Below are 144,179 nucleotides of genomic sequence, written 5' to 3'. Positions count from 1 at the left end.
TAGTTTTAAAAACACACTAACGCTGCTAGAGTGAAAATTTACCTGGTGTGCGTCAAAAATAACTCCGCACAGGCGGGTGTGCATCAAAAATAACTCAGCACGGCGGTACTTGAGTCAAAAATCCAGCCGCACAATGATCCGAAAAGCCCGCAGCGCAGGTTGTGATTTCCCAGACTCCGTCAGCGATGCTGCGCGTCGTTTCTCCTGCTCCGTGCGTCGATTCTTCAGTCGCGTTTCCTGCGAGCGTCGTTTCTCAGCTGCGGAGCTGGTGGCGCTTCATTTTTCTCAGCCACAGATCGGATTTGCGTCAATCTTTTTCCAGCACGGCGCTCTGTGCGTGGATTTTCTTGTCTTTAGGCTGCCAGCTTCTCCTTTCAGGGTCCCAGGAACTGGATGGGCACCACAGGGCAGAGTAGGAGTCTCTCCAGAGACTCCAGGTGCTGGCAGAGAGAAGTCTTTGCTGTCCCTGAGACTTCAAACAACAGGAGGCAAGCTCTAGATCAAGCCCTTGGAGATTTCTTCTCAAGATGGAAGGCACACAAAGTCCAGTCTTTGCCCTCTTACTCTGGCAGAAGCAGCAACTGCAGGATAGCTCCACAAAGCACAGTCCAGGCAGAGGCTCCTTTTGGTTCCAGAAGTGTTTCTAAAGTCTGTGGTTTGGGTGCCCTTTTTATACCCAATTTCTCCTTTGAAGTAGGCCTACTTCAAAGTAAAGTCTCTTTGGAATGTGAAATCCTGCCTTGCCCAGGCCAGGCCCCAGACACTCACCAGGGGGTTGGAGACTGCATTGTGTGAGGGCAGGCACAGCCCTTTCAGGTGTGAATGACCACTCCTCCCCGCCCTCCTAGCACAGATGGCTCATCAGGATATGCAGGCTACACCCCAGCCCCCTTTATGTCACTGTCTAGTGTGAGGTGCAACCAGCCCAACTGTCAAACTGACCCAGACAGGGAATCCACAAACAGGCAGAGTCACAGAAATGGTATAAGCAAGAAAATGCTCACTTTCTAAAAGTGGCATTTTCAAACACACAATCTTAAAATCAACTTTACTAAAAGATGTATTTTTAAATTGTGAGCTCAGAGACCCCAAACTCCACATGTCCATCCGCTCCCAAAGGGAATCTACACTTTAATCAGATTTAAAGGTAGCCCCCATGTTAACCTATGATAGGGACAGGCCTTGCAACAGGTAAAAACAATTTTAGCAATATTTCACTGTCAGGACATATAAAACACATTACTATGGGGGTCATTCTGACCTTGGCGGTAAAAGCCGCTTACCGCCGGTCAGAAGGCCGCCACAATACTGCCGCGGCTGCGGTCAGTCGCCACGGACATTCTGACCCACAACTGCAAAACCTCCAAAAATCCGCCCTCCACTGCAGTCCGCCACATCAGCGGCCAGCGGTAAACTGGAGAAGACCAAACCTCCACCGCCACGCCAACAGAAATACGCCCATCCCATTATGACCCGCAAATCCACGCGGCGGTCATTCAACCGCGGTATTCCATTGGCGGTACACACCGCCGCGGTCAAAATACACACACCTTTACAAAACACTACCACATTGGACAATTTGAAAGGCACACACCTGAAACACATACACACACCACTCCCACACATCCAATACCATATAAAACACACACCCACATCACCCACAAACCCCTACCAACAAAAACCAGAGACGAAGGAGAGAGAGACACATCAGAGAATAGAGAGCCAGACACACAGAGGCACACCACAACATCACACACACCACATAGAAGCACAAAGCACCACACACCAACACACACATCATCACATACACCACCCCACACCTCATACACACCACCCCATGGCACCACAAAGGCACCCACGCTTTTCGGACCAAGAACTCCGGGTCATGGTGGAGGAAATCATAAGAGTGGAACCCCAGCTCTTCGGCTCACAGGTTCAGCACACCACCATAGCAAGGAAGGCGGAGCTCTGGCAGCGGATCGTGGACAGGGTCAACGCGGTGGGACAGCATCCCAGAAATAGGGACGACATCCGCAAACGATGGAACGACCTACGGGGGAAGGTGCGATCGATGGTCTCGCGACACAACATCGCAGTGCAGAAGACTGGCGGGGGACCCCCACCCACTCCACCCGAATTCACAGCATGGGAGCAAGAGGTACTAAACATCCTGCATCCTGATGGCCTCGCTGGAGTACACGGAGGAATGGACTCTGGTAAGTACAAGCCCAACCACTTCGCCCCCCCCAGCATGCTAACCCCCACCCTCACCCCCAACCCCCCAGCACACATCCTCCCTGAGAATGTCTCTCCAGCACAACCCACCCAACACCAACCCCTGCATGCCATCCCCAAACTATGGACACCCATCACCTAAGCATGACCACTGCACATACCCATCCCCCCCCCACAAAACACCCTCACAACACCTCCCCCAAGGGAATGCCAGCACTGGGGGACAAGGGCACCCATAAAACGCAAGCTAATGCACACACAGAAACAATAACCATACCAGGACCCGAACGACAACACACCGGTCAGGAGGGACCAGAAATGTCCATCCCACCCCCGGAACAGGCCCCTAGTGATGACAGCAGCTCTGTCGACCTGGACCCTGATGACCAGCCCGGACCATCGGGGACCTCTGGGCAGTCGGTTCCCCTCACCCAGACACAGGCCACTGCAGACCCAACCCCCTCTGGGAACAACAGCACAGCTCCCACCCAGCGGGCCCATGCCTCTGTCTCTAGGACAGGTCAAGCAGCGGTGTGTCTACCACTACAGGGCACCCAGGGTAACCCACCAACCCAACCACAACAGGGACCTGGGGGCAGTGGGAGTGGGCACACAGTCCAGGGGACAGAGGCCCAGGGAAACAGGGCAACTCGGAGGGCTGCTGTGCGACAGGGGGGGGAGGAGAGGCCCAGGGAACCCACTCTCCAAGAGGCCCTCACCACCATCATGGCAGCCTACCACCACTCACAAGAGACGATGGCGACGGTACTGGCCAGGTTCCAGGAGATCCAGGCACAGCAGGAGCAATGCTACATGGGGTTCAGCGACCAACTCACCAACATCTCAACCGCTATGGGGAGCATAGTCCAGGCCCTGAACCGTATAGAGGACAAGTTTCGGGACCATGTGGCATCACACAGGGCCCCTGTCACTAGCCAGGAACAGGAACAGCCTACCACCTCCGCCGGCGCTAGTGGACAGGAGGCCCCACCCCAACGACAGCCCACCAGAACCCCACCTCCTGCTGAACAACAACCACCCCGCAAAAGGAGCCTGAGATCAAAAAAGCCGACAGAGTAGGATGTCAAGACCCCCGCCAGCATCACATACCCCCTGAAGTCCTCCCACTGTTCAACATTGCCACCCTGTCAAACCTTGAACTGCCCCTGCTCCATCCTGCCACAGGCATATGGACAAAGCACCTGTGAGACTGAGAACTGGACTCTGCCATGGACATTACTCCACCCCCACCCATCACTGTTTCACTATCATGTACCAATATCTATGCACTAATAATAAATCACACATTGCACTGAAATCAATCAGGACTCAGCCTGTCTTATTTACAAATGTATGACACATTACATATCAATTACGTATTTTTAACATTGTGAATTACACATACCGAGGTAACTTAGCATTAGTCCATGGGCCAACCAAGCCGAGGTCACGCAGTGGCTCATACAGCACAGAAAAGGGAAGGGAAAATCAAACATCATGTTTATAGTTCTGGGGGGAAATCGACAAAGTTGAGATGCAGGAGGCTTTCAGGAAATGTAAAATGGCATGGGTGATTATTACCTGTGTGCTACTGGAAATACTGTTCTATTACTCTGTCCCTGTTGTCTGTGTCGTCCTCTGAGTCTTCCTCCTCTTCACTCTCCGCAGGCTCCACAGCTGCTTCAACAACACCATCTGCACCATCCTCCTGCAGGAAAAGAACCTGACGTCGCAATGCCAGATTGTGAAGCATACAGCAGGCCACGATGATATGGCACACCTTCTTTGGTGAGTACATCAGGGATCCCCCTGTCATATGCAGGCACCTAAACCTGGCCTTCAGGAGGCCAAAGGTCCTTTCGATGATCCTCCTAGTTCGCCCATGGGCCTCATTGTACCGTTCCTCTGCCCTGGTCCGGGGATTCCTCACTGGGGTCAGTAGCCAAGGCAGGTTGGGGTAACCAGAGTCACCAATTAGCCACACACGTTGTCTCTGTAGCTGCTCCATCACATAGGGGATGCTGCTATTTCGCATAACATACGCGTCATGCACTGACCCTGGGAACTTGGCATTTACATGGGAGATGTACTGGTCAGCCAAACAGACCACCTGGACATTCATCGAATGATAACTTTTTCTGTTTCTGTACACCTGCTCATCGTCTTTTGGGGGTACCAAAGCCACATGGGTCCCATCAATGGCACCAATGATGTTGGGGATATGTCCAAGGGCATAGAAATCACCCTTCACTGTAGGCAAGTCACCCTCCTCTGGGAAAATGATGTAGCTCCGCATGAGTTTCATCAGGGCAGACAACACTCTGCTCAAAATCTTTGAAAACATAGGCTGAGACATTCCAGATGACATGGCCACTGTTGTCTGGAATGACCCACTTGCCAAAAAATGGAGGACTGACAAAACCTGCACCAGAGGGGGAATCCCTGTGGGTTTGCGGATGGGGGACATCAGGGCTGGCTCCAGCTGGGCACACAGTTCATGGATAGTGACACGGTCAAGTCTGTATCGAAGTATTATATGGCGTTCTTCCATTGTCGACAAGTCCACCAGCGGTCGGTACACACGAGAATTCCTCCTTCTCACTGCAAGTCCCAGCGGATGGTGCCTAGGAAGGACAACATGGAGCACAGAGTCAGGCAAACCACAGGTACGTACAGACAGCTTGCACAGTTAAAGAATGGCAATGGGTTGGAAGGCGTGTATGTGTGGCAATACAAGGTCTAGGTCTGTGTGTCGCAGTCAAAATTAAGCCATGTAGGCCCTTGAAATGGCGGCTGCCTGACCTGTGAAGTGGGACAATGGGATGTGAGGTCAATGCGCTGGCGGGGCACACCGTGGCGGTAGGCGGGCGAAGACCGCGGCGCAAAGCCGCATTGGTTAACATTGAACCCTATGGGTTTCAGGAGCCAATGACGATGTGCGCCGGCGGTCGCGGTACGCACCGCCGCGGTACGCACCGCCGCGGGAGTGACCGCCATTTCCTAGCTGATTGATCACTCGAGACCTGATCATCCACAGGAGAGGACCAATACTGCAAGTGCTGCTGTGACCTCGGTCTGGAAGTGACAATGGCTTCTGCGACTGGGGAAAGGGCCCCTGCCTTCACGTCTGAAGAGTTGGAGAAGCTCGTGGATGGGGTCCTCCCCCAGTATGCGCTACTCTACGGTCCTCCAGACCAACAAGTGAGTACACCGGGTGCACATGGAATGGGCTATGCCTGTGTGGATTGGGGTGGATGTAAGTTGGTGGGGTGGGGGGCGAATGAGGAGTGCAACGCACGACAGATGAGAGCATGTGCCATATGGCAAAGTTGCTGGGGGGGGGCCAATCACATCTAACATGCAGGTCATTGATGATTTCCTCCTTTCCACCCTGTACATGTCAAATAGGTCAGCGCCCATCAGAAGATCGAGATTTGACGTGCCATCGCCAAGGAAGTCCGGAACTTGGGGGTCCACAACAGACGGGGCACCCACTGCCGCAAGAGGTGGGAGGACATCCGCCACGGAACAAGGAAGACCGCAGAAACACTGCTGGGGATGGCCTCCCAACCTAGGAGGGGTGCCAGTCGCACCATGACCCCCCTGATGTCCCGGATCCTGGCGGTGGCCTACCCTGAATTGGATGGGCGCTTTAAGACATCACAGCAGACACAAGGGGGTGAGTATCAGCACATTCTCATATCTTTCTGCGCAGTGGAGGCGTCTGGTTGGGGGAGGAGGGCTGTGGGTGACATTAGGCCAGGGCGCTTTCTGTAGTGTAGTCCTCTCCCTTAGGCATGGCCCTGTGCCCCCGGCCCCCACCTCTGTAGGGTGACAAGTACAGCCATTGATGGTCCAGCATCACCCATGTGCGCGTTTGACGTCTCTTGGCCTGTTGTCCTAGTCAGTAGTACTGAGTAGTGTACCCCGAATGCGCGGCTTAGTGCATGAGGCTCCTGTGTCTGTCCTCTCCGCCAACGGTGTTGACATTGCATGCACTCAACATGGTCTTCTTTTTTCTCCCCCCACCCTTTCTCTTCATCTTCTTGTGCATGTGTGCATTAGCATCATCAGGCGGAGGAGATTTGGCATCGGAGCACGAGGGAACTGCAGGACACAAGGCCCCGGTGGGCCCAGGAACAGACACCGAGGGCACCAGTGATCCGGTGGGCGAGGGGAGCACCACAACGGGGACCGGTGGTGAGACCAGCGACTCAGACACGTCCTCGGATGGGTGCTCCCTAGCGGTGGCGGAAACATCCGGGACCCCCGCCTCTACAGGTACAGCCGCCACCCAGCGCACCAGCACCGCCCTCCCAGCAGCCCCTCAGCCTACGCTCCGTGCCAGCTCGCCCAGGAAGGCGCGCGTCTCCTTCACCCCAGGCACCTCAGCCCCTTCCCCTGTTGCCCCTGCTGCCCTCAGTGCGGAGCTCATTGACCTGGTGAGGACGCTCATTGTTGGGCAGACTACCCTTTTGAATGCCATCCAGGGTGTGCAAAGGGAGGTGCAACAGAGCAATGCGTACCTGGAGGGCATTCATTCGGGTCAGGCTGCCCATCAACGAGCGTTCACTGCTCTGGCCTCAGCACTGACGGCAGCCATTGTCCCTGTTTCCAGCCTCCCTCTTCTGACTGCCTCCAGCCTGTCTCTGTCTCCTGTTCCTCAGCCTATCCCATCCACACCATCAGACCAGCCTGCACACACCTCAACACCCAAGAGCAGCTCATCCAGACACAAGCACCACAGATCCCACAAACACTCACCCAAGCAACACCCAGATGCCGACATTCCAACAGTCACTACCAACCCTGTGTCCCCCTCCTCCTCGTCTCCCTTCTCCCTCCCTGTGACGTCTACACTCACACCTGCATGCACCCCAACATCAGCCAGTGCTTCCATCACCACCACACCCTCCTGTACAGTCCGCACGCGTGCAGTCACCACCCCCACTGCCATTTACACGTCCCCTGTGTCCTCTCCCACTGTGTCTCTCACCACCCCTTCCAAGACACACAAACGCAGGCAGACACCCACCCAACAGACATCCACCTCACAACAGCCTACAGCACCTGCACCTTCACCCAATGACAGCACACCTGACTCTCCTACAACCACATCCTCTTCCTCCACTTCCATCTCCACTTCTACCTCTTACCTTGGCCCTAAAAAGCTTTTCCTGGCTAATCTTGACCTCTTTCCCTCCGATGACCTACCCCCTCCATCTGCAAAGAGTCCCAAGAGCACCACAGCCACCACCAGCCCAGCTTCGAGTGTCACTGTTGTGCATGGGTTCTGGAGTCCACCCTTTGCCAGCAGTGACACATCGATCAGCAGCAAGGACACGTCCAGCCCCCCCCCCCGGCAAGAGGACCCGCAAAAACAAGGCCCGCCGTGCGAGGACTGACAGGGCTGCCCCCAAGGAGCAATGTGCGGCCACTACACCAGCCACACCATCTAGGGGAGGCAAGGGCCCGAGAGCCCCATCAAAGGAGGGGAAGGGCAGCAGGAGCGCGGAGAAGGTGGACCCCACATGTCACATCCCAGCTGTGAAGGAGGACACTAAAGAGGCCAGGAGTCCGTCCCCGAAGGGTCCAGAAACGTCACGGTCCGAGGGCGACTGAGCAGGGAGTGCAGCACAGGTCTGGTTCCCTTGACCTGCTGGATGAGCACCGCTGAAGAGGGCCCGCCGTGCAGAAGAGCACCGCTGAACAGGGCCCCGCCGTGCAGAAGAGCACCGCTGAACAGGGCCCCGCCGTGCAGAAGAGCACCGCTGAACAGGGCCCCGCCGTGCAGAAGAGCACCGCTGAACAGGGCCCCGCCGTGCAGAAGAGCACCGCTGAACAGGGCCCCGCCGTGAAGATAGGCACCGCTGAAGAGGGCCCGCCGTGCAGAAGAGCACCGCTGAACAGGGCCCCGCCGTGAAGATAGGCACCGCTGAAGAGGGCCCCGCCGTGCAGAAGAGCACCGCTGAACAGGGCCCCGCCGTGAAGATAGGCACCGCTGAAGAGGGCCCCGCCGTGCAGAAGAGCACCGCTGCACAGGGCCCAGCCGTGAAGATAGGCACCGCTGAAGAGGGCCCGCCGTGCAGAAGAGCACCGCTGAACAGGGCCCCGCCGTGCAGAAGAGCACCGCTGAACTGTGCCCCGCAGTGAAGATAGGCACCGCTGAAGAGGGCCCCGCCGTGCAGAAGAGCACCGCTGAACAGGGCCCCGCCGTGAAGATAGGCACCGCTGAAGAGGGCCCCGCCGTGCAGAAGAGCACCGCTGAACAGGGCCCCGCCATCTCAAGCACCGCTCCGCTGGGCCCTTCTTCTCAAGCACCGCTCCGCTGGGCACCGCCGTCTCAAGCACCGCTCCGCTGGGCCCTTCATCTCAAGCACCGCTGCGCTGGGCCCTTCATCTCAAGCACCGCTCCGCTGGGCCCTTCATCTCAAGCACCGCTCCGCTGGGCCCTTCATCTCAAGCACCACTCCGCTGGGCCCTTCATCTCAAGCACCGCTCCGCTGGGCACCGCCGTCTCAAGCACCGCTCCGCTGGGCCCTTCATCTCAAGCACCGCTCCGCTGGGCACCGCCGTCTCAAGCACCGCTCCGCTGGGCACCGCCGTCTCAAGCACCGCTCCGCTGGGCACCGCCGTCTAAAGCACCGCTCCGCTGGGCCCTTCATCTCAAGCACCGCTCCGCTGGGCACCGCCGTCTCAAGCACCGCTCCGCTGGGCCCTTCATCTCAAGCACCGCTCCGCTGGGCCCTTCTTCTCAAGCACCGCTCCGCTGGGCCCTTCATCTCAAGCACCGCTCCGCTGGGCCCTTCTTCTCAAGCACCGCTCCGCTGGGCCCTTCATCTCAAGCACCGCTCCGCTGGGCACCGCCGTCTCAAGCACTGTTTATGGTTCACTGTGCCCACCATGCCTCCTCCTTGACCAGTGGAGACTGTCATCCACCTGATGGACTGTGGCTTTGCACTCCCCAGGATGGTCCAGTGGGCAGCCCACCCACTGTAGAGACATTGAGAGACTGTGGCTTTGCACTCCCCAGGATGGTCCAGTGGGCAGCCCACCCACTGTAGAGACATTGAGAGACTGTGGCTTTGCACTCCCCAGGATGGTACAGTGGGCAGCCCACCCACTGTAGAGACATTGAGAGACTGTGGCTTTGCACTCCCCAGGATGGTACAGTGGGCATGGTGGCTCCTCGTGGATCTGGCGTCGTGGACTCATGTGGCTGTGGTGCCCCCCCCTTCCCTTCCCCCTGAGGTGCCTGTAGTTTTTACATCTGATGCCCCTGCAGTGTTCTCTCCAAAGGACTCAGGTCTCCTGTGTGGGCTTTGCCCTTGTTTCTCAAAACTTTGGCCCACGGACATGATGAATTCGTAGGATGTGCAGGACTTGTTACTTCAGTTATACACTGATGTGTATATCATTGGTTTTCTTGTAAATATCTTTCATGGTTGTACGATAATTTTCAGGAGCTTTTTTGTACATAAATATTTATTCCAAATTTGATTATGTCATAGCATTTTTCAGGGGTGTTTGGGTGGTGTCACTGTGACTTGTTGCTCTGCATTGGTGTGTACATAGTTGGGGGTGGGGGGGTCGCATATGTGTGTGGCCGTAACCTTTCGTCCTCCCCCTCACGTGTGTCGTAGGTGCAGTACTCACCGTTGTCGTCTGCGCCGGACTTCGTACTCGTGGTAGATGAGAAGGTAGACGAGAGCAGGTAGGATGTTTAATTCGGGTTCCATGCTGTCCTCCTTCCTCCTGGAGTGCGTAGTGGTGTGCGTTTTCCCATTCGTAGTCTGTTTCCGCCGTGTTTTTATCGGCGGTGCTCCCGCCCCGGAAAAGGTGGCGGATTGGTGAGTTGTGATAGTGTGGGCGGTACATTGTCTGCCGCCTGCCTGTTGGCGGTGACCGCCGCGCTATTTGTTTGTACCGCCGTGGCGGTCGGAGTGTTAAAGTGGCTGTCTGTGTTGGCGGTTCCCGCCAGGGTCAGAATTCCATTTTTTTGGCCGCCAGCCTGTTGGCGGGTTGGCCGCCGCTTTATCACCGACCGCCAGGGTTAGAATCACCCCCTATATGTCCTACCTTAACCATACACTGCACCCTGCCCTTGGGGCTACCTAGGGCCTACCTTAGGGGTGTCTTACGTGTAAGAAAAGGGAAGGTTTAGGCCTGGCAAGTGGGTACACTTGCCAAGTCGAATTTACAGGTAAAATTGCACACACAGACACTGCAGTGGCAGGTCTGAGACATGATTACAGAGCTACTTATGTGGGGTGGCACAACCAGTGCTGTAGGCCCACTAGTAGCATTTGATTTACAGGCTCTGGCACCTCTAGTGCACTTTACTAGGGGCTTACTAGTAAATCAAATATGCTAATCATGAATAAACCAATTACATATCATTTTACACAGAGAGCATATACACTTTAGCACTGGTTAGCAGTGGTAAAGTGCTCAGAGTTCAAAAGCCAACAGCAACAGGTAAGAAATAATAGGAGGCAGGAGGCAAAAAGATTGGGGATGACCCTGCATAAGCAAAAAAATCCAACACACACCCTATCCCCCGAGCTGATGAGCTCATTGATCGGTTGGGAGTTGCCAAATACCTTAGTACCTTTGACTGATCCCAGGAAGCTTGCGCAGGGCCAAGGATAGGTTAGCATTTTCTACCCCATATGGGCAATTCCAGTCTAAAGTAATGCCATTTGCAATGACAAACGCCTCTGCCAACTTTCAGAGGTTGGTCAACCAGGTGTTGACTGGGCTGGATGACTTCAGTGCAGCCTACCTGGACGACATTGCAGTGTTCAGTTCTACTTGGGAGGAACACTTGCAGAACCTCTGCAGAGTTTTGGAGGCCCTGTGAAAGGCAGGCCTCACTAATAAGGCTAGTAGGTGCCAAATAGGGCAAGGTTTGGTGGTGCATTGCAGACAAAAGGTGAGAAGTTGCCAGGTGGCACCCCTACAGCCAAAAATTGACACCATTCTGGCTTGGGATCCTCCGAAGACTTAGACTGAGGTGATGGCCTTCTTGGGCCTCACTGGCTATTGCAGACATTTTGTCAAGCGGTATGGCACCATTGTTGCCCCCTTGAATGTGTTCACTTCCTAGAAGCAACCAAAGAAGGTGATCTGGACAGGGTCCTGCAAGAAAGCTTTTGATGCCCTGAAGGCAGCATTGTGCAGAGCACCAGTACTGAAGGCACCTGATTTGTCCAGGGAGTTTGTTGTGCAAACTGATGCTTTAGAGCATGGTATAGGAGCACGATTATCGCAGCTAAATGAAGAGGGCCTAGATCAACATGTAGACTTCATTAGCAGGAGGTTACTTCCCAGGGAACGTAGGTGGAGTGCAATAGAGCGTGAAGCTTTTGCTGTGGTCTGGGCACTGAAAAAACGAACACCCTACTTGTTTGGGACTCACTTCTGGGTTCAGACTGACCACAGGTCCCTCAGGTGGTTAATGCAGATGAGGGGTGGGAATCTAAAACTGTTGAGGTGGCCAGTTTCCCTACAGCGGAAGGCCTTTACTGTGGATCAGTGCCCTGGTACAGAACACGCCAATGCTGAAGGTCTGTCCAGATTCTTCTGCCTTTGTGACTAGAACTCCCATGAGGTTGGGTAGTTGCTCCCCACTTTCAGCTGGGGGGACATGTTTAGACTTGGCATCCTTGGCGTGGTCTCCTTTAACTATTTGCCTCTGATTTCCAGGTAGTTGATGTGTGCTGGGCTCTGTTTTTGCCACTTTGGGCACTTTACCACTGCTAAACAGTGCTAAAGAGCAAGTGCTCCTATGTAAAATGTATGTGTAATTGGCTTATCCATGATTGGCATTTTTGATTTATTAGTAAGTCCCTAGTAAAGTGCACTAGGGGTGCTGAGGGCCTGTAAATCAAATGCTACTAGTGAACCTCCAGGACTGGTTGTGCCACCCATATTAGTAGCCCTATAAACATGACTCAGACCTGCCACTGCAGTGTTTGTGCATGCAGTTTTAAACTGTCAATTCAACTTGGCAAGTGTACCCACTTGGCAGGCTTAAACCTTCACTTTTTATACATGTAAGGCACCCCTAAGGTAGGCCCTAGGTAGCCCCATGGGTAGGGTGCAGTGTATGTTAAAGGTGAGACATGTACTGATGTGTGTTACATGTCCTGACAGTGACATACTGCTGAATTCAGTCTTCACTGTTCCAAGGCCTATTTCTCTCATTGATGGGAGGCTGCCTTTAAATATTATTAAAGTGCAGATTCATTTTGAGAGCAGATAGAAATTTGGAGTTTAGGGTCTCTGAACTCAAAGTTTAAAAAATCATATTTTAGTGAAGTTGGTTTTTAGATTGTTAGTTTGAAAATGCCACTTTTAGAAAGTAGACATTTTCTTGCTTAAATCATTCTGTGACTCTGCCTGTTTGTGGATTGCCTGTCTGGGTCAGTTTGACAGTTGGGCTGTTTGTGAATCCTCCCTAGACAGTGAGACAAAGCGAGCTGGGGTGTAGCCTGCATATCTTGATGAGCCATCTGAGTAGACTGAGGAGTGGTCACTTACACCTGAATGGATTGTGCCTGCCCTCTCACAATGCAGTCTCCAGCCCCCTGGTGTGTGTCTGGGGCCTGGCCTGGGCAAGGCAGGATCTTGTGAACAATAGAGACTTTCCTTTGAAGAAGGCCTATTTCAAAGGTAGGAAGGGGTATAAGTATTGGACCCACAACCCCTGAAAAGTAGATCACTTCTGGAACCAAGAGGAACCTCTGCCAAGGAGAAGAGCTGAAGAACTGAGGAAGAGTGCTGCCCCTGCCTGTGACTGTGTTTTGTTGGGCTATCCTGCAGTTGCTGCTTCTGCCTGTGAACGGGGACAAAGACTGGACTTTGTGGTATATTCCTGCTTGTGAAGAATCTCCAAGGGCTTGAACTGAGCTTGCCTCCTGTTTTGAAGTATCAGGACCATCAAAGACTTACTCTGCTAACATCTGGACTCTCCGCTGAGACTCCTGCCCTGCCAAGTGGTGTCCTATCCAGTACAGATTTACCAATTAACACAAGGCCATGCACGTTGGCCTTGCATTCCTGTGCAAATCTGAGGTAAGTATTGCATTGCCCATGCAATACCATGAGTGAAGCAAGAGTACTACAATCAAAATAAAGCTCGGTCTTAGTTATGTTTTGAGCCATGGTATACTGTGATAATTGTGAAGTATACTGTGGTACATGGTATACCATGGTACATGGCAATGACAAGCCAGTATATAATAGGTTAATCGCTCTTTTTGGAGGAAGCAAAGGCAGTCATATTGTTTTTACCACACTTTGGCTGTGTTCAGTGTTACAGCCTTAGATATAGGTAAATAGTAGGTCACTACCTATTACTACTTTATTAAAGTGGTAATAGGTATGGAAATGTATTTCTATATCATTATATATTTGTAATAATATGTATCATGTACCATGATAGATTAACAAAAGTTTGTGAACTTCCAAGAAAATACAGCAGTGACAGATATCACTGAGCTTAAATGCCTTATAACTTAAAAAATACTTACCCTACTCTTGTGCAATATCCAAAAAGCATCATCTCTGTACCATAATGTATAATCCTGCCAAATTACTTGTAAATCCATGTATCCATTTTCACTCTACATCAAACACAATAGTCTTTGGAAAACACATTGTTAGAAAAACACATTTTGAGACATCTTTTTATCCTTGCACTCCCTCACCAATTCACTACAAAAATTTACATCATTTCAAAATGTGGAAATGATATAGCTCTGAAAAATGTTATGGTGATTTCTCAAGTGGGTAGAAAGTTATTAGGGAGATAATACTCAAGATATTCCTATCTTTGGGAATACTAACTATAACCACAGAGTGTCAATCAGAGTGAATATGATTTCTTTCTTTTTATCTATTGTATTTGTTATATATTTCATTATTGGTTTAATTAATCATGTGACCATAAATGTGTCTTTTAGTTGATTATGTAGTAAATCTGAAACTTTACATATGTAGTCTACTTTATTCTATGGGTTTCCTTGCTACTTTTAGGAGGATTGTACTACATATGTAGGCCAAAGTGAATGAAAAGCAGGCAATCGTTGTTATAAAAACGGAGATAATTTTTTCCCATACAAAACCATAGAAACCATAGAAATTGAGCAGTTAAAGTTCTACTTACAGTTATACTTACCTGAGGAAACTATAACTCATGCCAGAAAGTAACTTTGGACAATGAGTTATAGGCCAATATTTACCGCCGGCTAACACCATTCCTATGTGCCAGGCGGGCGCCTTATTTAAGGAATGACGTTAGCCGGCGGGCTGGTCAGAGTAAAAAAAAAAGACTCAAACCAGGCAGCGCCGGCGTTGGGGAAAATGGGTGTTGTGCGTCAAAAAATGGTGCAAGTGAAGTTTGAGTAAAAAATCATGGCTCAAACCGGATTTGTGCCATTTTTTGACGCACAACCCCCATTGAAATGACTCCTGTCTTAGCAAAGACAGGAGTCATGCCCCCTTGCCCAATGGCCATGCCCAGGGGACTTCTGTCCCCTGGGCATGGTCATTGGGCACAGTGGCATGTAGGGGGGGCCCAAATTAGGCCCCCCATGCCACTTTAAAAAAATAAAAAATGATACTTACCTCTACTTACCTGTACTAACCTGGGATGGGTTCCCCCATCCAGGGGTGGGCGAGGGTGGCAGGGGGTGGCCCTGGGGGCAGGGAAGGGCACCTGTGGACTGCTTCCATGGTCAGAGACCATGGAAGTCAGCCCACAGGTCCCTTAATGCCTGCCCTCACCCATGCATTAAAAAATGGCGCACATCAGGCTGTGCGCCTTTTTTTAAGGCCAGCTCCTTCCTGTTCGTCAAAATGACACGGAAGTATAAATAAGGTGCACAAGCCTTAAAGTCATTTTTTGGACAGGAACGCCTACCTTGCATGTCTTTAATGCAAGGCGGTTTCCCGCATCCAAAAAGTGACGCACACAGAGGAGTTTTGACGACCGCGGGGTCGGGTGTCATAGTATAAATATGGGGCAAGGTTTGGGCTGAATGTGCGTCAAAATGTATGACGCACATTTGGCGCAAACAGAGTATAAATATGCCCCATAGTTTCCTAACATAAGTATAACTATAACTGCTGAATTTCAATAATTTGCATGGGTAAAAGGTCAACCTGACTATGACGTCCCTGTAACCTTTGTTTTTTCAGTGAATATCAAGCACTAGCAGAAATAAAAGGGAAGAGGTCTGCAACTGGCTCTTTTGTGGAAATTACAGGATGCATGTTCATGTTTATGGAATTGGCTGACCCCGATTTGCAGACCCCCCTCCTGAGTGTGGTCAATTGGCTTGTTCAATTGTTCGGCAGGTTGCTGGACTTCAAAAGAGTTGCTGATTAGCCCCCGCACCCGTGATGTAAGATGCAGCGTGGCAAACATCAGGATGAGTTTGAGGATCCAGGCTGTATGATTGGTAGCTGCTATGAGTACAAAGGTGAGTGGGTTGGGAGGCAAAGCATTACTGGGCATCTGACATATTCCTTACTGATTGTGAGGTATACAGCTATGCCCACAATGTGCTGTGTGATCAAGAGGCGGCAGCCGATCAGATGTTTGATAGCAAAGCACAGTTTTCTTCTCAATAAACTTACTGCAAAAGTTACATTGATATTATCAATGAAGTTATCAAGGATGTGATGAGTGATGTAATATGTTGGGCAATTAGCAGTGCATGGTGAGAATGCAGGTTATAGTTACCTTAAGGCACGAGTTACAATTACTTGAGTTAACCAAAATGACAACTGCTGAATTTCTATGGTTTTGTGTGAGGAAATTCAGATCCTAACTATAACATCCCTGTAACCTTTGTTTTTTTAAGTAAATTATATATTTTTTTTAAATTCTGTTTCCTAACATTAACGTCACTGTAACCTTTGTTTTTTTCAGTGAATTTCTTTGTTTTTTTTTACATAAAATAATTTTTAATTACTATACGTTATTCCAACCACCGCCACACTGTCTTTGACCCTATAACCACCCAACCCTACTTACATAAATCCATGAGTGGGTCTGTGAGTATGAGCATGAGTATGTCAGTGGGTTTGTCAGTGGGTGCATGGGCCTCTGAGTTGGTCTGTGAGTAGGTGAATGAGTCTTTGAATGGATGTTGATGTGTGAGTGGATGCATGCCTCTTTAAGTAGGTCTGTGAGTGTATGTATAACTGAGTGGGTTTCTCAGTAAGTATGCGATTGGCTGAGTGTATCTATGATTGTGTGCATGAGTGCCTGAGTGTGTCTGTGAATGTGAGAGTGAGGGGCTGAGTGGGTCTGTGAATGGGTGTGTGAGTTTCTGAGTCGGTTTGTGAATGGGTGCATGAGGGTCTGAGTGGGCCTGTGAGTGGGTACATGAGTGTCTGATTGGGTCTGTGAGGGTGTGTGTGAGTGTCTGAGTAGATTTGTGAGTGGATGCATGAGTCTCTGAGTGTGTAAGTGAGTGCATGTGTGTCTGAGTGGGTCTGTGAGTGCATGTGCTCTGAGTGGGTCTGTGAGTGGGTGCATGAGCCTGAGTGGGTCTGTGAGTAGGTACATGAATACCTGAAAGAGTCAGTAAGTGGATGCATGAAAGTCTAAGTAGGTGTCTCAGTAGGTACATGATTATCTGAGTGTTTCTATGATGGGGTGCCTGAGTGTCTAAGTGGGTCTGTCAATGAATGTTTGAATGTCTGAGTGGGTCTGTGAGTGGATGTGTGAGTGGGTGTGTCTGTAGCTGTGTGAGTGACTCAGCCTCAAAGGAACCTCACCTACCCTTTTATCCAGCAAGAGTCCACAGCTTTGCACAAAATATCTACCCAAGTGCAGTTTTTTCTGCCTCCTTGGGTAAATGTCTAGTATGTGTTCTACAATACAGCTGTGTAATGGAGCACAAGGAAGTTTCACCAGTGACCTTGTGAGCATATTGGAAATATGATTGTTCCTGATGCGTCTTTCTCTCGAATTCTGTGATAACATGAATCCTCCTATAGAGAGACCAACAAGACTACAAACACTTAAATCTCCATCAAACCAGCGTCCATCATTTTATGTGAGGTAATGGTTTCTTTGTTTTGTTAATGCATCCTCATATTCCTCGGCATCAAGAACATGCCACCCAAATTGGCAGCAAACGCACTGGGGGCCCTTTGGCAAGCTGTCCATTATCCTAGCAAAATGCGGAAAGACCTTTGCAATACTATTGTGGATTATGCAGGGCCAAACTGGTGGAGCTATCAGGTTATTTGCAAATTTGCATACTCGTAGCAAATTATAGGAATAACCATGGACTCTGCTCTTCCCAGGATCAGACAAGAACCCACTCATCACAGTCACAGAGAAATATGTGTTCCAATAGATCAGCGATGCATTCACAAAGAGTCTCAGATCATTTTTTGATAAATAATCACCCAGTAATTTAGTAAACAAAGTTAATAGAGGTGGAGGGCAGCGCAACATTGATCTGTAGATTTTCCCAACAATTTAAAAAATGCTTTTAAGCCTTGGTGGGGTCCCTGAGCGACTCCTAGACCAAGGCTAGGGGCACCAGGTGTCCCTACCCTGGCTCCTTTTCTTTTCTTTTCTTTTCACTGTTTTTGTGGGACACAGCTGAAGCCAGATATCAGCACAGGGCCAGTAGCATCCGTGGATTATCCGCGTACATAGATATCTATATATGTTTCCTTCAATATCTCTAAAACTACAAAATGGACTTCCACCAAATCACAAAAACTGTGCTTTCTGGACCAAGATCTAGCTTTCTGACAAATTTGGTGTAATTCCATCCAGCAGCTAGGGCTATAGTCTCATTCAAAAATTAGAAAAATCCTGTTGACATAGAATGGGGAAAAACTGTTTTGGAACCTCTCTTTTTTCAGCCCCCATTTGATGGTCCACTACAAAACTTTCAACACAGAGGCTGAACCAACCAATTTCGGCTAATGAGCCATAAAAACAGATTGCATACAATAAGAAAAGCACATTAAGGGGGTGAGTCTGACCCCCGCGGGCGGCGGGAGCCGCCCGCCTGGAGGGAGCCGCCATATGGCCGCTCCGCGGTCGAAAGACCGCGGAGGCCATTCTGGCTTTCCCGCAGGGCTGGCGGGCGACCGCCAGAAGGCCGCCCGCCAGCCCAGCGGGAAACCCCTCCCCACGAGGAAGCCGGCTCCGAATGGAGCCGGCGGAGTGGGTATGTGCGACGGGTGCAGTGGCACCCGTCGCGTATTTCAGTGTCTGCAAAGCAGACACTGAAATACAAAGTGGGGCCCTCTTACGGGGGCCCCTGCAGTGCCCTTGCCATTGGCATGGGCACTGCAGGGGCCCCCAGGGGCCCCACAACACCCCATACCGCCATCCTGTTCCTGGCGGGCGACCCGCCAGGAACAGGATGGCGGTAAGGGGTGTCAGAATCCCCATGGCGGCGCAGCAAGCTGCGCCGCCATGGAGGATTCTGCAGGACAGCGGAAAACCGGCGGGAGACCGTCGGTTTTCCTGTTCTGACCGCCGCTGAACCGCCGCGGTCAGAATGTCCTGAGGAGCACCGCCAGCCTGTTGGCGGTGCTCCCGCGGGGTCGGAATGACCCCGTAAATGTCTTTATAAAATATACAATCACTATGGAGGTCATTCTGAGTTTGGCGGGCGGCGGTGGGCCATTCAGACTTTCCCGCTGGGCCTGCGGGCGCCCACCAAGGGAGCGCCCGCAGGCCCAGCGGGAAAGGCCCTGCAACACAGAAGCCGGCTCCGAATGGAGCATGCGGTGTTGCAGGGGTGCGACGGGTGCAGTTGCACCCGTCGCGATTTTCACTGTCTGCTATGCAGACAGTGAAAATCATGCTGGGGCACTGTGAGGGGGCTCCTGCACTGCCCATGCCAGTGGCATGGGCAGTGCAGGGGCCCCCAGGGGCCCCACGACACCCGTTCCCGCCATCCTGTTCCTGGCGGTAAAAACCACCAGAAACAGGGTGGCGGGAAGGGGGTCGGAATCTCCATGGCGGCGCTGCAAGCAGCGCCGCCATGGAGATTCAGCCCAGCCAGGGGAAATCCGGCGGGAAACCGCCGGATCCCCTTTTCTGACCGCGGCTTTACCTCCGCTGTCAGAATGGGCACTGAAGCACCGCCAGCCTGTTGGCGGTGCTTCCGTTGCCCGTGGCCCTGGCGGTTTAGGACCGCCAGGGTCAGAATGAGGGCCTATGTCTGTTCAACAACAAGCTAATAATATAGACACTAAAATCATGTAGAAACAATACAATAAAAAATATCTTTAAAAAACCTCATAAAATACAATAGTTTCACTGCATATATCAAGCTCACTTGGAAGCAAAAAACAGAGACAGTCTCAATCATTATCACTAAGGTGCAAAAAGCGTAAATTACAAATTCGAGTACAGATTCCTCTACAACTCCTCTTAGTGGTATGAAGTGAAATTAAAGATCATTCTTAGATTCAGTTCACCCTTCAGCATGTCCAATTTAAAAGTTGTTGAGAGTCATCATTTTTCATACCTACTGTAAAAAGTGGGAAACAACAAACATGATTTGTTCCTTCATGTCAGTTTTCAAAATCATTAGAGCTTCCCAATAGTTCTGTACACCCTCCTGCCTACACACAGCAATAATCATCTTCTTAGTGGGCTGTGTGTAGCTAGGACATAAGAAATATAAATGTTCTTCCACTTAATTGATTTACGGGCAATGAGGACAATGGTTGGGCGAGCTGTCTTATCCCATTTAGAGGAAAATTACCTTAGTGGAAGTACTCCACGTCTGTATTGTGCATATAAATATTTGTTTTTAAAGAAGCAAATTCTATCCATGTATGTTTCGAGGCTAGGGACACATTTGTGGTTAGTAAACTGATCCATGAGGTTCCCATTGGTCTGCTTGACCCATACCTGCATCATAACACTTTCCCAATATCATCTTTTCAGCTTGTCAATATACGTTTTAAATATGTCTACTAGAGAATTGCACATTTCTCTTTAGATTTTTGACCTATTCAAGCCAGAAAGTGTGGACCTGTTTATCACGAGCAATACGTTCTTGTAAGGATACCCTATAAGTGCCCAGCTCTGGGGTTGACCAAAGCCACATCCAATAGAACAATGGCTTTAAGGAAATCACCAAACGAATATATTTTAAGCTTAGATCAAATCTCAGGGGTATGAGAGGAGTACTTGAGGGTAGGTTCAAGATGACCCTAATAAATTTATTTTGTCTGGGTAAAGGCCGATGCATCTATATGGTCCAAGATCTCCGCCCCATTAGTGGCTGCTGCCAATGCCATAGCCCTGTATACTTCAAGGACAGGTGAGACAGTTCCTCCTACATTGGCCCTGGACTTCACCCCTACTGCCAAGGCTCTCTAATATAGAATATTCCTACTGTTCCCCATTTGTGGCCCCATTACAGATTATCTGCCAGTCTCACACTTAAATAATCAAAACGTTTGACCTGCGCTTTCAGGGAACCATTAATGCACATCTTGCCTCTAAATGGCTGACGGGGGTTTATGGCCATAAACTAGGATTTCGATGGGTTAAGTTCTAAACCCTAAGTGAGCAAAAGGTTGTGAATTCATCCAATTATGATTGTAGGCCAATTGGTGTTTGGGAAAAGAGGAGAGTATCGTCTGCAAACATGAGGAGCAGTACTGGAACCACTGTAGACCTACGGGTGTTGTGTTTGCATTGCATTAGCTATTGAACTGCTCCATTTGTATAGAGACTAAAAAGTGTAGGTGCAAAAACACACCCCTGTCTTACTTCCCAATTTTACGGGAATCCTATCTTGTAATATCCCCTCCCCTGTTCCACCTGAGCCTAACATATGTTTCAGCATTTAGGAATCTCAGAATTCATAGAAGATTAATGGGACTCCGTAGACTTCCAGTACCCTCCACAGGTTGTCAAAGGTGTCAACATCTAGGCAGTGCGCGCTCTACGGGCGACTGGAATGCAAAAACCCAGCACTTATTAGATGACGTAATTCATGCATTATGTTGATATGCTGTTGTTTAACCTTTTGCATTGCAGAGTTTAATCCTGAAGACTTATATTCAAGGTGCTTGTAAATACTGATCATTTGCAATGTATTGCTGCAGGCTTTCAGAGTGTGTCAGGGTGTGGTCCCTTTCCAGGGCCTTCTAGAAACTTCCTCTGCAGCATGCCTGGGTGTGGTTTGTGGGCTGGGCCAAGACTCTATATAAGGGAGCCAGCCCAGCCCCACGTGCTCACTATTCAGAGGTCCCAGTGCAGAGCAGCAGCAACTTCCTGAGCTCCTGTTCCGGAGGCCTACTTTGATCCTCCAGGCCTTGCCCTTTCACTTTGTTGGTGATTCTTGATCAGGGCGGTAAGACGGAGGTCTGGCTGGTCCCCCGATCCCGTTCTCGAAGGTTTTCGAGTTCTTGGGCCTAATTTGCATGCTAAAACATTTTGGCTCTTGTGCGCATGAATGTGCGCTTGGTGTTTCCTGGCATTCACATGGTGCCATTCGAATCGGCAGGACGCGCGATTCATTTCTTGTGCTTAATTCATGTTATTCATTGTGCGCTACCATTTCCTGGCATTCACATGGTGGCATTTGAATCGGCAAGACGCACGATTCATTTCTTGTGCTTAATTCATGTTATTCATTTAGCGCTACCATTTCATGGCATTCACATGGTGGCATTCGAATCGGCAAAATGCGCGATTAATTTCTTGTGCATAATTCATGTTCTTCATTGTACGCTACCAGATCAAGGCATTCACTTGGTGGCCTTAAAATCGGCAAGACGTGCAATTAATTTCTTGTGCCTAATTCATGATATTCATTGTGTGTTACCATTTCCAGGCATTCACGTGGAGACATTTGAATCGGAAAGACGCACAATTAATTTCTTGTGCTTAATTCATATTATTCATTGTGCGCTACCATTTCCTGGCATTCACATGGTGGCATTCGAATCGGCAGGACGCGCGATTAATTTCTTGTGCTTAATTCATGTTATTCATTGTGCGCTACCATTTCCTGGCATTTACATGGTGGCATTCAAATCAGAAAGACGCACGATTAATTTCTTGTGCTTAATTCATGTTATTCATTGAGCGCTACCATTTCATGGCATTCACATCTTGGCATTTGAATCGGCAAAACGTGCCATTCATTTCTTGTGGTAATTCATGTTCTTCATTGTACGCTACCAGTTCATGGCATTCACATGGTGGCCTTCAAATCAGCAAGACGCGCAATTCATTTCTTGTGCATAATTCATGTTATTCATTGTGCACTACCATTTCATGGCATTTACATGGTGGCTTTCAAATCGGCAAGACGCTCGATTCATTTCTTGTGCTTAATTCCTGTTATTTATTGTGCGCACCCATTTCATGGCATTTACAAACTCTTGTGGAAATCCGCAATGTGTGCAATTCATGTTCCTGCATTCTAAGAAACTAAAGTGCTAGAATTCTAGATGTTACATTCTATGTGCATGTTAAGTCTTCAGTACTATTCCTATTGTTTTCCAGGGAACGTTTGGATGGCCTTTTCATCCTCATATAAGGAGGCAGTGTTTGTTCTGGGAATTGTTCTAGAAGGTTATTGTATTCCTAGAACAGTATGTTACATTTCATGAAAATTCCATATGAAACATTGTACTAACCATTCTTAATTCTTTTCCAGGTACCTAGATTTCTTGAGGCCTAATTAGAGTCTAGTTCTAGGCCATTCATGTTTCCTCAGTCTAAGTGTTATTTCATGTTCCGAGTATCACAGAACTCTAGACTCAACAGAGTGTTATTTCATGTTCCGAGTATCACAGAACTCTAGACTCAACAGAGTGTTATTTCTTGTTCCGAGTATCACAGAACTCTAGACTCAATAGAGTGTTATTTCATGTTCCAAGTATCATTGAACCCTAGATTCAACAGAAAGTTTTTATGAACCTAAATGTGGTTTGATTCCGATGTTGTGTTGTTTAACCTTTTGTTTCCTACAGGTCTCCTTCCCAGCTGTTCCCTTCTTAATCCCCTTTTCCCCTCTTGAACTCTCTCAGCCTCTGTGATTCATCTATCAGAGTCTTGGAGCTGTTCAGTGGTGGACGTGTTGGGAACGTGCGCAGACCCCAAGGATCTGGTGACTTTGACAAAAGGCGGCTCTTAGTTCTATGAAAGCAACATTGAGGTGGTCGTGCTTCAGGGTCACATGCTTCTGTACAGGACCCTGTACCAAAAGACCTGATCAATAGTGGTAACCTTTTCTCTGAAACCAACCTGAACATCTTCAAGTATGTGATTTTCAGCTGTCCAGGATTGAAGCCTCACCAGGACCTGCCTACAAAAGCCTTTTTCGGGATATCCAGGAGGCTTATAGGTTGGTAGTTAGCTGGGTCATCCCTGCTGCCCTTTTTGTAAATAGAGATAATAACAACTCCACACCAGGGAGGCAATATAGCCTCACCCCTTAGAATAGAATTGCTCAAAACATTAAGACAGGGGACCCATACTTCAGGTTATGATAATATTTTCAAATCCTTGGGGATACCATCCAAACCAGGGGCCTTTCCTTTCCTTATTAGCCCAACGGCATGCTCTGTTTCAAATAGGGTAAAACTTGAAACTGCCATGCCACCGTCAAGTTCTATTGCTAAAGCATTCACTGGCTCTGCCTCCCCCTCTGCTGTCCCCTTATTTTGGGCTTTAAGCAATATTTTTGCCTTGTTCCACTCAACATAAAGAACCCCTGAAGTGGATTACCCGTTTGTCTGGTTAGACCACTATGGGGGTCATTACGACATTGGCCGCCTGCCAAGCGGTAACCGCCGTGCGGCCGCCAATGCGGCCGCACTCTCGCGGCCCCCATTACGACATTCCCGCTGGGCCAGCGGGGATGAGGCCGCAACATAGGAGCCGGCTCCTAATGGAGCCGGCGGTGTTGCGGCCGTGCGACGGGTGCAGTTGCACCCGTCGCGCTTTTCACTGTCTGCTATGCAGACAGTGAAAGCTGGCCGGGGCCCTGTTAGGGGGCCCCTGCACAGCCCATGCCAGTGGCATGGGCAGTGCAGGGGCCCCCAGGGGCCCCAGGACACCCCTTACCGCCAGCCTCTTCCTGGTGGTGCAAACCTCCAGAAACAGGCTGGCGGTAGGGGTGTCATAATCCCCAGGGCAGCGCTGCTTGCAGCGCTGCCCTGGCGGATTATCACCGGCGGGGCTAAAACGGCGGGAAACCACCGGCCCCGGCGGTGCGACCGCCGCGCTACCGCCGCGGTCGTAATAAGGGCCTCCGTACCGCCAGCCTGTTGGCGGTACGGATGCTACATTACCCCTGGCGGTCGGAGGGTCGTAATGACCCCCTATGTCTAGATGATGGACAACCATACTTGAGCCAGCCAAAACTAGCCTCTAGTAAGTCTTCTGGTCCATTATTCTGAAGGGTATCTGTTATGACAGACCACCAGTCCGATTCCCAACTACTTTTCATTTTCTGCAGGCAAATTTTATATTTCTTCCTGGTGGTACTGATTTCAAATGCTAAAAGAGAAGATGATGAAATGGAATGCAGAACAAATTAAACAAACATTCACCCCCTAGTCACAGATCTGGGTTTAATTCATCAGTTTTCTTGATCGCCATGCCATTCCAGTTTGGGCCCAGCCATATGCAAATCAGGCTTAACCCTGCTCCCCAGGGGAACAGTCCAGTCCTTCCTGGACCAGAAGCTAGCACCCTGGGACCAGTTTTGGGGTATCACCCCTCATCAGCCAGGGTAGTTTAAATCTGTTGGCATAGTAAGCACAGGACTCACATCTGGGCATACCCTTCCCACTTAGGCCAACACATGCAAAAAGAACAGATGATGGTACTGATTTCAAAGCAGTCCCCCTTTCTTACAGCTACAAGGAGATTATTTTTTTCATAGGAGCACTCCTTAGTATTTCAGCTAGGAAACAACTTCTGCCAGACACCCCTTTTAGCTACTTTTACAGAAAGGTTCCTGATTTGATCCATCAACTGGCAGTGCAAAGTTACAAAACTGATATTGGATATTTTGGTTGATTTTATATGGGGCAATTTGTCTGAAAAAGCTCATAAATTTGAGTTTGCACCAAGGCAATGTTCACCACCAGTGACCATTTAATATTTTCCTGTTATTTCTTTGTCTCTCTCAGAGTATCAATTACACAAGGAGCCAGGTTTGAACTCATAAAAGGGCTAGCTTGGCATTTCTGAGGTTAAAGTGTTGTGATCACTATCAGCTCTAAAAAATATTTCCATACCATTAATTAAGGACCACAATGCATTGTCCAAGAAAATATTTTATATAAATATATATTTATATATATTGGTGGTCGCAAGTAGGTAGCAATAATTAGGACCTAGTTTCCATAGGCAAAGCAGTTTTTGTTTCACCAATAACTTTGGCACCGTTTGAAGAATCTTCACAAAATTTCAAAAGTAGTATGCCACTCACTTCAGGTGCAGACTTGAAAGTATCAGGGTGATTCACCAAGAGAGGGCTGAGAAAAAAGAGTGGTCCCAAAACTTGTTTTCCCCATCCAATTTCCCATAGAGATTTTAGACATGACTGCAGCCTGAACTGCTCGATGGAAATACCCCAAATTTGGAAGACATCTAATTCTTGGTCAAGAAAGAGTCCTTTTTTGTAATTTGGTGTAAAGCAATAGTTTTGGAGTTATTAAAGAAAAATATATTTGTATATCTAGGGATGCAGATCCTCTGAATTTCTGACAAATCTCATGCTGAGATTTGATAGGCTGCCACAACTTCAAGTACGAAGTGCTGCCAGCCATCTAAGGACATGGACTCAGCTGAGTCGCAAGAAAAAAGTACAAGAAGAAAAAAAAACAGAAAGGGGCACGGTAGGAATACCTGGACTCCCCAAGCCTGATGGTGGGGTCCCTGCGGGTGCAGGTGCCAAAAAAGTTTTAGTTTAACATTTTGCCTCTAGATCATGGTGGATCTGCAAATCAGCAGCATAAATAAAAAAAAAAAGTTGCAGCTCTCCCTGTGCTGCTGCATCACTCTTACTCCTGTCTTCTCCCTACTATTTCCCCCATTTTTGAGTGCCTTCTCCTTTCCTTTCCGAGTTCTCACTGCTTTCACCTTGCTTTTTCACCTATTTTGTTGTGTGCCTTCTCCTTGTTTTTGCCTTGTTTTTACTGCTTTCTCCTTGCTTTCTTCCTCATATTTTGTGTGCCTTCTCTTTGCTTTTCCATCATTTTCACTGCTTTCTCCTAGCTTATCCTCTTGTATTTTGTGTGCCTTCTACTTGTTTTTCCCTCATTTTCAATACTTTCTCCTTGCTTTTTCCCTGTTTTTTTGTGCTTTCTCCTTGCTTTTCCATAGTTTTCTCTACTTTCTCCTTGCTTGTTCCCTACTTTATTGTGTGCCTTCTCCTTGTGTTTCCCTTGTTTTCACTGTTTTCTCTTTGCTTTTCCCCAAGTTTTTTGTGTGCATTCTCCTTGCTTTTCCCTCATTCTCACTGCTTTCTCTTTGTTGTTTCTTCTGTGTTTTTTTTTGGGTGCCCTCTCATTTGTTTCTTTCAGTTGTGTGTTTCAATGTCAGCATCTGTGAGAGGGCAGTTGTTGTGTGTGTATATCCTTTACTCATATTTGACTATTGTAGATTTGAGCTGGCATGGGCTGTAGTTACTAGAGTAAATGTGGATGTGACATTTCTCATTGGCTACTGACTTGCCATGGTGTTGTTCTTTGTTACTTGCATGCCTCTTTTATTTCATCTTTAATTTACCTTTTTGTTTCTTCAATGTTGTAATAGATGCTCCCATTTTCGAGCCAGTCTTCCTTGCCACTCTCACATTCAAGTGACAGATCCATATATACTTGTGCAGAGTTCTCTACTCTCTTGTCAAAGAACTTTGCACACTAGCTAGGACACAAAGATTTCCACCCATACCTCAGTGAATTGCATTTGTGAGGATGTGAAATTGTACCACAGGCGTATTTTTACCCAATCAAAAATACATTGCTCAATAGGCCCAACAGTATTGTAACAAAATCAAACTATGAATAAATACAGTGTCATTTATTTTATTCAGTAGAGACGAGCATGTATGCTTACCACTAATTTTTACTACATTGGGTTTCATAGGTGTAACCTGCAGTGAGATTTACAGTGGCAGTACGCACTATAAAATTACAAACCAATGGACAATAAAATCAAGTGATATTTTCCAAATATGTTATGCAAATCTTCAGCAGGCAAAGGATGGCGGACTGTTGGTTATATTTGGTTATAAATCAAATTTACGATTCTATTAACTTTGCAGTAAATTACTCTACTTTGAGACAATCTATTTATCCATCCATCCATCTAATGGCAAAGCAAACAAGTATAAGTAGGAAAAGACACTGAAACGTATTTGTATAGTATGGTATTAAGACACAATTAACACAGTCATTTTACATATTCAAAATTGTCAGCTTAGATGTGCTTTATTAGATGTTCAGTGGTATTGACTTGTATTTGATATGATACAAATGGTTTATTATTGTGAATTTGCACAGAATATTAATCCTAGTTCCAAGCTGTGATCCATAGATTTTTTATTGTATATTATGAAATTGTCCATCATTTCGTAAAACATAATACGAGTTTGTGTGTACGTTAAAGGCATACATTTTAAAGACAAAGCCATAAAGATGTTTATTAATGATTTTGATGTACTATTGCAAAAACATTTAATAATGCACATTTTTTCTACTAGGTTTTTTTTCCCTGTGAACTTTTATCACTTATATTTCCATGGAAACCATCACACGTTTGTTGTAGGTGCCTCTAATAATGCCAGGAGCAGTATAAAAGAACTGATAATAAATCATTAACAACCATCTTAAGTGTCTCCTGAGTCATCAATTCTTGTCGCTAATTTCAGGAAATTTCAGGAAACAGATTTTACTTTTCCCCAGGACTAACTAGTTTTTTACCTTGAAACCAATTAAAGATGAGGCATACTAAAAGTGTTATATAATGCTAATTTAAAAAACTATTTTGTTGATATTTTGGACGGACAGGGAAACTATGTCCTAAGATGAGTGTCACATCTTATCTTTGCAATGAAAACATATGCTGATTAGATTCCAGTACTGTATACATAGATATTTCTGAACAGATAAAAATGAACCTGAATACACATCAATATGTTTTCAGGGATGAGATTGTAAAGCAACTTTCTATTCACGGTCGAGTAGGGCTTTAGTACAAGTTAGACACATGATCATTGATTTCATTGATGTCATGAATCACAAAAAATGAATAACAATTAGAATGTATGAATGAGCGAGTAACACTTTGGTCTTTCCCACGTTGATACTTTGGGTGCCCTTAGTTGTATGTTTTATAAAACATGTTTGAATTTCAGTACAACACAACCATTTATATGCACTCTGTTATAGCGGTAAAACATTTACTGGCCATCTCTGAATACTGCCACCGGGTGTAAGGGGATTCTGCTGTTGACACAGGATATATTTATATGTAAACCAGCAACCTCTGCAGTTATGTAACACTAGAGAGAGGGTTGTGGGGTACAAGGGAATATGGGAAAAAGAGGATGGTTTTATACCTCTTGCCCCTTAAAAGAAAATGGTGACAATGTAGTAGAATCACATTCTATTATTATTGCATATACAGTGAAATACAGACTTTAGAAGTCACTTACAATTTGAGTAGTGGAAGCCACATTGTTGAATGGTGGGTCACTGTCCCGCCAAAGTAGAAGCGCCTCCTCCCATTTAAAAGTGGGAAACTGCTAGTGTTCCAACCACAGACTCTGAGCTGAATTGTTTGTTGGAAGACTTTGACTGTCAAGCCATCATTCACAAGACTGTCTCTGTGTAAATGTCAGAGGCCTTCCCTACTTAGGGTTGGATATCCGTAATTTGCAGTCTGGGGACACTATGCAAAGGAAGGTGGGTGCAGGAAGGAAAACATGAAACAAATTCTACCAGCTGCAGAGAAAGGAACTCTCGGGTCATTACAACCATAGATGACTTTAAGTTTATTGGCAACAAGTAGTGGCACCCTCATTTTTCCACATTCCCATGTGTCCAACAGACAGCTCTCTAATGTTACATAAGTGTTGAAGATGCTAATTTACATATTATTACAGCCTGTGCCAGCAGCAGAGTTCCCTTACACCTGGTGATGGTATTCAGAGCAGGTCACTTAAAAAATACCTGCATAATGCATAACAATAGTTGTGTTGTGTCAAAATTACAACATGTTTCATAACATACACAAGTAAGAGCTCAACCTAGGAGAGGCCCAAGGAACAATCTTTCATTCAATATGTTTTAAATTATATTCATTTTTTGTGAGTCATGACATCAGTCCAATGTTTTGTCCTGTGTTCAACTTGTACTACACACCCAACTATGTTATGGCAAAAGTGCATACAGTAGAACTGAATAAAGTTGCCATTAATTATAATTTGAGGAATAAGTAGAGAAATGCAACAACAACAAAAAATTACTGTGTAGCATCGGTAAATACGTTTTACCTAAAAAGCGAAACATCTGTCAGTCAAAGACACCTCCTCAGTTGTAAGAAACAAAGTAATGTAAAAATATTCTTCTTCTTTTGATCTTTTGCTTCATTGATTATAATGTTTTGGTTTACTTCTCCTGGAACTGTACTGGGTGAAGAAAAATTGAAAAAGAAAGCTATTCTCAAGTTGCCACCATCATTTACATTTGGAGGTTCCAACAAGGAATGACACATTTGCAACTAATACATTTCAATTTCAAGGTTGAAGTTGTTCCAGTCACTCTACATGGTACATCTGTTTGTTTCCTCTATGTTCTTAACTCATCTGATCTAGTGACAATGGATTTTAATGATATCTGTAATTTGCCATAGGGCGTTTAATCCCACTTAAGTTGAATCACCTTTAAATTGACAGTTGGGATTTCTCACTCATCAGGGTTTTTCTCAGGTTTTCTACTCACTCAACTGCATTCCCTGAGAAGCTAGCAGCTTTTCCGTCTGTGCAATATGTTGGTAGTATGAACTCCAAGGCTGGCTGTAGCATGCAGTTGAACTGGGCTGCCAGACAACACTACATATGGCGGGCGGTGGCCCTTTGGTATGGTGGGGACGGAGTCGTGGCCTGCAGCCGATGAAGCCGCACGCCTAAGCGCGACGCTCCTGGGACCTTGAACGGGGCCCACCTAATCCTGCAGTAATAGAGGCCCAAAACAGGACATCGGATGGCGCATCCAGCATCCGAAGGCTTGCAGCATATCTAGGAGCACTTTCAGAGGGAATCTAGCGGCTGCAGGGAGAGATCCAGAGCTCGAAGTTCGCGGCCGCTCGAAAACAAAATGGCGACCGCGATTCGGCATTGAAACATAGCAGTGCTCTTCCAGCGGGAGAGCGTGAAGACGCATCGGAGACAGCGGCAGACGAGAATTAAACCCTCCAAAAAGAAGGGTGAGGACAGCGGCGAACCCCCCCCCTCGGTGAGAATCGGAAAAGGTAAGAGGTAAGAGGAGGGGGGAAAGCCAGCCTGAACGCGAGAGCGAGAGCAAAGTGTCCCGTTTGGATGGGTCGGAGACGGCCGTTCACCGCACTGTATTCTGCTGCTATGGAACGGCGAAGAGCAGGGAATCACCAGGTTTGCCCACCTCATGCTCAGCAAGTAAGCCTTAACTAATAGATCGCAAAACGCGATACTAGAACTTAACTCAAACAATGTATAAAGCCCACAACAAAGAAAAACCTATGAAACCCCAGACTAAAAACAAGTAAATTGTAGGAGCTTGAGTACTCACAAATTGGAAGGAAGCCATCCACATGAAAAGTCAGGATAACAATACTACATAGATCCCTGAACCCCCCCCCCCACCCGGGGCCCACAATTCACCAACAACAATACAATACAAACGGAAAGTGAACAAATACTAAGCCAACACTTCTAGCGCTACTGTCCCTCCCACTCGGACACCATTTGAGTGTACACAGGCCAACAGAGGGGCCCCTCTTATAAAAATCACTGAGTTAATAAAACCCTGCATTCAACAGGACAAAGCAGTTCTGCCCACGAGAATAGTCAAAGGGTAAACCAAAAAAACGTGAGGGCCAAGACCCTAGAGAGTCTACTGTAACTAAGCCCTCTGAACAACCTCCCAGGCCAAGCACACAGGATGGCACATTAAGCCAAGAAACAACGCTGGACACAATACTGCAAGCAATCAGGGATTCCCACGAAGCCCTTGAACAGAAAATAGACAATTTAACTGTAGACCTTTCATTATTAAGAGAAGACCATCGTAGACTAACTGAAAGAGTGGGGTCAAATGAAAATGCGCTTGAACAACTGAGCCCAACCCAGAAGTCCTTGTCCACAGATCTCTCTGGACTTACCTCTTGGGTAAAAATGCTGGAAACAAGAGCAGAGGATGCAGAAAACCGCGCCCGCAGAAGCAACCTTAGACTGATAGGTCTACCGGAGGGAACGGAATCTTCAGCAGTGAACATCGGATCCTTCCTAGAGAACTGGCTTAAAGAAATAGTGGCCACGGAGGGCTTATCATCCTTTTTTGCAATAGAGAGAGCTCACAGAGCCCCTAGCAGACCCCCTTCCCCAGGAGTGAGATCACGACCGTTAGTTGCAAAACTGCTTCACTTCAAAGATAGAGACTACATCTTAACGCAAACCCGTCTAAAAGGCCAAATAACACTGGAAAACCAACGAGTCATGATTTTCCCAGACTTCACAAAAGAAATGCAAGTACATAGAGCCTCCTTCAAAGACTCTAAACGCATACTGCGAAAACGCAGAGTACACTATGCAATGCTCTTCCCAGCCAAACTAAGAGTGGAATACGAAGGCAAGACCCGTTTTTTCACCTCGCCACAACTGGTATGGGACTGGCTGTAATCCTTGAACATCACCTCTTCCAACCCCCGGCGCAGTGGTCTCCGAACGTCGCATAGGAAACGCAGCAGATCCACAAAATGAGGAATGGAAGTTGCTCCCCCGAGACATCAAACACTCCAAGAAAGGCGAGAAGCAGTAGATACAGCGGCAGCGTTGAGTGGGGGGAGCCTCCCTTTGACCCAATCATCTGGAGCTATCTCAGATCACGACTCGAGCTGTGGTGGCTCCTCTGTATCCTAGCGGGACACCTCCATCAGTATGTCCAAAGTGACCCGGAGATCATCGGAAGATATTATTTGAACTTTGATAAACTAAGGTCTCATGAGTAACGATGTGAGAATAATTAGCCAGTTGTATTGAGGGGGAAAAATAAGTTTAGGAACTGAAAGAGACAGTTTAAAAAATACTAAGGGGAATGAAGGAACAGTATAAATGATGGAAGAACCTAGAACTGAGTTGTTATTATCTAAAACCTTATTAAGTGTTGAGAGATGCCAGAGAGGATTAAGTTAAGAAAAAATGGAATAATAACCCTGTGGGTAGCTAATATAATTGATCTGGGCCCCAGGAGCGGTCCGGAGCGCAGGCTCCTGGCTTCTGGCATGTCACCCACCTATAGGATTCTAGTTAAAGTTTTGATGGTTTGGACGGGGATAGTTGCGGTCACCGGTCCTGGGGAGAGGGAGTTGGGAGTTTGGGTCATTAATTTAGTATGGGGGATAAATCATGCACTCACCATCATAAACTCAATCAGCTCTCACACTAAAGAAACGTTATTGAGGTGTAAACCTAAATGCCCGTGAGAGGGTATACATCATAATTGCTTCATGCAAGTAATTCATGAATATGACCACGAAGTATAAAATTGCTACCTGGAATGTCAGGGGCTTAAATAATATCTCTAAGAGGTACAAGGTGTATAGCCAGCTTAAGCGTAGAGGAATACACATAGCTCTAATACAGGAAACCCACCTTATACCACAGGAAGTTAGAGCCCTTAAAAAGAGATGGAAAGGCCAAATATCTGCTACTAATTATTCAGCATTTGCCAGAGGAGCGTTGCTATTGATTCGACCAGGGGTGCCCTTCCAAAAACTGCAAGAGGTCATAGATAAAGAAGGGAGGTATGTAATGGTAGTGGGGAAACTAGAAGGAAAGTACATAACAATAGGTAGTATATACGCACTAAATCAAGAACAGGGAACATTTCTTAACAAGCTATTGCTGAAAATAGGACCGTACCTAACAGGACCCAACATAATAGGAGAAGACTTCAACTGTATAGCAAATATAAATCTGGACAGATCTCATCCTCCACTGCTACACTCTCAGGCTATAAAAACTTCTAAATTGTTTACAGAATGGCAACAACACTGGAAACTGAGAGATTGCTGGAGACAGCTCCACCCGCGCACTCAAGATTATTCATTTTACTCCTCTGTACACGATTTACATGTTAGACTTGACACCTTTCTAGCATCCACCTGAAATACAAAGCAAAGTAATAACAGCTGAATACCTTTGTCGCACAATATCTGATCACAACCCTCTAGTTATTTCGCTGACCTGGGGTAAAGATAGACCGACTATTCCAACATGTCGTCTCAGAGCAGAAATGCTAGAAGACGAAGCTCTTAAACGCCTACTACAAATAACTATTGACGAGTTCTTTAAAATAAACCCGGGGACAGCGTCTTCCAGAACAATTGAGTGGAAGGCATTCAAAACAGTAATCAGAGGAACCTGCCTCAATGAGAACATAGAGGTCCGAAGGTCGCTGGAAGTGGAACTCCGGGGACTTGAAGACTCCCTCAGGGATATTGAGCGCAGATGCCCAAACTGTCCAAACCTGATCCCCCTGTTGATCGAAACTAAAGCGAAAATAGCTGAAGCAAATACAAGACTAGCCCGCTTTGACTATAGGCAATATTTAACTAAGCAACACACAGAGGGAGATAAGGCGGACGCTCTGTTGGCCTGGCTCGCTAGCCCAACGAAACAGCAAACAGTCATAGTAGAAATAGAAGAAACCCCAGGTAATAGTATCTATGGCCAGAAAGAAATAAACACAAGCTTTGCTAACTACTACTCTAAACTATACGCACCACCCACCAAAACTCTTAATACCTCCCAGACACAGGAATAAGAAGAACTTGCCCTCCCTCAACTGAAGAACGAGGATAGTCTGGCCTTAGCCGAACCAATATCGACTGCAGATATCAAGGCAGCAATTCAAAGTATGGCTAGAGACAGGGTCCTGAGTGCTAACGGACTTCCAATGGAGTTCTACAGCATGTACCAGGATCAATTAGCCCCACATCTATGCACACTATACTCGGAGGCTTGGAACAGAAAAGGCCAGCCTCAGTCCACAAATGAAGCTGTCATGATACCATTGCTGAAACCAGATAGACCACCTAATGATGTCCGTTCATATCGACCATTGTCAATGCTTAACATGGACTATAAAATACTTAGCCGGATATTAGCCACCAGACAATTACCTCATACGTCTTCATTGATCCATCAAGACCAATCTGGCTTTATCCCCCAACGTAGCACAGCACAAAACATTAGACAACTGGTCACAATACTCCATTCGGTACCCCTGACAATGACGCAGGCAGAGATTATATCAGTGGATATTGAAAAGACCTTCGACAGCCTGAGATGGGATTATTTAGAATGGGTCATGTTAAAACTGGGGATGGGGGATGGATATGTCAGTTGGATGAAATTGTTATACACTAACCCAACTGCGAGGGTTCGAACGGACAACACTATATCAGATTCGTTCCAAATAGGCAGGGGCACCAGACAGGGCTGCCCCTTGTCACTTCTGTTTGCTGTGGCCGTGGAACCACTGGCCCAAATGGCCGGAACAGGGCTGTATTTTAGAGGCAAACCAGTTGACCACTGGACTGACCATATTGCTTTCTATGCAGATGATATGCTGCTTTTCCTCCGGAACATTGAGGCCGACTTATCGGGAGCAATGAGCATGTTGGAGAGATTCAGAGGAACCTCGGGTCTGCAAATTAATTGGAAGAAATCAGCAGTTTTCCCATTAATAGAAGGCTCTCCAAAGATCAGTGACACAAGAGGACTGCCCTGGTCACCTAATACGTTTAAATATCTAGGAGTGAACATATACCACAAAATAGAGGTCTTGATAGAGGGGAACATACACAGAGCACTAAGGATGACAACATCCAACATGCGTTTTTGGGAAACATTGCCACTGACAGTGTTGGGAAGAGTTGCATTACTTAAAATGATAGTACTACCCAGGCTGTTGTATTACTTCTCTACAATCCTGCTAGCAATCCCGAAATCAGTGTTCAAGGATATAGAATCAATGATTCCGAGCTTTATTTGGGGAGCGGGCAGACATAGAATTGCATTGCACACCCTCCAAAGACCCACTGCAGAAGGAGAATTAGCTACCCCAGACTTAGAAATATACTACTGGGCTGGGCAGTTACAATGGCTAGCAAAGTTAATTAGTGAACCACCAGTAGCACACAAACTGCGAGCCCCCCTAAACTGCTCATTAGAAGTGATACTGAATATATTACTGAACCGTAGGGGAAAAAACAAACAACTGCCACTAGAGTGGGAGTCAATAAGAACTTGTTGGGAGCAATATCTGATGCTCAACACACAAAGACTCCATATGCACCAGAAGCACCAATAATCTGCCTGAAACATGTAACAGGGAGCCCAGTACTAACAGGACTTAATAAACTAGCAGCAAATGACATAGTAACACTGGGAGACCTGTTCAGCAATGGGAAACTACGCACCTTCACAGAACTGCAAGAACAGTTCAATATCCCATCAGGAATGTTTATTACCTACAACGCAATCACAAGAATTATACAAAAGACATGGAGAGCAGGCACACAGGAACCTCCAACTCACAAAGGTTGCAGAATTATTTGCTCAATGGGGGAGCAAAGAGGGGTGATTTCAGCAATCTACCAGGCATTACATAAAAGTACATATGCACATCTGAACAAGCTTAGACTTAAATGGCAGACAGAATTGGGAGCTGTCATAGATGAACCGCGATGGACTAGGTTTACCTCTCACATATACCCAGTATCCAGGAATGCCCGAGTTTAATTAATTAACCTCTATATATATCACAGAGCCTACCTGACCCCACATATGATAGCAAAAATGTTTAATACAACTGGAGAAGGCTGCCCCAGGTGTGCTGAATCAGCAGCAGGACTTGTTCACATGCTGTGGAGCTGCCCACGAGTAAGACCATATTGGGAAGAAATACTCAGGAAAATATCTGCTAGCACAGAAAGAACACTGACACCTTTCCCTCTAATGGCACTATTGGGAGACTTCCCTTGCCCCTCAGCTTACAAAATATCTAACAAATTTATTTATCTTGCTCTAGTCCTAGCCAAAAGGGAAATTACATCCCATTGGAAAGATGCAGGGGGCTGTAAAATAAACAGATGGCAGGACGCGTTAGTAAAAGGGGCAGAAATCGAAGGAACAGTACTACTACCAGAAGCTATGCAGGGGAGAAGGTCAAGCGATATAACAAAACAATGGGACTCAATTTTGGAGAGCCTAAAGTACCTAGACAACCCTACACCCGAAGACTCAAATACTACATCAGAATCCGATACAGAGCTCACCCCTACTACTTAGACATATAACAGTTAATGTATGTGAAAGACTGGTATATTGCACAGAGAAAACTTGACTAATGGAAATTCATACTGTGGCTTCAAGTGCATGAAGTGGGGGTGGGTGGTGAGTTAAGGGAGAAAGTTTTGAATGTCGACTCTGTACCTATTGTTGACATGGTGGAAAAAGCAATAAAAGATTTTTTTTTTAAAAAGGGATGGTGGGGACAATGTACTCCACCATCCCAACAAAGTAATCTCCACCTGCCATATACAAAATCAGCTGCTGAATTTATAATTTGATGAATTTGACTAAAGCATACAAGCTAATGTCAATCTGTAAATTTAGGAAGTATTTCAATCACGTCTAAGAATTCCTGATAGTACTGTGTGTTGTTAGTATAACTGAATGAAGTAATATGTTAGAAATGTAAATGTCTTTATAAACGATTGTACAATTATTTATAAGTGTTGGAAAATGGGTCATTGGTAAGGGCAGGTAAGTACCTACGCTTAGCAATAGGCCACTAACCTCCACTTAGGTCCAATAAGGTCTCAGTAAATTAAACCCAGCTCAACCCTTGGTAGCTTGGCAACGAGCGACAAGGCTTAACTTAGGAGAAAGAGTGTAAAGCATTCAAATATCACAAAACAGTTATTAAATAAAACACAGGAAACAGTTTAAAAATCCAAATTTAGAAAAATAGATTATATTTGTATATTTAAAATGACACAAAACCGAATAAAATCGGATAAGGGGAACAGGAGATATGAATTTTTAAAGAATTATAGTTTTCTAGCGCCTAGAAACAAAAAGCTGGTCATCTGGTCGCACCTCGACCGGGGCAAAGTCAAAGGTTAAGGCGACCGCGATGGAGCCCGGCTCGGCTACAGCCCGTGGGAGGCCACGGTCAAAAGTTTACATTCGAACTTAGTCATTTTTCTGAAGATTTTCTTCAGCGGGACGAACCTGCCAGTCCAATCCGACCTCCTGGAACTCTTCCTCGGATGCGCATCGCTGGAGCCCTCAGTGGAGATTTTTACCTTTGGACTAAGTTGTTTTTTTCGAGGTGAAAATCCTTCGACCGGGGCAAACCTGGATCTTGATTCGATGTCCTTGGAGCACTCCTCGGATACGCTGGCTGGGAGGTCCCAGTCAACTTCCTACGTTCAGAGTTAGTCCCATTTTTGGAGATTTTCTTCACCGGGACGAACCTGCAAGTCAGGCCGGGTTGCGATTGAGGCAAGCCCGCTAGAGTTGCCGCGGCGGGAGGTCCCAGTCAACTTCCTACGTTCGGAGTTAGTCCCATTTTTGGAGATTTTCTTCACCGGGACGAACCTGCAAGTCAGGCCGGGTCGCGGTTGAGGCAAGCCCGCTAGAGTTGCCGCGGCGGGTCGGTCCACTTCTCCAAACTTCTGGATCTTCTTCCAGATGTTCCTTTAAGGTTCTTTTGGGGTCCACAACTCACCCCAAGGTTCCAGAAGCTCTGAGATAATCCTTGGGGGTGTGGACTACAACTCCCAGAATGCACCTGGCGCAAACTCCTTTTTGGCCACTGGACAGTGGTCAGCTGGTTGGTTTCTTCAGGATTTGGTGCAGGGGACTCTGGTTAGCAATTTTTCACCTGTAGCAAACAGGGAGTCCCTCCTTGAACCAGTTGAAGCCAGGCAAAGTCCTTCTTGTGGTGAAGCCCGAGTGTGCAGCTGGTGCAGTCCTTTGGAGTGCAGGGTCCAGGTGCAGGGGACAGCAGGGCAGTCCTTCTTCTCCTGTAGTTCTTCCTTGTTGGAATCTGATGGGAATCTGAGGTGTGGGTGCAGGTCTGCCAGTTTTATCCTTGCTCCTGGGTGAAAAATAGGGGGGCCTTGGTTCTCCAATCAGGTGCAGGGTCTTTCCCCCTGTGATGACCACTTCCTGGGAAGTGTGGCAAAAATTAGTCCCAGGGAGCAACATTCCTCAAAAATCCATCATGGCTGAAACTGATTTTTGGGGGTTACATCTGGCTGAGCCCACCCACGGGTGTGGCTAAACATCCTAAACACACCCCTCTCCTGCCCTCTTGTAATATAATCAAGGGGGCACCTAATTGTCTGGGTTTGCAGGATGTGGGGGTGTTGCTCAAATGTCCTTCTCTGCCTTTGAAGACTAGTTTGGCAGCCCTCCCCCTTCCTGCCTCACCATTTGCTGAGGGGAGATCTCCTCCCACATGCACATCTCTTTGTGTGAAGCCAGGCCACTTCACACCTCATCAAGGCAGCCTGGCCAGGCTGCCAGAGGCTGGCCAATCAGAGCACAGCAGCAAAAACACTGCAGGGCTGAAGTTGGCAACTTTTCAGGTAAAGTTTAAAACTCTTTACCTGAACAAGATATATTAAATCCCACAACTGAAAGTTGTGGGATTTATTATAACAATTAATTTGATACCCAACTCTTGGTATCTGTTACTTAAGGGGACTTTTAAAATTAAAATAAAGTCTCCCCATTCTAGCCTATGGAGGCCATTCACTACAATGAGGGAAAACAAATTTGGCTGTTTTACCTCACCAGGGCTTATAAAACTATTTTTATAAGGTCCCTGCTTATAGTTGCATGGCACCCAGCCCTAGGGGCACATAGGGCACACCTTAGGGGTGACTTATATGTAAAAATAAGGTAGTTTAAGACTTTGGAACTACTTTTAATTCCAAAGTCGAATTTGCATATAACTTTAATTTAAAAGCAGCCAGCAAGGCAGGCCTGCCTTTAAAATGACACTGGGCACCTCAGCAGCGCACCTATGGGTGCACTATCTGTGCTTGGGTCCCTAAACCTCCATGCCCTACCATATACTAGGGACTTACAGGTAGGTTGACATAGCCAATTATAATTAGCCTAATTTGCATACTGATTTTACACAGAGCACAGGCCCTGGGACTGGTTAGCAGTACCCAGGGCACCATCAGAGTCAGGAAAACACCAGCAAAAAGTGGAAAATGGGGGCAAAAAGTTAGGGGGCCTCTGCAGTCAGCCCTGTTCTCTCACAATAAGAAAACATGATATACACTTTCTTTTTAATCATATGTTTAGCACATTCTCCTTCAGCAAATCTAGGTGTCCGTTGATATTTGGCAAACTGTAAAACAAAATCTGGTGAAGAAGGTGAAAACATTTTAAACAACTGTGCACCTTCCTAGAAATAGTACGGATAGTCACAGTTCTCATTTATCTTCTGTTACATGGCCACTGGGTAATTTCCAAGAAATTTGGAATGCTAGATAAATTCAGACAATTCTGTCCTGAGACATTTAAACTGAACAAGAATCACATGAAATGTTTGATTATGTATTTGTTTCCAATACAAAGCATTGCCTATCCATGTGGACAGAATAATTGGAGTTATTCTTAACTAGTGCAGGATCAAATAGCAGTACTTAAACCATAATGATAGTATCAATAATAACAAAACAACCAGAACAGCAACTACAACACCACCAACAACAATAATATTAAAAAGAGTACTAATATGAACTTGAAGAATGAGAACATCATTTACACTAATAATGCAATTAAGCTAATATTACTACCATTTCTGCTTCTGTTAATAATAATGTAATAACGATTTAAAAAACACAATAAGAACAATAATAATAAAGACAGTAGAATTATATTGGGTACAATCTTAATTGTTGCAGTCCTAATAAACCCTGTAAATGTACAAATAATTCACATACAAATGTAGTTATTACATTAAATAAGCTCATAATTAAGTACTGTTATCCAGCTCATCTTAGATACCTGAGGTACAGGGATTTAAAGTGGCATTTGCAATATGGCAAGAAACCAACACAGGAATGCAAACATTTGAACCCTGCATGTAAAAGAAATGTAGTAGGAATTTACCGATTCGTACCCCATAAAACTACATACAACCAGAAAATAACATGATGTCATGAATGATTTGATTTTTGCTTAACAAATGAATGAATATTTTTTCAGGTGACTTGGCGGTTATGGGGGTCACAAATGGGGGTAGAATTAATGAGACTTTCCTGTATGAGAGGGGCACTCACTAATAAATTAAGGTTGTTGCATCCATGGAGTGCTCTTTTGACTGATGCTCCCTATTTCACTGGGTATCTTACTCCCATTTCTAATATGGCACTACATCTGAAGGTTTAGTTTTGTGATGGATGATGAGGGAGTACAAGACTAGGTAGGTGACTATTAGAATGTACTACAAAAGTTCCTCCCAAGATCAAATTGGTAGTATCAGGAACAGAAAATGTACATCATTTAATACTTTATTGTTTAAATAATACAAGAAGCACTCATCTAAATTCCAACATGAATGTCAAATCCAAATAGTAAGGATGCATAGAAAGTAGGTAAGATCCAGATAATTTATTGACAAGTGGAAAAATCAAGTCTTCAAAATACAAGCATTCTTTCATCTACAGATTACCAGGTACAGTTCTCAAAGTCACAGCCTATACCGCATTCTCAACAAACATTTGCACCTGCTCAAACTGGACAACACATTGTCCAAATTTATACCCAACAAGCCGCATATTACTCATAGTAGGGGCACTACCTTGAGAAACATTTTGACCAAGCTACATCCGCCATTGCACACAAAAGAACCCTACTGTTTGGTTACCAGACAAGCCTAAATGTTTCTATAAATGTAGGAGAACATATGCCATACAACACTTCATAAACTGCAACTCTAGGTTTGTTGTATATTGTACCATATAAATGTGAACAAATGTATAATGACAGCACAATATGGCCTTTAAAAGAAAGGATTCACGAGCACATCAAGAACAACAACTGTAACTACACATGAGCAGCACACTATAATAGGCCCCATAAGTGATCATAGTTGTTCAATATTAGGTTTCATGGTGTAGCAAGGGCAGATGTCAACCCCAGGGGCCATAATAGGACCGCAACCTTAAAAAAAACAAGAGTTCAAATGGATAATAAGCTGACGTGCAGTTGGTGCAGGACTAAGTGGCTCATTACGAACCCGGCGGTTCAGACCGCCATGCCGGCGGTGGCGGAAAATACCGCCAACGGCATGGCGATCCGAACCGCCAAATAATTAACACAGGGAGGGCCGCCTGTGACAGTCAGCCTGATGATGGAGGAATACATGATCCGACAGGGCAGCGCTGCCCTCCGGATAATTTACCCTGTTTCTGAAAGGCTGGCAGAAGGGGTGCTCCAAGGCCCCCCTGCACTGCCCATGACCTTGGCATGGGCAGTGCAGGGGCCCCCATGCAGTTCCCCGTAACTCAGGTCACTGCCCGACGGCAGCGGCTCCGTTTGGAGCTGTCAGCAATGTCCAAATGTTTCCGCTAGCCAGCCCAGCAGAATGTTCTTTATGCAGCTGGCAGGGTCTCAAGGGGGCGGGAGGTCTATGGAAAGGCTGGCAGCCTGACGATGGCGGAATACATGATCCGACAGGGCAGCGCTGTAAGCCACGCTGCTGTCCGGATAATGTACAGTGTTTCCCCCAGCCTTTCCCTGTCGGGTTCACGCGCCAGACAAAGGCTGGCGGACGGGGTGCTCCGGGACCACCTGGGGGCCCCTGCACAGCCCACGCACTTGGCATGGGCAGTACAGGGGCCCCTGTGCAGTGCCCCGTCGCGCTACTACACCCTCCGCATAGCGGCATTGATGGCAGCTCCATGTGGAGCCGTCGGTAACGTCTCGGCCCAGCAGAATGTTCTTTATGCGGCTGGTGAGCTCTCAAGGGGGCTGGCGGTCTATGGAAAGACTGCCAGCATGAACACAGCGGTGTTTACCGCCGTGTTCATAATGACCCCCTAAATGTTGATAGGTAGCTCCATGTATTTTTTGGGAAATAAAGGTAAAGGTTTAACCAATGGTGCCAGCATTATCTAGTTCAGGTTACTGAGATATGAAGAATTGTGATTATTTGCAAAATGCATTTAGCATGGAGAGTCAAGTCTCTTCACTTCTTTTGTTATTGAAATATGGGGAGTGTTTTGTGAACATACATGTACAGTTTTCTTCAGTATGCTTTGTTAAAACTCATGCATCATTAATTGCAATATGCACTTGTCATTTAGGATAAGACTTTAGTTTCACCCGATACCTAAGTTGGCTAACTAGACTGCAGTCTAGCTGACTGATGTTATTGAAGACCAACTAGTCATGATGTCTTTCAAAAATGTGGATTTACCAACTGTAACATGTATACATTAGTAATGGACAATTTTAAGATGTGTCACTAACATTAATCTGTTCTATGTTCAACAATTATACACATATATTGCTACTGGTTCATTATTTTTCCAGAAAATTGTAACATGGATATCAATATGTTTTCCCACCATTCAAATTCGAAGAGCATCTATTTTTTTATGCACTTGACTATGTTTCCAATATACTTTGTACTGGGCTTCCCCTTCTCCCTTTATTTGGGTGGTACTGTTGCTGTTTTATTCTCTCAAAATGCACACGATTTTGCTCATCATGAACTCCTAAATTCCTTTTTTCTCCTCTTTCTCACTCTTTACTTTACATTTTCTCAATTTTTGGGGGGCTTCTTGCGAGGAACAGGTCTTTAAACAAATGTACAAATAGACCAGCCCAGCAGGTTTGTATAACAATACACACCACTACGTTTCAGTTTGTCCTGTTAACGAGTCCATTTTTTATTTACTCTTTGAGTATGGAAACCATATTTAAATGCAGTTTCAGGTAGCATTGGGTTCCATTATTTGAGAAGCCACTTTAGATCGCAGCACAGTTCTTCAGGTATTGGATTTGGACACTTGTGAAGTAGGTTTTTGATAGTACTTACTAAATAGACTGGTATGTTTGCATAATAATATACAACAAGATGACTGTATGCAGTAGTTTCAATTTGGCCCTCGTAGGAGTCTGTTTTCTTTTTCTTCTCGATTACAAATATGGAAGCCGTACCTAAGCACAGTTTCCGATGGCACCGGGTTCCCCCAGTTGAGGAGAATACCACTGAGGCCACAGCACAGCTCATCAAGTACTGGCTCTAAAATAATCACTGTTAAACTCTATGGGGCATTAAAGTTTTGGAAGATTTATAGAATAGGTACCAGCGTAATTTTGCTATATACTGATCTTGATTTACTTGTTAAATAGCCCACACAGGCTACTGAGTCCTTTTTTAACAGTTATAATTATACAGGCTTTAAAGGGGCAACAATTTAATTTTGCTACATACGTATCAGTGTCCAGTCATTTGATACACACACATGGTACTGAAAGCTTTTACCATCGATGTGTATAATGGGTGTTTTCCTTTTTATAAAGATTGGGGCTTTTCATGGGCTCCCGACGATTACTTTCTAGGACTGTACTTAATTTAACAGACTATATTGGGGTAGGCAAAGCAACATGTCTGCCATCTTAAGATACTTGTATAATTATGTCAACTTAGCTTAGCACAATACACATAAATGTAAAACTTTTTTTTTTGTCATACATAGTTCAATTACTGGGTTCTGTGCACCACAAATATATACACAATAACTGAACTGTGATAATTAGGGTGAAGACAACGTTTTCTGTATGTTTTCCAACGGAGTTGCTTTCAGTTACTGAGTTGCATTTTGTAATCAGGACTCTTGATTATACTTTTAACAAGTTTGCAGCTCATTTCTATCATTACTAAGCCAGAACATGGCTTTGGAAATATAACTATCAATAGGATATCTTACGTGGCAAGGATATATCACTTCTACAGCTTATTGCTGGCTTGATGGTAGGTTGCCTACATTTTGGACATGATGATGCCTAGTACCAAAATTATCAGGCATTTGTCTACATAATATTTATTTATTATTATTGTGCAAAATTTAGATATTCTTCATACTCATCTTCTTTATCTTAGTTTTTTTTGCTCCCACCATGGGACCACCAAAGCCGTGGGGGGGACTTCACTGTCATACCGGTGGCATCTCCCAAAGTGTATTACAATGTTCTCGTCGGGCTGATTGAAGGGAACACTGTATTATGCGTTCCCACTGGGATGACCGGCAGGAACAGTGTTATAATGTAGCACACCAGCACCATCTGAATGTGTACTGTCTGCAAGTGCGCATTCTTATGGAGCTAGCAGTGGGCCCCTGTGCTGCCCATGCCATGGACAAGTCAGTGCAGGGGCCCCCCTGTTGCACCCGGCACTGGCTTTCTGCCAGCCTTTCCTTGCGAGGTCCCTGCCATGGAAAGGCTGGTGGAAAACTCAGTTGTAATCAGCCCGGCTGTACTAAGATCAGCACCACCATGGTTGGGTACAACTCAGACCACTGTCAGCCAATCAGGAACCATGTTCTTGGTGGACACGACAATCCCGTGGCGGGTCTGCCTGTAAGGATTATTAATGTGGCGGTCGGACTGCCTGGAGTGTGGTGGTCCGACCGTCACTGTGAGTATGGCGGTCCTCTGACCACCACGTTTGTAATGAGGCCCTAGATCTTTCCACATGTCAATAAATTAATTGAATCTTACTTATTTTGATTTGACATTCAAGTTGGACTTTGGTTAAGTGCTTCTGGTATTTTTCGAACAATGAGTTTCAGTGGATCACTTAGGAACACTGATATCTATGCCTTGGTTTGTAGGGCATCTAATACCAAGGTGCATCACATGGACTATCCTTTTCTCTGTTTTACTTTACCTACTGATATTTTTCTGGTAAACGAAGGTGCAAAATTCACACCACTACTACCTGTATGTAGCATATATGAAATACTTACACATTATTCTTTAATATTTTATCTGCACAATCCCTTAATATGGTTTTTATTGCATATGAATTATAAGCAAATATTGATGATCCTAATGATAATTCTAAACAATGACTTCAGATCAATCTAACATTATCACATAGAATAGCCATTATGTTTTTACATGTGCCTCTTCAAGAGAAACATGCATTAAATGAAATGTCACAAAATGTGAGTGAGAGTATGGTTTCTGTGCTGTTAAAAAGATTAAGGGCCAGATGTTCAAAACTTTTTGCACGTCGCAAACAGTTAATTTTGCTGTTTGCGACGTGCAAAAAGCACATCGCGATGCCCAATCCCTGTTTTGCGAGTCAGCCACCTGGTTACCGATTCGCAAAACGGGACTGCGAGTCGCAATTAGGAAGGGGTGTTCCCCTTCCAAATTGCGAGTCGCAGCAGGATGTTGTATTGTTTTGTGACCGCAAACGCGGTTGCAAAACAATCGCAGTTACCACCAGTGTCACAGTGGTGGTAACCCATTCGCCTTGCCCTTTGTGAATGGCATGAAACACATTTTTTCAGAGCAGGCAGTGGTCCTATTAACCACTGCGTGCTCTGAAAAAATGAAACAAAAACGTTTAATTTTTTAGTTTTGTAATGCATCTCGTTTTCCTTTAAGGAAAACAGGCTGAATTAAAAAAAAAAAAAATGCTTTATTTAAAAGCAGTCACAGACATGGTGGTCTGCTGTCTCCAGCAGGCCACCATCCCTGTGAGTACAGCGAGTCTCAAGGTGGTCGCACATTGCGGTGGGCCTTTGCTACCCCCTTGCGAGTCGCAGATGGTGTCAGGGACACCATCCTACATTCTGAATTCGGTCATGAGTCGGTCTGACTCGCTATTTGCGAATCGCAATTCAGAATTTTACTACATCTGGCTCTAAGTTACTGGGAAAGTAAAATTTTCTCTACCAATTTCTTAACAAATTTTACAGTGAAAACAGCCTATGATTTCACATTACCCATTCTACTTTTAAAAGCGCATATGAATCTTTATCAGATGAAGTTTGACTTCTAATTTTCGAACATTCATGTATAGTGTTTGCATCAAGAATGAATATTCTGAAGGCAATTACTTATTTCCTGACTTGGCTTTACCAAATTGAAGAGTGATTCCAATTACTTTGCTACGAAACTCCTGATAAACAATTTGGGTGATTTTATTATATGTGAATGACACATGATCAGATAAACATAAAAGTTAATTTAAATAACAAAACTAAATTCACTTGTTACAAATTGTCATATCTGAATATTTTCTTGATGCACTATTATTATTATTTATAGATTGATCTTTCAAAGTAGAATTTTATTTGCATCTTTGATTATCTTTCCTCTCTAAACAAATTGTGTCACTAGCAAATTTAAAGTATTTGCTAAAGTAGATAAGTAGTGCATACAGGAGAGACACTGTTGGCTTCATTTGGTTCATTTATTTTCACTAATCTTGCTACATTAAGCTTTGGACAAAAATCAAACTGTCCTACTCAGAAAGTGCAGCATTAACATAGTAGTTCTACCTGAAATGTGGAAGTTATCCAATCGAGGCTCAACCTGGTAAAATTTGAACAAGAGCGACAATTCTCTGGATTAGGGAAAGACTATGGGGGTCATTCTGACCCTGGCGGTAGACTACCGTCAGGCCAACGACCGCGGATGCACTGCCAACAGGCTGGCGGTGCATCCATGGGCATTCTGACCGCGGTGGTACCGCCGCGGTCAGAAACGGAAAACCGGCGGTGTCCCGCCGGTTTCCTGCTGCCCTGGGGAATCCTGCATGGCGGCGCTGCAGGCAGCGCCGCCATGGGGATTCTGACCCCCTTACCGCCAGACTGGCTCTGGCGGTTTTGACCGCCAGAACCTGGCTGGCGGTAACGGGTGTCGCGGGGCCCCTGCAGTGCCCATGCCAATGGCATGGGCACTGCAGGGGCCCCCTAACAGGGCCCCACCATGATTTTCAGTGTCTGCCAAGCAGACACTGAAAATCGCGACGGGTGCAACTGCACCCGTCGCACCCCTTCCACTCCGCCGGCTCCATTCGGAGCCAGCATCCTCATGGAAGGGGGTTTCCCGCTGGGCTGGCGGGCGGCCTTCTGGCGGTCGCCCGCCAGCCCAGCGGGAAACTCAGAATTACTGCGGCGGTCTTTTGACCGCGCAGCGGTATTCTGACGGCGGTACTTTGGCGGGCGGCCTCCGCCACCCGCCAAAGTCAGAATGAGGCCCTATAAGTTTTGTTTACTTTGTATATATGTGCCAGAGGGTTTCTTTCTCCTTGGAATCAAACCCTTCTTAACTTAATCAATAGGTGATTTCATGCTACACGTCTGAGCGTCAGTGGTATACATTGCTTTTCAAATTTTCCATTTACCTTGATTGCGACTAATTAACCATGAAACTATTAGTATTATTTTCAGAGGATCCTACTGTTGCCTATCATACAATGGAATATTTAGTGTATACACTTATTTTACTGGTAAATAGTGAAACCAGATTATACTTATCAAAATATAAAGACTAAAAGCAAAAGTGATACAATTATATATTTCATAACAGCAATAAATAAAGCACAGCACATACCGCAATATAATTTAAACATTTTCCTACAGTACAAAGACAAAAACATTGTATTTTACAATGGTGTGTTTTAGGGTTTGTTACATGCCTCCAAGAATCAGACTACAAATAAGAGTAAGCTAGGATTCATTGTGATATCACTGTACATAAACTGCTGACACAATAATAATTTGGTCATTTTTTACATACTATTTATCATATGATAATCATGCAGTAATGCAGACTATAATATAAAGAAGACACTAAACAATTCAATTCCAAATAATGCATACAGTCCTATTGTATATAAAATTACATTTTTACCCCTTTGAGTTTTTGAACAATTCATGACATGAAACTTGTGATTGAATTAAATATTTGTTAGCGTAAAATAGACTACTTAATTTAACTGGTATTATTTAACACCTTAAAAAGAAACATATTAATTATGTCTAAGCAGCATTATGACACATATACATCAAGTTTTCAAAAGAGACAGAAAATCATTTTTTCTAATATTGGTGTACTATGTAATTCTGTTGATTTTGAAAAATAAATATTTTATACTTATGAGCCTGAACAAGGAAAGGTTTGCTTATCTAAAAAACTGACACTTAAACTAGAAAATTAAATGTTCTTTCTTAAAATTGAATGATGTTTAGTTAAAATGTCACAAAAGACAAAATGGAAAATGTTAAAAGTATTAATAAGCACTGTTTGGTAGACTGAACATTTCACCACATAATTTAGATTCCAAATATTTCTAGGTTATTACAATGTCAATTTTTGGTATGATCGGTGTACCTGAGGAAAAAAACACATTGGTTATTACATCTGTTTTATGTAAAATAGGTCAATAATGAAGAAAATCTTGCTTGTTTCCAGTAATATCATACAAATAGTTTAATATTCATACCCCTCATTATATTTGAAAGTAGAGAGCTCCTCAAAACTGCTTGTCATGATGAATTCTTTATTTCTTATCACTTTTGCTGTACTGCATACAACGTTTGTGTTGTAAATTGTTAATATTATGGATTTAACATGCAATCAAGAAATTGTAATACAAATTACTGTTACATAGATTTTCAACTTAATCGTTGAATAATAATTGTAAATACTGAGTTTGTGTTTTTCAAATTTACATGATTCATAGCTCTTTCAGTACGTATATATTTGGTCATGATTCACATATTTTTACAATGATGACCAAATGGTACATCATTCTGATTTATGCACAAATTAATTTGACCTCAAAATATTATATAGAATATTTATTACATTAGGAAAAACCATAAAAATTGAAAGATTGATTATGTATCAGTTATAGTACCATAAAGTAACTGTAACCTTGCACAGTTAATTTGAAGAGTTGATGGGGAAAGTTACAGACTCAATCACAGTCAAACTTAAATCATGCCACTTTTCTCATCTTGAAATGATGTTCTGGAAGACGATCTTCCTATAAGGAGCTCCTTCTCAGCAATCAAGCTGTCCAGCAAGTCTTCTTGCCTGTAGTTGTGATACACCTTAAGGAATGCCAGAATTGTAATCCCCAGCCAAGTCAGCCAAGAAGCCCAGAGACCAAACTGCATACAACAAGAAAGAGCATTGAATGAGAGAAACCAATACAAATAAATACATTTTACAATTAAATCAAGATTTCATTTTATTTGTTTTTTAGATTTAAATCTATAATATAATAGGACAGTGGTTCTTAACCTGTGGATGATGGCTCACTGGGGGCCTTCATCACCTACCCAGAGGTTCTGCTACTGTTAATCTATATATTGAGAATAAAAAAGTTGAAAATTTAAAAAAACTCTTTAAGTGAGGCGTAGATAGTGGAGGCTATAAATTAAGATGGAATCCTTATTTTAATGCATTGCATCTACTCAGATACAGTAAACATAATGTAATATGAATGATTGGTAGCCCCAATTGAAGCACTGGTATCCACCAACAAAAATAGATCATGCATTAGGAGAAAACAATACATGTTGAAATGCTCTAAACACCCATTAAATTTAAAATTATGATATTTGGATATTTTTTGTTTGTGAATCAAGTAACACATCTATTGATGTGTGCATTTGTTTGATGTGTTCTTGTTTTTATATTTTGGTGGATTGTGTTGAAATCCAAATATAGAAAGAGGTTAGGCGAGGGTCCTTGGATTTCTCTTTTGACTTAGTGGGGACTTAGTGGGGATCCACTGAAGACAAAAGTTTAAGAACCACCATCATAAATCATGGGGGTTGAACATATGCTCACTAAAAATGGGTTCATGCTAGTTTTTCAGTAAGTGCACTTAACATAAGTTTATGCACTATGAAAATAAAAGAAAATCATTTACATAGTTAACGGTTGTCTTGAAAATCTGGCTGTATTCATGAGAAAGGTATCAATATGAAAGGATATGTTCTTAAAAGAGAATGAAGCCTGTCATTAGTTCATTCTATAATTGCTTTGAAATAACCATGCAACATTACCTTTTTTTATGTAAAGGTAGTTCATTTATGAATTAAATATTTTTGTAATAACATGCATCCCTTGCCTATTCTGTGCTCTCCTGCAAGTGTACCAGAAAATGCAAATATCTTCCTAAATCTTCATGATGTAATACCTAGGCCACCTTTATCCTTCAGCTTTGTTATTAGAGCTATGAACTATCTATTGATGGAGGCAAAGTGTCCATCAGGCCAATAAATGCAATAAAATGTTTGTAATTTGACCTTGACGTTTTTCATTAGTGGGTAAACCATACTAAACTCTCTGGGCTCTGAGTCTAAAAGCAATTATTTTTTAAACAATTTGACAAGTACATTAGTTGAAGCGATCATGTACTGTATTGAAGGCTATACGTTTTCCATATATTAAAGCAGGATTTGTGCCAGCTACTTTTGAAGAATTGCAAATTATTCCTTTTGTTGCCTTCAGTATTCAGTAAAGCGAACACATTATGTGACATCTTCTTTGAAGTTATCAGCTGGTTTAAACTAGGGGTCTTGAAGTGTTCAAAGATTTACATAACAGGAAAGACTACCCAACTTCTACAGTGGTGGCTAAAATTAAGATAGTTATATAATTTCAAATAGTTACAATGAAACAAACATGAACATTTCAAATTAATTGTGGGTGCATTGGAGCACCTAGTCCACAGGTTCAGAACTGACCCCATCTCTGTCCTGCCAGCAAGGGGTGCCCACCCTATTTTCAGATCAGATCCTCAACATGTCAGTCGTGATCTCTTTTGACAAAGTACTTCCTCCTGTGGATGGATGCACTCTTTACAAAGGTGAGATTCTGGGTGACAACCATGTCACGAGGTTCTCAACATTTATTGGTGTTGCAGAGACAAGCCCTAGAGTGGGGGCTTGTTTCTGCAAAATCAAACATTACTGGTGCTGTTGCACAGGGCATTTTCTCTGGTGCTGTGCATAATTTGTTTACTTTTTTCAACACAATATCATTAACCTATGGGTAAGATGAGCAAAATTACACAAGAAGCATGAAACATTTTCAGATTGTGCAAAATGCCAAATATTTCACTGAATTTGTGCGCCTCCTATATAATAAAAAGTATGCAATGACACAGCTGTTTCCCTTTTCTTGGCAGGGGGGTTCACTTTTTTGTCTTCCCATGTGCAACTAACCATTTGACCAAGGTCACAGATAGGAAAAGAGACCATCAGAAGGCCTTAACTAAAAATGACAGGATTTCTGACACTCTAAAGACAGCAGCCTTCTTGTGGATGAGTTGCCAGCAAAGTCTGTCCCATTGTGATTCTGGCTAAAACTCCTCAATGGGAAACCCTACATTATCCTCACTTATAAAGGGGAGGGACGAATTTAGTTTTGGTTTGTAGGGTATAAGAAATGAAGCTTTACGATGGTCCTCCTATCCTACCAAACTCTACGACCTCATTACAACTGTGATCCATTCACAAGCACTTATTTGCGCATGGATCATAATTACAAATGGTCCAATATATATTGCCCCCGGTTGTTACCAGGTGACATAAAAATTGTACCATCCGAGGGAACTTTACAAGAGACATGTAGATTTCTGTGCAGTAAGCATCAAAATTTCAATGTTATTTGCCAAAAACCCGAAATATGCCATAAAAATTGCAATCAATAAAATCTAAAATACATTGGTGATTTTATCCATGAAATAATATTGAATCAAAATACCCAGCCATTCTCAATAAACTCCTTAATGTTCCCAAAGTTCACATAATTTTGACTCTAGTTAATAAGGAAAACATTACAGCTTTCAAAGAACCTGATTGAATATTGGTTAGTTAGTGAGCTGGGTCAGGGAGTTAACACTTACTACTGATGTTTGCTGTGACCTAAAAGTTACAATTTATCATTCTGGCAAATTCAACTTAGCATTCCATCCTTCTGAGGTCTGTCAGCTGAATACTATTAAATTGGGTACTATTAACCACTCCTGCTTACAGTGATTATAAACTGCAACTAAATGTGTAACTACATTGTGAAGTAGATATGTCCTTTGCCATTTGTTTTGACAGTGATGTGATTTTAATGTTTTATCTTTCATACTATTGTGAGGAGCTATGATTTTATTATATTTTCTTATTTTTCTTGCAGAGGGAGTGGAAGGGACTCTCTAAACCTTGTCAGGTATGCAGAGATATTGTTCTGGCCAGGGCACCCTACCCAACCCTTTCTTAGGAGAAAAACCTCTATGGTTTACTTTTACACTTTTTTTTTTTTCACTTTGTTTTCTTTTCACTTCTGATTTTGGATGTTGTGTATATAACCACAGGAGACTGCTGCTAGATTATAGCCCACTTGGGCATTACATAACATCTTGAAGTGAGCCAGTAGAGTACTGAACTGTACACTTTTCTTGAGTTTTTTTTACTGTTTATAAACACTACTTATTAAAATGGTTCTCACATTCATGATCATTTAGGCGAGGTTTATGACAACTATTTTTATGTGTGCTCCAGGAGTTTCTTAGGTTGTATAGTTGCATATCATGTATATTAATATGGAAGTATTTATATCAAATTTGCCCACATGGGATAGCCAGCCAGTTATCCACCAGGAACATGTGATAATGTACTGTTAGCAATTTTTTTTTTTTTAATTTGTTTATTGGAATGTTGTCCCATAACTTTCAGTTCATCGCACTTTAATTCAATATGAAAACCTCCTCAGTAGTTTGACAATGTATCAGTAATGTTCTAAATAGAGAACCTCTCAAACTAAGTATTGAAACATATATTACTGCTTGTAGCTCCACGATGGCCCCCATGTTTGTATTGATTCAATGTGTTTTGCTTTCCACAAAGTCCTCTTTCCATTTCCATGGTCTCACAAACCTAAATGATTGTCCTTACTTGAACATGCATGCGAGGTCAAGCCCGTTCTGATGAAACACGTAGCATGCATTGGTGTTTCCTTCTAAATAAATAAGATATTTTGGTGCAGCAGTCCTAAGTTTGGATGTTTGCTGACTTTTGGAAGCATCTTCAAAGGATGTTTATTTGATCAGGTCCATTCCCAATCCCTCATGACTTCCCTGCAGGATGTAGCAGCTTTACAGTGGTTTTATGTTGGGAGAATTATTTATGCATGCTGCTACTGTCCACCTTGTGTATATTTGCCACCATTCAGATTTGGATTGATCTCTTTGAGGAGTACAAGCAATGGTAATAGAAATGGACTTGAATTAGGAGAGACAGCTAGGAACCAGCATCTCTGCAACCTCTGCCTCTCTGCCCGTAATGGTGCAGTGCACCCACGTGATTGGCTGTCTTGACATCAAGGGATGACTTTGTATGCTGCTGATACCCAGGATCTGCCACAGTGAGCAGCGCTTGCAAACAACATTGAGATTTACCAGCAGGACACAGGTCAGAGGATGGGGAACGTGCTGACATATCCAACTGTGGTAGGTTTGCATTCATTTGTTTCCACTGTGCAGTTCAGTGCTTATCATAACACTCACTGTTAGCATAACTGATCCACTGCAACAAGTGCCTAATGATGGTACTTTGGACTGAGGCAGGGGGAACCTATACTATGCTGTAGGTGGGTGTGCCCACACTCTTGATTTCTGGCGCAATTCATTTTTACTGGTTGTGGAAGGCACTCATATTTTCAACATGGCGTCAGAATGAGATGCACAAAGGGCATTGGCAGACAAATCTTTATTTTTACAGTGGTAAAAAAAAAACTAACTCCACTACAGAAGGATTTGGTAGAGGGCCAGAGGAAGGAAAACACAGAAACCACCCCATGGGAATGTTCAAGAGGGATCCACCAGAGGAACAATGAACAGGGTAAATAATGGTGTGATTAACCTGTCAGGCATGCAACTAATCAAAGCAGAATTTATTATGCTGTGGTCTGTCTTTCTGGCCCACTGAGAGAATTGAGGGCCAGATGTAGGTAGGTTTCCTTTCGCAAGTTGCAAATTGCGAGTCCCAGCGACTCGCAATTTGCAACTCATAAAAGGAAATGCAGAAAGGTGTCTAAGACACCTTCTGCGACTCGCTATGGGGTCGCAAAGACCCACCTCATGAATATTAATGAGGTGGGTCGCAGTTTGCGACCCCATAGCGAGTCTAGGCGCTCACAGGGATGGTGGCCTGCTGGAGACAGCAGACCACGTCTGTGACTGCTTTTAAATAAAGCAGTTTTGTTTTTTTCTTTTTGCAGCCCGCTTTCCTTAAAGGAAAACGAGCTGCAAAAAGAAAAATTACCGAAACCATTTAGTTTCGGTTTTTTTCAGAGTAGGCAGTGGTCCATAGGACCACTGCCTGCTCTGAAAAAATATTTGTTTTTGCATTCACAAAGGGGAAGGGGTCCCATGGGGACCCCTTCCCGTTTGCGAATGAGTTACCATCCACTTCAAGTGGATGGTAACTGCGAGTTGGTTTGCGACCGCTTTCGCGGTCACAAATCAACTCTACATCGCGATGCGGTCGCAAATAGGAAGGGAACACCCCTTCCTATTTGCGAGTCGGAATCACATTTTGCGAGTTGGTACTGACTCACAAAATGTGACTGCATCGCGGAAGGCCTTTTGTGCCTCACAAACTGCGTTTTTCGCAGTTTGCGAGGCACAAAAGGCTACCTACATCTGGCCCTGAGTATGTTAGAACTAGAAATTACATATTTAAACTGGTGAGACATCTTAAATTGAAGAAAGCTTTTAAAATGGGGTTGAAATCTAAGCCACATAACCCAGAGACACAGACCACACCCCAGTTTGATCTCCTGGTAAGTGATGGGGACTTTCTGACAACCTTGTGCAACATGAAAAAGACAAACATATACTGGAAGAACTGAACATAGTATATAATTGAATGCTGATAATGATTTTAAACCTAAATCCAAGTTGACCCCCCTGCTCTCATTCAACATGATTGACACATTTCAGGAAAGTGTTGTGTCAGACCTTATACACATCAGGTCCAAGATCACTAGATCCAAAAGAAATTTCAGTTGATCCCAGCATAATGCCATTGAATCTCTATCTATTGACAAGGTGGTTATATGCCACACTGACAAAGGCAGTAGTGTAATGAGGCCCATTGAGATGTATTTCTCAGAAGAACCTAGGGAGTTAGATGACAGCAACTGAGGTTATTAAACAATCTGACTGCAAGATGGCTATAACACAAATTTGGGATTTACTTGCGATGTGGAGGGACAAAGGTCTTATAGAGTCAGAAGAGTATCACTTTCTGAAAAGTAGCCACACCAGGTCACTCTTTTTATACCTGCTGCTTAAGGTACATACATTCCTAGACAATACCCCTGGGAAGCCTATTGTGTCATCTAGGAATAGCCTACTAGAAAATACCACTTGACACATAGATTCCATCCTCAGTCCTCTGGATAGCACACTTCCTTCTCACACTGAGGACACTAAAACAATTCTCAAGAGGACTGAGGATATACATTGGGAACATTATTTTCTTTTAATGACACTGGACATAAAGTCACTTTACAACAGTATTCCACACAGGGATAGGAAACAGGCATGTGAACACTTCCTTAGAGGCAGACCTATTTCTTGCAATTTTTACTATGCCCATGCATAGATGATTCTTAAAATGATGGAATATTGATTGCATAGTAATATTTTCATTTTCAATGGGGTCATGTACGGACTGATACAAGAGATAGCAATGGGCACCTGTTTCACACCATGTACGCTAATGTGCTGATAAGGTGCTGCTAACCTGATGATGGGCTTCTGTGAGAAGCAGGTGTCCATTGCACCTGAATTTGAAACAGACATGGAAAAAGTTGTGTTGTAGATCAGACTCATTGATGGTCACGTCATAATTTGGCAGGGAAGTGAAGAGCCTGCCACAAGTTTAGTTAAAAGTTGAATGTTAATAATTACAAATTAAAATTAAATTTACCTGCAATATAAGTAACCCAAAGAAAATCTTTCTAGATATAGAGGTTGAAACTGCGGTGAACAAATTATTATCCAAACATTACAGAAATCCCACATTTTGAGCAGCCATCCCAACCAGCTCAAATGGAATATACCCTACAAGGAATTCTTTAGGGCTAAGCACAATTTCAGCAATGAACATGACTTTATAGCTAAACAAATGCAGATGGTAGCTAAATTTAAACAACCTAGTTATACAGAGTGGGTACTCAATAAGGCAGTGGCAAGGATAAACATGAAGTCGAGAGAAGAGATAGTATTTGGCTGCAACAAAACAGGCAAACTGTATGATGAAAGCAACTTAAGTTTGATTACTACTAACAGCAACGAATCCAACAGCCATCAGTAAAACCTTGTAAAAAAATTTAAACCTGCTCAAATGTGTCACTATCATTGGCAGTACAGTTGGGAAAAGACTGACCATGTCCTAATCACACAAGCATATCTCTTAGGGATAAGCTCGTACATGGGATATCACCACAGTTATCAACTGGGAGGGAAAGATTGCTCAAGGATTTCAATGGTTTTAATATGTGGTAAATGCAAACAAGCTCCACCTCACTAGTTGTAAAGAATTTAAAGTGTCTAATTCTAACACATGTAGAAGACTATCCCAATTTTTAACATGCTACCAATTTCATCATCTACCTGTTGAAATGTTTTTTAGATTGAAATATGTAGGAAGGACTATCCACGTGGCCCCCTCTTTTTGTGGAAAAGCCTTAGGGAAGTGTTGGTTCCCGGGCTCTTAAAATGCCTTCTGTGGGAGTTCCCACACTAGTCTTGAAAGTTTTGTGAGGATTCATCAAACGGCACCAAAGTTATTGGCAAAACAAAAAATACTTTTCCTATGGCAATTAGGGGGCTGATTTAGATATTGATGAACCAGCTACTCTATCAAAACACTGATGAATATCCCGTTCACCAAAATCTAAATCTCACAGGACATAATGGGATTTAGATTTCACCAGACGAGATATCCGTCGCAATTGTGACGGATTACTTTGTCCATCAATATCTAAATATCACCAATTTCTAAATCAGGTCCTAGGTGCTAAAAATTACTACCTACTGGCAACCACTGACATATATATATATATATATATATATCTTTTACCTTCTTGGGGTCACCAGTAGGTAGTGATCATTAGAATCACATTAGAAAAAGCATTTTTTGACTGCCTATGTATTTTGCACTGTTTGGTGAATATTCACAAAGTGTCCCAAACAATTTGTTGTGAATCTTGTTGTGCATGGAAAGTTTGGGGACAATCTGTCAAATAGGGGCTGAGAAAAAGAAGGTGCTCAAAAAAACGTGTGTTTCTCATGTTAATTGTGAACACGACTACAGCCTGAACCGCTAGATCGAATTACGAAAAATTTAGAAGAAAGTTAGATTTTGTTCCACCGATTTTGCTTTTTTGGTATTTGGTGTAAATTTGTTTAGTAGTTGTTGAGAAATTTAAGGAAATCAATATTTGTGCATCTCTGGGTGTGCTGCAGAACTCTGATTGGCTGCCAACACGTCAAACCAAGAAGTGTTGTCAGCCATCATGGAACTTGGCTTCAGCCGAGTCCCAAAAATAGGGCCAGGATAGGGACACCCTGACTCCTTAGCTCAGGCGCTGTGGTCCCAAACGGACCCCACTAGGGCAAAAGAGAACTTTAAAAATGTTGCTGTGAATTCATTACAATGTCGCAAATTTATGACAAAAGTTAAAAAGAAAAGAAGCAGGGGCTACTACGCTTGTTTTTATGAAGCCCACTGGTGGGCCAGAGCCATGAGACACGTTGAAATAAAAGAGGGGGTGCATGGGGTCCCCCTCCTAGGGCATTTATATGCCTCATGGACCGCCACCACTACAGGGCTCAAATTCCATAGAATGTCGGGGACGCACAACCCCCTGCAGTCCTGGGGACCGCTGCCACCCAGACTTTGATCAAAATGAATGTGGGGGTTTGCTGGTTTGCTGATCCCCCCACAGCCCTAGGAACTGCCACCTCCCATGGCAAAGTGTCAATTGTGTGCAGGGAGGTCACACAACCCCCCCAAGCCCCGGGTACTGCCACCTCCCTGGGGCTTAATTTAAAGAAGGAGGGGGGTACATCACGGACTCCCAGGGACCACCACCTCTCCTGGGCTACTTCATGTTGGAGGGAGGCCATGCAGCCCCCCTCATAGAGCTAAGAATGGCCCTGGGACCACCACCCTGCAGGGCCAGCTATTGTTATGTCCCGGGGTACCCACCCCCAGGACATAGCTGTTTGCTCTCCCTTGGTGGGAGCTTTGACAGCTCCCGACAAGTCAGAGCAAGGACTCTGCTTTCTGCAATTGGGAGCTGTTAGTCAGCTCCCGTTTTCAGAAAGCAAAGTTTTCATCTGTTTCCCTGCATGTAAATATGCATGCAGGGAAACAGATGAAAACATTGGTTCCACAAAAAGGGAGCTGCTATTTGAGGCAGCTCCCTGCTTATGGGAGCAATCCTGGCTCCTGCAGGACACAGAGAGCTGGCTAGGACAGCGGGGGCCTTGAGGCTTCAGTCACTCTCGCTCTCTCTCTCTCTACCATTCCATAATGGGATGGAAGAGAGAAAGAGAGAGAGAGAGATTGTTATTGCAATAGTAATTCCATGCAACTACTTCAAAGTGTCAAACTAGCAAGATGTTTGCCACAAAATGGACAGCAGACCAGGGTCACTTCTGGCCTAATGGCAAATCTCTTGGACTGTCAGTATGTTGAAAGTTCAAATCCTAGTACCTCATGACAGTGTGTTTGTTTATTTTCTAGTGTTTTGACTGCTAAACATTCCTAGTGATGGAACATTGAATTATTTTTCCCCTTGGAATCGGTGGGTTTAATGTCATAGCTAAGTAGTGTAACTAAGGTAACTATAACACCCTTGCCATGCACTGCTAAATACCCCGGACATAACAGCACTCATGACATCTTTTGTAATATCATTGATACTATCACTGTAACATTTGTTGTAAAATGATTCATCAAAAGGGTGCAAGTTATAGTTACCACAGGGCATGAGTTATAATTACCTCAAATAAGTCTATGTATAACACGTAAATGTCTATGGTGGTGTACGTTTCATATGTGAGCCTAACTATAACGTCCCTGTAATCTTGATTATATTCAGTCAAAATATTTCTTGTTTGTACTTATATATATACTTTAACCTTTGGTTTATATTGTAAAAACCTTTATTTTCAATGTTTTGAATAAACAAACGCACAGCAGTATACAGAGTATCAGAAACATAATTTGTCAAACAAAGATGAAGGAGGAATGGCAGGAGGCAAGCATCAAATATGTGATTGCTGTTCTCCTACTCAGGTTGAACATCTCCAGCTTGAGCATGCTTCTAAGGTAAATCGCTCCTCTCCCCATCATGCTGTCCCCTCCCTCATCCAATATACTGTCTGCATTGAAGGTAGTGATAAAATTGTCTGGGCTCGGAGCCTGTCACATATTTCCCTCCAAACCTCCAGGTACCCCACCCCCATTTGTCGTCACTGCTACTGAATCTGCTATGAATTTCTTCTGTTAGGGACAATCCTTAATATCTCTGTACCAACACAGTATAGCCGGTACTCTTGAACTCATCAGGAAATGGCAAACCTGTGCCTCACAAGTACCAGAACCACTTGTAGGAATTTGTATGCCATCTTTTTCCCTTTTGGACATCTAATATTCCCCTGTAGGCAGCAGGAACATGAGAGGTCTATTGGAGTGCCCACAGCATTATTCAGGTCTGCTACCACTAGTGCCCAGTACCTATGCACGTCCAGCATTCCCATACTAGGTGTAAGAATCCTGCATACCCATTACCACATCTTGGACAACTATAGAAAGGGCAGCAGAAATCCTGTGGAGGTATCTGGCAGTGAGGTATAACAGGTGCAGGAAATTATACTGAATTAACTTGAATTGGATATTACAGGAGACCGAATAGGTACATGAGTTAATATGAGTCCAGTCCACCTCTCCCAGTCGTCCTCTCACGTTACAATCCCAGGCAACCCAAGATTGTGGAACTCGACCTCCTCTGTCCATCCTTATGGATGTACCACAAGATAGAAGGACTCCCAGTGTGTTTGTTGTTCCAGGGGCCTCTGGAACATGGGCCAAGTGGCCCTAGCTGTGTCGTCCTGACCTGTATTATGCAAAAAATGGTCCTGACCAAAAGTGGTGCAAGCTCCTCAATGGATATAAAGGCTTACCCAGGGTAAAGGTCAAAGGGGGTAGATGCCGCCCATGTTCCAGTCTTGAAAGGACACTTCCTCCATCAATTGTTGGATGGGTTTCACTATCAATATCAGTAGTTCCCGATAGAAAGAGGGCCTCTTTAAATCTTTTTGAACAGAAGGTTGCCAGATGGATGTCGTAACTGGCATTATCTGTACAACAGTTAGTGGTAGTCCAGCACCCTCCATAAGAAGTTCAGGTAGGCACTTAGCCACAGCTCTACCCGCCAACAAGCGCTTCTCCCAATTATTCTCCGGATCCAACCAGCACACTGCATGTTGCAGATGCGCCACACAGCAATACAAGTGAAGGCTCGGTGCTTTCAGTCCACCCTAATAATAGGTAAGTTTGGGAGTGAAAAGGACCACCCTGAATCACTAACCAGCACACAATAGGGAAACCAACTAGTTGTCTATTTGTTTGAAGACCCACGCTGGAAGAGTGTACAGTGCATTTTGTTACATGTACAAACATCTTGCCAGCAGCACCATCTTAGAGATGGCAAGGCGACCCATCAAAGAGAGAGGCAGGGTGTCCAGAATGAGATTGAGGACCTTCTGGCATGCCTAATAATGATGCAAGTGCAAATATTAATGTCAGGAATCCCCAAGGTGTCTCCTGCGTTATCTGTCAGAATCCCCAGGGATTAGGGATAAATCATATCTCTGTTCTTGGTTAAACCTTCATGTTTCTAAGTAAACATAATGTACTGTGTTACACAACTGGTTTTATCAATGCTTGTTTTACCAATGCTTGTTTGCTAATATGAGCAGGTGTAGACATCTGCTTCTAATTGGGTATGGTGACTCATTCACATGTGGAAACTCAACTGCTTTCCTGACTGGCTATAAATTGCAGAGTAAAGCATGCCTCCCTGCTTGGCTTTGTTTTGCTTCCTGATCTCAGCATCTGATTTGGCAGTCCAGCTCCTGCTGTCATCCTCGTATTCAGGACTTTCGAGGCAATTCTTTTCTTCATTTCTATACAAGCTGACACCAGGCATTCCTCCAGCTCTCCAGAAAAGACTGCAGCTAAGTGACTAGTATTCTACAGGGAGTTTGTTCTTTGAGCGCCGGGCTTTCCTATAACAGCTGGTGTATTTCAGACCTCGTCTTTTGGCAGAGTGCTTATCTTGAAGAGACAAATGCATTTCTGAACATTCTACATTATTATTGTAGTTACTTGCCTAAATGTGCTTCAGGAAATCTGCTTGAGCTCAAGTACTACAAAAAGTGACAGTCAGTTTTAAAATAACATTTTTCGTGACTTTTCTTTCTCTAATAGCATAACTCTTAGATTTAAATTGTGTCATTCATGCCTGTGTTTCAGGTTTGAGGAATTTGCTTTTGAAGGGTTTTTCACACCAAAATAAAAACCAAACCAAACTGTACCACCCTAACTGTTTAAACCCAGAGTGGACATTTGTATTTCTTGGATTGTTTTTGTTCTTCTTAGTTTAACCCTATGCATGCAGGAAAGTTATACGTGATATAATTAATGCCCTTGTTTGTCTTTCTTGTGCATGATAAGTGCAACCACAGTTATAATTGTAGCGTGCAACAGTGAATCTCTGTGAAGCCAGCCTTAGTGTCACAGCACTTATTGTTATGGTACTCAGTTTAGGTTTTTGGTAATGCAGTGTTAGTAATTGTGCCAAAAGTCATTATTATCTAAGAAATGTGCTGGAGCATCCCGGTGTTCTTCTACTGCTCCCGTGCCCATATCAGAAAGAGAGATTCAGTTTCAAGGAAGTTGAGTGCACTAACCCTACTATCACTCCGTCAACAACGACCTGCCCCCCCAAAGATACAGGGTGCCTGGCTGGACCGGCAAGACGTGGCAGTGTTTTGTCTCTTTCTCTTCCACTCCCCCTTTCCTTTTGGGACACCTGCCGGGGTTTCTGTGTCCACCAGGAAGTGCCAAGAGGTGTTCCAGGAAGTCGGGGCATACCATCGCCCCTGCAGACATCCTGCTTTTCAGGTGAGTGGCCCGTCTCAACAATTAAGAACTTGCACCTGTTAAAACCTGTCAAAACGCAGTACAAAAAGACATCCAAAACTTTCCAACAGCTGAAGTAATAATGGAGTGGATTCCCAAGGGGAAGACATTTAGAACAAGGCATCATCAGCGTAATGGAGACTATGGTGGTTATTATGAGTCTGGCAGTCACATGACTGCTAGATTCGCGGTAGCGGTCCCACCGCCAACAGACTGGCGGTCCAGACCGCCACATTATGACCGTGGCAGAGCCACCATGGTCGGACCACCAACACCGCCAGTGCTGCCCTGGGGATTAGGAGTCCCCATCCACCAGCCAGCCAGGCTGGCATAATGGGGGACTCAGGGCACCCCCTGGAGGCCCCTGCACTGCCCACGCACTTGGAATGGGCAGTGCAGGGGCCTCCATGCACAGCCCCATCGCGCATTCCACTGCCTGAATTACTGGCAGTGGAATGTGCGATGGGTGCTCCTGCACCCGCTGCACCGCCACATTGGCACCAGCTCCATTAGAAGCCGGTGTCAAGGTTAAGGCCCTGGTCACTGCAGGGCCGGCGGGCAGAAATACTGTTTGCACCCGCCGGCCCTACTGTGAAGTCCTATTAGCGCTAGAGGGGTTCAGGCTGCACAGCTGGTCTGGGCGCAGGAAGAGTTTGGTGGGCTGCCTCCGTCAAACTCTTAATGTAGGCCTATGTGTTGGGCTTCCCTGAGTTGTAGGCCTCAAGAATGCATCTCATTGCGCAGCCATATCGGTAGTGGCTCTATTGCGTGCACAAATGGGAGTGCCATTGCTAGTGTCCACGCCTCATAGTGAGTGTCCCCCATCCTGACCCTCATGCTTGTCTCAGAGTAAAGAAGGTGTATCCAGCCGCAAAACTGATGGCCAAATCCCATTACCCACAGATCTTCAAGCAAATAGCCCCAGTCCATGCTGTCAAACACTTTTTCCAAGTCAATCTTGACTAGTGCCATCTCTTCATTGAGGTCCTGCACCTTGTGCATAACATAGGTAAGCCGTCTAAAGTTCATGCCAGTATTGCACCCAGGAATGAAGCCACATTGGTCTTCATGCACCAGTTGGATCATATAGGAAATCAAGTGTGATGCAAGCTGCTTGCAAAGTATCTTCATATCTGCATTGATTATGGTGATTGGCCAGTATGCTTCGGGGTCATCCTACGACCATCCCAGTTTCAAGACCATACAGATCTCCTCTTCCTCATGGATGGCAGCAGTACTCCTTTGACCTTGGCCTCCAGGAATACCTCTAGAAGCCTTTGTGTCGGTAGAGCCAAGAATGTCTAGTAGAACTCATGCGGGAAAACATCACCACCTGGCGCTTTTGAGTGCGAGAGCCCTTTCAAAGCTGTCCAAAGCTCTTCTAGTTCAGGGGGGGACTCCAGCACTTCTACTGTGAGAGGAGTAATTTTAGGGCTGTCCAACACCTCCAGGAACCTAACATATCTTTGGGCCTCTACACTCAAGTCAGCTGCATATACTCGCTGTAAGTGCCGCTTGAAAGTATGTGCAATTTATGCTCTAGAGGTAACTCTTTTTCCTTTGTGTGTCAATAGATGAGTTACGAGTGGAGGGGCAGTTTCTCTATGTAGTATTCAGGCCAGTAATTAGCCAGATTTATCCCGTTCCCAGTGTATATTTTCTGTATTGGCGTATAGTATATTTATGTAGCTGGTCCCTAATGTCCGTGATTCGATGGTGGATATGATGTTTAAACCTCATGCTGTGTAAGAACTGCAGCCTGGGTCTGAGCAAGATGGTCTTCCTCCTCAAGGAGTTCTGATTGCAGTTGCCTGCATACCCCGTAGGTTAAGCTCATATATGTGCTCCTTAGTACAGCTTTTAGGGATTCCCATTCCATGGGCCTGATAGTTGTGGATCCCCAATTTGTGTCCATGTACCTGTGATCATGACTGATAAGGCCTCCCACCCCTCTGGACCCTCCAACCATCATTCGCCACTTTCTGGGCCTCTGCCCGCCTCCCCCTTGTTATTGTACAACTTACCATCTTCCTCTTCGCTCTACAGTGGTGACCATCTACATGTTGCTCTTGCTCCTCGTGGCTCCTCCACCACAAATAAAACTCTTTGCACCAGACATTGAGGCAGTAACTTTTGCAGTAGAACGAATCTAGGGCCAAATGTACAAACGCATTTTCCCATAGACACAGAATGGGTAAAATCCTTTGGTACATCTGGCCCCTAGTCCCTGTATATGTCCTATTCTCCATTGCGGTTGGCTTCCACTCTCTCCAGTCTAGCACAACCAGATGACTGCAAGTGGCGCTTTGTGCATTTAGGCTCTATGTCTACTTAACAATTTGAAATTAAATCTCTTTGGGTCCACTGATTAGATTTTGGTCATTCTAGTTTCATTTTATTTATTAAATTTGACTCTATTTATCCAAATTGTTTTGTGGTGTTTCTTCCATTGTGTTTTCACTTTATTACAGATTGTCTACTGCATAAGTCCTTTACAGATTGACTCTAAGCTAAGACTGACTGCTCTGTGCCATGCTACCAGAGGTTTAAACACAGGTTAATTTAGTGACTTTTGTGGTGCACCCTGACAAGGATTGTGGTTGTTGCCTGGGTGGGTTGGTTAGTGGGCATTTGCCAGGTATGAGGGGTGTTCGAACCATTTGTCAATATCAGGAACTGAAGTGAGGTACTGTTTAGAACCTATTGTTAAAAAACGTATTTTCCAACCTAAAAGCACAGTTATGAAACTTGATGCGTTTGTACAATTTGACTCAAAAATTGTATTTCATAAGGAAAGCATTTTACATTCTATCGTAATTTGAGATCTGGCTCGTTCAATAATGGGGAGAAATGATTGTTCTTGTAATATGTTTTAAAGAGTAACTAAGTTAATAGGGACCATACAATAGCAATAGGATTACAGCTTACAGTTTTCCATATAGTACTTTAGCTCAGCCTACCTGTGCGATTGCAAACTGGTCGTAGAAAGAAGAATTTTCTATATTCAGTTCAAGGTCTATATCTTGTAACTCTTCACAGCTAAAACAAATAGTTATAACATAACATGTTGTAAGAAATGCCAGTGAATTCCACCAATACAGACAGAAAATATACAATTGTTTATACCTATCAAAACAACACAATCTTTGCAGTCATATTACAGTGGTAAAAAGTGTCATCAAAGTAAAACTCATCATCACAATTTTTGTATTATTGATTCCTTGTACTTGTGATAAATTGCAAAAATAAATATTTATTGTAATTGAACATTAGGGCGGTGATTCTAACCGCGACGCCCGCCATGCGGTTACCGCCAAATGACCGCACCGTGGTCACAAGATCGCGGCGGCCATTCTGGCTTTCCCGCTGTGCTGGCGGGCGACCGCCAAAAGGCCGCCCGCCAGCACAGCGGGAAAGACCCAGCAACGATGAAGCCGGCTCCGAATGGAGCCGGCGGAGTTGCTGGAGTGCGACGGGTGCAGTAGCACCCGTCGCGAATTTCAGTGTCTGCTAGGCAGACACTGAAATTCTTTTTGGGGCCCTCTTACGGGGGCCCCTGCAGTGCCCATGCCATTAGCATGGGCACTGCAGGGGCCCCCAGGGGTCCCGCGGCACCCCCTACCGCCATCCTGTTCCTGGCGGGAGACCCGCCAGGAACAGGATGGCGGTAGGGGGTGTCAGAATCCCCATGGCGGCGGAGCGCGCTCCGCCGCCATGGAGGATTCTCAAGGGCAGCGGAAAGTCGGCGGTACACCGCCGACTTTCCGTTTCTGGCCGCGGCTGAACCGCCGCAGTCAGAATGCCCAGCGGTGCACCGCCAGCCTGTTGGCGGTGCTACCGCGGTCATTCGCCCTGGCGGTTTTTACCGCCAGGGTTAGAATGACCCCCTAGATGTCCGAATAAAATTGAAAAAACAAAAACACTTTACATAGAAGAACTAAAAACATTTTACCACAAAGGACCATGATTCCTATAGGCAACATTGATTCAAATTCAGACACAAAGAGAAGTATGCGCTTTGATTAGTATTATCACTAATTATAGGTGCAAATTTCCATCTTTATCTACAAAAATTTGGGCAGTGAAGACTGCATGATTCTGAATGCAATATTCTGAGTTCAACAGCTCATATTGGGGTAAAACCTTTAATAACTAATGTATCCCCTATCCAAAGAAGCAGAACTCAGCATGGCGTGGTTGTACTGCTCCTTATAAATACTACACCCTGTGATATCCGTATTTACAGGCACATTTCCTCTCCAAATAACGAGCCACTTGTAATGAGACTCTTGATGTTGAAGAAAAGCTATGAATGGCATTCAGGGAAATGAGAGTCTAATCCGTGTTGTAGTATTCATCAAAAAAGAAATATGTAGGCAAGGACAACTTTAAGTAAATGTTGGAGGCCAGACTGTGAAACAAATGAGGATAAATTGTCATAGTGAAGCCACATTGTTGCGTAGTTATATGCCTTAGCCAAATATCCCCACAATATACATAGAAGGTGGCTGGCTGTCATATAAGACCTGCCATGCGACTTGAGGCCTCGGCAGTGATATCTGAGTGTGATTTGCCCACAGTAGAGACAGTGTTATGAATGGGAGTTGTGGTGCTGCGGTATAGAAGTAAGTTGGGCTCGAGCAAAACTTGGAAAACTGGGATCTCCACCCTTTGTTGTTTCTGGGTAGGCAGGTGTGCTTCCCTAGTGGGCAAATACTATCTTAAGAGAAAAAAGTACAGGAATACTGGGAACAAACACCTCATGTTTCTACTATATAGCATAGATGACATAAGGAATTGTGCAAAATAGTGCAATCCTTCGTGTGTAGAGTGTAGGTAACACACATGAATCACATTTAGCAATGAAAGTAAGGGAGAAAAACAGTTTCATGAACAAATATACATATTTTCATGGTACAATGTGTCGGGCTTCCTCCCATAATTGCTTATGGCAAGACAGTGGAACATGTCCACTTACATTGCGTTCTCTCAAAAGTGCCAGTATGTTGAGACCTGTTCTAGAGGTGGTTGTTGCTGTGCGATGGTGCATTTCTCACAGACTGCTGCTGGTAACAAAATAATGGTGAAGATAACCGATGAAGAGAGAACATTACCAATGGAAATAAAACTGTACATCACCAATGGAAACAAAACTGCAATGTTTGCTTAGGCTGGAGGGAAGTGAGTTCAAGATTTTTGGAGCATTCCATGAGAAGGCAGATTTCAGGATGGAGTATTTCTTGAATTTTCAATTTTTAGCTCCACCTGTCAAAGTAAATGTTGCTGAAAGATATGATGGTGCTCAAGTGAATGGCTTTGTGAGTGATGCAGACAGTCTTATAAGTGCGTCTAGCCTCCAGATGTTGCTAGTCTAGTCTTCAGAATTCCACACATATCCAAAGTTTTAAAATAATAAGAATAAAAGACACTTCTATTTTTCAGAGTTTGGAAAATGTCGAATTTCAATTCAGCTAGTAAAGACCACAATTCACCACCCAGTACACTACTTTCCCACCTCAGGGCTGCAGCTAATACGAGCACAAATGTGGAAAGTAGGCCGAATTCCAAACAAAGAGCAGGAAGAGAAGCCATCAAATTTAAATTACAGATCTGTTGCCATATGCACCTCTCAGTTTTCTGTAGAAAGCCCAGCACTGGACATCCATCACTTCACAAGCGTAACTCAAGACAGATAAAACACAAGTGAAGTGCCTCTGGCCACAATTTTTATATAATCGACAGATAGCTGAGACCTGAGACAGTGCTCACTTCTACAGTGATTTATGTGATCATCATCTAAGCAATTACTGGAAAACATCCTGCCAAGAAAAGGGCAAGTCTGTACTAATTACATTTCAGAGTTCCTCAAAGTCCAATTAAAATTTTCCTTGATCTAGCCTCCTTCTTTCTGAAAATCATAATTTTGTTCTTCACAGTTTTTATATTTAAAAAGTGCTCCCCCACATATTTTAACAAAGAATGAAGATGTCTCTGAAAGCCTGTCGGGGATAGGTCCATCAAAATTATGTCTTCCTGTTAGAAATGGGGTCTTTGGTTGGCAGTCAGGTTACCCCCTGTCCAAGCAAGGACCCTCACTCTAGTCAGGGTAAAGGAGAATCACACTCAGTTAACCCACGTTCACCCCCTTGGAAGCTTGGCACAAGCAGGCAGGCTTAACTTCAGAGTCTAGGTGTACATTATTTGTACCAAAACACACAGTAACTCAGTGAAAACACTACAAAATGACAAGACCAAAACGACAAAAATCCACCATACACAAGACAAGTTAGGAAATAAAAGGCAAAAAGGGTCTTAAATCCTTAGAAAACAGTGCTAACTCTGTTAGCGTGAAAAAGTACCTAGGTTGCATCAAAATAACATCGCATAGGCGAGCGTGCATCGAAAAAGGCCAGCGATGCGTCGATTTCTCACTCGCAAGGGAGACCGTGTGTCGTTCCTCCTCCAGTCGGGTCGACATGCGTCGTTTTTCCTCTCTCCAGGAGAGTGATGCATCGATCCCGGCAGGCACCCCTGGGTCGGGGCAGGCTTTACAGTGTTTTTCTGCACCCAGCGATGTTGCGTTGAAAATACAGTCGCATGGTATCACAAAACCACACTGCGTGAGGTTTGTGTCATTATCAGCTTCTGTCAGCGGGTGTTGCACATCTCCAGCCATGTGCGTCGATCTTCCAGCCACAATGCAGGTGGAGCGTAGATTTCGGCTGCGAAGCCAACAGCGCATTGTTTCTCAGACGTGTCTCAGAAGGTGCGTCAGAAAATTTCCCCACACGGCGGTCTGTGCATGAATTTTCTGTCTTTGTCTGCCAGCTTCACCATTCAAGGGCCCAGAAACTGGATAGGGCACCACTTCGCAGGGCATGAGTCTCAGCATAGAGTCCAGGTGCTGGCAGGGGAAGTCTTTGATGGCCCTGAGACTTCAACAAGTCCTTGGAGATGTCTTCACAAGCAGGAATGCACAACAAAGTCCAGTCTTTGTCCCTTCTCACAGGCAGAAGCAGGAACTGCAGGATAGCTCCACAAAACACAGTCACAGGCAGGGCAGCACTTCTCCTCAGCTCTTCAGCTCTTTTCCTTGGCAGAGGTTCCTCTTGATGTCCAGAAGTGATCTAATTTTTCAGGGGTTTGGGTGCTCTTCTTATACCCATTTTGGCCTTTGAAGTATGCCTACTTCAAAGGAAAGTCTCTCTTGTTTGTTAGATCCTGCCTTGCCCAGGCCAGGCCCCAGACACACACAAGGTGGTTGGGACTCCATTGTGTGAGGGCAGGTACAGCCCTTTCAGGTGTAAGTGACCACTCCTCCCTCCTAGCACATATGGCTCATCAGGATATGCAGCCTACACCCAGCTCCCTTTGTGTCACTGCCTAGAGAGCCCAATTGTCAAACTGACCCAGACAGGGAATCCACAAACAGGCAGGGTCACAGAATGGTTTAAGCAAGAAAATGCCCACTTTCTAAAAGTGGCATTTTCAAACACACAATCTCAAAACCAACTTCACTAAAAGATGTATTTTTAAATTGTGACCTCAGAGACCCCAAACTCCACATGTCTATCTGCTCCCAAACAGAATCTACGCTTTCATCATGTTTAAAGGCAGCCCCCATGTTAACCAATGAGAGGGACAGGCCTTGCAACAGTGAAAAACAAATTTGGCAATATTTCACTGTCAGGACATATAAAACACATTAGTATATGTGCTATCTTAAACATACACTGCACCCTGCCTATGGGGCTACCTAGGGCCTTCCCTATGGGTGTCTTACATGTAAGAAAAGGGAAGGTTTAGGCCTGGCAAGTGGGTACAATTGTCAAGTCGAATTAGCATTTTAAAAACTGCACACACAGACACTTTTGTGGCAGGTCGGAGGCGTGATTACAGGGCTACTCATGTGGGTGGCACAACCAGTGCTGTAGGCCCAATAGTAGCATTTGATTTACAGACCCTGGCCACCTCTTCTGCACTGTACTAGGGATTTACCAGTAAATCAAATATGTCAATCATGGCAAGCCAATTACATACACATTTTATATAGAAGCACTTGTACTTTAGCACTGGATAGCAGTGGTAAGGTGCCCAGAGTAACGAAAACAGCAAAAACAGAGTCCAGCACACATCAACAACCTGGGAAACAGAGCCAAAAGTTAGGGGAGACCATGCCAAGGATGCCAAGTCTAACACTTCCACATAAAGAAGACAACCCACACACACAGGACCAAGTTTAGGAGGATCACTCTTTACTGAGATAACTCTGCTAAGCAGATCATGAGTGTAAAGGGAGAAATGAGAGGTGCAAGCAGACACCTCTGCTTTAATCCATTTATAATCATCACACTCCTCGAACTCTTGGTTTCCCTAATCAAAATCGAGTCCAAGTGGAAAAGTACAGGGTAATGCATAATCTTAAAAGATGAGCTGTAATCCCTAAATCAGATAGTTTTCTCCACAGCGCTGACCGTTTGGCCCTATCAAATGCTGTGGAGAAGTCAATAAGGGCTGAGTACAAAGGCATACTCCTACTCTTGGGTACATTTTTAATAACATTTGGAGGGTAGTGATAGTGTCAAAAGCAGCACAGTTCTTTCAGAAGCCTGCCTGCTCAGCTGGAACAAGATTATTACCAAGTGCCCAATCTTCAAGATGGATGAGTAAACTTTTGGCAAATAATTTGCCTGGTGTATCAAGTAGGGCAATTTGTCTATAACTGGCACTGATGTCCTTTGGACCTTTTTTAATATAAAGGTACTATGATACTCCCCTTTCAAGAGGAAGGAATGTTACCAGACAAATAACAGTGCTTGAATAAGGGACATAGAAAATGGAGGCCCATAAAGACACCTCATGTTTGATGAGCGCAGTAGGAAGTTCATCTGGTCCCATAGCCCCCGATGATTGTGCACCTTTAAAAATCCCTCAATTTCTTTATGAAAAGGCAGACCATGTCATCCACTGCTAGAATTTCTGGCATATAAATGGGCAATGTATTGCGTCCAGGCATCATCCAAAATCATAATTGCCTGGGCTGCCTCTCTGGAGTCACAATACTTAGCTATTATATACAAATATTTCAGAGAATTAGAGATTGTGGCTGCTTCTCTCAAACCGATCCTTTTCTTGTCCTCCTCCTTCCTGCGCTCCAGTGCCTTCAGTCTCATTCTCTTCAGCTTAAAGCGGTTAATTTCTTGCTGTCTCAAGTGTAAAAAGAGCTTAAATTTTGTTCCAGTATAAGGGAATTTATTTCTTGATTTGTCCTTTTCACAACACAAGAAACCTTAGGTGCAGGTTTAACATGATTATAACTTTCGTGACTTCCTGAGGTTCGGAAGAGCGCCAACTGCTTATCAAGCCAGGAAATTGGACCATCGAAGGATTGATCAGCATGGCCTAAACTTGCAATTTTTCAGATACTGACCCAAAGACATCAAGCTTTCCCTAGACCAAAAAGTGCGCCCCTTGCTCCTGTAAAAATCAACTGTGTCCTTTCTAGAATTCTAATCCTCAAGGGCAACAAGATTTAAATCAACAAAGGCAGAAAGAGTGCAGTGGTCACTTACGTCGGTCCACGATATCTGGAAAAGAGAACAAGCAGTAAGGGCCAGATGTATCAAAGGATTTTGCATTCGTAAATGGTGCAAATCGCTAAATTCCACCATTTGCAAATGCAAAATCGCAAAATCAGAGGAGGAGACATATGATAAGTACAAGTTAAACTCAGCCATGATACTTGACCTGATAGCTGATCTACAACCCCTATTGCAGCGACACTCACACAGAGCCAATAGCATACCCACCCATGTGCAGGTATTATGCTCCATGTACCTATTAGCCTCAGGGAGCTATGAAGGGGTCACAGCAGCAGCTGGAGGTCTCTCACATACTGCACTTTCCTGTTTCTTCAATGCATTCCTCAGTGCTATGCTTAGCAAAATCCATCTGCACAAAAGATTCCTCAACCCTCCACAGGATTTGCAACACACCAAATACAATTTCTACCAGATTGCCCAATTCCCACATGTCATTGGATGCATTCATGGGACACATGTAGCTATCTGTCCACCATCTGCAACAGAGTAGGTTTATCGGAACAGAAAGAGTACACATCCCATGAACTTACAAGTCATAAGTAATGCCTCTAATGTTATAACGGATCTTGTGGCCAGATACCCAGGTAGCACACATGACTCCTACACCTTCAGGCACAGTGGAATACACACACGACTACTTGCTGGGGAGTTTTGCGAAGGATACCTACTTGGTAATGTAATAGTTGACAATTTCACCTGGATGTATATGTGATGTCCCGGATAACAATTTATCATTTTACTCTCCTGTCATTCTAGGAGACAGTGCCTATGCAGTGTGGTCCTTCATACTAACACCCTATCTGAATCTTGCCACACTAGGTGAAAGGAGGTACAATGTAGCACACAGGACGACATGCAGCATTGTAGAGAGGACCATTGACCTGCTGAAGAGCTGTTTCCGATGCCTGCACAAGAGTGGTGGTGCACTGCAATACAGCCCCGAAAACACCTGCAAAATAGTGGCTACATGTGCTATGTTGCACAACATCGCAACAATGTGGGGCATACCAGTGGAACACACAGAGCCTGGCTCCGATGAGGATGACAATCCCTGGCCACCCCTTCAGCCAGCAGACAGAACCAGTGCAACAGAGGACAGACAAAGACGTGCTGAGATCACGCGCAACTGTTTCTGATGTAAGTAATGACGACACCAAGTCAACGTTTATGAACTGCTGTAGGTAGCATCTTTATTGCCTTGACTTCAGGTAATATATGTGTGATTAGGACATAGGTACGCACTATACACAAACAGGTCCTAGCTACAGTGTCTCACTATTAGCATCATAGTATCACTGCACTGCTACATGATATGCAAGTCCCCTGTACCTCTCAACATTACTTTCAATGTCCACACACTCCTCTTGAGTGCTCAGTGGTCTCGATGGCACCTCTTGTTGCGGGTTCAGAGACAGTACTGTGTCTGGTACTGCGACGCATAGGATCCATCACAGGGGCTGTGAGACTGCTGAGGCTAGATAGCTCCTCCCTATCCCCACCACCCAGTTCGCTGTTTGTAGCACTCCGTGCTGCCTGCATTGTCTCCAAAACATTGGTGATTTGCACCAATCCTCGTGCAACGTCCCGACTGCAATGTGCCATGTCCACTTGCATGTCCACAGCACATCGTGACACCAAAGCAGTTGTGGTAGTGAGCTGATTGACAGATCTGCAGAACCCATCCAACCTGCCCATCAATTAGTGATGGCACCTACGGTGGCTGACATGCTCCTGCTCAATCACAGTGCAGAGTTCCTTAATGGCATTTGTCATCTCCTTTGTGTGTTCTGCTGCTGTTTGTTGTCCCTCGTTAAGCTTGCACATGTTGTCATTGAGAGACTCAAACTGCTTGTGCATTGATCCCATGTTGTCATTGAGAGACTCAAACTGCCTGTGCATTGCTCCCATGTCATGATTGTTTGACACCAACTGCCTGTGCATTGACCACATGTGTTTAAATTGCAGGTGCTGCACTTTCAGTATGGAAGCCTCAAGGCAGCCAAACAGTGATGGGCCCTCACCTTCCTCTGCACTGTCTGCCTTCTTTGTGACGCCTCCTGAGGGGAGTGGACTGACGCTGGGGTAGGGACTGCTGTCTGTGGGTGCTTCTAGCCTCTGGGGGTGGTGTGGGTACTTCATCCGGCATTTCATCTGAGCCCAGGGCATAGTCAGGGAGGGGTAGCACTCTTGCCCTGTGTGTAGTTGGTGCGTGAATGAAGGACTCACTGGTGTTTGATTCGGACTGTGGATGACTTTCGCAATCCCCCACATTCTCTTCTTCTGCTGCGTCAGGGCCTGGAACATCTGCAACAACAATGCGCAGCATGTCACTTCTGGATATGTACTCTCACAATTGCGTAATAGGATTCAATTTTCCCTGGCATAGTTTCTCTGAAAGTCTTTCGTGTCGTGTATCAGTTTGGTTTTTTAACACTATCTTGCTATTTATGTGGTAGATGCACTTTAGGGTTGTGGACTACCACTCCCATAATGCATTGTTGTGTTGTATGTAAAATGTGGCATGGACTACTTTTCACACTGCATAGTGCCATAGCTATTTTCTAAGGGCATATGTACATGCACATATGGGGAAACACATCATTACTGCCCTTACCTTGGCTGGTGCTGGGTGTGCCTAAGGTGTCAATGTCAGTGACACCACTGACAGCTTCAGGAAGCAGTGTTGACTCCACCATGTCTTCCATTGGTGTAGACAGTGTCTGGGTGGGTAGTCCTCCTCCAGTGCTCCTTGCGTCCTTCAGCCTGCTTGCTACCCTCTTTTTGGCACGTGAACTCAAGTCGTACCAGCGCTTGCGTACCTCCTCGATGGAGCACTGCACATATTTCGGTCTGGATGTCTGACCACATTTTTCTCTTCTTACTTTTCGGCACCTGTAGTGAGAATAACTTGTCATGGTTCCGGACCACCTCCTCTGTGAGCACCTCCATTTGCTGCTCAACGAATTTAAGTTTGCGCTTCCTCTCTCCTTCACATTCCCATCGGTAGCCATTGTTTTGTTTGGTCCTGGCTCACTCTCAAGACTGCCTCCCAGGGACTTGGATGGGTCTCTCTGCCTGCTCCTGTGGCTGGGGCATCTGGAAACAGCATGCACTGACTCACTTCCTGGTTGTGATGTCATCAGGCTGTTCCAGATTGCAGGTATGGCAGTTTGCGAATTGCAAATACCAATTTACTATTTTTGCGATTCGGTATTTGGAACACGCAAATTGCGATTGTGATTTTTAAGAAATCGCTATTAACGAATTGCAATTCTCATACATACCATTTTGAATTTCTTAAATAGAGGTTTCTTAAAATTTACTATTTAAGAAATGCAAACCGGGAGCTTGAAACATCTGGCCCTAAACCTTTTGTAAAACACTACTATATAATCAATTAAAGACTCCCCACTGGGTGAGTAAAATGTGTAAGAGGTAGCAAAATCTTCAGGACATCTGCCATTCAGAAACACAAATTTGTTCAATCACAAGCTTTCTAAGAAGCTAATTCCCCTCCCATGAGCTCAGGTTTCTTCTGGAAGGACGGCATCTGGAATATGCCATGCCTATTTTCACCTCAGAATTACAAAAGGCCATCTGAGCTGAATTAAACACCTTAACGTTAAAATCCCCAACAATAATTATCAATGGACAATCCTCCAACTTGCTGATATTTCAAACAAAAGAAAGCACAAAATTGACTAAGGAATCCTTTCCTTTACCACAGGGAATATAAACATTTACTAGCATTAATGAGGACAACCTTCCATACTCAGTAGATCTGACAAGTTTTAAAACAAAGATATAGGTTAGGGTGCGTATAAATACCTTAGGACTCCAATTGAAGTTATTTTGGATTAAGATTGCAATCCCTCCACTGGCGTGACCTTTTCCTGAGGGTAGTGCCCCACAAGAGTAAACAAAATAATTTTGAAATGCAGATTCAGAGAAGACCCATGTTTCCTGTAAACATATAATTAAATGGTATGTTGAGTTTACCAATTCAGTTTTAAATTAGATTAACCCAAACCAGCTATATTCCAGGAAACAAATGTACCCCAGGGGTTACATCCAGAACACCTGAAGCTTTGCGTTAATACAGGTCCAATTCAGGATGCCAGCTATTCAACTCCAATTAGATGAGTTCTCACCCACATCTTCCCCCATAGAGATGGTGATATCCTTCAAGTTAGAAGAACCCTCAAATGTGGATCCAACACATCACCCTGAGAATTCAACGCTAAGCTGTCACATTTAAAATCTTTAAGAGGTTCTACACAGAAGATATTAATTCCTCTTTTCCTGCAAAATAATCAGCATTTTCTAAAATCAGTGTCACCAAAATATTAGAACAAAAGTTACCCTGAACTCTGGAACACAGCAGATTGATGTACATAAATGGTATCAATGTCCTTACTTGTAACTAATCTCAGGGCCCCTCAGTTTTCCATAACAAATGCAAAATGAATTGCCTATTCAAAAAACCTAATTCCTCTTCAAACAGATATACAAAGTTTAGCATATTGGAAATTGGACCATCTCCATTCATACTCTCCATTGAGTTACTAGATAGTATTCACAATAAGGGAAAGAAACGTTGTGCCTCCCCATTAAGGGGTCTAAAGGCTGTTGATTTATGCCATTTGGATGCACTAAGTCTTGGATCCCCTCATTTGACCCAACCTCCTCTGGGATGTTGGGTGGTATTTAAGCAGTAGAAGTTTCAGAACCACCGGGCACAGAACTCAAATTAGGAGAAGCATCATTCAACCTTACAGCATTTATAAGGGAAACCACAGTGGCATCCACCAGAGCAGACTCAGTAGGAATACTTGCAAACTTAACTTTCTAGATTTACATTTCGTTAATCGCAGTTTCTTTTGTTTTTTGGAGTTTAACTCTAGAGCCCTTAAGGTCAGCAGTTGCTTCTGAAAGGCTCCAATAATAGTCACCACAGCGACAGCTATACCACAACAAGCCAAAGGGTAGCGGGCACCGCCAGCAGAAGGTACTACTTTAGTAAGGATCGTAAAAGTGGGTACAACTTTCCCTGACAGCTGGGCCTTTGGTTCATCGAGCTCAGACCCCTGCAATATGTATTTTAGTGAGTACACATTGTCCTTCCCTAATTTACTACATAGATCTATATTAGTTGATTTAGAAATAAGAACCCTGCAAGACTTGCCTGCCCGAGTGGCAATTTTTAAACATTTAAGCCCATCATTAGCCACATAATTGACTTGGGTGGCCTGAGATTTCAATAATTTCACCTTTTGACCCTGCAAGTGACTCAAACCCAAAAAGGTAAGTTGTTGAATTCTCAGAAAAATAGAAGACAGTACATTTCGCACATGATTGGAATTAGAAACTGATCTTTCCAGAAAAAATGAAGTGGACAATAATACTTTCTCAATAAAAAACATTATTTCAAAAGGAATATTCCCCCTTCCATGCTCTTCCATAACAGGCCGTTGCACTATTTTCTGTAGACGTGGTGACACTACAGAATCACATTTCATTGCATTCATTGAGTTTGATAAGTTAATTGAGTCCAGCAAAGCCAAACAATGCCTTAGTGAGGGTGTACTACAATACAACACAGGCAGGGAAGGGTGGCAGGGCAAACACTGCTGGACCTGCCCCAACCTCGCCCCGCCCCTCCCCCCAGAGCAGCATGCAATGTCAAATAGGACTCCCTTTGATGAATCTTGTCGTTAATAACCCAAATATAAGGCAAGGCATAGTCCTCTGGCATGCTTGGACCCTCACCAAGTTCCTCACCACCTGGACCAGAAGGATTTTCCCAGGCAGACAGATTGTGCAACACCAACTCATGGGGGCTTTTCATGAGACCACCGTGGGCTGACATTAAGTCCAGCTCCTGGAATTTAAATGAGCTGTTCATAGGAACAAGAGCAGAATAACTGTTCCAAAGAGAGTCTGGAATTACAACACCCAAATCCATTGGACTTGAATCTTGAATATCACTTAAAATGGAAACTGTGGACCAGCTCCCCCTTCTGCACTGAGCAGAACACTTAAGTGTGAAGGAGAGATTTTACCAAACTAAGCCCCTACACACATATGGGTACTCTGAGAAGGAAGTAGGTCAAAAGAAGGACCAACAGCTTGGCCCATTAAGGAGGCCATCATCTTTCCTTCTTCCCCACCGTCTTTCTTGCTCATTTATAGGAAGCTCAATATAGAGGGATAAGATTTCGAATAGGATTGCTAAGGCTTCCTTCGACAAATATGTTTTTTTGTTGTTGTAACAAACTATCAATCTAATTAGATACATTGGTAGCACTAGTTGTGTCAGTCAAACAACCAGATCAAAACTTCCTCAGAGTCATTTTAACTCCAGACGCATAGAAGGGAAACATCCCATAGTTCCAGATCTTCTACTGCCTGACTTTACCCCATTGGGGAAATTTAGCAAATGTGTAAATAATGAATAATGAAGCTGAACCTGCAGAGGAAAAATCTAAGGTGCTCAATACCGCACAATACAACAACAGTTCAGCAATAGATAACCCACTAATACGTTGATTTTTTATGATGAATCTGGCCAGGCTAACAATTTCAAGGCCACTCCATAACATCGGTCAGCAAGCCTCCAACAGGTTTTTTGGCAAGGCTTAGCAGAGTTCAGGATGGTTCAGTCTAGTTTAGCAAATTAGGCTACAAGCTTCAAACTACTAACAACAGGCCTCCGGCATCGTCAGCCATTATGAAGAGAGATGAAAACTAAGAGCCAAAAGGTGCCATCAGCAAGATAAGCACCATGCATGCTTGGCTCCTCTGACTAGCACTTTCTACCCACACCTGGGCAGCCAGCCAACCCTCCCAACACCCACTGCTATACCCCCTCAATGCTCCCTGAGAATCCCAAATGACCAATTAACCAAGTGCAGCAGCATCAACGCTATGCCAAACCAACCTCCCCACAACAGCCACCCACCTGTACCCCACTCACCTCACCTCTGAGACATGACGGAGGGACACTGAGGCAGCGCAAAGATTTTAAAGGGTAAAAAGCAAGCTCTGCAAAGCAAAGGGCAACACACAGAGGTCAAAAAAGGGTACAGAGGGCAAGGAAAACAGAAAATGCAGTGGAGTAGAATGGGCAGCGGCATATTCACCCTGGCCACTTCTTGGGGCATCTCTACAGCGTTAGTGGCACTGCCACTGAGAATGCTGAAAATAAATTCAATTTCCTGAGTTCCAGTTCTCTCTCTGCCAGTTTCGAAAAACTCTCTTGCTGTCTTGCTGTTGCCCGTAACCTGCAGCTCACGGCCGCTCTGGACCACTGCTTCCTCCTTGCTGTGCGCCACTTCCTCCTCCTCACCGCTCGCTTGCTCTTCAGGGCTCCACAAAATGCAGAAGTGCAGCAGTACAGCAATATGCAAGGTAACAACATTCTCCTCTGTCCGAGTCCTCCCATGTTCAAAGCAGATAATATAACCCAAAGAGGACCCATCTCTTTCCCACACTGGAAATGGTTGGATGTTATCTATAGCAAAGGCCTGGAGTAACATCTTTTACAGGGCTGCAAGGGGGATGGATGGCAACCCACATTTGCTGGGGGTGCAGGAAAAGGGCTTTTTCAACATAAAACCAAAATCCTTGCTGAAGACATAAATATTCTTTTGCAAAAGAGATTTTTGTCACTATTCCAGTTTCTCAACTATGGAGAGCTCTGCACAGCAGGAATGGAAGCTTGCTAAAATACTCTCTAGATCTTCACATGAGCCTGCACATAGTGCACCTTTCCTGGCTGCTACTAGGAATATTGGAGACTGGAAAAAGGTGGGAAAAGTATGTGCAGGTAGTAGAGGAGCTCTCCTCATGTACTTTCAATATTTCTTTTGTGCAATGCTACAGACCAAATTTAAATGTGTAAATAAGGCCCATAATACTGACTCACATCTCTCATAATACTTGTTTTTTACCTTTAAGGAAGCCTAACACCTCTCACATAGTGACTACATTTGCCCAACTAGGTAATGCTGTTGGTTTGAAGTTGACCAAAAAAACACAATCTTTGAAAGTGCAAATCTGTTTCCCAATTGTAAGGCAATTAATAAAGATATGCAAAATCAAATCATGCTCGTAGTCATTTTAAGGGTCAAATATTCAGGGGCAAACAATCTCAGGGATTTGTAACATTCTCCTGAGTCTTCCATGTCTAGTGACCCCGGACACTTACAACGTACAACTAGACACAAATGCATTAACTTACCAAACCGGTCATCAATAGACAGACAGCATTTAAGCGACTCCTTTTTCATTGGAGGGCGTTTGGAGGTCCAAGTGAGGCAGGATCCGAACGGGACGTGGACAGTGTAGACCAGCTGACAGAGGGGAGGACAATCCTTTCCACACGAGTAGCGACAGACCAGGCACCAGTTCTACCACTGGTAGGATCAACAGTAACCATAGCTACAGTAAATTTGTCAAGTTACAACCTTTATTCGTTTTAAATGACTATACTGCCCAAAAGCCTTTCCTTTGTCACTGCAACACTTCCTAACAAATTCAATATTATTTTGAAAATCCAACATTTTTTAGGAAGATTAGATTAAGGCATTAATATAAAAAAGCTTCCCTTTGACTACAAATGGTATGCTACAGGCCGGAAACCCCTTCCTCTTTCATGCCTCCACCACACATGAAGTCTTATTTAATTTTGCCATTTAAAATGGTTTTCTTAAGGGATGTCACAACACTTCTTGGTTGGATTGAATACATCAATTGTGATACTACAGGAAAGAATCATTGGCTCTGGAGACAATTAAAAAGAACAATGTATAGTGTTTAGACTAGTAGACAAAAGAGACATAGATGTTAAAGACTATAAAGAGGAGATCCGATCAAAACTTGAGGTACAGGGACACTACACCAAACTCACAAATAACCCATCCAAACAGGTTAGACAGCTGACTCTATCAGTTAATGACGGAGATCTGTCTGAGGGCCATCTTAGTGAACACGAGTATACATTCCTTAAAAAGAAACACCCCTGGATACCAACCATTCACACCTTGTCTATTTATACATAAGGTTAGAGAAACCACCTGGACAATCTACAGTATGAGGCTGAGGTTTACTCTTGGAACCTTTTATGTAAATACAAAGACACATTCATAAAACCATTTGTGGAACAGAATTGGATGTATGCGAGTCATACAATGGATATCATTAGGCTCATTTAAGGTAACCCATTTACACTCCAGGATCAAATTCTGGTGACAATGGAATTCTCATCACTCTACCTAAGCGTCCCCCCAAAAAAAAGGACTTGATCAGATCACTCAATAAAGTCCAGCAACCCGTCCAAGTAACCACTGATTGCATAACCACACTCTCCTTGAAGGGTGTAGCACTGCGTGCTGGGTTTGCTCCTGATCTGACCAATTCTTTTATGGGTAATCATGAACATGTGCATATACATCCTGAATTCAACCCATTCTTTCAGAACATCAAACTTTGAAGGTGTTACATTGATAACTTCCTACTATTCTGGACAGGTGATGAAGTCACTTTGGTGGACTTCCTAAATTGGTCAAAAAGTAGATGTGTTGACATACAATTCATTATGACATACAATAAAAAGGCAAACATCTTTTTGGATATCATCACTGGAGTCAGAGAAAATGAAATAAATACAACTTTGTACTATAAGCCAACAGACAGAAGTGTTACTTAGATACTCTAGCCATCACCCTTGCAGATGCAAGGATAACCTGTCATATGGGCACTTTCTTAGAATTCAGAGGAACTACATATGAAGTACTGATTAAAGCAGGAAGGCTGATTTCGTGATTAGCAAGCTTCTGCAAAGAGGCTACTCTCTTCTCAAATGGGCCAGAATGAGGGATTGGTACTGCCCAGAGGCTGTTTATTGGAATGATGAAAACAAGACAATGCCAGTAACAACAGGATAATCTATGTTACTACTTTTTGCACCTGAACTAATGAAAAAAAAAAGTGATTAACAAACACAGGGGTTGATCCAAGATGGGATAAAGACACCAGACAACCTCTGTTTGCATTCTAAAGAGGCAGGAATGTAAAGGAATGTGGTGAGGTCCTTCGACCAACCCCTCTTCTACAAGTTTTATCAACACACATAGGATTATTACCTTGAGTGGGTCATCTTACATTACACATTTTTGTGTTCCATTTTGGGAGGACCTGACTGTTCCCATGATAAGCAGGGTCATGACTGATTTGCATATGGCTGGGTCCAAAATGGGTGGGCAAAAGAATGATGGGATAAATGCCACCCTGAACAAATGACAGTGTTTAGACAAATTCTAGCATTTCCCTCATCCCCTTTTGTGTTTGATGTACTGCCCTAAGTGGCAAGGTTAAGCCTAGACATGAGTCCATTGGTCACTGTACCACTGAAACCAAGCTATGCCTGGATGGTGAGCCCTAATAAGGGTGAAACCAGTCCTTGGTTGCTTGTGTTCTCTTCAGGGAGGACTTGGCCTAGCAGTTTCGGCTGCACGGCTCCCATGAGGAGTAGGGTCTAGATTGGTTATCATATTGCTGGGTCCTAACTGAAGTGGCTTGGGGGGCAACTGAACAATAGGTTGGGATGCTTTACTGAGTGATTGTCAGGGGTAGACAAATAGCTAGCATTCCTTCCATCACCTTTTGTGTGTTGGACGCACTGATTTGGAGCCTCCTGCGTTCTTGCCAGTAGGAGAGGGTGAGTGGTGTTCTTCCCCTCTTTTGTCTATTGTTCATTTTGCACTTTCCATTCTTTAGTGAATTATATTGATTTTTGAATAACCCTGTTAATATATATTTTATGGATTCTAAATCTGGTTCGCTGTTTTTATGCATGTGTCTTGACTTCAGAAATCCAAGAAGGTGGATGTATTGATCCGGCTATACGGACTACCAGAAGTTGTTTGTAATTTCATTAAGTTAAATCCGACAAAACCATTGTTTGGTTTATACTATCGGTTTTATGTTAATTAAACAAAAAACAATTTCCGAAAGTTCATTCTTTGTACAGGGTGGTTTTATATGTAAATCCGTTTCCCAAGTGTAACGCAACTAAAAAAGATATGCAAAACAAATCATTTTCATCCTCAATTTAAAGAAGGAAAGAACATCACTGTGGTATTTTAATCTATGTACAATATCATTCTGCTGTGATTCTTTCCATGTTGATTAAGTAATACTCATATTACATATGCAATTATAACAAGTGTAGTTAGAAAAACTGCAGCCTCTATTAACCCACTCATTAAGAAAGGTTGACTGTCATACGAACCTGTTTGGCATAGTTCCTTTTTCTGTAATAGCATCACACCACATGTTAAATCCAACACTGACTATGGTGCTCGCAATAAAGATGACAAAAACCACAAAGGAGCTGATCAGCAGATTCACGAAGGCATAAAAGAAAGAGCTGCAATAAAACGAAAGAGAAATGTAACTCATAAACAGCTAAACCACAGCATCAGCAGTCTCTCTAAATAGCATGCACTGGGTGTATACGGAAGATAAGTAGCCCCCGAATGTATCTGCTTTAATGAAAATCGTGGAACAGAGTTGAAACAGGCATTGGCAAACCCAAACGGTCTGCTTTTAAAAAATATATATATATCAAATGGAAGCAGGATTTTCGGAATCTGCGTTGCGCGTGTTAGCACTTTAAGGCTTGGAGTAGGGGCTTTGCCTACTCTTCAGGTTGCACAAAGCCCTCAACAGCAAACCATTCCATTCGCTCATCATTTTTCCCTATTTAGTGGTACTGGTTTAGTATCCAGTGGGATGAATAGAGGAGTCAGCCTCACCACAAATCACAATTGTATCCTTCGAGTTGCACACGTCTATTGCAATTACATCGCACTGTACATTTTCAATGGCATTTTAGACTAATTACTGCCATTATTTTTTTAATATCCTTTCAAGGAAGGACGTTTGTATCAGTTACAATTAAAGCAGGTGGCCGGCTCATGTTACTTGAGTATTAAAGGTCATATTTTATCATCAGCACAAGGAAGCAAAGCTGACTCAAAGCCATGAGAACTCAAACATACGACCTGCAGGTTTCACTCAAGTCTTCGCAGGTCTTTGCAGCCGATGAACTATCCCACCGAAACTTTTTTCAAGCGTGGTCCCCTATCTGTTTTTTCTCGTCCACCGAATGATGAGCGGCTCACTCTCATCAAGAATCAAACCTGTACTTTTCATTTTAGTACCAATATCTGCTACAGTTACACATTGTACCTGTTTAGCAGCATGTTGCCTAAACCTATGGCAATATTTCTGTCATCTTCAGAAGAAAGGTTCAAAAATGAAACATGCAGCCTTAAAATGTCACGCCGCTCTCTGCAGCAGACATATATACTCCTGGCTTATCTTGCCTGCATGTACCAAGTTCTGAATCTGAAAGGCACTTGTTACTTCTAAAAAGCATACCATTTAGAGTTGTCTTTCAAGGGTGGGGGGCATAGGGAAGTGACATGGGGGAGGTTGAAGGCCGAAGGGACTTCTTGTCGAGCTGCAGCTAGAACAAAAGGGGAGATGAAGAATTAAAGTAATTGTATTCTTAGTTCATGGAAGTAGAAGGGCACTTTCATATGTGTTGGTAAGAGGGAGTAATTTAATTGCATATTCTCTCTGGCAAAACAAAAATCGTTGAGTTTTGCACCCCTCATTCCAGAAGGGACAGCATGACAGCTCCACAGGTTTAACATTTCAAATCTCCACAGTAAATAATGCAGATAGCAGACAAACCTGTCTTTGTAAATGCAACAGTGAATGCAATTTAAAAGGAAACTTGTAGCCTATGTATCCAATGTAGTTGGCATAATTTGCTGCATGTTACTTTAAAGCTAAAGAGATCTAGGAGGGGGGATTCTTGTGGCCTGCAATTCATCCACTTACTTCTGTGGTGAGCGCTTATTCAGGGCATGTCTTGTGCGCGTGGGAGATTTGTACAGTCTAAGATGATCAGTGCCACATATCCCGAGCTCCTTCTTCTAACGCCGCTTCTGCTGTCGCATACAGGTACAGCAATCACGGGCTGTAGAGCATCTTTTGTGAGATACAACAGCGCAAAGTCACTTAGAGCCCGAGGCACCCAATTCATCTGGTTAGATGCCACTGCCTCATCATGTATAAAGGGCGGCCATCACAGATCACGGAAATAACTGCATGATCCTGTTTGGAACGCTAGTATGAAAAAGATTTCTCTGTCCCCTTGGATCATCATGCTAGACTCGGAGGGTTTGGCAGCAAACCTATTGATGAATGAAACACTCCCATGATTAATAAGGGGAGGTTTGTAACACAATGACGCCATAATCTCTGTCCTTGCTAGCTGGTGCCCAAAGAAGTCCATATCTTGACTGACTACTTTTTAACCCCTTCACCAGTGCCAAATATATAACTGTGCCAGTGGCGTCAGCCACTGAACGGGGTTGGCGTAGATGGGATAAAAAATAAAAAAACACTAACCTTGCCCGTCGGGAAATGGGTTTGTCTCCTCCGTCCTCATCTGAAAGCATACAGGTTCCCCTCAGCCAAACACAAAGCTACTGTCACCAGCATTGGGATGAGTGGCCTGCTTCAGTGCTCCCAGAGGGAGTGAAAGCCTGTGCACTTTCTCCTCCCGGCTGTGCAATACTGCCGGAAGAAGAAATGCAAAGTGTGCATGTGTTGTTTGGGCGACCCAAAACGCTGGCCAAACACACATGCGCACTTATCATGCACAAACTACTCTTCCTCCAGCCCTTTTGAGCCCCGCTCTGCCATAACCTGGCGCAGCGAAAAATAAAATGATAGTAACACTCCACTGTTATCGTTTTATTTTGCTTTCTGCTGCACGCCGCGGAGCAACACTCCTCAGCCTTAGTGGAGGAGTCGCTGCTGAACTCTGCAGATGAACAATGAAAGCCTGTTCTATATTACCTTCATATTCTCCTTTTTTCTCTATAACATGAGCCTTTCCAGCAGCTAAAGCTGTTTCTATTAAGTCCTCAAAATGCTAGAAATATTTTTCAGGATCTGGATTATCTTTCTTATTGAAGACTGTTTTGTTAAGTAGAAGTAAAAATTCGTCCAAGAACTCTTAAGATGTTCAAGCACTCATTTTGCAAAACATAGGACAACTATGGAGCATATTTACAAGAAAGTGGTGCATCAGTCCCAATGCACCACTTTGATAGAGTCGCCCCTGCCCCACCTAACATCACTATGGTGCACCATGGCAGTCGTTAAAACAATAGCATCAAAATGCTAGTGTGGGGTTTTGCTGCACTAGCGTCAAAAATGCTGACGCTAATGCAGCAAAGCACAAGGGAGGACCATTGATTAAAATGGGTGAGTCATTTTAACGCTTGACCTGAGCAGGAGTTAAAAATGATGGAAAAAAATGGCGCAGTGAAATGTTGTAAATTTAACTGTGACATTTTTTTGGGCCTCCCTGTGTCGGAACATCTCTTTGGATATGTTATGCCTGACGCAGGCATAATGTGACACAAAGGATTGCAAAGTGGCACAATATAAGCATTGCACCACTTTTTAAATACGCCATGGGGAAAAAGCGCCTTAGCGTAAAAAAAAAAATACGCTATGGTGGCCCAAGGTGGTGCTAGGGGTTATAAATATGCCCCTATTTACTTTCTTCCTGATACTTCAGCAGCCATCAAAACTGTGATGGACAGCTTCAAGTCCCTCTATTTAGTTCACAATGCTAGCAACAGGAAAGGACCCTATTATCTTCAGTCTAAATTCCAACTCCAAAATATAGAATGCACTGCCTTTTAAGCTTCATAATAGCCCGAACTTCTCTGTGTATAACACACTCCTCAAAACCTAGTTTTTTAATCTTTGATCCTTCCCCTGCGCTTCTCCCCTTTTTCTTTTTATCATAATCAGAAGTCATCAAGGCAAATAACTAATCAGTTGAGTAACTAGAAGGGTTATCAGTTGCCCCTTCTGTGATTTGTAATGTAATGTGGTTTGGAGAAGGTTCCTTTTTCAATTAGCATTACTGTCAAATCAGTGGTCGGGAGGAAATCACAATGGATCATTTTGTGAGATGACACTTGTCAATCTTGTATCTTGTAAAATTATGAGAAAATAGAGTGCATTTGGCAAAGTTAAGTGCAACCCAACAGAAAACACACATGCAGGATAATATGTTTAGATGTTTCTCTGCTTGATGTCTGTGCAGTCTTAAAGTCCTCTTCTTTGGGATATGCCCTTGAGCAGTGAAAATTTGAAATATTTGCAAACTAAATTACTAAGTCAAGTCAAGTCGAATAACTTTTTTCCTCCGGAAGAGAACAGCCATAAAAGTATACATAAAACAGACATAATAAAAACAATTATTAATCCTTTTAAAACATAGAAATAGCACCAAATGCACGAGCAATAGATAAAATAAGATAAAACACACGTCTAAAAACCTACCATAGCATGAACTAAAGGCTAAGCCTCACCACCAAATCTGGCATTTGCTAAAGAAATCAATAAGCCTTGGTACAATGCCAATAATTTCTTAACTGAAAAGGCGTACAGGATAGATTTTCATATACAGAGAATAAAAAAATTCAGAAAAGTAAAAAATGCAACATAGACTGCCTAAAAAAGCTATTACAAGGGCAAACACTTGCATAAAGATTACGCTGATACCCAAGGGGGAAGCACAATAACTATTTGCTAGTATCTATTATAAAGAGAAATAACAAGGATTGTTCCCAGTTCCCTCCAGTCTCCCACAAATAGCTGGTTGCAGAAACCTCAGAGCTAAGGCTCAAATACATTGCAACAGTGGGCTTTGAAGATTCCTCCTTTTGCCGGTCTTATTTAAAGTGGGTCAATAATAAAGGCTGCACATATTTTTTTATTTAGAGCAGCACACCTCAAAGTATAAGAAAAAGCAAAGCCCAGGCCAATATCTTCCAGGGTCTTTTTCACATACGCCAGCCATGGGATTGACAGGCCCTCAGCACAGGCTAAGCAGTCAGAGATGATATCCTTAGTTAGTGCTGCTTTGTCTGCACACCAGCCAGATAAACACAGCAAGCAGGGTCTGATGTGACATAAATCTGACATTAAGTAAGACCCAGCTCCTCATGGGAAATGAAATGCGTGGTCGAAATTGGGGCTCCCAGAATTTTCCTAAAAAATGGTTCTCCTCCCTTTGCTGGAGGGGGCATTCAAAAATGCCCCAAATGCCTGCCCATATGAGGCGATCAGAACACATTTGTTTTTTAAAATTTTTAACAAGGGCTCCTGTGCTTGCCCGCCGTTTGGGCAAGGAATACTTGCCAGACAACCAATGGCACTGGCTAACTTAGCCTTTCTTTGGGAAATATGGATGGCCCAGGAACGGCCTGCATTAAAGATGAGGCCAAAATAGGAAAAAATAGTCACACCAGGCAACTAATTAGAGCTGAGTCTTATAGAGGAAATTTTTGAGCACTCAATGCCGCACAACATGATAAGTGATTTTGTAAAGTTTGTCTGCAGGTCTAATTCTGCCATAAAGCGGACAAAAGAATAAAATAGTTTGCAGGAAGCATTTGGTGTGTGTGCCATTAACATAGCCTCATCCGCGTAAAGTAATACTGGAAGGAGGGGACCCTTAATGTTAGGGGTATCTGGCGAGGACACAATCAGATGTCAGCTAAGATTATTAATATATAGGTTGAAAAGCAGTGGGGCAAGGACACAAACTTGGCCAACTCTACGCCCAATGTTGAGCTCATCTGTAAATTCGCCACTTTGGCTCCACCTAACCCTTGCTTTAGTGCTGGTATGCAATGAAACAAATATGTTTACTATAGCCGCACCTAACCCCAATTCAATTAGGGTGTGCCACAATTTGGTCCTATTGACGCAATTAAATGCCCTGGACAAAAGACTAACTAAATTACTAATTAAGTGACCAAAATGTGACCAACATTGTTTAAAATACAGCCAACGCTATTTGGAACCAGCTCGAAGGCTAGTGGTTATATTAGGGATGTTTCATGAAATTAAGGAGCATTTTTCGAATATAACTATGCAGAAAAAGCGCAAGCGGGCCATCAACAAAGCAGAACTGTATATGCAATCCTACACTGTTAGAAATGGGGTCTTTGGTTGACAGTCAGGTTACCCCCGGTTCAAGCAAGGACCCTCACTCTAGTCAGGGTAAAAGAGAATGACCCTCAGCTAACCCCTGCTTACCCCCTTGGTAGCTTGGCAAAGCAGTAGGCTTAACTTCAGAGTGCTAGATGTAAAGTATTTGTACCAACACACACAGTAACTTAATGAAAACACTACAAAATGACACAACACCAGTTTAGAAAAATAGGAAATATTTATCTAAACAAAACAAGACCAAAACTCAAAAATAGCGCTTAGAAACAAAAATGCTTTGATGTCAACACGGCGTTGTGACAGGGTCGTTCCCAACAAGCCGACACCAGCGGCGCCGGACACGGAGTCGTGTAGACCCCCAAGTACAGTACCTTTGGTGAAGAGTGAAAACAAGCCGAGGCGCAAAGTCGGGGATCGTGGCATCTGTGTGAAACGTTGAATCCGTGCACTTCGAACGGCGTCGGTCACGACGTGGTGTGGTGACTTCCACGGAGTCGTGGACTTCAGCGGGGCGTCAGCGGTGTCGGGCCTGCGAAGAGCGTTGCGTTCCAGCGAAGGTCACGGCGTCGGGTGCAGGCGGCGTTACCGGATTCAGCAGCGGTGACGGTCCGGAGTCGTCCGAAGTCGATTTCCTTGGATTTCCACCAGCTTTCCTTTCAAGAGCCCAGGGACTGGATAGGGCACCACTTGTTAGAGCAGGAGTCTCTCCAGAGACTCCAGGTGCTTGCAGAGAGAAGTCTTTGCTGTCCCTGAGACTTCAAACAACAGGAGGCAACTTCTAAATCAAGCACTTGGAGATTTCTTCACAAGATGGAAGGCACACAAAGACCAGTCTTTGCCCTCTTACTCTGGCAGAAGCAGCACTGCAGGAAAGCTCCACAAAGCACAGTCACAAGCAGGGCAGCACTTCTTCCTCAGCTATCAGCTCTTCTCCAGGCAGAGGTTCCTCTTGGTTCCAGAAGTGTTTCTCAAGTCTGTAGATTTGGGTGCCCTTCTTATACCCATTTTAGTATTTGAAGTCACCTTTCTCCAAAGGGGACTCACACCTACTTGTGAAATCCTGCCTTGCCCAGGCAAGGCCTCAGACACACACCAGGGGGTTGGAGTCTGCATTGTCAGAGGCAGGCACAGTCCTTTCAGATGAGAGTGACCACTCCACCCCTCCCTCCTAGCAGAGATGGCTAATCAGGAAATGCAGGTTACACCCCAGCTCCCTTTGTGTCACTGTCTAGTGGGAGGTAAAAAACAACCCAACTGTCAAACGGACCTAGACAGGGAATCCACAAACAAGGCAGAGTCACAGAATGGTTTAAGCAAGAAAATGCTCACTTTCTAAAAGTGGCATTTTCAAACGCACAATCTTAAAATCAACTTTACTAAAAGATGTATTTTTAAATTGTGAGTTCAGGGACCCCAAACTCCACATGTCCATCTACTCTCTAGGGGAATCTACGCTTTAATCATATTTAAAGGTAGCCCCCATATTATCCTATGAGAGAGACAGGCCTTGCAACAGTGAAAAACGAAATTGGCAGTATTTCACTGTCAGGACATATAAACCACATTACTATATGTCCTACCTTATCCATACACTGCACCCTGCCCTTGGGGCTACCTAGGGCCTACCTTAGGGGTGTCTCACATGTAAGAAAAGGGAAGGTTTAGGCCTGGCAAGTGGGTACACTTGCCAAGTCGAATTTACAGTGTAAAAATACACATAAAGACACTGCAGTGGCAGGTCTGAGACATGATTACAGGGTTACTTGTGTGGGTGGCACAACCAGGGCTGCAGGCCCACTAATAACATTTGATTTACAGGGCCTGGGCACCTCTAGTGCACTTTACTAGTGACTTAACAGTAAAACAAATATGCCAATCATGGAGAACCAATTACATACACATGTTAAACAGGAGCACTTGCACTTTAGCACTGGTTAGCAGTGGTAAAGTGCCCAGAGTAACAAAAACAGTAAAATCAGAATCCAGCACACATCAACAACCTGGGGAACAGAGGCAAAAAGTTAAGGGAGACCACGCCAAGGATGAAAAGTCTAACACGTGTCCCCCCCAGCTAAAAGTGGGGAGCAACTACCCAACCTCATGGGAGTTCTCATCACTAAGGCGGAAGAACCTGGACAGACCATCAGCATTGGCGTGCTCTGTACCAGGACGGTGTTTCACCGTAAAGTCCATCCCATGTAGGGAAATGGACCACCTCAACAGTTTTGGATTCTCACCCCTCATCTCCATTAACCATCTGAGGGGCCTGTGGTCGGACTGAACTCGGAAGTGAGTCCCAAACAAGTAGGGTCTTAGCTTCTTCAGTGCAAAGACCACAGCAAACGCTTCGCGTTCTATGGCACTCCACCTACGTCCCTGGGTAGTAACCTCCTGCTAATGAAGGCTACGGGTTGATCTAGGCCCTCTTCATTAAGCTGTGAGAGTACTGCTCCAATACCATGCTCTGAGGCGTCTGTTTGCACAACAAACTCCTTGGAGTAGTCAGGTGCCTTCAGCACAGGTGCTGTGCAAATGGCAGCCTTCAGGGCATCAAAAGCATTCTGGCAAGCCTCTGTCCAGATCACTTTCTTGGGTTGCTTCTTAGAAGTCAACTCAGTTAAGGGGGTAACAATGGTACCATATCCCTTAACAAACCTCCTGTAATATCCTGTGACCACCTAAAAAGGCTCTCACTTCAGTCTGGGTCTTGGGAGGCTCCCAAGCCAGAATCGTGTCAATCTTAGGCTGTAGGGGTGCCACCTGGCCACTCCCCACCTGGTGTCCTAAGTACACCACAGAACCCTGCCCTATTTGGCACTTGCTCGCCTTAATAGTGAGGCCTGCCTTCTGCAGGGCCTCTAACACTCTCCAGAGGTGTTGCAGGTGTTCCTCCCATGTGGAACTAAACACAGCAATGTCATCCAGGTAGGCGGCACTGAACTCATCCAGTCTTGCCAACACCTGGTTGACCAACCTCTGAAAGGTGGCAGGGGCATTCTTCATCACAAAGGGCATCACGTTGAAGTGGAAGTGCCCATCTGGGGTAGAGAATGCTGACCTCTCCTTTGCCCCCTCAGTTAAGGCAATCTGCCAGTACCCAGATGTTAAATCAAACATACTGAGGTACTTGGCAGCTTCTAACCGATCAATGAGCTCATCAGCTCAGGGGATGGGGTGTGCGTCAGTCCTGCTGACCGCATTGAGACCCCGGTAGTCCACACAGAACCTAAGTTTCGGAGTGGCACCAGGAGCAGCAGCCTTTGGAACCAATACCACTGGGCTGGCCCAAGGACTGCTGGAGTGCTCAATAACCCCTAGGGTTAACATTTTGGAGACTTCCTCCTTAATGCAAGCCCTTACCCTGTCAGTCACCCTGTAAACCTTATGTTTAACAGGTGTACTGTTCCCAGTGTCCACATCATGTGTGCACAGGTGTGTGACTCCTGGGATCAGGGAAAACAGCGAGGCAAACTGTCCCAACACGTGGCAACAGTCCCTCTGCTGTTCCTCAGTCAGGGAGGGGGAGAGGATCACTCCTTCCACAGACCCATCTTTCTCTCCTGCAGACAGGAGGTCAGGAAGAGGCTCACTCTCCTCCTCCACCCCGTCATATGTCGCTAGGAGCATGGATAGCTCAGTTCGCTCAAAGTGTGGTTTGAGGCGGTTGACATGTAGGACCCTCAAAGGGTTCCTGGGGGATTGTAAGTCTACCAGATAGGTGACCTCGCTCTTTCTTTCCACCACCTCAAAAGGCCCAGTCCACTTATCTTGAAGAGCCCTAGGCTCCACTGGTGCCATGACCCACACTTTTTGTCCAGGCTGAAACTCAACCAGAGTGGCATTCTGGTCGTACCACCGTTTCATATCCTCCTGGCTTGCTTCCAGGTTCTCCTGAGCGAGACTCCTGAAGCGGGCAGTCTGGTTTCTTAGTGCCAGCATGTAGCTAAATACATCCTGGGGTGGTTTACTAGGAGCTTTCTCCAAAGCCTCCTTCACCAGACTGAGCAGTCCCCTCACAGGGTGGTCATAGATGAGCTCAAAGGGGCTAAAGCCAAGTCCCTTTTGAGGCACCTCCCTGTGATCGAACAGAAGGCATGACGTCCCACTTACGCCTCAAGGGCTCTGACAGGCCCTGAATCATGCCTTTCAAGGTGCGGTTGAATCTCTCAACCAGACCATTACTTTGGGGGTGGTAAGGGGTGGTGAACTTGTAGGTTACCCCACACACCTTCCACAGAGATTTCATATAAGTGGATATGAAGTTTGTACCTCTATCAGATACCACTTCCTTGGGGAACCCATGCGGGTAAAAACTCCCATCAAGGCACGTCCCACCACGGGGGCAGTGACCGTCCTTAGAGGAATGGCTTCTGGGTACCGTGTGGCATGGTCCACCAAGACCAGGATGAACCTGTTGCCCATGGCTGTCTTGGGATCCAGAGGCCCCACAATGTCAATTCCTACCCGTTCAAAGGGAGTACTGACAACAGACAAAGGCTATAGGGGAGCTTTACAATTCCTCCCACTCTTGCCACTTGCCTGACAAGTCTGACAAGACCTGCAATGTGCATCTGAGTGCCTGCGCATTAGGGGCCAGTAAAAGTGGGTGACAAGCCACTCAAAGGTCTTGTCCTGCCCCAAATGTCCAGCTAAAGGCACATCATGAGCCAACCCCAATAGGAAGGCCCTGAAGCACTGGGGTACCACCAGCACACGGGCTGACCCAGGCTCAGGAACCTTAGGCTCGCTATACAGGAGGTCATCCTCCCAATAAATCAGGTGTGATCCTGGCTCCTTGCCAGCCGCCTGCTGCCGCTAACCCTCCAAAGTAGGGCATGACTTCTGTGCTGCACAGAATGCTTCCCTGGTGGGCCCCCCTTACTGCTGCCACTGCGACAGCTCAGGGACCTCCCCCAGTTCAGCCACCTGTTCCCCTGTAGGCTCCGGGGCATCATCCTCAGGCACTGCCTCCTCCCAGACCATGGGAACTCCTGGGGCTGGTTTCCCGCGCCCCCTGCCCTTCCTCTGCTTGGCGTCCCCTGGGCCACTGTTTCAGGCTCCAGGGGCTCTTGACTACCCTGATTGGCTGCCATAGACCGGGTGGATATGCATACCCACCCAGGCAGACCCAACATCTCCAAGTGAGACCTGTGTTCCACCTCCTTCCAGGGGGAATACTCCAGGTCGTTGCCTAGCAAACAATCAACAGGCATGGTTGGACTCACAGCTACTTTCCAGGAACCTGAGACCCCCCCCATTTAAAGGGAACCTGCGCCACTCTGCAGAGGCGCTCAGAGTTGTATACCGCAACTACTTGGTTAAGTACGCGGGGAACAATCTGCTCTTCAGACACCAGGTGACTCCTCACTGTAGTCACACTGGCTCCTGTGTCTCTCAGAGCCTCCACCCTCTGTCCATTGATGGTCACCCATTGCCTGTACTTCTTAGTGTTATCAGGCACTAGGTTTCTCTGGACCATCTCACTGTCCCCTAGTGAGACAAGGGTCATTTCTGCTGGTTCCCACCCACCTGAAACCAACTCCTCCACAAGCGCTACACTGGCCAAACCCTGGGACGGTGCACCAGTGGGTGCCGGTGTACTTTTGGGGCATTTGGGGTCCCCCCTCACATGACCCACCTGGTCACATGCATAGCACTTACGTGGGGGACCACCTGCCACTGGCTTCCCTTTGGACAACCATGGCTTCTTTTCACTGGGGGGTTGGGAATCCTTACCCTGGGAAACAGTTTGGGGCCCTTTAGAGAACTCCCCCTGTTTGCCCTTACCCCCCCCCTTTCTTCTGAGAGGGAGCCTGCCCACCCTTGGCGTGGTCTCCCCCATACCTCTTTTGGACCCTGGTGCTCTCCCAGCGGTCCGCTTCCTGCGCAAGCTTCCTGGGGTCAGTCAGCTTGCTGTCAATGAGGTGCTGGCGCAGCTCTGGAAAACATAAACTGTACAAGTGCTCCCAAGCAATTAAATTGTAAAGCCCCTCATACGTGTTTACCTTACTGCCCTTCACCCAACCATCCAGTGACCTGCAAAAAGAATCAACAGATTCCAACCATGTTTGGGATTCCTTTCTCTTGTAGGATCTAAACTTCTCCTTGTACTGCTCAGGGGTGAGACTATACCTGGTGAGTAAGGCATCCTTCATGACAGGGTAGGTGAGACTCTGAGCATCCCCTAAGGCTGTCATTGTGTCCCTCCCCTCTGCCTCAAAATACTTCCACAGGGCTGCCCCCCAATGAGCTTCAGGGACCAGGTTCATGTGGAGAGCTGACTCATAACCCTTGAACAACAAGTAGATATCATCCTCCCTCTTATAATCCCTCACAAGGTCTTTTGGGATGTGTACCCTTCTCTCAGGCTGCACTGTAGGATTGCTGCCACCATCCCTATTGGACTGACTCCTCTGATCTATCTCTTTTAAACTGAGCTTATGAGCCATTGCTAACTTCCTTTCCTCAATGGCCAGCCTTCTCTGTTCCATCTCTAGACTGAGCTTTTTCAGCTCCAATTGGTACTCCCTCTCTGCCTGTCTGTCCTGTAACTCTTCAGGTGTCAGACCTTTGGAGGATACACTGCTACTTGCCCTAGAGACTCTTTCCCTGGGAATAACAGGTCCCCCCACTATACCATTATGTACTGATTGCTCTCCCTCTTCTTCCTCATCCTCCTCCTCATCCTCAGTGTGCCCTCCAGTGCTTCTGGTTGTCACCCAGGCCCTCAGCGCCTTTTTCAGCTTATCCTTCTTGGAAGAGCTCTTAATGGGACAACCAACATTTTTACAAAACTGCTTTAGCTGAGCCTTGTTACAGCTATCCAATTGCTTCAGGTCAAAAACAGCTTCAACTGATGCATCTCCAAGTAGAGACATGATGAAAGGTTCAAAAGAGTGCAAAGTTCCAAATGCAGAAAACAAGTTCCAAAATGAAGTTCCAGAAAAGTCAATCACAGGATCAGCGAAAAAAGAAACTGAATGCAGAGCAAAAACAGTCCAAATAGAAAAAAACAAAAATCACAAGACTAGTAGTATGTGGTCACGTAGTGGTCTGAACTCAAACAGTAGTGTACACTTAATTACTGTATGTCAAGTACAAATACAAGTCCAAATCCCACCGCTGCCACCAATGTTAGAAATGGGGTCTTTGGCAAGCAAGGACCCTCACTCTAGTCAGGGTAAAAGAGAATCACCCTCAGCTAACCCCTGCTTACCCCCTTGGTAGCTTGGCAGAGCAGTAGGCTTAACCTCAGAGTGCTAGGTGTAAGTATTTGTACCAACACACACAGTAACTTAAAGAAAACACTATAAAATGACACAACACCAGTTTAGAAAAATAGGAAATATTTATCTAAACAAAACAAGACCAAAACGACAAACATCCGACATACACAAGTCAAGATATGAATTTTTAAAGATTAAACTCAAAAATAGCACTTAGAAACAAAAATGTTTCGATGAGATGTCAACACGGCGTCGTGACGGGGTCGTTCCCAACAAGCCGACACCAGCGGCGCCGGACACAGAGTCGTGTAGACCCCCAAGTACAGTACCTTTGCTGAAGAGTGAAAACAAGCTGAGGCGCGAAGTCGGGGATCGCGGCGTCTGTGCGAAACGTTGAATCTGTGCACTTTGAGCGGCGTCGGTCACGACATGGTGTGGCGACTTCCACGGAGTCGCGGACTTCAGCGGGGCTGCAGCGGCGTCGGCCTGCGAAGAGCGTCGCATTCCAGCGAAGGTCACGGCGTCGGGTGCAGGCGCCGTTACTGGATTCAGCAGCGGCGTCGGTCCGGAGTCATCCGAAGTCGATTTCCTTGGATTTCCACCAGCTTTCCTTTCAAGGGCACAGGGACTGGATAGGACACCACTTGTCAGAGCAGGAGTCTCTCCAGAGACTCCAGGTGCTGGCAGAGAGAAGTCTTTGCTGTCCCTGAGACTTCAAACAACAGGAGGCAACTTCTAAATCAAGCCCTTGGAGATTTCTTCACAAGATGGAAGGCACACAAAGTCCACTCTTTGCCCTCTTAGTCTGGCAGAAGCAGTACTGCAGGAAAGCTCCACAAAGCACAGTCACAGGCAGGGCAGCACTTCTTCCTCAGCTATCAGCTCTTCTCCAGGCAGAGGTTCCTCTTGGTTCCAGAAGTGTTTCTCAAGTCTGTAGATTTGGGTGCCCTTCTTATACCCATTTTAGTCTTTGAAGTCACCTTTCTTTAAAGGGGACTCACACCTACTGGTGAAATCCTGCCTTGCCCAGGCAAGGCCTCAGACACACACCAGGGGGTTGGAGTCTGCATTGTCAGAGGCAGGCACAGTCCTTCCAGATGAGAGTGACCACTCCACCCCTCCCTCCTAGCAGAGATGGCTAATCAGGAAATGCAGGTTACACCCCAGCTCCCTTTGTGTCACTGTCTAGTGTGAGGTGAAAAACAACCCAACTGTCAAACGGACCTAGACAGGGAATCCACAAACAAGGCAGCGTCACAGAATGGTTTAAGCAAGAAAATGCTCACTTTCTAAAAGTGGCATTTTCAAACGCACAATCTTAAAATCAACTTTACTAAAAGATGTATTTTTAAATTGTGAGTTCAGGGACCCCAAACTCCACATGTCCATCTACTCTCTAGGGGAATCTACGCTTTAATCATATTTAAAGGTAGCCCCCATATTATCCTATGAGAGAGACAGGCCTTGCAACAGTGAAAAACGAAATTGGCAGTATTTCACTGTCAGGACATATAAACCACATTACTATATGTCCTACCTTATCCATACACTGCACCCTGCCCTTGAGGCTACTTAGGGCCTACCTTAGGGGTGTCTCACATGTAAGAAAAGGGAAGGTTTAGGCCTGGCAAGTGGGTACACTTGCCAAGTCGAATTTACAGTGTAAAAATGCACACACAGACACTGCAGTGGCAGGTCTGAGACATGATTACAGGGTTACTTGTGTGGGTGGCACAACCAGTGCTGCAGGCCCCCTAGTAACATTTGATTTACAGGCCCTGGGCACCTCTAGTGCACTTTACTAGGGACTTAACAGTAAAACAAATATGTCAATCATGGAGAACCAATTACATAAACATTTTAAACAGGAGCACTTGCACTTTAGCACTGGTTAGCAGTGGTAAAGTGCCCAGAGTAACAAAAACAGTAAAATCAGAGTCCAGCACACATCAACAACCTGGGGAACAGAGGCAAAAAGTTAAGGGAGACCACGCCAAGGATGAAAAGTCTAACATACACAATGACGGATACTGAGGCATACTAGCGGCAAGAAAGAAAACTGGAGTCAGATGTATCTGCTTTCACATGAAATGTAATGACAAACCAAGTGGCCAAATAAAATGGAACAACTTCGACAAATTTATCAATCCATGAAGAGTGATTTTAAATGACACAATAGCACCACACATTATGCATGACAGGAGCTCTTCGTTAAAACACATTTCTCCTAATGGCAACTATAGTTACATCAATCGTGGCCTCGACACTCTTAAATGAAGTAGACAAATCCAGCTTTTACTTTAGTTAAAATGGAAATGGTGTTGATCATTCAAGGGGCATATTAACTACTGAAAATATTTCTGTATCTCAAATATACCAAACTTCTTTACTATCTAAGTACTTTAATGTTCATATTACTTGTGGATGCAACATCTGAGACTTAAGTTTGTTTAGTTAGAAATCAAAACTTTGAACAGCTCCTTAAGTGGTTGATGTAAACTGCACAGTAAATTAGTTATGGCTAGAACAGTCTCTCCTTGGTCCTAAGTTAAAAGTACTTAAAGAAGGTGTTGAGCCTCATTCAGAGTTTCGCTGACAGGGCACTATCCCACTAATGTGATATTATTATAAATTGTCTGCCAAACTGAGAGTCCGTCCGCTCTGTTTAGTGTCAGACAGACCCTCATGTTCATGATGGCAGTGTACCCGCTAGCTTCTCAGGCAGAAACTCTACACCAACAGCCCAATGACGTTGAGATCCTCAGTGTATGTGATTCAGAATATCCACTCTAATTAGATCAGATGTTTTAATGTAGTTTTTCTTGTGTTTGGGACTTCCAGAGAAATCCTAGAGGTCTGAAATGAAAAAAAACACCTCTAAATCCTGGGAGAAAACTCTTAGAGTGTCTGGGCCATTAGTTTTTTGTTTTCACGCAAACTCCCTCTTTTGGAAGAAAAAAAAAACGTTAGCAGCGCAGTCACCTGCAACGCGACGGCTGCTCCAGGGTCTACTCGTCATACTTTCAGTGCCCTAAGAGGAGCTGCATTTCCAGAGACTTCCTGAAGGCAGACAGACATCCAGAGAAATGGCAGAGATCTCCGAATATGTTGTCCAGTCATCTAGCCGGGGGTGGAGGGGAGAGGTAATTACTTCCACCACCCAGACAGATAGCGGACCACTACCCTTGCTCTACACGGGACCCTTTGTTCTTTCTCATGAATCATAATGATAGGGGTGTTCACAGATGGGAGAGTGCCAGGTCCCTGACATATGTTTACAGAACCACTATATAAACGATCCCTATGTATACTTAACTGTATGTAAATGCATTCCAGATGGATATCCTGAAAAGCTAGCTTGAATCTGGCCATCAGCCACCAACTTTGGACTCCTGCATTAAAATGTTCTTTCACGTCTGCACAGGCCCAGACTCAGCTATATTTTACCAATGTCAGTCATTTCAAACTTTCGACTTTAAATTCCAACTAGTACTTGCATGATGTCATTTCTATTACCAATTGTTGATTTATTGGCATTTGTGCACACATATTTTGAATAAAGTGTATTTCCGTGCCATAAAGTCCGAAATTAAGTGATGATTATGAGACGACTGCTTGTCACTCTGTTTTTTTTTTATAACTACCATCCAATATTTTAGTTAATTAGCTCGAAGAAGCTACGGCGTAAGCGCGTTTTATACGTGAATAAATACAATACAGCCACCGTTGTGTGAAGACCGAAAATCTCCTGTTTCGTCCAGAAAAAGTAGAAGGCTATTTTGTGAAGCGCAGAGCCCTACTTAAAGCGACAGCAGCAATCAATGCAACACCGCATTGATTTAGCAATAGCTTGAAGCCCTTTGATTAATGAGGCCTTTACTACCTACTCCCGTAGAAAGGTTTTCCTTTGATGTATCACTCAACTCTAACTTGTGAGACTGTTGGAAAAGAGACAGCATCCTCTCCTACGGACGCTAATACACTGTAATAGACGGCTGCATTGTTTTCCGTCTCAATCTTATATTTCAATGCATGTACTGTGGAATAATGACAATTGCGAAAAAACATGTACAAAAAATAGTCAAGGTTTTTAATTCTGGCCGGGATTAGAAATGACAATTACATTGCCATTTTTAGCACAGGCAAAAACAGTTTAAATAATGGAAAGAATATAATAGCTGAAAAGTAGGTAGCTATGCCTATTGCATAGAAAACGTAATTCACAAGCATTTTTTTTCTGCGGACGTAAATCGACTGGGTGTTTACATACAAACTGTAGTGCCTTTTTATTTTTATTGTTTTAGAACACTGACTAAAGTCCAAAAAACAGAAAATAAATGAATGCATGACGCAATACGTTTGTATAACACTTTACTTTCGTAGATTGGATGGTTTCAAAGATAAACTGATAGATCTCTCAAACCTCTATGTATAGGCTTCTTATTTTTGGGCCGCTTATCACCCATTCCTTGGACAACTGTGAATCCAAGATGGTGACCAGTGCACCCAGCATCCGCGGAAGCAGCTCTTGCAGCAGTGACAGGCCACTGGACTATTGCTGTGTGCAGCACAACATAAGCTGTCCGTGATGAGGTGGATTTTCTCCAGGTGGGACCAGTGTCACTCTAACAACATGAATTATCACTCTTAAGGGTGTAGTTGGCAAGATCCATGTATCACTCAAATCTAAACCTACAGAGAAAATGGAAATTCAATTTCCCCAGCTTGACTAGAGTGGGTAGGTTTTGAGCCTTCGGTAACCCAATGATACTCGAGTGCGAGTCTCCAGAAATAAGGAAACATCTTACTGACACAGGTGTGCCTCAAGAGACAGTGACAGAAAAGATGACCCTATGGCCACAGAGAACTATTTTCGTGCCAGTATTTGTTCTGAAAGTGAGGTGCCAGCTCAGAAAATGCCATTACTGTTGACATGTGTCAGGAGAGGTGAAATAGCATTGATTGCTTCACAAAGAAGCCTTCAAATGTTTGTTGACTGCATTGAATCCAATGTACTAGTGGTTAAAGGTAGGTTGGAGGCCATATCTTTGAGGGCCACAAAAGTGGAGGTGGCACCATCAGCTTCCAACATAAATACCCTGGAAGTACTTTCAGATAAAGACCATGAAACCCAACAATTCAGCTGGGAAGTTTCAGATGTGCCTTGAAAAATCTTCATAGTTAACATGAACGAACAATAGGAAAAGTTGGAAAATGCTAAGAGAGTGGACACTATCAGGTTGCTAGGTGGACATGTTTCAAAAGATGTGGCCAGCCTTTATTCCTCTATTGAAACTTTCCTACTGATCAAATAAGCACTTAGCAATGACCCATATACATCATGACTAGAAACAGCAACACCTACCCATAAGATGGATGCGGAGCGATGGGAATGATCAGGGAACTCGGTGGCTTCAAATGAGAAGTCCAAACGAGACTAAACCTTACAATCAGATACAAAGTCAAGCAAAGTAAAGTACCCAGTGGATGGACTTTGCTACACAAGTGGGCCAAAAAGGTAGTCATGGTGGCGAAGTCCAGCTCTTTGGGTATGTTGAGGCCCTTATAGCGAAGAGTGAACTCACTATGTGAAAATGTTATTCTGGCTTGGGCGTCACCCATTTGCTGTCCTTTTTCTGCAGAATATTGCAGCTTTTCTCAGCGTTATCAGTACAACAGTTATGATTTTTTGAGTTTATGGTGTCCGATCTGCATGCATTGACCTGTCACATCATAGACAACTATGATACTGCAGTGTTTCCTGATAAAGATGCTGCTCTACCTGTTCCCTCATGGATCTTTAGCTGTGAGTAACTCTTCTGATAAAAAAAACCTCACGTTTTGAGATGTTGCCTAACAGAATATACTGTTATTTTGTTATCAGCACTGAGTATTTGACATACATATATGTATATTTTATTACATATATTTAATGAAAAAGTACAGGGTAATAGGCTGTAGGGTACTGGCATTAAACAGCCAGTGGCAGCCGCCGCAAATGTCAAGAGGGTAATTAGGGGACGATGCGGGAAACAACTTTATCTTTTTTTAAACTTACCGTTCTCATCTCGCTGCCTGTCTCCTGCCACCTCGCTCCTCTTGTGGTGCCCCAGTATTCACTGGGACACCAGCACAGGCTCCCCAGCAATCCTGGCACTGCCTTCATGCTAAACTTAGCATGAAAGCACCGCCAGGATTGGTCAGAACCACTTGGACAGCCGCTCAGACACAGCCCTGGGGCTGTGCAGTTTCTCCAGCCTGGCAGTTAAACACAGCCGGGCTGGAGAAACCAAAGGGCCCATGTGTGTTTGGCCAGCCTGAAACAAGACATGCACACTTAGGTGCACTCTCTCCTCCTCCCCCCTCCTCACCTCCCATGGCCCAGCCCAGCCCTTCCCTGCTGGCTGAGTCAGTTGTTGAAAAATAAAACAATAGTAAGTTATTGTTTTATTTTTCATCTGGTGGCTCAGTCAGTGGGGCGATGCTCCTCCACCATTGAGGAGGAGCTGCCCCTGTAAACAGCTGCAGTTAGTTAAAAGCAGGACTCCATAAAAGTTCTGATTGAATAAAAAAACAGTTCCTCGCGACTTATGAATATTTAAATTGAATATAATGAATGCATTTATTTACCACATACTATATGACAAGAAATAGTTTTCCTAGAAACAGATGCAGCATTTGCTATTTTTAGGTGAGCATAATGAGATGTGATTCAACATTTAAAAAACGATTTAAGGTCTCATGCATTCACAGTGTTTAAAAAAAACAGTGGACATGTTTGGTATCTTAGTACGGAAAGTTTTTTCAATTCCAGAGAAGGTACTAGAAGCATGTATGAGCACTAATGAACAACTGGAAGGAGTCACTATGTTCTCCTGTTCGACAAAAATGTTACTTTTCAAAACATACTGACCATCATTATTTGAAAACAGTAAACTCTGCACAAGCGCGAGGCATGGCTAGACTACTTATGTGCAGGTGCATCACATACTGGCCCACAGTCATAAGCTGGTGGACCCGCAAATTGAAAAAACCCACCTGACGGAACCTCGAGAGTCAGGATCAGATGTGCATAGGTGGATGTCCCTACAAAGCAGGTGTCACGCGATTACTCTCCTTACAAATGGACCAGGGTTTGGGAGTGTTAGACCTGACATGCTTTAGGGTGGTCACCCCTAACTTTTTGCCTGTCTCCCTCCACTTTTGGGACTCTGTTTTTGCTGGCTCTTAGACTCTGCGCACTTTACCACTGCTAACCAGTGCTAAAGTGCATATTCTCTCTCCCTTTAAACATGGTAACCTTGGATCATACCCAACTGGACTATTTAATCTACTTATAAGTCCCTAGTAATGTGCACTGGATGTGCCTAGGGCCTGTAGATTAAATGCTACTAGTGGGCCTGCAGCACTGGTTGTGCCACCCACTCAAGTAGCCCCTTTACCTTGTCCCAGGCCTGCCATTGCAAGGCCTGTGTGTGCAGTTTCACTGACACTTCAACTTGGCATTTAAAAGTACTTGCCAAGCCTCAAGCTCCCCTTTTTCTACACCTAAGTCACCTCTAGTGTGTGCCCTAGGTAACCCCTACAGCAGGGTGCTGTGTGGGTAAAAGGCAGGACCTGTACCTGTGTAGTTACATGTCCTGGTAGTGTAAAACTCCTAAGTTCGTTTTTACACTACTGTGAGGCCTGCTCCCTTCGAAAGACTAACATTGGGGCTGCCCTCATACATTGTTGAAGTGGCAGCTGCTGATCTTAAGGGAGTAGGAAGGTCATATTTAGTATGGCCAGAATGGTAATACAAAATCCTACTGACTGGTGATGTTGGATTTAATATTACTATTTTAGAAATGCCACTTTTAGAAAGTGAGCATTTCTCTGCACTTAAATCTTTCTGTGCCTTACAATCCACGTCTGGCTAGGTTTAGTTGACAGCTCCTCGTGCATTCACTCAGACACACCCCAAACACAGGGTATTCAGCCTCACTTGCATACATCTGCATTTTGAATGGGTCTTTCTGGGCTAGGAGGGTGGAGGGCCTGCTCTGACACAAAGGACGGCCACACCCCCTACTGGGACCCTGCCAGACAGGATTGAACTGAAAAGGGACCTGGTGCACTTCTAAGCCACTCTTTGAAGTCTCCCCCACTTCAAAGGCACATTTGGGTATAAAACAGGGCCTCTGCCCTACCTCATCAGACACTTGCTGGAGAAGAAACCTGAACCAGAAACTACATCCTGCCAAGAAGAACTGCCTGGCTGCTCAAAGGACTCACCTGTCTGCTTTCTACAAAGGACTGATGCCTTGCTGTTGGCCTGCTGCCTTGCTGAACTCTTGTCTGGCTGTAAAAGTGCTCTCCAAGGGCTTGGATAGAGCTTGGCTCTTGTTCCCTGAAGTCTCAGGACAAAAAAGACTTCTCTTTTTCATGTGGACTCTTCGTGCGGCGAAAATTTCAACGCACAGCTTGCTCCGTGGCGAGAAAATCGCCGCACACTGACGCTGATCGATACGAAGCCTTCGGGGCGACCGGAACTTCGACACACGACCTCGGAAGGACAACGGCGCCCGACTTCCAGAGGGGAAATCGACGCGACGCCTGCTGTGAGAACAAAACTTCGACGCTCAGCCTCCCGGAACGACGTGCAGCCGGAAAACAAGCCGAAGAATCCACGCACAGACCCCGTGACATCTGGTAATCCCACGAACCACAGAAAGAGACAGTCCGCGCGCCGGAAAACAACGCACAACTTCCCCGTGTGAAAATTAACTACGCAAGTCCGTGTGTGCAGGGGAGAAATCGACGCACACACCATTTTTCCACGTGTCTCTTCTTCTGTGCCCCTTTGCAGAGATTTTCCACTTTAAACCAGGTACTTTGTGCTTGAAAGAGACTTTGTTTGCTTTTTAAAGACTTAAGACACTTTATATCACTTTTCAGTGATAACTCTACAATTTCACATTGCATCTTTATTCGTTTTGACCTGCAATTATCCAGATAAATATTATATATTTTTCTAAAGACTGTGTGGTGTATTTTTGTGGTGCTATATTGTGTTATTGTATGATTTGTTGCACAAATACTTTACACATTGCCTTCTAAGTTAAGCCTGACTGCTCGTGCCAAGCTACCAGAGGGTGGGCACAGGATAATTTTGGATTGTGTGTGACTTACCCTGACTAGAGTGAGGGTTCTTGCTTGGACAGAGGGTAACCTGACTGCCAACCAAAAACCCAATTTCTAACAGGGAGGTTTCATCCAGTGAAATGTATACGTCAAAGGGTGAAATTACCTTATACCTACAAATTATAAAAAATATCCATCCATCCATCACCAATAAACATTGATATGTTTCTGAGCATCAGAGTGTCACTAAGGTAGTACATTCAGTCTTAGAGGGAGAGTGGCTCACGGGAAACAGGCTTCTTCTTATTGCTTCAAGAATCCAGAAAACCTTCAGGATCCAAAGAGCTACAATGTCACTAGGTCTCATTAAAGCACCATAAAAAGTAATGTGTCTCTGTTGGGACATTTTACATCTCAATGTGCACCAGTCACCTTGCCAAATAAACATCCAATCCATTTATTTGTCCACACATTACACATGCCTTACAAGTTCATGAAGTTATTCAATACCACCAGCCAGAACCAAGCAATATTTCAATGAGTTGAGGAGGTTAACCGGAACTCCAGATTAAGGGCATAAAGTGTCATCAGCACTGCTACTAATCAAATAAAACAAAGTGTGTTTCTGTGCCACTAACCTCTGTATGTTTTTCTTTGTGGCCTAAACTGCAACGTCCTCAGTATTTGGGGATCCCTGTGTGAGCTGCTGTTTGTATGGAGAACGCAATTGCAAAAAGTCTGCATCCCTAGGAAGTTATCCCCATTAAATTGTGGCAGGTTGAACCTGTCGAAATTTAGCAGCTGAAAAAAATCCTGTCATATAACACGCTATACAGATTTTTGTCTGAAAATGTGTACTAACTGATACATATCACTCTTAATGAATTCTGAGTCCCATGATATAAAAATGTATTAATTATGGTAAATAGCAAACCATTATCGGTGGCAATCACAATTAGGGCGTTCGTAAAGCTTTGATATTAGGTGCTAATATTGGTAATCTCAAAAAAATTAGTTATTCGATAAGGCCGAGTGTTATCAAGCATCGGAAGAAAACCTGGGGCTTACTTGTGGTGAAGTTGCATAGGGCAGCGCCCCAAGTTTTCTTGCTGTCCTGTTCTGTGCAAAAGTAAAAAGGCAGGAATGTAACGTATTTATGCAACACAGTGCATTCCTGTCCTTTCCCCCTGCGCTGGCCCACAATTGGCTGCCTAGCGCCAACGCAGCCACCCTTGCACCATGGTGGAAGGGTGTCTGCATTGCATGCAGGATCTTTTTGTTCAGGAAGAGGTCTCTTACTGCATAAAAACAATCCTGAGAGGCATTTTCCTATTTCTATGTGTGCTGCAAAATGCAGCACCAATGGAAAGAGGAAAAACAAGTGGAAAAAAACATATTTCTCCTCATTAAGCGTCCTCAGGTTTTCATGATTAAGTAAATCTGAGCAGAGCCAAAATCCATGGATGTTGCATGGAAAAACCAGCCATTACACCCATGGAATGCTTCCTTGGTGCAGAGTAAGGCAATCCAGCAACTTGTGCTGCTTTGTCTAACTTCATGTCTATGAGGTCATTCAAAATCACGTAAAGTGGCTTGGTGTGGCCTTATAGATATGGTTGATAGGTTTGCGCTGCTGGAGTGTAAAAAAAAGTGATGCTCCGGCAGCGCAAGCCTATAATAAATAAGCCCAATAGTTCTTAATGTTTGGTGCTCCGGGCTGCATTTTACTACTCCTACGATTCCACGGATTCGATTGTCACCAGGAGCATGTCAAGGTTATTTTAAATATGACCTTGCAATGTAGGTCCCTAATGACACATATTTTATTGTCTAAATTAATTTACGATGGCCATCTACACAAAGGCATTTTTTACAGCAATGTCTGCAAATTGTGCACGCAGGATCTTTCTTTCCTGGCAATCAGCTGACCCAACCAGGTTTCCTGTAGAAAAGAATGACAATTACAAACTGCATTGATTGCAAGATCAACACGTTCAAGGACTACTTTTCTGATCCCCGTCAACGAGATAGGTCACTGTATTTATAACCCGTAGGCGGGAAGCCTATAAAGCAAAATCAATTAGCAGGAAATTGTTTTATGCAAATTATATTTTCAAGGAGAGATTTTAAAGCTGTCCTCTGCTCCCTACGGAAATATTAATGGATGAAAAAAAGCAAGCAGTTTACAGGTGCTTCTCCTGAAAAAAAAGCTGTGAACAGGTGGGAAATTAATAGATGTTGTTACTTTATATAACAGCTTTTCTTGAATGTCCAAGTTCACAATAACCTTCTGACTTTCAAATATGGTGACTGAAAATTGAGGTACTCTTTTTTTGTACATTTTCAGAACAATTAGCACGCCAACACGTACATAGTGCAATACTTAATCGATCATCCATAGTAATCAAGCTTGCCAATAGGTAACCAGTAGGAAAAAGGTGAATAGAACGAATAAAATGAGTACAAACATATAAAGTTTTAATTTAGAAAAAATCAATAAATAGGGGCCTAATAACATAGTTAAATTCGGGCTCAGACATATGTTTACAACCACATTTACCTCACTTACGCCTGCTAGAGATTCACAAAGGCATTCCCCACAGATTTAAACTTATTTATGTTAGCTGGGATCTCCACTATGAGAGCAGTGATCTCCACACCCATGACTCTCAATCAAGGAGTGGGACTGTAAGTGGTTCCAACACGTGGTTAGCCTTGGAGGTTTGTAAACGCTCACAAATTAGGATGTTTGTGGGCATTTACAAGCTCCACACATTCTTCTTTTCTGGAAAGTGTAGGAGATGGACTTCTGCCAAATTCTGACATAAATCGGTTCCCAGGGTGGAAATTGAAATGGATCACTACCAAATGTATTGGGGAAGTGGAGGGGAATGGTTTCTCCACAGGGAAACTATTTTCCTTGCAAAGAAAAAAATGTGCAGTTAAACAGGTGTAGAGTTCTCCTTTGTGTTGAACACGGTCTAGATGGAATTGAATATGAATTGGAAATCATATGGTTTTTCAAAGGAAATCCCATGGAAACTTGAGACTCATGCAGCTTTCCATGCAAATTCCAGTCAATCTGTGAATTCCAGAAAGTAGTGAATCTATGCTGGGACATTAATTTAGAAATCAGTGAGTAGTTCTGCTACTTTCTTTGGGAATAGTTACCAATGTGTTGCACTAGCCTATGCATTTGCTACTGAAGATTTCTCTTCCTAGTTCCCATCAAAGATTTACGTTTAATATGGTTAGATGAAACCTAGTAAAGGTATTCCTAAATGTTGTGTTAAAAGACTTAGGTAAGTTGCAACCATTCATATTAGTGAAATACCGGAGCAGGGTGAAAAAGTCTCCTTTGAGCCTAGCAAAAGCAAAATCCTGTGCAGGGATACCTACAAATCAATGACACATTTCTCACTTTTATCTATGTCTTAAGATCATGAATGTAGTTCTCTAGTTTTTCCAGTTATGCCTTCCTTTTGGCTTGTAACGCATAAATTATTATTAGGTTTCAAATAATCAGGGACACTAGTGCTTGCAGAAGGAGATGTGGAGGAGGGGCCACAATGACTCCGGTGCTATAAAGTGTATAGCATCTACCCACAATCAATCAATCAGTCTATTTATAAAGCGCACTACATACCCGTGAGGGTTTCAACACTGCAGGATGCATGTGGGGCACTCCCAGTCTGTGCATGGATCAGACCTAGCCAAGACCTGGCCCGTTCGTGTCCATCAGAGCTGAGAGGAGGCTAGGCTGGGCTGCCTCTTGGTTTGGGATTTTTGTTTGTTAATTCATTATGGGAAAAAAGAGAGCTTTAGGAATGGCCATCGGTAAGCGAACACATCTCTTTCTTCAATTTCTAATTTTCTATTCAGACAATGGGTCTTTAATAATTAAATGGGTACTTTGGAAGAGAGATTTGGGGTAATGAAACGTGCACTAATAAAGGTTCTAACCACTCCACTTTTTGTCTCACTTACTGTCACTGAGATGGCTAGTTCTGTTATTGGCAAATCACTGGTGGGTGTAACTACTCCTTGTGTCTAAAACAGCCATTATTAATAGACTCATCTATAAACTCAGTGACTCCTTACTGCTAAGGAAAAAAGGCTTAGGAACGGATAGAAATGTATCTTTTATGATTTTCTCTGTTACATGCCTGTTGGGGATTCCAGATTGACATAATAGGGAAGACCCCCAGCAGCATTACAAATCACCTGATCAATTTTCAGCTAATGAGATAGTTCAGGTGGAAAATCTGGTTAAGAAGTTATTAGTGTATGCATGGTCTTAGGTGAAACCTAAAAAGTGGGCCACATTTATAAATCAGGGCGGTTTTGAACTTGCAGAAGCACTTTGTATAGGTTTTTTTGCAAGGTATGGAAGCCTGCTTGCATTTGTGTTTGATGCAGACAATGTTTGTGATATTATCAGGGATAACAATTGAAAAAACGATCCACCAGACCACAAAACAGACTCACAAGCAGTAAATAAATGGCCCACACACTGTAAGACCACCCTTCTTGCACTGCCTGATTACTTGGTAGGCCAGCCCCACCTGAATCTTAGCCCACAGAACTCAGCCCTTTATTTCGGCAGTATGCATGAGCCTCATCTGTTCATGATGTCTCGGTGTCAAACACCTTTGTTCCTTTGGAGTTTTCGGATAAAAATGATTAGCTTAAAAAATTTGAACCAAGCCATGGTAATAAGGGGGAAGATTTTGAACATCTAAGCAGCTAAGACATATTGCAGGTTATCCTTCTAATCTCCTTCTGTTTCACCTGCTGTGAGGATGCTTATGAGGTCGGACCAAGAAACATTTCTAGCTCCCCTGTTTTAGGTGTTATTGTGGGTGTAAACTTGGATGATTTACGTGTCAATTGTATAATTTCTGAAGTTCTTACCTTTATATATCAGGCAGGAATTAGCTTCAAATTAACTAATCCTGGCAGGGTTTCATTAATTAAGAAATGTGATTTTATTTGTTTTTAAGATAGCTGGTCAGTTGTGCCCTTCTTTGTTGCAGAATATTTGTCACTGGGTGCTCCAGCCAGTCCAACAAGAGATGGGCGAGGTGGGCTAGTGAGGTTTCTCAACTTTAATTTCAGTTAACTTTCCTGGTAAGGTATTGTGGCAGTGTTTGGAATAATTGTGAGATTTCCACAGCACTTAATTGTGATGCAGGTAGACATAGAGCTCAAAAGGATGAATTTGGGGTCTTGCTTAAATGGTCTACGGTTAATCACATTTGGATATCAATGACGAGTAAAAAAAAATGGAAATTATGACCTTTTTGGATGATCAAGAAAGCACCTTTATTATTTAGCTGTTTAAATTCTCACCACACATAGATCACTGATGGTGGCCTTACAAAAGTCTCTTCAAATTCCTGCTGAGGTAAACGTTTGCAGAGGCAATTATAACAGAGTGCCTGATTTAGAGTGTGGCGGACGGGTTATATAGGATGCAATGGGATCATAATACAGGAGATGGGATATCAGTCACCTTTGTGACGGAGTAACCTCATCCGCCAAACTCTAAATCAGGCCCGTACCATTGAAAGACCTGCATTAGGCAGACTGCTTTGGCCTCACTATAGGTGGCTATGGTTTTACACAGTAATAGTACATTTTGGAGATTTATCAATGCACTTTATTTGAAAGCATTTCAGCAAAGTTTAGTCCACCTTCAAATATAGACCAGTTATGCAGTAACTCAGTTTTAGAGCTTGTAGCAGTCAGCTTTAAACCAGTGTCTTTTGATGTTGAGGAGGTAAAGCTTACTATTATTAAGGACACTACAAAGAGGTCATCTGGCCTTGATGGGGTCCCAATGGATATTTATGAAGATAAAGATTATCTATGGCCACCTTTAGTTACAAATGTTCTAAGGGCTGCTGCAAGGCCTAGCCCAACATCATTATGGTCTTGATCTGTTAAAGGAGACAAAGTAGATCCTACCAATTGTAGGTAACCCTTTTATTGGATTCCACAGTGAAAGCCGTAGGTAGGGTTCTTTTGGCCAAGTTGGAAAGCTGGCCACAGAGAATTCTATTCTCCCCAATGTTCAGTATGGTTTTTGTCATGGATTAGGCACAATCGAACAGTGCCTAAATCTGTATATCATAATCACCAAATACACAGTGGCCAAACATGGATACCCTATACCTGGCAATCATGGATCTCACCAGTACATTTGACTAGGTAAACCTTACTAAACTCTGGTTTATAATGATATCTCTGGGTGTGAATTGTCGATTTCCTTAGACAGCTACATGCGGACAGCATGTGTCCATTATGGCTCTTGTGAAGCGTGCACTGATTTCTTTAAGATTGGGAGGGGTGTACATCAGAGGTGTGTCTGGCCTTGTTTCATTTTACTCCTCACATAAATGTTTTGTACGGGTTGTGGTAGATGATAGACCAGAACATGCCACAGTTGGGCTTGCACTTGATCCCTGTGCTCTTCTATGCTGATGGTGCTGTTTTAATGACAAGAACGGCAAATGGGCTCCAAAACCTTTGTGATTCATTCACAGGTTTCATCAAAGACTTGAACTTGCAAACGGACCTTGGAAAATTGTTCATCATGGATTAAGGCCCTCATTTGGGAATTAGCCCACCACCGTTGTGTTAGTGGTACTCAAATTGCCAAACTGTCTGATTTTCAATATTTCAGGGTTCCCTTGGTTAGTGCCTTTATTTGGGGTTACCTCAATACTATTAGATCACAGCAGTTTTTGCGGTCAGTAGAAGCGCTCTTCAAGGTCACATCCAAGTTACAAAGCTACTTAATTAAATGGTTGCTACTTATAAAAGTGCCTGTCTGGGTATGTTGTTGGTGGATCTGTTGGGCTATGCAGATTTAAAGGGTATTCAATCCATAGAAAGTAACTTTTTTTAAAAGGTATTGCCAGTTTCACAAAGCAGCTTGGCCCTCATTTGCCATCTGCAACTAGAAATCAAGTATTTGGAAGATTTAATTAGATTCCACCTGTTAACTTTATGGCTTTTATTTGGTCCAAGACTGAGATAAATGCAATTGTTTGGTGTAGTCGGACTGTTTGGCTTTGGATTGGGGGCAGAGTAATTTGACTTGCTGGGGAAACCTGAGTTATTTGTGAGTCCACAATTAATTTATCTACGGAAAATATGGTGAAAGATTTACTTATGGAACGATGTAAAGAGGATTGGTTTACAAAGTATTGCAAATCTTCTGTTAACGATTCTTTGATGTATACAACTGATGATACAGAATCCTATTTAACATTTGCTGATAATACTCAGCATAGATGTTTGCTTACCCGTTTTAGGTTAAACAATGTCCATTGCTTATTTAGTTTTTCAAAGACATGTTTATGGAGGTAGATATTGCCTTTGTGCCCATGTGGCAAACCTACAACACATTTTATGTTTTTTTACCAATTTTATATGATACCTAGCATACATCTTTTAGCTCCATTATATAGTTCATTTAAATTTAGACAATTTAGACCAGCTCTTCATTTTCACAACAATTTCAACCTGTGCATATCAGTTTTGTTGTGCTCAGTTTTATCCAGCATTCTATCAGAACTAGAAAACTAATTAAAGAGTTTTAGGAGTAATATTTGCTGGTTTGCACACAAGTGCCTCTGAAGTCTTAAGGTTTATAAGAAAATAAATTTACATGTGATTATTTGTATAGTGTTTATCATCTTGTTTTGATGATGCTCTTCCCTGTATCTATTAAGGTTTTATAAAACCTAAATAAATATGTTTTCATTGACTTGCAAAATAAATAATTCAGTAAGTAGTATATTAAATGGCTCAATAATGCAGTATAACCACTAACTGTGCATTATTGGCCCTATGGTCCTCCTATCTTCCTGTCAAACCAAAGTAAACATGTCTTTTCAGTCTTTTTTAAAAGATGAAAAACCTCTTCTTCTACCTTAGTGCTTATGACACTTTTGAAAACTGTTTTCCTAGAATCAGTCAATAGACACTGTTCCCCAGGCAAAAGACTAGAGATAGGATTATATCTATAAATCAGAAACCTATTTTTTTTTTTTGGGGGGGGGTTAAAACAAATCTTTAATCAATATATAGAATAGCTTACATTTAATTCTGGTACCCACTGGCAGCCAAATAACTTGTGAATTACTTCAGAGCTATGGTCTCAGAGTCAACCATCTTACTAATTTGATGACAGTAAGCTGTGCCATCTACAGTCAGAATAAAATACAGATTCAGTCCAGAATTCTATAGCATTATAGTCTGCTTTCGAGGGCTATATCAGTTATTAGAACATTGGAATGTTGAGAGTTCCATTGAAGACAATGGGGGGCTCTGGGCTACTAATGGGTGGTAAATGCCTGGAGCTCCAACTTTCCAATATTTGTCTCAGAGCAACAGCTGTGAACAAAGGCCTCACGGAGTCCGAGGGGATTTCAATCCCCATGGGCTCCATGAGGCCATTGTTTTACTAATTAGAACAAGCTGCAATCTAGGGGTGCAATGTTCTCATAGCCTTATTGCCCCTGGCTATGTTGGCAATTAAAGGCCTGCTTCCTTATTAAAGGCCATCACCTTCAGCTCGGGCATTTTACGCTGGAGAAGGCCCCTTAATGGCTGGTATAGCCCGCTACGGCTGACTATAAAGCTACATTAAAAGCTCTGACCTAAAGTTATAGGACACAGTAATAGGTGACCGCCTACAGCAAGGGAGAGGGCCTTTAAGAACTGGTATAGCCTGATGCAAAAGGCTAGAAAGCTATTAGAATGTTCTATTCACTGGGCGTAGAATATTCTAAATTCAAAAGGGAAAAAGAAAGACCAACATTGGAAGGTTGGAACAGAAGGTTTTTGCCAGCCATTCCTAGATCAGATCCACTTCTTAGCCTTCAATGGAGTTCCCAACATTCCAGTGTTCTAATATAGCCTTATAGCCATCTGCCAAGGGCTCTACCAGTCTTTAAAGGCCCTGAACCCGAGTTGTGGTGAGGGCCTATAACAAGATACAGGGCCTTTAACAAGCGGTATAGGCCAAGGCATTAGTGCTATATGGCTACTATAACATTCCACCCAATTACGTAGACTGTTCTAAATTAGAAAAGGCGAAACATAAAGATAAACATTGGAATGTTGGAGCAGATGGCTTATGCCAGCTGTCATAAACACGAAGATAGTCCATTGTCTTAAATTGAGCTCTCAACATTCCAATGTTCTAATGAGGAACAGAGTTGTCTAGTCTAGAATTACAAATCACCCCTATAGCAACAGCAAATTCTATTTTTGGGAATCAGCTGCAGACTAGAGCTTAGTGTCTTCTGTTGTAATAAGACTGCTTTAAAACAAGTTCCCTATTCTAAATTCTATTCTTGAGCTTGTCAGAATGATCTTGTTCCCATCAAATGCCTAGACTTTTTAAAACTTAAAAAAAGGGGAGTGAAGGTAGGAAGAACCAGGAAATGTAGCTCCAAAAAAAGGACACAGAATGGAATTTAGCTTTTATCTGCACTCAGCAGCTGTGTCATTAGGTTCCATATAACATTTATGCAACTATCCAAGGTTTAAAAATAGCTTGCCCTGCCTTGTGCCTCCAGATTATTCTGCAAAAACAACATCTGCAAAAACAACAAGGCGATGATGGAATGCTTGAATGAATCTCAGCCAATGGCAATCCCTTGTAGCAGCACCCCAAACAAGTGGCATAAAAAAGGCACCTGCAGCCCCTGCTGTGCGGGGGGACCCTGAGCTCCAGAGGCCCCCTCAGCACAGTACACTGTGCACCAGTGACAGGCCCCTGCCTTGTTCTGGGGGGGAGCGGGCCCTCTCCAGATACTTTGTAGGGGGGGGGCCTTCAAGTTTTGTTAAGCCACTGCCCCAAACCATCATTTTTCACCTACCATGCCACCTCGTTTTAGACCAGGCCATATGCAAATCAGTCTTCACTCTTCTCCTCATAGGAACAGACCACACTGAACTGCCAGGCCAGGTCCGTCCCGAAATCTAACACAAGCAACTTAGGACCACTTTTGCCCTAGTTAGGGTTCTTCAGCCAGCTATAGCTTGATTTCGGTAGCACTGTGAGACTGAGACCCATGTCTGGGAATACCCGGTGCACTTAGAGCATCAAATGCAAAAGCAACAATGTGATGGATTGAATGCTTGAATTAATCACAGCCACCTGTAATCGCTCAGGCCGCATCCCAATCCATCATTTTTCGCCCACCATGGCACCTCTGTTTGGACCACACCATATTCAAATAAGTTCCACCCTGCTCCTCATGGGAACAATTGAGCTCAAACACCTAGGCCAGGTCCTCCCTGAACCAAAACACAAGCAACCTAGGTCCGATTTCCCCTAGTTAGGGCTCTTCAGCCAGGAATAGCTTGGTTCCAGGGGAATAGTGAACCTGGGATCCATATCTGGGAATACCCAGAGCACTGAGGGCATCAAATGCAAAAACAGCAAGGTGATGGATGAAATGCTTGAATTAATCTCAGCCACTGGCAATCGCTCAGGCTGCATCACAATCCATCATTTTTCACCCACCATGCCAATTCTCTTTTTACCACACCATAGGTAAATGAGGCTTGACCCTGCTCCCCATGAGAACAGCCCAGCCCAAACTGCCAGGTCAGGTACCCCCTGAACCGGAGCACATGCAACCTAAGAACTGCTTCTTCCTAGTGAGAGCTCTTCAGCCAGGTATAGCTTAATCCAGTGGCACAGTGAACCTGGAACCCAAGGCTGGGCATATCCGGCGCTCTTAGGGCATCAAATGCAAAAATAACAAGGTGATGGATGGAATGTCTGAATTAATCCTAGCCACTGGCAATTGTTCAGGGCTGCATCCCAAACTGCTGTTTTCCACCCACATTGCCACTTGAGTTTGAACCAGGCCATATGCAAATCACTCTAGACTCTGCTTCTCATGGGAACAGTTCAGCTCAAACTGCCAGACCAGGACCTCCCTCAGCCGGATCATAAGCAACCTAGGTCTGGTTCTGCCCTAGTTGGGCCGCATCCCAATCCATCATTTTTTCCCCACAAGGCCACCTCAGTTTAGATGAGACCATATGCAAATCAGTCTTGACCCTCTTCCTTATGAGAACAGTCCAGCCCATACAGCCAGACCAAGTCCTCCCTGAACTGGAACACAAGTGACCTAGGACCGGTTTCGCCCTAGTTAGGTCTCTTCAACCAGGTACAGTTGGTTCCAGTGCACTATGAGGCAAAGACCCATGTCTGGGCATACCAGGCGCACTTAGGGCATCAAATGCAAAAACAACCAGGTGATGGATGGAGTTCTTTCATTAATCTCATCCACTTGCAATTGCTCAGGATGCATTCCAGTCCTCCAGGGAGGACCTGGCCTGGCAGTTCAGGCTGGGATGTCCATCATCTTTTTGTTTTTCCAAATTACACTGGGTCTCATCATCTCCTCATGACCTTGTGCACCACAGGGAAAATACAACACAAGAGATTGTGTCCTAAAATAACTGAGAAATCAACTAGCCACACCAATAACATTTTTCTTAGCTACTAGCTGAAGAATAGACCAACACGACTTTAGCTGAAAAGAGACTGACTGTTTTCTAAGGTTTACTACATGAACTATCAGAAAATTATGTTGGCTTCACCATTCGCCCAGATTTTTTATCTTAAGGCTAAAAACAAGTGAAGTGGAGAGGAAGAGAAGCTCTCTAAAACTTGGGCTTCCCTCAGGTTTTTAGGTGACAGAATATACTTTTGACTTTAAATGGATTCAGCTGTAAATAGTTCTGTATCATATAGGGGGTCATTCTGACCCTGGCGGTAAATACCGCCAGGGCCGGGGTCGGCGGTAGCACCGCCAACAGGCTGGCGGTGCTCCGCCGGGCATTCTGACCGCGGCGGTACAGCCGTGGCCAGAAGCGGAAAGCCGGCGGTGTACCGCCGACTTTCCGCTGCCCATGGGAATCCGCCATGGCGGCGCATGGGGATTCTAGCACCCCATACCGCCATCCAGTTCCTGGCGGTTCACCCGCCAGGAACAGGATGGCGGTATGGGGTGTCGTGGGGCCCCTGGGGGCCCCTGCAGTGCCCATGCCAGTGGCATGGGCACTGCAGGGGCCCCCGTAAGAGGGCCCCACAAAGAATTTCAGTGTCTGCTTTGCAGACACTGAAATTCGCGACGGGTGCAACTGCACCCGTCGCACCTTCCCACTCCGCCGGCTCCATTCTGAGCCGGCTTCCTCGTGGGAAGGGTGTTTCCCGCTGGGCTGGCGGGCGGCCTTTTGGCGGTCGCCCCCCAGCCCAGTGGGAAACCCAGAATGACCGCCGCGGTCTTTTGACCGCGGTACGGTACGGTCTTCTGGCGGTTCCCGCTTGGCGGGCGGCTCCCGCCGCCCGCCAAGCTTAGAATCAGGGCCATAATGTATTCTGTCAGGAATCTATCAGAAGACAGTGAACTTCCAAACACTCCATCTACCCCCATCTACTGCCAAGTTTATCAGTGCTTACATTATCAAACTCATACATTGTGCACAAGAGTAAGAGATAAGGCACAATATAGGAGTAGGGTTTCCTGCAGATTTTCAACAGAGCCAGAGACAGCAGACAACTTTGTGAAACCCCACAAGTGAGTAGCTTCTGATGTGATCTGAACACTACTAGCCAAAGCTTTGCCAACTAGCTTCCAGCAAGGGTTTGAATATTATGCCCTTTAATCTTGCCACCCTCAAAAGATGTGTTAAGAGGGTGATATGATCTACCCTGCAGACACTAGTGGACAGGTACAGCATTAGGAAAAGCCCTGCCTTCACAATATCTATAGAAAGTAGGTTATCAAAAATAGCACACACTGCAGTCCAAGCCCCAAGGTTGTGAGTACATTTGATTAAAGGGAGTATAGCTGATCTCTGCCGTCCATATAGAGTTGAAATTGGCCGACTAGTAGGTTTTGCATTATTTTGGGCAAATGTAGTAGAAGCACTGTGAGTAAATATTGATAGGCTCCCCACAATCTAAATTAGTATGTAATCATTCTTTGAGTGATCTATTGGTAGAGATACACATAAATGGGAGAGAAGAGTACTGGCATACAGGTAGTTTATCTGCTAAATCAATTCAAGAGGGCATCAATAAAAGTGCTACTCTTACATTAAAATGTCTTTTTCTTGAGGATGTTTCCAGTTAGATCACATTTACCTGTCCCTCTTGTTGCTTTACCTACATCTGTGATATTTGTATTTATCATTAGTAATTAACTCTTTAAGTAGCAACTTTTCCTTATTATTTCTGCATGTATAAAAAGTCAACATTTTTAACAGATATCTGCATCAAGTCAATAAGCAATTTTCTGGGCAGATAAATACATTTTCATTAACATTCAGTGTGTTCTTCACAAACTAATCACAGTGGATGATTCAGGCTAGAGATAAGGGTACATTTGTTAAGAGATTAAGGAAAGAAGGTGTTTAAACTTTATTGATAATTAGTTGTTTTTCATAGTTTTGTTTTTTATATTTCAAGGGTAGGGTTTGTTATATGTGACACCCAAAAGATATAGGCCTATTGCTATCAAGCGCAGCTAGAGGCACAGTCAACAGAAGGCATCTGAAGTAGAGTGGGTCAGACTGGTATCTACATATGAAATAATAATCACAAAGAAAGATGCACACCAGTTGTGAGAATGTTTCTGGTGGTGCATTGCTTGACTGCAATATAACTGAGTTTTCTGAGTGTTTTCATGCCTGGTTGCCACGATTTCTGTCTTGACAGGAGTCTTCCAGTGCAGTTTAAATGATCAGTACCCTCATGAGTTTTTCTCCTAGATCAAGATTTATTACAGTAGGGTTAAGCAACTTTTTAATAGTGATCATATTACCTTTTCCTCTTCTTATATTGCTTTATATGTTATAGTACTTTTAAATGTTTTTGTAGGTTAGCTTCTTGTTAATTTATTTGACTAGTTAGCATATTTACGGTATTTGTTTATAAATGAAAGTATGTTTGACCCACCCATTTAAAAAATAGTTTTTAATAAATACATTTTAATTCAACAACACTCCTACCTTTTTCTAAAATTTAAATAACGCCTATTACACTAAAGTAACAATAATATATCTCATCCACATAGTTTAACAGCTCATCAGTCAATGATTGTAAGATTGGAGTTAGAAAAGTAATTTTCAATTCATTTAATTGTATGAACTTACTGACATATTCTAGGACTGAAGTTGGGACAGTTAATTTCATTGATCCAATGTATGCACTTTCACCACATTTAGTGATGCTGAGTTTAAAATAGTTAATCGCACCCCCAATTTGTATTCACTTTCCACAATTATAGTTGGATTGGCAGCAGAATAGTAAATCTTACCACCTTTATTTATAGACTTAGAATAGTAAGTTAGTAGATATTTTTATCTTTCACAGCATCTGAATTACATGGTAGATTATGGTATTTGACACACTTACCACCTTACCCTGTGATCAAGTAGCAGGAAAAGAGAAACAGTCTGAAAGGATCAAATCTGTTCACGAACATCTGGCATCTCATGGACAGGGCCATGTCTCAGGGTGGAGAGCCGAGGCAGATCAACATCCTCATACTGTCTGTTTATATCTGTACAACATGAACACTGTACAGGGCCTTTACATGCCACAGCATGGCCTGTTCCTATCACCCCATTTTTTTTACAAAAACCATGAAGATACGCAATCTTTAGATTGCAGTGCTATCCCTGAACTGCAAGCTCAAGCATTTAGGAGAAACAGAGGTGGCACCAGCGAATTTTCTGTTGGGGTTGTAATGATGGTATTTTGATGAGACAAAAGGGGATTCTTGTTTTTATAATGTGATGTGGACAATTAGCATTACTTGAATTGTATTTGTTTGACAATGAGTGGAGAGATGCGCGATTTGAAGCAATGTGGTGGTTCCTGTTGAGAGGCAGCAGAAAGTGATCCCAAGAGTGAACTCTTTGGAGCCTATGGAGGAGGAATTAAGAGAGACTGATATAAACAGAATTACCATATTCAAGACTGGATAAAATAAGAGCTTTTATAAAAGTCACCTCCCATGCCAATGGAAGATTCATTTTGAGGGAGTAGAGATGATAGAAACAGGTAATGATAATAAAATTACATTGTAGATTTTTGGTTGAGGTCCACGGTGAATCCCAAGGTTTTTGACTAAGGCAAAAGGTAATATTCAAACATCAGTAGTTGATCTCCAGCTGAATGATGGCCACTGTTGATGGATGGAGTGTTGATTAGGACCCTATCTTTACCTTTGCATTTAGAGGTTGATAGACGTTAGAGGTGAGGTTGGGCATTTTGTCTAGTCATACCAAAATATGGAAGTGATTAGCATAAGATTACGACATACGATTTAAGCAGTAGTTCAAAAAGGCAAGGAGATAGAGATATATGTTTAAAAAGAAGTACAAAGGACTATTGCAGAGCATCACAAGTGAGAATTTGATGATTGCTTTAGAAAGTAAAAGAAAATCACTTGGCATCAGTCACAGAGTAAAGATGTAGAAAGTGAGGATCAATGCAGAAAAAGAATATTGAAAGAACGTGTTTGTTCTGAAGGGGAAAGAGAAGTCACTTGGTATCAGTTAGAGAGTAAAGAGTACATCTAAAAGAGCACTTCTCTTACCTTCAGCAACTCGAACACAAGAATGGAGAATGTGGTGCATATCAAGGTGAATTAATGCCAGCAGATGTAGCAGGGAGCCAATTCCGTTATGAATCATTTGCATGCCATCACCATGGACTAGGTTGATTACTAACACTGTGTGCATTGAAGTAGTTTTCATCAAGCCATTTGCTGTCTGTAAGCCTTCAAAAAAGCACTGATGCTGGTGTGAAACAATATATTATATAGGTTTGGTAAGGAAGATGAGGCTGAAATTGCAATAAATTGGGTAGTGTTGCTTTATAGCAGAGTGAATGAGATAAAGAGTTCTCAAACTGAGAGAAAGTATGAAGGGTGAAGGATTACCTCTTGAAGTAAACAAGAGGAAAAGGAGTTATATCAGCCCATTGGAGAAGAACACTGGCATTACTGGAATAGTGCAGATCAACAGAGATCAAAAGGGTATCACCCAAATCAACAGACGGCATTTCATAAACTTCAGATATGAGAGAATCTTAATCAGAACTGAAAACCTCATGTAGCATTGTTTTGCAATTTGTTCCATTGTTATTCTGCCTGTAGGAAATTTAAAAGATAGTTGTAGGTGAACCACTGTGATGTTCTGATGTGCAACACCCTCAAAATTACGAACAGGGAAGCAGTTCAGATACCACCTTGCACTCAGCTTCACTGCTGGAAAAAAACGCAAATCAAAATTTTAAAATCAGTTTTCCCAGTTCAGGTATAATGGATATAAAACTTTAAAGAAATCAGACAAATGCATGCTAAATTCAAAAATTTTCCTCTTTATTCTTAAACTGTTGGATCCAAGTTCAATACATGTTTTGCAGTCTGCTTCATCAGGAGCATAGTTTAAATAGAAACCTACAAAAGACAACTGGATTGCCCTTCATCAGCATTCTGTGTTGATAAACAAATCCAACCTCCCATAGAATATCCAATGCAATCCCATTTGTATCCTATTATGTTGATGGACCACTCCAAATAAAGTTCACACTGACTGCTATCTCTAGTAATGTCTCTCTCTGTTTATAAAACCGATTATTGAACATAAATAACATACGTGAGTTAAAAGAAATCATAGGACTATAGATCGAAAAACACCATATAGACACTCATGGTGAAGCCATCCATATTTTCAATGAAAAAACACGGTTATGCTTCTGACTGAAACAGGCAAAACCAATTAAGTTTGCCAATTATGATATACAATGCCTACAACACATGCCCAAGAGCATAGCGTTTGCCATGTTAAATCTTGCTTGATTATCTTTTTTCCCAGTATTTCTTTGAGTGCAGGATTTGTATTCTTCATGGTTGGCTGTCGGTGCTGGGGGGACACTGGGTCAGTCCCTGCTGTGCATGTCTCAAAGGTGTGTTTAGTTGCCATTGGCCACTGCCAGAGAATTAGGATCAAGGTCAGACCATAGGCCAGGCCTGTCCAAGCTGTCCAAGCCCAACTGACATGTACTTTGTAGGCTGTGTGCATGTAATGGGTTGGGCCCCGGACCAGACTACAGGCCAGGCACTGTTTCTGATCTTCCCTATGCACCAATAAAGGTAAGCTGGACTCAGAGCCAGATATGCAATGCACTTTATTTTCCCAACTCTTCTATTTAGAGCTGATTATCTCAATGTATGTATGTACATTGTACAGCAACATAAGTGGTGAAATTGCCCTACATTAATGAACACTTGCACCTTGTGCTATCAATCACTTGTATGGTAATGCATGCTAATACAGAAGATGCATTGCTAAGCATGAAGTGCAGAAAAAATTAAACAACACAAAGGTTAATTAAGGGATGGTGGTAACTTCAGCCATGACAATCTGTGTCCCACTCCACCTATATCCCATGGTTGCTTATTGCTGCTGTGCAAAAGACATCTTACTGCCAAGTTCAAATAATCAGTTCAAATGTCTAGGTCTTATCATGAATAAACATGTTTGACAAAACATGTTTCTTCCTTTGAAATCAAACAGTTCCTTTAGAGCTAGATTTGACTTATAAATCTACCGAGGCTCCTTTAACGTTGTTCATGAGAGGGCATCCTGGATCCTGAACTAGTGAACCCATTCATTAGAAAAAGGAATGTATATTCATGTGGTTTCATAATGTGAGTGATGGACATGGTAGATGTGGGATTAAAGGTGAACCAATAGGGTTTTGACTTAAGTGGACTAATAAAATTATCCTCAGAAGCTGGCCAATAGGACAGTAGGCAGTACAGTAGGAATGAAAGTATGATTGCTGGTGACTGATTGCTCTCTTTGATTGGCAATGCCAGAATCTTAGATCATATTAATAATTCCTGCCCAAGTATAAAAGGTACTCTTCTGAAATGTTCAAGTTGGATTTATCTCATGGATTAATTTAAAAATATACAGGAGTGGACAATTATTCTAAGATATATCACATAAAAGAATATGCAAGTGGGCACATAGTTATATAAAATGTACAACTGAGAAAGCAGGCAAATATGTATCAGGTTTAGAATAAGCTCACAAGTGCAGGGTTACTTTGTTTAGTATAAACAGATTGCTGTGTCAGTGGCCATAGTCCCATCCTGCAATGACTCAGTCACTGGCAACCCCCATCATATGTTTCCCTAATGTCCAAAAATTCCCATTGTCTGGTGAGCACAAGCTCAAAGGTGCAGGAGGTACCTGAGCATAGCATCAGAGAGGTCCCCAGTGTGAGGGCCTCACTCCAGAGTGCATGTGTAATGGCCCTGTCATCTGCTTGTGTTCTTCAGGAGATGCATTCAGACTGCAACTAGTCAGAGATTGTGGCTGCTGGCTCATGTGGGGAACAGACCCATAATGACAGTTTCCCCTTGCAAACATTTGAGGAACCTATCCTCTGATGCAGGTGATTATTCAGCCTTTGGCTATTCTGTAATTACCAGCAGAGTCAACATAGAGCATTGGTGTTTGGCACAATCTTTGTGGCCGCAGATGCAGTCCTGATCCCCCATAATGGTTTAAGCAGTGATGAGGCGGCAAAGAGACATCTTTTCCCCTCTTTCTTCTTTGGCACAGTCTGCTAATGGTGATGTAAAAGGGATCGGGTAGGTATAGGGATACTCCAGCACTTGAGTTGGCTCATGTTTCACTCCAAATCTAGTCCACACTTCTGGGGTATACCATCCACTTAGGCACAGTGGCTAGGGTCCTCTTGTCAAGGGATACATTCCATTCTCCTCTCTAAAAGGCAGGAAAGCTCCAATACAAAGTAGTCCCACAGCTTCTCCAGTAGCACCTTGCAGACTTTCCAGATGAAGTCTATTCATATTTAAGAAACTGGCTGTCAGCGACATTATCTCTTGATCTCAGCAATTCTTCTGGTACTCTGCTCAGTACCAATTATTTTGCCGGTGAGAAATCCGGACTCAGGGAGGGAAGTTACAATCCCAGTTTTATAGCCATCATGTTCCAGGCAGAAGATATTAATTCTAGTATCATGCCCCAAGCAGTTCCCTCTCTTAGCGTACCTCCTCTACAAAGCAGATATACTATTTACTTCAGGTGACAGTCTCCACAGGAGGTAGCGATGAGGGGTGTCAGGTGTCTCAAAGTTGAGCACCCAAAACATAAGCACATTTAGACTTGAAGACCTTGCACCTAGCATCCATAAAGCTTTGGGAGTAGCCCTTATGGGAGAGACAATGGAGCAGGCCCTGTGTGAATTATACCCTCTGCACTACAAAGGAGACAGCGTTTTCACCTCCCCACACCTCCATCAAGCCAAATATGTGTTCAGAAAGTGCAATAAGCAAGCCTCTGCTAAACAAACATCAGTGCAGCATAAGAGCAACTACACTGTCTCCATCCTTCCACTCCTTACTATCTGATATTAAACGCAAAGCTCATGAATGCACCAGTTGTCCCTTAGCCTTCATCTTGCATCTGTGCATGTTTTTCCAGGGGTGATTCAAGCTGTATAGCAGCTGCCTCACAGTCAGATACTTGTATTCAATATGAAATTGCACTACCGGTCACCGTATATACTCAAAGACCACCACTCACTGATGGAGGTCATGGCACATCAAGGTAGCTGAAATTTACCCACGTGTGGCCGGTAGGAATCTCAATGCTTAAGGACAATAAAAAGGTCTGTACTTTTCTGCAGATCAGAAAAAATGTAAGCTGCTGCCACTATCCCATGTTTATGATCCCGGCTACAGACAATAGCCCCATGTCCTAGGAAAGCAGAATTAGTGTGCCTCTTCAGAACTGCTCAAGGACTCTGAATCTTTTACACAGCCTCGGCTGCAGCTACATCAGCGGTGGCTGCCACGAATCTCAAGTGGAGTGGGGGCATGGGGGAGACTAAAAAAATATTATTCAGAAAAGAAAGAATTACCTTCATGGACACCAATGGCTGCCTTACGTTTCTCTTCTAATATGGTGTCCCAGCATTAAGTGGGACACCAGTAAAGACTCCCCAGCAATACGGGCACTGCTCTCATGCTAAACATAGCATGAGAGCAGCCCCAGGATTGCTCTGAGCTGCTTGGCCTGCAGCTCAGTAACTGCATGGGATTCTGTGCAATTTCTCCAGCCCGACTGGGTACACAGCCAGTTTGGAGAAAACTAAGTACCCATGTGTATTTTTCTTATTTCAGACACTAACACAAAAACCCTGGGTTTGGTTTCAGTATTAATGGCCTTGGCACACTGAGCTTTCTTCCTGCAGTTCTTGGCCATTGATCATTTTTCCTGACCGTTTCCACCAAGTCTCTCAGGCAGAAAAGCATGTGTTGGAACATCCACCCTAAACAGGACAAGGTTTCTGGCTCATTTATTCAGTATACTTGTGAGGATGGGCCAAGGTTTCCGTTGGCGGATCCAGCTAAGGCTCAATCTTCTGAAACCCAGTGATATCCCCTAAATGAGGGAGAGCTGCACGTTTGGCAAAGCGTTAGCACCCATTTGTGCCTCTGAATACTCCTTTGACAATTTACCTATTCCAAGAGGAACACTAGCATGCACAATTAAGTCCTTTATTATAAGTTGCCCAAATGGCAACCCTGGCAACTACACATTTTCTGGTCTCTCTGGAACTGAAACTATTGGCTCCAAAGTATTACTGATTGCAATTCACACCTGATAATACCACAGGCACATAGTGACAACTGCTGCGGGTCCAAAGCACACCATGGCCCCTGCCCTCCACCTCTATCACCATGGGGTAGCAGCCAACACTTTCCCAGAGAGTTCATAGCCCCTCAGTGACCCAAAAGCCTTCCCTGACCTTCTCAATAACTATACTACCCCCACCCCTCTGTATTTACTATCTGCTTGTAATCCACCAATTAATATCCTTCACAATAACGTAGCAATTTTCTGTACCCTATTTTGGGCTGGTATTATGATTCTCTGCACTGTGTCAATACTATTTAGTTCCAAGTGTATGTCCTCTGCAGCTAAAATGGTATTGGTGAAATTGGTTTCAACCAATTGGTCTGTTTACCTTTCCTCATAAAGCCAATGTAGATATCACATAAATTGCACAAGTAGCAAAGAAGCTAAATGTCTCATGTAGACCACAGTGGGTAGTTACACCACCCATGCATATCAAAAAATGAATAGCTGCCAGAAGCATCACTGTGCTTTGGTTGAGTTTCAGTTTGAAAGTATTGGAGCGGCAAATGGAAGAGAAAATGCCTTTGCCAAGCAGGCAGACATATTTTAAATATTAATAAATGTGCCTTTTAAGCCCACAAGGAAAAGTTCCTAGTACATTAAAAGTCATGTTTTAAATAGGTGCCTTCACCGTAACTGAAGGACAAAAAGCTGTTTTCACTCTGCAAGACTGCGCTACATTTTAGAAGAATGGGCAGGTGTAATTAAGATTGCTATTTCACACCCCCTTCTGGAAAAATGTTAGGGAATCATATAAAATATAAAATGTACTTTCTCCTTAGTTTTTAACCCATCGGATGCCTAGGGCGAGCTGGTCTCATCCTCGAGACCAGCTCACTCTGCACCCGGCCCAAGGGGGGAGCGCGTGGGCCGCTCACCTACACTCCCCGTCAAGGATAGAAGGGAATCGCTTACCCTTCCACCCCCACCCCCCAGGTGATGCCTGATGACGTCTGATAACATCAGAGTGCAATCACTCGCTGCCCTCATCAGAGCTCGCCTCCCAGGCAACTGGAAGAGAAATGGAAAGCATTTCTCGTTGGATCGGTGGGTGAAGGCAGGCTGAGGCATGAAAGGAAAGGAAAGGCCTTTCCTTGCATGTCTCTGAGCATTTCTGCAGCCCGATCGTGAAGCGACGGGGCTGCAGAAAGGCCCACTTGAAACCTTACATATAAGGGGAGCGACCCTTTGAGCAAGGGTAGCTCCCCGGGGGGGGATATTTTTAGGCTTTTCTACCCTCCCTCGGGGCAGATCGGCCTATGATAATTAGGCCAATCTGCCCCCCCCCCCCAGGGGACAGAAACCTCTAGATGCCAGGGATTATTTACTTTTATTTTATTTATTTTTTACAGGAGGGGAGCGACTCCTTAGGAAAGGGTAACTCCCCTGGGGGGCAAATTATTTCTAGGCCATTTCTGCCCCCCTTGGGGGCAGATCAGCCTATTTTTATTAGCCCAATCTGCCCCCAAAGGGAGCAGAAACCACTAGACACCAGGGGATTTTTTTTTCAGGTCAGTTACAGGCAAGGGGAGCGACCCTCTAGGGCAATTTTATTATAGGCCATTTCTGCCCCTCTTGGGGAAAGATCGGCCTATTTTTCTTAGACTAATCTGCCCCCAAGGGGGGCAAGAAACCACTAGACACCAGGGATTTTTTGGCACAAATTTCACGCATGAGGAGTGACCCCTTAGGCAAGGGACGATCCCCTGGGGGCAAATTTATTTTAGGCCATTTCTGGCCCCCTTGGGGGCAGATCAGCCCATTTTAATTAGGCCTATCTGCCCCCAAGGGGTGCAGAAAACACTGGGCATCAAGGATATTTTTTTACAGATGGGGAGCAACCCCTTAGGCAAGGGTCGCTCCCCTGGGGGGCAAATTTATTTTGGGCCATTTCTGCCCCACTTGGGGGCAGATACCACTTAGGCACCAGGGATTGGTGTGTGTGGCTGTTGTTTGGGGGGGGCAGCCCCTTGGGCAAGGGTCAAGGGGGCACATTACTGTTGGCCATTTCTGCCCCCTTGGGAGCAGACTGGCCTATTTTTGGAAGGCCCATCTGCCCCTAAGGGGGGCAGAAAGCCCAGCAGAGACCAGGGAAGATTGGTTTTCAAAAAAAGAGGGTGGGGGGTTGGACATACCCCCGCCCCAAATAAATGGGGCCAAAGTTGTTCTGTCCACCGGTGGGCAGATGGGGCAATTAACCCCGATCCATTACCCGGGGGCAGAAAGCCTACTAGAAGCCAGGGAATTAAAAATAAAATGGTGGGGTGGTGGCTACCAACCAGTATGGACATGGTTATGCCCCACCCCAACTAAAGGGGGTAACAGTCATTTCAGTTTTCATGAAACACCCAAAAACGCAACATGTGCACATCACAGTTTTACATTGACAACTGACGTGTTTTTTGCAAAGTGCCTAGCTGTGGATTTTGGTGTCTAGCTCAGCTGGCACCTAGGAAAACCTACCAAACCTGTGCATTTTATAAAACTAGACACCTAGGGAAACCCAGGATGGGGTAACTTGTGGCACTCTCACCAGGTTCTGCTACCCAGAATCCTTTGCAAACCTCAAAATTTGACAAAAAAACACTTTTTCCTCACATTTCGGTGATGGAAAGTTCTGGAATCTGAGGGGAGCCACAAACTTCCTTCCCCCCAGCATTCTCCCAAGTCTCCCGATAAAAATGGTACCTCACTTGTGTGGGTAGGCCTATTACCCACTAGAGGAAATGCTCAAAACACAAGTGGATGATCTCCCATTTGTCTGTGCTAGGGATACAAAAAGCAGAAGGACATTGGACTCAATTGAGGTCCAGCTGACAACAGGGAACTAGTCCCTGCTGGGGCCGAGACTGGGAGAATCCTGGTGCCTAGAACCCTGACCTTAGGATCTGGGAGCTCTGGGATGACCAGGGAGAACTTTCACCAGAAGATGGAGAAAATCTGGGCTTAGAAATGTTTAAGGCTTTGGAGGACTTGACCCCATGTGAAGCTTTTTGCCACACTATAAAGGTGTTCAGCTGGATATCGTGGTGAAGATATCCTGCCTTGTCCTGCTGAAGTATTTTGAGATTCGAAAAAGTAACTATGTCCACAGTGGCATGTCCATCCCATTGAGGAAGGAAACTCTGCAGATATGAAATCCCACTTTGTCCTGCCTGTAGCTTTTGGGGCTAAAACCAATGGCTTCAGAAGAAGTACAAGAGCGACGTATTTGAGATCCTCGCCAGCTCCTCCTTTGGACATTGTAGCTAAAGAATTTTGACTTTCATTGCAGAGACTAGCTGCCATATTTATTTTTGGGTGGATGGGGTGAACTCTGTCAGGGCACTGGAGTGAGTCCCCGCCCAACAAATTCCGAAATGACCACTAAGCCAGTGGTCATTTCTAAAGCATTGTCAGAAACCGCTGTCACATAGGTAACTGTCAATGCTTTTTTAAGTTTGAGGTACGGCTTGGTCAACATGAACTGAGATTTTATTCTTGAAAATAAAAAAAATGCCCCCTCACCATCAGACTTACATCACATGGCAGGGGGAAATGTTTAGTTTTATATTGCCCATACCACCAAGCTTTTCTGGGTGTGACAGGTAGTTAAAAATGCCCATATGTCTGCCCATCTAAATTAAATGGGCTCATATATACCTAAATCTCTGAAGGCTCTTACTCCTTTGGGCAATCAGAAAAGTTTGGAAACAGCAGAGACAGTGTAGTCTCTGCCATGGCCAAACTATCTGTCCGCATTTAAATTGGATGAGTGGACCATCATCTTGGCGGTAAGGATACTCTGTCACCATAGTGATGGAGTATCCTTACTGCCAAGATATAAATCAGACCCTAAGCCCTATGGTAAAACTTTGACCGGGATGACGTGCTTGGTGTATGTATATTCCACTCCATTCATGGTTAGCATGAACTTATATATAGGTCCCAATCAACTGTGATCGGCTACCTCTAATTGACACTTTAAGTTCTCTGGTTCTTTTTTGTCAAGGAAGCTTTAATAATCATATTTCACGCTTCTCTTATTTGATTTTAATACTTTTGGTATATTTTTCCTTATTCGTTTTTATTCTATATTTCTTAATTGGTGTGGGCATTTTATTGAGTTGTTTTCTTGACTTTAAAATCGTTGGTCCTGCTTGAACATAGCACACATTTGTCACAGGATTGTCAGCTGCTTGTGTGATTGCTACGAGGGTTTGAGCAGTTTCTCTTAAACATGTGTTAATAATACCTAACCAAAATGTGCTATTCAGTTTGTAAGTGTTCCTAATTCACAAATGAATCTCCTACTTTATGAAAATAACAATCTGTGTGAAGTATGATTGTAAGACAGATTTTGGAGGTCCATTGATTCTGAAATACCCAAGACTCTGAGCCATAGAGGTGATGTGTGAGGGCAGGTACGACAGGGTGTGTGAATATTGACAGACATAACACAAACTGAATATAAGCATCAATCTGTTTAGGCAGCCATTATATGTGCCCTAAAAAGTTCTCACCGATCTCAAACTGTCCCTGTAATACATACCTCTAAAACTGGAACACTCCAAACGTATCAGCAAATAAATATATCCTTACTTACTCCATTGTGGCCTAATTTGAGTTTTATAAACTCTAACATGCAGGAACAAAAAGATCTGAAAGGCTGTATCAGGCATCATAAAAAATAATGGGCACAAATAAATTCATGTTAGACTATAAACACATCTGGTAAATATGTTGTTGCTGAATTCTACAAAATCGTATCGCATAAAACTTATATGAATGCCAAGCCATGAAACTTCATATTTTGCAAAGCATGATACTAAAAACTTTAAAATATCGCTGAAATAACATATTTGAGTAGTGTGCAGCAGCTACAGTTTGACTTCACGATCTCTGTCCTACCTCATCCATTTAAAACCTCCAGTGCTGGACTGATAAGCCATTATCCTATTCAAGATGGTGTGACTGCAACTGCACCCCATATTCCCTTCAAACAACTTTAATTTCCATGCCATACTCTGTCCGTCGTCTCCCCAGAATGAATGAAATCTTCCTGTCTGGATTTCCCTTCACATCCCTTGAGCATAATGACATCTTTTTGATTTGCTATAATCCCGGACTACTTATGGCCAAAGAAATCTGCCCCTGCTATTTTCAATCAATTCCACCTTCCTGACACTGTGGAATATATACAGTTCCAACTTCAGCTCTTCTGAAACCATCACTCTATGATCCTCTTGATGATGTCTGCCTACATCCCTTGCACAGCTGTCTTCCCTGCACTCCATGAACACGTGACTTCCACGTATAACAAACACACATAGTATCTATATAATATATGCTCATCTACCTTCCTGTGCCTGTCTTCTATGTACACCAAGCGCGTTTGCTTCCTTTTGCCCCTCCCACCGCCGCCTTCACTGTACTGAGGGGACACCTGCCTTCCTCCTACCTAATCAAGCCCACTCACTCCCCCTTCCCGGTACTTACTCGTCGTGCCCTTTACAGAGGAAGAACAGCGTCCTCCATGCCTGCACCGCGGCCGCCAGCAGCGCCAGACCCCCGGCCAAGATGCTGAACCTGCAGGCCGACTCGGGCCCCCATTCGTCCACGGTGAAGCGCTGCCTTTCGGCCGTCAGGTTGGCGTTCAGCCACATGCCCTCGGTGAAGAGCAGGCAGCGGCCCTGGAAGTCGGCGCTGTTCTCGGACAGCGGCACCACCGCTATGAAGCCAAAGAGAAAGGCCAAAAAGTAGGAGATGCATTGGGCGAAGAGGAAGTTGTTGAGAGCCATGATGCCGGCTGCAGCGGCGGCGCCAGAGGAAGCTGCGGGGGGCGAGGGGACCCAGCAGCCGGCGAGGGAGGCTGGAGGCTGCGCACTGGAAACTCAATGCAAAACCAGCAGACGGAGGTTGTGGGATTCTGCAGTGCAAGTGGATCAGGTCTGCGCCACTGACATGCAAAGAAAGAGAGAATGAAGTAGCATCTGCAACAAAACATGTAAACTCGGGGCTGAGAGATAACCTACACTGATATATTTTAAAAACAAATATCTTAAGCGTAGAGGACTGAGAAAATATGTTCATAAATTACAGTTATCAGAAGGATGGCACACACCAGAATGATAATTAATGAATGTTTTGAGAGAGACAGAAAATATGTTCATAACTTACAGTTATCAGAAGGATGGGACACGCCAGAATGATAATTAATTAATGTTTTGAGAGAGACAATCTTCAGCTGTATCATACACGTTTCTGGGACATGCAACAGCATGTTCAATAGCCCGCTATTTAAACCATGGAATGTAACGTTCAATTCTAGAAGGGGGAAAGGTATGCAAAAAGAATATGGCGGCTTCAGCATCGATAGTATCTGCACACATTATATTGCAATATAACCCGTCATATTCACGATCCGCTCCATTTAAACCAAGGGCAAAGCTTCAGGGGCGAAGGTACCAATGATGCAGCAGGTGCAGAGGCCCACTGAAACCCTAACCGCCCAGCAATAATCGGGCCCATTTGCCTGTCTTGTACCTAGGTCCATTGCACCCTTGATACGCCACTGATTCAAACCCAAGATGTATTATTTTGTTATAATGTATATGTCAATATACAAATACATTTAACTGCAGTGTGAGACGAATGCAATTAGGCGATATGCTCTTTTCGTGACAGAAGACAAGTTCAGGACGTTGGACAGCTCCGCTAGACTGTATGTGCAGAGCGTGCAAGTTTGGCAAGGCACATGCTCTAATTCTGAATTAGTTAGGCATATGCACCCAAAACAACACATAGAGTCATCCATCCCCACACTTACACACATAAACATCAAACGCGCACCCAACAGTAACATACACACATACACAAATAAAAACACATAAAAGTATCCATGAAGGGCCGCTCCCAATCAAAGTATTGGCACTGACTGTAATCGACCACCATAAGACACTATCGGTAGGGCCCCACTATGCAATCTCCTTAAGAAATGTAACCAAACGGGAAATATATTGATGGCTCGATTAGGCATTTTAGATGGTTGTGACCCCGCTAAGCTCTGTGAACATGGCCCTATTAGGCTGAGTATGTAATATCACCCACTATCAGTAGGGTAGATATGGCTTTACTGGAGAATAAAGGTAATACTTCTTCAAGTAGTATAGCTATGGTCTGTTGATTGCTGCACCCCACCTTTCAGTCACACATCATAAATAGAGGCTGGTTCATTGGAAGGAGAATCACAAAAACAACATTCTTACAATCATATGTAAATAGTCAATGAATAAAACGCGGTTATGTCACTCCATAGAGGTTGGCCAGAGTTGCGGAACCAGATCCGTTCACTCACATACTTTAGCTGTACATGTCTGAGCTGATGAGTCTAGGCAAAGGCAACAATCTGTGCTCCAGAACCTCTGCTGGACCATTCAAGACTGACAGACTCCTGAAGGATCACCCCTCTATCACAGTCAAGAATCCTGGTTTTAGATTGTCAGTTTGAAAATGTCACTTTTAGAAAGTAGAGATTTCTTGCTTAAACCATTCCGTGACTCTACCTGTTTGTGGATTCCCTGTCTGGGTAGTTTGACAGTTGGGCTGTTTGTGCATCTCCTCTAGACAGTGGCTGGGATGTAGCCTGCATATCCTGATGAGCCAGCTGTGCTAGACTGGACGGAGGAGTGGTCACTCACACCTCACACTCACACCTGAAAGGGCTATGCCTGGCCTCACGCAATACAGTCTCCAACCCCCTGGGGTGTGTCTGGGGCCCAGCCTGGGCAAGGCAGGATCTTGTGAACAACAGAAACTTTCCCTCAAAGTTTCCCTACTTCAAAGGCAGAAAGGGGTATAAGTAGTGGACCCAAAACCCCAAACTTTAGATCACTTCTGGAATCAAGAGGAACCTCTGACAAGGGGATGATCTGAAGGGCTGAGGAGAAGTGCTGCCCTGGCCTGTGACTGTGCTTTGTTGGGCTATCATGCAGTTGGTGCTTCTGCCTGTGAAAGAGGACATAGACAGGACCTTGTGTATTCCTGCTTGAAGAAGAATCTCTAAGGGTTTGGAGTAGAGCTTGCCTCCTGTTTTGAAGCCTCAGGGACAGCAAAGGCTTCACCATCTAGTTTTGAGTCTATATGCTGTGGACTCTAGCTTGCCAGAGGGTGCCATTCCAGTTCCTAGGCCCCTGGATGTGAATTCCTGGAAAAAACCTGTCTAATGATGCCGGGCGACCCCATGCAACTTCGCTAAGGATGCAGCTGCATGGAACCAGTGACGCCGCCTGCCCTGAAGCCGTGGACCTCTCAGAACCGCGACAACCCCAATGTCTCTGCAGGCCTCGCATCACCGCAGCCGCTGATCCTGTACGACCTCGCTGAGATCAGAGTGTCGTAAGTCCGATGTCCGTGACATCCGACGCCATTGCAGTGCCTGCAGCCCTGTAATGTCATTGCGACCCCATGAGGTCACCCGCAGCATTGTGACTTAGATGGACTTCGTATCTACCGGAGGTACCAAGGGACTGACACCTCGCAACCGATGCTGCCTCACCTCAACTGCTCTGCATTAAGGACCCGACGCCGCTGCTTGATGCCTCTGCTCCTCTGCCCTGTAGCACCAGAACCAACGCCGCCTCAGATCCAGCGACACCTCTCTCCCCAACTCCGTGTGCCTGGGGGTCCGTAAGACTCCATAAACGGTGCCAGTGGCGTTGCATTGTGGGAAACAACTTCATCACGACACCGCTTAATACCAAATTGCAGCATTTGTGCCTCTAGTCACTGTTTTTGTGTTTTTAAGCGCTAAGATCATATGTTTAATGGTGTATTGTGGATTTTTTTTAATCGTATTTGGTCCTGTTTATTTAGATAAAGTATTTACTTTTCTAAATGTGTGTTTTCTCATTTTGTAGTGGTTCACTGAATTACTGTGCATGTTGGTACAAATACTTAACACACTGACTCTGAGTTAATCCTCCCGGCTCATGCCAAGCTACCAATGGGGGCGGGGGTTAACTGAGTGTGATTCTCTTTTACCATGACTAAAGTGAGGGCTCTTGATTGGACAGAGGACAACCTGACTGCCAACCAAAGATCCTGTTTCTAATAATGGCTCTCTCTGCTTTGGCGCTACTCATTGTCAGTGGCATTATGGCTACTGGAAGGTGTCACCCCTGCCTCTGGCAGACTTAGACCTTCAATTTTAGCCACAACCAAGGGTTTTCTGCTAGACATCAGTCCTCAGATTGTGACAAAAGTTTACATGTGGCTCAGATGGACTTGTCAGGAAGGATTTGAAACTGTTTTGCCATCAGCCCACACCACTCTGCTGGTCTCAGATGGTCCATCACTGCCCATTCACACCCACCTCACAATCACAGTGACCTATTGTGTGGTTCGTGGGAGGAATTTCACACCTTATTAAGGGATGAAGACAGACTGGGAGTTGGCAGAAGCTAATGATAATTAGCCTCTGGAAGCTCAGGCTGGTAAAGGGTAACTTCCTAAATGTTACATTTCTGATATATTTAATAAACAATGTATTCTACAATTAGTTTACCTTTTTATTATGTATACAAATACGTTTTTGAATGGCATCAGTAGCTGGTACTAGTCAAAAGTTATAGATTGGAGTGTATCCTCTATAGTTTGACCTTTTCTAAATGCCAGTTACAGTCTGACCAGAGATCCCATCATTTTGGGTCTAGTCATTGGAATAACATGCTATTCTCTAATACTACACATGATCCACTCTTTTACTCTTTAATGTACCATGCCTTGTGGGCAGCAAGATGTACTTGTGGGTGGTTTAATATTGAAAATCAGATTTTCCCTCCAATCAAAAGGGTCCTTTTGACAGGTCTGTGGAGCACGGTTCAAGTTGCTGCAGCCAGACTACACAGGGTAGGCATGAAGACATGTTTGCACTGCCACTATAGTGGATGGCATAGTAGGTGCTGCAGTCCCCAAGTGCTATTTAACTTTCAAGGCCATGGGTGTATTTCCACATCATATACTATGAACTTACATAAAAAATAAATGTGGCAATCAGGATGATGCCAATTTTGACATGTTTGAAAGAGAAGTAAAGGCACTTTACTCCTGTTTAGGAGGGTTAAAGTGCACAAAGTTGTATAGGCAGATAAGTATATAGGGCTCAAATTAGGGGGGAATATCATGTAAAGATGGTCATTTCCTACAGAATGGACTGACAGACAGACAAATGGAGGCAGTCAGGCAAAGGGACTGAAGAATAATCTCCTTATTGATGCTGAGTTAGTTCAGACTCCAATTCCACCTGCTTATTTGGTGTAATTCATATTTGAGGTGGAAAAAGCAGTAAAGAGTCAACACACTTTAAATCCTTGGTCTATCCTTTTGAAGCCCATTTCAACTAGGTGATAGCAAGCTACACTTTTCATGTCCATGCAATATGTTCCCTTTTCAATAAACACCATTATGTAACAATACACTGGACTATGCATTCTCACCTCCCCAATGACCTCTCTGATATTGGCATTCAGGGCCCCACTGCAGTGGCGTAACACAAAATGATCCTTCCCCTTCTCCTTCCATAGAATATAAAGAGGGGCCTGAAGTAACAGAGGAAAGGATTCATCACCAAGAGTTGGGTAAGATCGGTTTATTGTAAGTTGAGTAGGACATAATGAAGCCTCATCCTGTCAGCAAGCCCAACTGCCTCAGTAAAAGATTCTTTCTATGTCATCACACATTCGACATTCCAAGGACTGTCTTGCTAACAAGAATGTTTATCTCCCATAGTAACAGAACACCACCTAGTTTACAAGTTACAATGAGAACATAAGTGAATAGACGTTACCACATCACATCCCTTCCATTATAAACATCAAAACAATTAAATAATAAAATACAACAAATTTACAGCTTCAAAACTTATAAGAAACCTCATATCAACATTGAAAAATCATAAATAGTCTTGTAACTGCATTGGCTTCTTTACCACTCTTTTAGGTCTAGAACACAAGTCACCAGCTGAATTGAAATCTGGTAAAGAACTCTTCCTAACTATTTCACCACCATGAGTAGCAGGTTCTCCTGTTTCTCCTGGTTCACAAATACAACATTTCGCCACTCTATTTAAGTTCCAGATCCTATGGTCATTTGTTTTCACAGCATTTTTAAATAATTTAGCACTTCAAATGGGCCCATAAACTTAGTAGGTCCCTTCTAATGTCTTGGAGATTTTATCTTTACCCAATCATCAATTTTTATCCTTGTTTCCTTTACACTTATGCGTACATCATACCATTCTTTCATCTGAACCTTTCTCTTTTGTTCCCTTCTCCTCCATCTATCCACATCACTCACAAGAGGGTCAATAGTTAACCGATTTTCTTGTACCCACCCAGGAGCAACTTTGTGACATGGTAATCTTCCTCTAAACACGTGAAAGGGCGTTACTCCTGTGGAAGAGTGTGGAGTTAAACGATATTCACACACCTTTTTTAAATTTCATTTTCCCACTTAACTCCTTGTGCCTGCGCAAGTTGCATACTTTCCTTAAGCACCTTAATAAAACGTTCCACTACACCATTTGATTCAGGATGGTACAAGGCTGCCTTTTTGTGCTTAATAGCTCTATCCTTCACAAAGGACTCCATCACCTTCGATGTAAACTGAACCCCATTGTCAGTAAGAATTAAAGAAGGAACTCCTTCCCTCTCAAAGATTTCTTAAAGAAAAACAATCACATCTCCAGAACCTACAGAATTCACAATCTTGATTTCAGGCCACCTGGAATACATGTCAATAGACACCAGAACGTAATGATCTACTGATCGTAATCTCACCGGGCCAAGAATATCTAACGCCACATCCACCCATGGTCATGAGGCATCCTCTCCTATCACCATGGGTTGAACCCTGCATTTTAAAACTTTATCGGATTGAACACACATTTGGCAATCTCTCACCTCTCTCTCCACAACAGTATCCATCGCAGGCCACCAATATGTAGCCCTTAACCTCTCCTTTGTTTTGGAAATACCCACATGACTAGCATGAGCATGTGCCACTAATTTCTTCCTCAAATAATAAGAATGAATTCATTTACTACCTCTTACTAGCACCTGGTCAATAAATGCCAACTCATCTCTTACCTCCCAGAAAGGTGCAAGAGGCTCTTCACAACCTTTTTAGCACCCCAACCATACATAGTCATGTCTATTACTTTCTGAAGAATGTCATCTTTCAACAACTCTTCCCTCCATTCTGATTCGTTAATTACCGTGCTTGTTATGAGACAAACTTTTACATCCTGATCAAAATCCTCACCTCCAAAATTATCACCATCACCATCATCTTCAACTCCTACTCCCTTGGAAGAATACATGTTGCAAAGTCTAGAAAGACAGTCAGCTTATACATTCAACACTCCTGGTATATAAGAGACAACATACTCAAATTCCTGTAAAGCTACAACCCACTTACGAATCCTATGAGAAACCAAATCAATTCCTTTGTTCTTAAACACTTCTTTCAATGGTTTGTGATCCGTGATAAGTTCAAAGTTGTGACCCCATAGAAATGTTCCAATTTTCTAATTGCCCAGTAAACGCCTAGCGCTTCTTTTTCAATCACCAAATAATTGCATTCTGCTCCTTTCAAACTTCTTGATAAGAATAGAATAGTCCTATTCACCCCCTTGGCTCTCTGCATAAGGACAGTACCAAAACCATTGGAACTGGCATCACACATCAACATAATCTCATCTTGCGCATCAAAACTCCCCAAGTCAGATGCACCTCGCAAACTACACTTTACATCATGAAATTCGTGCACCGATCACTCCATAAAAATTCAACACCTTTCTTCAAAAAACCTCTCATGCACCTTGTTCTTTCTGCAAACTTTGGTACAAATTTGTTGTAGAATTCCGCCATACCAAGGAATTTTACTAACTCCTCCTTGCTCTCAGGAACCGGCATATTGGCGCTAGTGTCAACCTAAAGCTGCTTTTGGACGAATACCCTTTTCTGACATTTCATTTCCCAAGTATTCAATAGTCGGAGTATCAAACATACACTTTCCAGATTTTAAAGTTAGACCTGAGTCTATTAATCTGTGTAATACGTTTTCTAATTTCTTGTTATGTTCAGTCAAGTCAGCTCCATATATTAAAATAAAATCTTGATAAATCTTAATACCTTCTACCCCTCTCAAGACCTTTTCAAGTGCTCTTTGAAAAACAGATGCCGCTGATATTAGACCTAAAGGCATCCTGAGGAATTTGAAGGTCCCAAAGGGAGTGATAAAGGTTGTGAGATCCTGATATGATGGATGTAGCTTTATCTGGTGATATGCTGATGATAGATCAAGAGTAAAGAAATGCTTGGCGCCATTAAAAGAACACAACATTTCATTAATGTTGGGCAGAAGATGATGATCTACTACCACTGCTTTATTCAATGCCCTGAGGTCAACACATAGGGGGTCATTCTGACCCTGGCGGTCTGTGTTAAAGCGGCGGCCAACATGCCAACAGGCAGGTGGTAAAAAAAATGGAATTCTGACCCTGGCGGGAACCGCCAACACAGCCCGCCACTTTAACACTCCGACCGCCACGGCGGGGCAAACAAACAGCGCGGCGGTCACCGCCAACAGACAGGCGGCAGACAATGTACCGCCCACCCTATCACGACCCACCAATCCGTCACCTTTTCCGGGGCGGGAGCCCCGCCATTAAAAACACGGCGGAAACAGACCACGAATGGGAAAACGCTCCCCTTTATACACTCCACGAGCAATCTGGACAGCATGGAACCCGAATTAAACATCCTACCAGCGATTGTCTACCTGCTCCTCTACCAGGAGCACGAACGCCGCCGCAGGAGACAACGGTGAGTACTGCACCTACGACACAGGGGAGGGGGAGGAGAAAAGGTAACAGGCACACACATACGCGACACCCCCCCCCCCCCAAATCCCCTCACACCAAAGCAGAGCAACAAGTCAGATTTACACCCCCCAAACCCCCCGGAATAATTCAAAGACAAAATAAAATGATCATTAAAATAGAAGTATATTAAAGCATATTTGAACTGAAGTGAAATATGAGATATTTAAAATAAATAAATCACAACATGAACAATGTATACATAGTCCAAAAGTCCGGCACATATTGGGTACATGCCATTGTTCGTGGGCCAATGTGCATTAACACATGGGCAAAGCCCACACACGAGACCCGATTCCATTGGAGACAACTCTGCTGGGGCATCAGATAAGAAAACCACAGGCACCTCAGGGGGAAGGGAAGGGGGGCACCTCAGCCACATGAGTCCACGACGCTAGATCCACGAGGGGCCTCCATGCCCACTGTACCATCCTGGGGAGTGCAAAGCCACAGTCTCTCAAGTCTCTACAGTGGGTGGGTTGCCCACTGTACCATCCTGGGGAGTGCAAAGCCACAGTCCATCTGGTGGATTACAGACTCCACTGGTTATGGAGGAGGCATGGTGCCCAGAGTGCTTTGTGAAGCCCTGCCCGACACAGATCCGGCCCTGCCAATGGGCCAGCGGTGCTTGAGATGAAGGGCCCAGCGGAGCGGTGCAGAGACGGCGGGGCCCAGCGGAGCGGCGCTTGAGATGAAGGGCCCAGCTGAGCGGTGCTTGAGAGGAAGGTCCCAGCGGAGCGGTGCAGAGACGGCGGGGCCCAGAGGAGCGGTGCTTGACAGGAAGGGCCCAGCGGAGCGGTGCTTGAGATGAAGGGCCCAGCGGAGCGGTGCTTGAGATGAAGGGCCCAGCGGAGTGATGCTTGAGATGAAGGGCCCAGCGGAGCGGTGCTTAAGATGAAGGGCCCAGCGGAGCGGTGCTTGAGATGAAGGGCCCAGCGGAGCGGTGCTTGAGATGAAGGGCCCAGCAGAGCGATGCCTGAGAGGAAGGGCCCAGCGGAGCGGTGCAGAGACGGCTGGGCCCAGCGGAGCGGTGCAGAGACGGCGGGGCCCAGCGGAGCGGTGCTTGACAGGAAGGGCCCAGCGGAGCAGTGCTTGAGATGAAGGGCCCAGCGGAGCGGTGCTTGAGAGGAAGGGCCCAGCGGAGCGGTGCAGAGACGGCGGGGCCCAGCGGAGCGGTGCAGAGATGGCGGGGCCCAGCGGAGTGGTGCTTGACAGGAAGGGCCCAGCGGAGCGGTGCTTGAGATGAAGGGCCCAGCGGGGCGGTGCTTGAGATGAAGGGCCCAGCGGAGCGGTGCTTGAGATGAAGGGCCCAGCGGAGCGGTGCTTGAGATGAAGGGCCCAGCGGAGCGGTGCTTGAGAGGAAGGGCCCAGCGGAGCGGTGCAGAGACGGCGTGGCCCAGTGGAGCGGTGCAGAGACGGCGGGGCCCTGTTCAGCAGTGCTTCTCACGGCGGGGCCCTGTTCCGCGGTGCTTTTCACGGCGGGGCCCTGTTCAGCAGTGCTTCTCACGGCGGGGCCCTGTTCAGCGGTGCTTCTCACGGCGGGGCCCTGTTCAGCGGTGCATCTCTTGTGTTCCTAGGGAACCAGATCTGGGCAATCATTCCCGCTCAGTCGCCATCCGACCTATCGCTTGCGGGGCCCTCCTGTGCAGGACTCCTGGGCCCCTGGGTGTCCTCCGTCACACCCCAAATGGGGCTGGTGGGGCCCTCCTGGCCAGCTCGCCTGCTGCCGGACTTGTCCGCCCTGCTGCCCTTGCCCCCCTTGGCGGAATCTCTGGGGCCCTTGCCTCCCTTTGTGGATGGACCAGGTGACGGTGCAAGGGTGGTGTCCTTGGGGCCAGCTGTCTCAGGCCTGTCGCGCCGGCCCTTCCCTTTTTTGGTTCTTTTCCCAGGGGGTGGGCTGGCTGTCCCCATGCTGCTGGCCGATGTTCCTGCCCTAGGAGCTGGTGGACTCCAATAGCCCTGAACGATGGTTCTAGTAGGTGCAGGGCTTGTGGTGGCTGAGGTGCTGGTTGGTCTCTTACGAGATGGAGGGGGTGGGTCAGGTGATGCAAAGAGGTTAATTTGTGGAGAGGAACAACTTTTTAGGAGCAATGGGAACGGTAGGTGCAGTGGGAATGGGAGTGGAGGGAGAGGATGTGGTTGTAGGAGAGTCAAGTGTGCTGTCTTTGGATGCAGGTGCTTGTGCTGGAGGCTGTTGTGAGGTGGATGGCTGTTGGGTGGGTGACTGCCTGCGTTTGTGTGGTTTGGAAGAGGGGGTGACAGACACAGTGGGAGAGGACACAGGGGACGTGTAAATGGCAGTGGGGGTGGTGACTGCACGTGTGCGGACTGTTCTTGTGGGTGTGGTGGTGATGGACGTACTGGCTGATGGTGGTGTGCAGGCAGGTGTGAGTGGAGACGTCACAGGGAGGGAGGAGGGAGAAGAGGAGGAGGGGGACACAGAGGAGGCAGTGGCTGTTGGCATGTCTGCATGTGGATGTTGCTTGGGTGAATGCTTGTGTGATCTGTGGTGCTTATGTCTGGATGAGCTGCCCTTGGGTGTTGAGGTGTGTGCAGGCTGGTCTGTAGGTGTGTCTGGGATAGGCAGAGGAACAGGGGAGTGGGACTGGGTTGAGGAAGTTGGAGGGGGGAGGCTAGACACAGGGACAATTGCTGCTGTCAGTGCTGAGGCCAGAGCGTTGAACGATCGCTGATGGGCAGCCTGATCCGAATGAATGCCCTCCAGGTATGCATTCCTCCGATGCACCTCCCTTTCTACCCCCTGGATGGCATTCAAAAGGGTAGACTGCCCAACAATGAGCGTCTGGAGGAGGTCAATGATCTCCGCACTGAGGGCAGCAGGGGTAACTGGGGCAGGACCTGAGGTGCCAGGGGCGAAGGAGATGCCCGGCTTCCTGGCCGAGCTGGCACGGGGCGAACGCTGAGGGGCTGCTGGGAGGGCGGGGCTGGTGCGCTGGGTGGCGGCTGTACCTGTTGTTGCGGTGGGCACGGGTGGTGCCGCCACCACAAGGGAGCTCCCTTCCGAGGACGCGTTGGTGTCGCTGACGTCTCCACGGGTCCCCGTTGTGGAGCCCCCCTCGCCCTCCGTCTCACTGGTGTACTCTGAGTCGGTTGCATGGCCCTTCGGGGCCATGTGAGATGCAGCTCCCTCGTGCGCCGATGCCACTTCTCCTCCGCCTGATGATGCTAATGCACACATGAACAGGAAAACCAAAAAAAGGGGGGGGAGAAGAAAGAAAGACATGTTGAGTGCATGCATTGGCGGCACCGTTGGCGGAGAGGACAGACACAGAAGCCCCCTGCACTACGCCGCGCACTCGGGGTACACTACTCAATTATTGTGACTTGGCCTACAAGTCAATGGACGACAAATGCACACATAGGTGAGGCCCAACCATGGATATCTGTACTTAGCACCCTACAGAGGTGGGGGGCGGGGGCACAGGGCCATGCCTAACGGAGGGGCCTAGCCTACAGAAACCGCCCTGGCCTAGAGATAGCCACAGCCCCCCTCCCCCACCCAGACACCT

At 44.6% G+C, this 144,179-nt stretch overlaps 1 protein-coding gene across 1 annotated transcript; it reads right to left on the bottom strand.

The window, feature by feature from the left end:
• Nucleotides 1–48,042: 48,042 nt before the first annotated feature.
• TMEM179 (transmembrane protein 179) lies at nt 48,043–132,585 on the bottom strand. The gene is made up of 4 exons (XM_069207254.1): nt 132,207–132,585; nt 83,750–83,887; nt 65,815–65,893; nt 48,043–49,732 (listed from the first exon to the last, which is right to left on the bottom strand). The coding sequence occupies exons 1-4, from the start codon at nt 132,506–132,508 to the stop codon at nt 49,553–49,555; spliced, it is 699 nt and encodes a 232-aa protein (XP_069063355.1). The 5' UTR covers nt 132,509–132,585; the 3' UTR covers nt 48,043–49,552.
• Nucleotides 132,586–144,179: the final 11,594 nt, after the last annotated feature.

This window comes from Pleurodeles waltl, chromosome 9, assembly GCF_031143425.1.
Source record: "Pleurodeles waltl isolate 20211129_DDA chromosome 9, aPleWal1.hap1.20221129, whole genome shotgun sequence".
In the NCBI taxonomy this organism is placed as follows: Eukaryota; Metazoa; Chordata; class Amphibia; order Caudata; family Salamandridae; genus Pleurodeles; species Pleurodeles waltl.
This window is presented reverse-complemented; position numbering and strand designations above follow the sequence as displayed.

Coding starts and splice junctions, on each gene's coding strand:
- TMEM179 (XM_069207254.1), bottom strand. CDS start 132,508: ATGGCTCTCAACAACTTCCTCTTCGCCCAATGCATCTCCTACTTTTTG. Junction 83,888..132,206: donor CTCTGTAAAGGGCACGACGA/GTAAGTACCGGG, acceptor GTTTTATTGCAG/CTCTTTCTTTTATGCCTTCG. Junction 65,894..83,749: donor AAAGGAACTATGCCAAACAG/GTTCGTATGACA, acceptor TATTTGTTTTAG/CTGTGAAGAGTTACAAGATA.